The sequence below is a fragment of the Notolepis coatsorum genome (genome assembly GCF_963971535.1).
Source record: "Notolepis coatsorum genome assembly, chromosome: 12".
In the NCBI taxonomy this organism is placed as follows: Eukaryota; Metazoa; Chordata; class Actinopteri; order Aulopiformes; family Paralepididae; genus Notolepis; species Notolepis coatsorum.
In genome coordinates, this window is record NC_140176.1 from 24,817,440 (window position 1) to 24,961,618 (window position 144,179).

Here is a 144,179-nt window from a genome sequence, read left to right on the forward strand (position 1 = left end):
ACAGTACACACTAATAATATGCGTATCAGTCATTTCTGCAGCATTGCGTGCAATATGACATGCATACACATAGCCATCAAATACATCCGCTCATCGTCTGTGTTTCCTCCATGCAGGGAGTAACGGACCACAGAAGTTCTGCATCGAGAAGGTGGGGAAAGACACCTGGCTCCCTCGGAGCCACACATGGTGAGTAGACGACGCAACTCACTACAATTCTATTTTCACATATTACCACGTTTTGTTTAATATGTTTAACATTACTAAACGTTGTTGTTTAGTAATGTAGTATTCCGTAGTATTAGATCCGGGGAATTCCACTCTGGGTCCCTTATTTTGTGGAAAGGTTGTTTTCATCCAGGGTCAAAGGAGCTCTCAGCCAGCTCTGTACATGTGGCCCTGACCTACTGCACACAAGGGGAGGGGCTGAGCTTTGTTAACTTCCCAGTTATAGATTACCTAGCAACAGAGAACAGGAAGCTGATTGAGATAAACGATCCAGGTCAATTTAAAATCACCCGTCCATTGTAGTTCATAGAGATGTAGTGAGGGTGAAGCTGTGCGTCACTATAATTCTACCACATGAGTGAAGCTCTGTCACTATAGTTCTACCACATGAGTGAAGCTCTGTCACTATAGTTCTACCACATGAGTGAAGCTCTGTCACTATAGTTCTACCACATGAGTGAAGCTCTGTCACTATAGTTCTACCACATGAGTGAAGCTCTGTCACTATAGTTCTACCACATGAGTGAAGCTCTGTCACTATAGTTCTACCACATGAGTGAAGCTCTGTCACTATAGTTCTACCACATGAGTGAAGCTCTGTCACTATAGTTCTACCACATGAGTGAAGCTCTGTCACTATAGTTCTACCACATGAGTGAAGCTCTGTCACTATAGTTCTACCACATGAGTGAAGCTCTGTCACTATAGTTCTACCACATGAGTGAAGCTCTGTCACTATAGTTCTACCACATGAGTGAAGCTCTGTCACTATAGTTCTACCACATGAGTGAAGCTCTGTCACTGTAGTTCTACCACATGAGTGAAGCTCTGTCACTGTAGTTCTACCTGCTGCTGTTCCCCAGCAGAGAAGGCTTTGGCCACATGGAGAGAATGAATCAGTTAGGGGCCGTGTCGACAGCCAGCTTTTTATGAGTTGCCAGCTCCTTTCTGTCATTAATTTCTATGCTAAAGCGGCGACAGGCGCGTTCCTTTTCCCAGCGTCGCGTTTTAGCGCTCTCGGCGGCTAGCGTTTTTGGGCGGAGCACTCCCAGCGCATAAAGTTGAAAATAGTTCAACTTTTGGAGAGGAGTGCCGCTCATCAAGGTCACTTTTTTCGACCGACCAATCAAAATCGAGCAAGTGGCGGAGCCGCGGGAGTCGCGAGACTAAAGCAGATTGAGGTCCGGAGTTCTGCAAACGCTCTGAGCATGCATATTTTTTTTTCTAAGCGGTCCGCCTTGAAAAAAACGTTGTCTGGACACAAGCCCTTAGGCCTCAATCTGGTGAGTTGGTTTAATGTTGCGTTGACTGTTCATCCCTGTCCCCTCTCTTCTTCTTTTCTGTTTTAGCTTCAACCGCCTGGACTTGCCCCCTTACAAAAGCTTCGAACAGCTGAAAGAGAAGCTCCTCTTCGCCATCGAAGAAACGGAAGGATTTGGCCAAGAGTAGAGTAGAGAGAGAGAGAAGGAGAAAGAGAAAGAAACGTCCTCTCTCTCTCTCTCACCCTACCGCTGTGTATCCAGCCAAGTAAAACAAACAAAAAAAAGTTAAAATTGCACAGATAACTACCAATGTACATAAGCTATTTTGTCATTTTAAACCAAATCTTAATTCACAGCCTCATTTTTGCAGCGTATATACACACTACATTATATCCCAATGTGGAATATGCAAGCATTTCAGCTTCTGTCCCTCTTTTAAAATAACAGAAATCAAGGATGATGCATTTTTATTTTTAAAAAGTGTCCTCCCTCCCCGCTGGGTTTTTAAAAGATGACTGAAAGCATTCTAGAGAGGATTTTATAGTTGAAGCGATACTTCTTCTTACGGCTCTAGTTCTATAGAGCTTTTAAAAGGGTGATTGTAGTTTGTCGGGGGTCCGGTGCCTGAGATTAACTACCCCTCCACCCCCCCTTTTGGACCCATAGTTGTTGCGATTGTTGCTGCGCGTTTGCATGGCTGCCTCCGGAGAAGAGAAGACTGTTGTGTCTGCATACCGCTGCCCCCACACACACACACACACACACACACACACGCACACACAATCATATCAGCATGGACTGCTACCCTCTTTTGTCAGTATTGTAGCTTCTTACCATCATCATCTTCAACAAGGAAAGACCAGTGTTGTGGAAAACGGACTCTCCAGCCTCTTCATCTTCTGCACAATGATGAGAGATGGACAACAAGGCTCCTCTCTCTCTCCCACAGTACTTCTCTTCGACAGTAGCCCCAAGCGAAGAGACCTTGTCTTGTCTGTCGGATATTGACAAGCATTTAGGAGACAAAAGATTGTCGCGGGGAGACCCGAGAGACCCTGCAATTCTGTTCCTCGTCACCCGACACCGCTCGAGTCCGATGATCTTCTACGGCGCGTGGAGAGGAAATGGACTGTTCTCATGTGTTTACCGCCATTTAGAGGATCTGATTTATTCTGAAATGAGGTTACTGAGCCTCATCACTCTTTCCACTAAGTGATGGTAATGCAGAATATTCAGTGCTCCAACCACCACTGAATCTAAGAAGCCGTGTGGGCTTCTGGGTAGCTGTACTGTGTAGATAGAAAGTGCCCCCACTAGCTTTAATCTCTTTGGGGGAAGACATACACATAAATTATCTTATATTCCCCTGTAGAGGCAGTGTTTTGAGGCACACTGAGTGGTGTGTGTGTGTGTGTGTGTGTGGGGGGGGGGGGGGGGTTCAGGCTTGGAGGCTGAGGCAGCTTCTCAGTAGTAAGAGGTTGATCCCCGAGAATCTGGGCGTTCCAGCCAGGCCACCTAGACTGCAGCCAGCTGCCAGATCTCACAACATTTGGATAAGTGGCAGGGCTCCAGGTGACCAATTAAATGGCATGGGAGTGTTACCAGTGGTTATAAAATAATTTAAAAAGCATGCTCTGCTGCTCCTTCTAATCTCTTATCTTTCATGGATTTTAAGTCCCCCAGCTACTGTATTGACCATATTCACATGGCAGCCGTTTTGTTCTACGTCATGCTCAGGTTGGGATTCTTTTGTAAGAACGAAAAGAAAAAGAAATCCCAACATGAGCATGACATAAGAGCTAAATGGCCACCGTGTGAATATGGTCAATTGCTATTGCTTGTGATCTCCAGTGACGCAAAGAATGTCAAGTGAACAGCAAGCAAACCCTGGGCTGTTTCAAATCACAGTATGCTTCAGTAATGGCATGGAAACGCATGACCATAATCCAAGACAACAAAATTATGCTATTGCCTAATCTAGCCGATTGAAGCAGAAGTTTAATGCCCCTTGAAAACACTCCATCAACTGTGTTTCCATCGCTGTGGTTTTATCCAGAAAAACAATGTTCTCTCATTTCTCTTCGAGGGCTGGAAAGCAGGTTAGCAGTACAAATAAACTGAAGCAGTTTCTAATAGTCTGGGTCCTGCATAACATGAATGTACAGAGATAACAGGAACGCAGTTGGATGGCCAACACAGGTGAAACCATGTGGCCCCTGGACTTTATAATTTATGTGGCCCCTGAACTTTATAATTGTAGAGGCCAGTGGCCCCTGAACTACTTTATAATTTAGAGGCCAGTGGCCCCTGAACTACTTTATAATTTAGAGGCCAGTGGCCCCTGAACTACTTTATAATTTAGAGGCCAGTGGCCCCTGAACTACTTTATAATTGTAGAGGCCAGTGGCCCCTGAACTACTTTATAATTTAGAGGCCAGTGGCCCCTGAACTACTTTATAATTTAGAGGCCAGTGGCCCCTGAACTACTTTATAATTTAGAGGCCAGTGGCCCCTGAACTACTTTATAATTTAGAGGCCAGTGGCCCCTGAACTACTTTATAATTTAGAGGCCAGTGGCCCCTGAACTACTTTATAATTTAGAGGCCAGTGGCCCCTGAACTACTTTATAATTTAGAGGCCAGTGGCCCCTGAACTACTTTATAATTTAGAGACCAGTGGCCCCTGAACTTTATAATTGTAGAGGCCAGTGGCCCCTGAACTACTTTATAATTTAGAGACCAGTGGCCCCTGAACTTTATAATTGTAGAGGCCAGTGGCCCCTGAACTACTTTATAATTTAGAGGCCAGTGGCCCCTGAACTTTATAATTGTAGAGGCCAGTGGCCCCTGAACTACTTTATAATTTAGAGGCCAGTGGCCCCTGAACTTTATAATTGTAGAGGCCAGTGGCCCCTGAACTACTTTATAATTTAGAGGCCAGTGGCCCCTGAACTTTATAATTGTAGAGGCCAGTGGCCCCTGAACTACTTTATAATTTAGAGACCAGTGGCCCCTGAACTTTATAATTTAGAGGCCAGTGGCCCCTGAACTTTATAATTTTAGAGACCAGTGGCCCCTGGAGCCCTGAGGTGTTTTCCTTTCTTCTTCTTTGTAACCACATCTGATGACCATGTTTCTCTGACATCTGGCTGCTCCGTGTACTGAAGTGGAACACCTTCTCCAGCCACAGCACCGCACCTCGCTTCTCTTCTCCGACGATATGATTTACCGCCTATTTAATTTATTGAGTATCTATGTTCAGTGTCTACTTTATTATTTCTTTGGTCGAGAGATGAGATAGCCTTAGTTAGTACATAACATTTTGTGTTTAAAAAGTCGGGGCGAAGTTGACGACGATTAGCAGAAGAATGAAAAGAAAAAAAAAGCCCACTAAAAACACGAGGATATGTGTTTATCTCCCCTGGTGGACTCTGAAATGACCTGAGGAAACCCACCGCAATGCAAACCCCTGGCAAGCCAAGGCCTCGCTGTCTGGCTGCCCAATATATAGCAGACAGGTGCCCTCACCAACCTCCCATGATGCAACGCTTTTCTTTTCTCCAATTTGTTTCTTTTATTTCTTTCACCCTCCCAGCTGTTATTCTTGCTGATTATATTTTTTCTCTGATGCTTCAGGTTAACACGCTCTTTTCCTTTCATAATGTGAAGTCTGTAACTCTGTTTTTATTTTATTTTTAAACCAACAACTCCGGTGCTCATTATTTCAGCGAATGGTCTTAAAAAAAAAAAAAACTACAACAAAATGTAGCAAAACAAGCTTTAGGTTGTGGCAGACCATTCTTTACTTTCAGATTTCAGACTATTGTGATGAGGAACTGGTCATCAGTCAAAATGTATCGGTCTTGTATATAACATTTGTTTCAACTGTCCCAACCCCTCTGTTGATGGCATGTGGGAGGAGGGGCGGCGGACTCTTTTGCGCGAGCGGCAGGCGGGAGATTCGCTACGCAAAGAGACGTCTGGCCACGCCGGCATTGTCGTGCTTCCTCAAACATCCGTAATCCAAGAAAAGAACAAAATCACCTGTGTATATGAATATAAATTCATTGTATAAAGAGAAATGAAAGTAAATAAAGTACTTAATTATTATAATGAATTACACAGAGTTCCAAATCGATGGAAAATCTGTGATGCCTTCGTTCTTATCAAGAAATAGAAACGGGGCACGTTTCAGGTCGCCTTCGCCGCAGTCTGGATAGGTGTCTGCCACAAAAACAAATGTAATCCCTGTTTCTCATATCGGTCCAATAATCTGACAATGCAGCACTAAGCGTGGTCGTTGTGCGAGAGTTCTTATGTAGTTCAACGGACCGCGGTCCAGGCGACCAGGAAAGTGCCCCAAAACTGTAACATATCGCGTGTAGATACACACTGTAAACACCACCTACACTGTACAGGATGCTCCTTCACTGGAGAGGATGTGTATAGAAGATTCATTTTTAATCTGCTTCTTTGACCCATTTTAATGAAGAGATGAATTTATGAGATACACAAGTGAATAAAAAGAAAAAGTAAAAAGAAAAAAAAATACCCTCCATGCTTATCTGTTGTGAGAGTCATGGGGGATGAGAGGCCTTCTGCTCAGGATTCACACGTAAAAAAAACAACCTGTTGGCTATTTTTATTCTGTTATTAGAGAAATACAACTTTATTTTCTCTTTATTTTCTTCTTTTGGTTGGATCTTGCCTGTGGACAGAACCATATTTAATAAATGTATCTGACCATCTTTACAGCAGTTTGGATTTTTTTATTTTTCAACTTTCATTCAATTTCTTAGGCGATTGGCCTGTAAGACTCAGGTACTTTGTGCAACACTAGACTGGATGAGTTTACATTTGACCTCCTGACCTCTTTAGCACAAAATAACTTGTTGAAGATCAAACGTTTGTCCCTTTGGACCAAGCGTCTTAACAGAGTGTGAAACATGGGTTATTTATAGGAAATGTGATTCTGAGAACCTGCCTTGCTGGACTTCAGCTGCCTACGTAGCTATGCTTCCTATTTCACCTACATGTACAGCTGGGGAGCAGCAAGCTGTAGCCCTACATACTGGATCTTAAAGGAACACGCCAACATTTTGGTAAATTAACTTACCGTCTTCTCCAGAAAGAGACAAGAAGATGGATACCAGTTCCCTCTGTGCGTTCAGTAGAAAGCTATCTGGCTGCACGTTAGCCTAGCTTAGCACAATGAATGGAAGCGGACATGGCCGGTTAGCCTTCGGGAGAGGTGTTAGTTGGACAATGCCTAGGCTAACTGGCACTGTCCGCTTCCATTCATTGTGCTAAGCTAGGCTAACGTGCAGCCAGATAGCTTTCTACTGAACGCAGAGAGGAAACGAAAGCTATCTATCTTCTTGTCTCTCTCTGGAGAAGACGATAAGCTAATTTCGCCAAATGTTGGTGTGTTCTTTTAAATGCTGCTAACAACACGGATAGTTAGTGGGCTGAGAGGATGCATGGAAAGACTTATTGATGTAACTTCATTACCATAGCTACATTCATATTTAGCGGACCTGTTTATCGCATAACTGATGTACAAATCGTGTACAACAAAACGGCAAGAGGGGTAACCCTCTGGCGGCTAAGAGTAAGTGGTATTGTTTGTCTAGTAGTGCATAGTAGTATAGACATAGTAGCAAAGGCAGAAGCTTTTATTTTTTATAGTCAGATTGATTGAAGAAGTGTGTTCGAAAATATACAAGTAATTTCTAGCGGTATGTTTTGTCTGTACATTACATGTTATTTCAAAAGCATACAGGTATATAACTACCATCAACGGTACTACTGAATTCATTAAAAGTTAGGAACAAATATACATATTGATAAAAATTCTTAATTACAGTACAACAATCTCTGTAGTCAGCCATCCCACTCCAGTCCCTGTGGCAACGTGGCGTCCTTATCCAAGTTTCTTCAGCAGATCAACAGCTTCTTTGTGTACCTGTACAGAAACCAAAGTACAGCGTTTCACTTTCTATTAGGCCCGTTCTCTAATGTCTTTAGCTCAGCTATTGTCAATATTGCCAATATACTGTATATATTCATAATCATTAGGAAAACATCCCTATCACAGGTGTGAAACAGGCAGCAACGCCATAAACGACATGGGGAAACAAACTTCTTTGGCTTTCTCGCTTTGAAACTGTTCTAGATACACATACAAGGGGTACTTCACCAAAAATGTATTTGCACACACATTTAATTTGACAGTGACCAGGTACAGACCTTGCATCCTTTAGAGACGTTTTCATATTTTTTTTTACATGATATGAAAGTACAGATTCATACCTTCAAAATAAGCCATCACTTGAAACATTTGGGGGGATACTTTTCAATCTATGTCCTATGAATCATGGTGATATCACAATACGTATTCAGAGATACAGGGCCTTATTCATTCAGCGCCAATCACGAGAAAAGTCGGGTTAACTCGCCAAACGCTGAGCGCCTATCACGAGAAAAGTCAGGGTTTTAATCGTTGTTTCTTTTATTAGCTATATCCATTCATTTTCATCCATCCAGCCTGATGTTATCGTTGGGAATGGGTCTGAGCTCGCAAAAGGGCAAATACCGCCGCCTTCCAGCTGGTATTGCACTCCACTGGGAACTGTGTAGTTTCTTTTCTGGGACGATCCGAGCCGTGTGGGCGGGGTTTAAATACTCAGGCGAGGTAGGCCATTGAACAGTAACCCCGCCCCCATTGTGTAACGGTATAAAAAATATTAAAAACGGAAATGTACAGATGAAAAAACAATCCGTTTTGTACATGTTGACTGGAAGCAACTCACTGATAATCGACGGGTGTATTAGACCCATAGCTATAATTTAAGATATATTTTAAGCACTCGCAAATCTTGCAGTCCCCCCATTGATTAAAGCGGTGGCGTTCTAGTGCCATCTCGCGGATTAAGCTCTGGCGCTGAATGAGTTAAGAGAGAAGGGGGCAATTCGCTTACAATGTAAAACAACTACAACTACCCAGAATTCATTGTAATCAATGTCACCCCTCTCTACAGCAATTCACACCTGAGGACAGCTTTATGTGTGGTAGTGAAAGATTAACCGTATGTAGTGTGGTAGTGAAAGGTTAACCTTCTGTAGTGTGGTAGTGAAAGGTTAACCTTCTGTAGTGGTAGTGAAAAGTTAACCTTCTGTAGTGTGGTAGTGAAAGGTTAACCGTATGTAGTGGTGTATTTATTTGATATCCCTATAAGACACGGTATTGCTATTTTTCACCTACATCATTTCATGGAGTTGTAATTAACAACACAAGGATTCAATGTCTCCGAGGACATCACTGGTGGTGGCCATATTCAAACTAATTTACTCAACTGTCAAACTAAATGAATGAGTGCAAAACTGTTGTGTGAGATTATATGCAAAATAATCAGATTTTTTTTTTTTAAATTAAGTGCCCCTTTAAGTTCAAATTCCCCTCCCAAAACATCATAGCTAAAGCTTCAACTGTTCCTAGTCTTGATTTGCCCCTCAAGAACCCCTGCTGGGGGTGCGCGTGCGCCCCACTTTGGCGACCACTGTGCAAAGCCATAGCCAACAGCCGTGCTGACCTCTTTGTCTTCCTCTGTGTGTGGAGGGTAGTCTTTTGCTTTGGTCAGCCATGACACGGCTCTCTCCTTGTCCTTCATGGCCATGTAGGTCTTCCCCAGCATCAGCAGGTTTTTGCTGTAGAAGTTTGGGTCAACTGCAAGGGACAGAGACGTGTTACTCCACACATTTTGAGTCACATGCTCAATACTATTTTTTTTTATCCACTTTTTTCTCCTCCTATTTTTCTTGTATTTTCCTCCCATCCCAATTTAGTCGTTATGCCAATTCCCCCCTCCCCTTCCTGGTTGTTGTGCGCATTTGCCCCCTACTTGTCGGTCTAGGGAGCCCTGAAGTCTATCACATGCTCACATGAAGTCTAACCCAGATCCCTTCCTCGCTGTGCAGGCGCCCTGACCGACCTGTAGGAGTCGCTGTTTACAATGACCAGATTACCACCCACCGGCTTCCCTCACGCTGACACTGCCAATTGTGTCAGTATGACGACCGGCCAAGCCGGAGGCACCGCTGACAGCTGGATTCGATACCAGTGTATCTGCGGTGGTAGACAGACGCTTAGTCCGCTGCGCTACCCGGCTGCCCATGCTCACTCTTTTTTTTCACTTTTTCTCCTCCTGTTTTTCTGTGTTTTTCTCCCATCCCAATTTAGTCATTATGCCAATTCCCCCCTCCCCTTCCTGGTCGTTGCTCGCATGTGCCCCCCACTGGTCGGTCTAGGGAGCCCTGAAGTCTATCAGATGCTTCTTCCGAGACATAGAAGACAGCCAGCAGCCTCTTTTCACCTGCCAGCGCGGACTCTCATTGGTGAGGTGTAACATGTGGGAGGTCACACTACCCTCACCATCTCCCTCCCTCGCTGTGCAGGCGCCCTGACCGACCTGTAGGAGTCGCTGTTTACAACGACCAGAATACCACCCAACCGGCTTCCCTCCCGCTGACTCTGCCAATTGAGCCAGTATGACGGCCGGCCAAGCCGGAGGCAACGCTGACAGCCGGATTCGATACCAGTGTCTCTCGCGTTGGTGACGAGCGCTTAGTCCGCTGCGCCACCCAGCCTCCCCCATGCTCAATACTCTTGAGGTGGATTTGTCCTGCAGTCGGCTCATGAACTCTGGTTATTATCGACTAAAATGTTTCCATCACTGGCTATATTTAAAAATGTTGAGCCGTATACGGACTCCTTACAACATAATTTGACCAAGCACCGTATAAGTCTGAATTATTTTGGACAACCTGTTTATTTGCAGTTAAGTGAAACCATATCACTTTGTAGTATGAATGTGATACATCAGCCAAAAAGTCTTAAAGGTGCACTGTTTGAGGAGGGGGATTTGTTTGCAGAGTCTACAAAATACATTTACTGTAATTCTTAGAATATGTTTGTTAACAGAATTGCGGGCCCTGCCTTTGTAAATGACGACAGTGAAATAGTAACTTTTTTTGTGTTCCAGGGATCCAATTTTCCTCTGAGGGCAGTTTGTTTATTCAGTTGTGAAAATATACCTTATCATTTAAATTGTTAACATCTGACTCTCACAAAACTGCATAGTGCACCTTTAACTGAATCCTTGCACTGAAGAACCATACATTTACATTTAGTCATTTAGCTGACGCTTTTATCCAAAGCGACTTACAAGTTCTGTGCGACAAGACAGCAAGGGTATAACTCTATCAGCTGAGTAACAATGTTCATCAAAGTGTTGCGTGTTACCATATAAGTCAGTTTCTTTATATCTCTGGACAGCCCATGTATTTGCAGTTATGAAGTTAATCTAAATCACTTGGAGTGTGAATGTGACGAAACTACTCAACCTCGACTGTCTTTAACTATGAGTGAACACAACACTAACTTACCATCTTTAGATAATACAGTTTGAAAACATTGTTCTTCTGAAAAACGAACAGACGTGATATAGGATTCAATTAGTAATAGCAATTTCTTTTTTTTTACCTTCCTCAGCTTTCAGGAAGAATGCCAAAGCCTAGAGAAGACGGGACATAAACATTCAGTCTAAATTTGTAAAACTAACCAAACAGATTGAAACAATTCAACGTCTGTCTGTATAATACCTCTCCAGAAGCTAAAAACGTGCAAGTGACAACTCATTGGTGATAAATGTTTCTATTCTCATATATACGAGCGCACAGTAAGCGTGATTGGCGGTAATCACCTCTGCATACGTTGCTGTGGGCGGCGATGCGAAGATGACGGCTGCAACCTTGCGTTGGTACCATGGCAACTCGGCAAACGCGAAGCACCTGGGAGTGAACAGACGGGTTAGACAGGCAGGCAGTCGGTCATACAGTAGACCCTTTTACTGTTTGTAAACCACGATGGCGTCTTGGGACGTCGACGGAAAACTTGGTTTTCAGAAGTATTCAGGGACATTTTCTAGATGAAACCATCTGAGCAAGTGCTTTCGTCCAGGATGTCCCTGGAGTCTCTCCCCAAATAATGCGTGCATGGCTTGGTTTCAGAAGCAGAGTTCTGCCTACAAGATGATGATGTTGACCAAAAAAAAGTTGCCTTTAACAGCTAATAGACTTCGGAATTCTTGACTTCCATATACAGGGTTCCTACACGTTTTTTTATTCCAAATTTTCAAACTTTATCTTGGAGATTTTGGTTAGTGTTATGGATGCCTACATGAAATGTCTAGTCATTGGTGTATTTGGATGGTACAGGCATAGATATATATATACGTTGTATATGTTTTATCCCTATGGGAAAAGCATATTTTCCAGTTTGTTATGGGTAATTCACAAACCTTTTAAGACCTTGCCGGCCGAATCCTCCCCACTGACCAACCTTTCAATCACAGTGGAGAGCGCAGCCGCGGCTCGGTCCCCGGCCACCAAGAACCTAGGTGTGGTCCCTGACAACTGGCTGGACTTCTCAGCTCACATTACCTCAATAACCAGAACCTGCAGATTCTCCCTGAGGAACGTGAGACGAACCCGCCCCTTCCTGAGAAAAGAAGCCACCCAACTCCTCCTACAATCAACAGTCATGTCTCGCCTCGACTATTACAATGCACCGCTAGCTGGTTTACCGCGCTTAGACTCAGAATGCAGCAGCCTGCCTGATCTCCAACCTACCAAAGTCAGCCCACGTCACCTGACTTCTCAGAGAGCTGCACTGGCTTCCGATTGCCACATGAATCCGCTTCAAGATTCTTGATCTGGCATACCATGCAACAAAGGGAGTGGCTCCCTCAACGTGTCTCTAACTAACTAACTAACTAACTCCCGGCCACTGCCACCAAGCCTCTTCAAGTCATTCAGAACGCAGCGGCCCGCCTGATCTCAAACCTACCGAAGTCGGCCCCACTTCTTCTTTTTTTTTAAACTTTGGCCATTCCGCTGGCTCTTCTTGCATTTATCGCTTTTTCTCTGGTCAAGAATGACCGATAGAAACAGGTTGAATGGGGGTAGAGATGGGGGGAAGACACTCTGAGAAAGTTACGGCTTTGTCCGGGAATCGAACTTGCTACCCCAGATCCGTGACGAGCACGGTTGTCCCCGGCGCCGAAATAGCGCTCGAGGTACGCGGTGAGCTACTGGAGCTCCCTTCACCCCACTTCTTAGGGACCTGCACTGGCTCCCCATTGCTGCACGAATCCGCTTCAAGGCCCTCGACCTGGCATATCGTGCGGCAAAGGGAACCGCTCCCGCCTACCTCCGGTCAATGGTCTCTAACTACTAGGGCTGGGCGATTCTTGCTAAAATGTGAATCACAATTTTTCTCTCTAAGAATTGAGATCACGATTCTCACGATTTTTATTTTTTTCAATAAAATCATTTAAAAAGTAAAGTAAAAAAAAGATTTATAAATCTTTTTATTATTAAAAAAAAAATCGTCATAACTTAGAAATGAGATTGCATAGGTCTATGAATCGAGATTGCGATTTTTTTCCCGATTAATTGCCCAGCCCTACTAACTACACACCCTCAAGACCCCTACGCTCTGCATCTTCTGGCCGCCTCCGACCAACTCCTATCCAAGCTCCGGGAGGGTCATCAAAGAGAAGTCGCCTATTCTCAGTCCTTGCCCCACAATGGTGGAATGAACTACCCTCTCCAGTTAGGACAGCCGAAACCTGTCCAATCTTTCGCCGTCGAGTAAAGACGCACTTCTTCAACCATTATCTGAAATAAAATTAAAAAAAATATAACCCTAACTAACCTTACTGTCATGCACTTGTCCTAATAAATGAACCTACACTGTAGCACTCAACACTTTGATGAACATTGTTACTCAGCTGATAGAGTTGTGCCCTTCCTGATGACTTGTCGTACAGAACTTGTAAGTCGCTTTGGATAAAAGCATCAGCTAAATGACTAAATGTAAACGAACTTCCCACCACAGTCGGGACAGCTGCAACCCGCCCAATTAGCTGAAACCCGCCCAATCGTCTACAGTCGCCTGAAAACACACTTTTTCAATCCAAAAAACGTCTTTACTATATTTGTTACTGTCTTTACTACTATGTATTATGCTACTATGTCTATACTACCATTTACTATGTACTATGCAACTATACCTATACTACTACCTACTATGCTAATTATGTCTATACTCCTATGCACTCTTAATTGGGCAGTGCTAGATGAACAATACCACGCACCCTTAGCTGCCAGAGGTGTAACAGCTACCCCTGCTGACTTGTTCACAATTTGAAAGTCACTTTGAATAAAAGCGTCAGCTAAATGTGAATGCATGTAAATGTACAGTGAACCTGTGACTCATCCAGCCGACTATGATCCAGCTTTGGTTGGGTTCAACAGTTTGGTAAAGGTTTAAAACGGAAAAAGAAAACGCACATCTAAACAATTTCAAGCATTATGCAAGAAGAGCATAACGCTGGAAACGTCACACTCTTAGATCCAAACAGACTCACCAATAGCCCAAGATGTGTATAGATGTGGCGTCTTTGGGATTAAGCTCAATGGCTCTCTGGGGGAGACAGGAAGATACATTTTGCTTTAGAATTCTGCTATTTGGGCGCTCTAGTAGCACACCATGTATCGCGCTGCGTCGCGAAGCGGCCGACCCGGGTTCGATTCCCAGACCCGGCGTCCTTTGCCGAATGTCTCCCTCCCGCTCTGTCTCCCGTTCTTCCTCTCTCTCTACCGGACTGCCCGGTAGAACAAACAAATAAAAATCTACCAAAAACATAATTTAGAAAAAAAAAAAAATCAATCTGCTATTTAAGACGTGTGGTGTTGAAGTCATGTGATGGACCAATGGAAAATCTACCTTACCTGTAGTAATAATAATAATAATACATTCGATTTATAATGCACTCTATATCTGGAAACCAAGTCTCAGAGTGCTACAGAGTAAAAACAGACTTTAAAAACGTAGGCAATTAAAGAAACAAGACATAAAAGCATAAAAAAGGGATAAAACACACAAGGCATGTATAAAAAGGTTAAAACGAAGGGAAGGCTTTCGTGAAGAGGTATGTTTTAAGTTCTCTTTTAAAGGAAGCAGTGGTCTGTGGTGCTCTGAGGTAGTCAGGGAGGGCGTTCCATAGGCGAGGAGCAGCCGAGGGGGGAAGGAGGCGGTTTGTGTTGGCGGAGCGAAGGTTACAGGTGGAGGGTTCTGGGGTGAGGAGATCTTTGAGGTAGGGGGGAGCATTTCCGTGGATGCATTGATGGGTCAGAAGTAGGGATGTCCGATATTATCGGCCGATATCGGCATTCAAATGTGATATCGGAAAATATCTGTATCGTTTTTTTTTGTTTTTACATTTCTATAACCTTTATTTACCCAGGCAAGCAAGTAAGAACTAATTCTGATTTTATTTATTGTCAAAAGTATGCATAATGTTGTGTATGTGTTAATTCCACAACAAGAGATATGTAATGTTAATTACCTGAAATTATTCCATTTTTGGGGGGGGGGGGACCCTGCATATATCGGTATCGGTTGATATCGGTATCGGAAATTAAGAGTTGGACAATATCGGTATCGGTAAAAAAGCCAATATCGAGCATCCCTAGTCAGAAGGGATATTTTGTATTGAGTCCGGGTGGTGATGGGGAGCCAGTGAAGTGAGTGGAGGATGGGTGTGATGTGGTCGTACTTACCTGTAAATGGTCTCTGATGATGTAAGAATTTCCTATTTTCACTTTCACTCCGTCGTAATCTCCGACATCACTGAGGCACACTGCAAACCACTGTGTGTGTGAGAGAGAGAGAGCACAATAACTTAGTATTGGATTGATAGACTATTGGGTATAGGACAGGGTGGCATTGTTTAATTTGCCTAAGCTTTTAGCTAACCCATATGAAAAGGTATCATGGTATTTCCATAATTCTTTCATCACCAACATCAGTGGAACGCAAATCTCGGCCAGGCAGCACGATATGCCTTTGTAATTTCTGTGATGTATGTCTGTCACATTGTGACTGTATCCTCAAGGTGTTCTACTATACTAGAACACAGGACAACTTTCTCTGATCAGATGTTCGTGATCACGGTTAATGTTCCCTGCATACTCTTTTGCCATATGTTGGCAGGGTGACAGAATGTCCTGATTTGTGCAGCAGTCTCGCATTTGAGCCCTTTGTCCCGTAACAGAAGAAAAATGTCTCACATTTCAATAAAGTCATGCTTAAAATGTTAAATATATGAATTCTTATTGTTTTTGTCCTCCTATTAGTCACCATCCAATCCATGCATTAATGTACCACAAGTAGCCTAGTCTACACACCAGCGCACACATACGCACTGCTGGCAAGAGTTGTGTTGTCGACGCACCAGTGTTGTAGTACTCGAGTCCGAGTCCTGGGCGCGTGTATCGCTTCCGCAACGGAATTCGGTTTTCGGGTTCCTCTGATTGGCCGCGACGCCCACGTGACCCGCTCCCCTATCCACCGCTCTGCCGCTGCCGCGGACTCGCTCGCTTCCTCAATTTATACGCATGGAAGTATTGACTGAATGAATGAATGAAAACTTTATTTAACAGATTGCAGAATGGGTACAATACAGTACGGCTCAATACACACAATTGTTAAGGGGATGCAGACCTGAGAAAGACGTTTGTCTTGTTTACATCAGGGTCCCCCATTTTCAATTCATATAGAACGACTACGCCGTAACAAATCATTAAAAAAAATATACCGTTAACTGGAATATGTTGTGCCTTTACACATATGTTGGATTATGTAATTGGTTTGTCATGACAAACAAATAAAAAAAATCGCGATTTACCCGCTGGCTACACCAACACACAGTGACTGCATGTAGCCACTGTGTGTTGATGTTGTAGCCACCTCCTCCGCGGCAGGAATACTAAGCTCCCCCTTAAGCTCCAGGAGAGAGGGGAGAGGCTGAAAACCCGCAGTTCTTGCCCGCCTGATGGGAGCCGAATCCCTGCATCCGATTTGTCTGATGAATACCCCCAAACATGGAGGTCCCGAATGCATGGAAGTATTGATTGCGCCGTAACAAATCATTAAAAAAAAGATACCGTTAACTGGAATATGTTGTGCCTTTACACATATGTTGGATTATGTAATTGGTTTGTCATTACAAACAAATAAAATATCGCGTCGTTCTATATGAATTGAAAATGGGGGACCCTGATGTAAACAAGACAAATGTCTTTCTCAGGTCTGCATCCCCTTAACAATTGTGTGTATTGAGCCGTACTGTATTGTACCCATTCTGCAATCTGTTAAATAAAGTTTTCATTCATTCATTCATTCATTCAGTCAATACTTCCATGCGTATAAATTGAGGAAGCGAGCGCGGCAGAGCGGGCGTATAGGGGGGGCGGGTCACGTGGGGGTCACGGCCAATCAGAGGAACCCGGAAACCGAATTCCGTTGCGGGAGCGATACACGCGTCCTGGGCGGTTCAGGACTCGTGACTCGACTTGGACTCGAGCACTGATGACTCTGACTTGGACTTTGACTGCATTCGGACTCGGAAGGTTCAGACTCAAGACTTGATAAATAGTTATTTTTTTGTATTTCTTTTTGTAATAGGCCCTAATCATTTGGCATAAGATATTGATAGCTAGTGCATTTGTTTGGCTATTGTGTCACAAAGTAAATAAACTCCCTTTGAAGTGGCGACCGCTGTGTCATTTATGTTTAATGTATAATGTAGACCTTTTTTTATTATTATTTGTATATCAGCTCTTTGACTGCCAGAGTGGAGTGGACTCAACCTTGATGACTTGGACTCGGACTAGGGTAATGGGGACTCGACTCGAACACTGAGGACTCGACTCTGACTGGATATTTAGTGACTCGACTACAACAGTGGTTCCCAAAGTCGGGGTCGCGACCCAAAGGTGGGCCGCGAGCAGCCACGGGTGGGCCGCGAGATGATCTAAAAAAAATAAAAAAAAATAAAAAAATATATTTCTTTTATTTTTTATTTTTTTATTTACATTTTTTTTGTCAGGCCACTGAACTTAGAAGCAGGCCAGGACAGTGTTTCTAGTTGTATTCTAAAATTCTATTCTATTGTATTCTAAAATGTGACTATATGGTTTTATATTAACTTAATAAATAAACAAAAACGAAAAATCTACTTATTTCAACGAACATTTCAAACTAAATAACAGATTATGCACATAAAACGCTGAAAACAACCGAAGCAACAATAGTATTTTAATGAGGCTATTATTATTATCATTATTATTTTGCAACAAGTTAGCCCTCTCATAAATAGCACATATAAATGAATAACTAACTTGAACTAACTTAATAGGATTGAAGTGATATTTGGCTTAAAAAATCGGTCGCCTGGCAAAAAATAAAAAATAAAAAGCCAGACGATGTGCATTGGGCCGCGGCTCTCTGACGCCTTATTTTCTGGGCCCCGGCCTGAAAAGTTTGGGAACCCCTGGACTACAACACTGCGACGCACACACACTGAGCACCGTGGTGGAGCAGCTTTATCTTCACTCATGCTGCCTGCGGTCACAGTGGAGCAGCTTTATCTTCACTCATGCTGCCTGCGGTCACAGTGGAGGAGCTTTATCTTCACTCATGCTGCCTGCGGTCACAGTGGAGCAGCTTTATCTTCACTCATGCTGCCTGCGGTCACAGTGGAGCAGCTTTATCTTCACTCATGCTGCCTGCGGTCACAGTGGAGGAGCTTTATCTTCACTCATGCTGCCTGCGGTCACAGTGGAGCAGCTTTATCTTCACTCATGCTGCCTGCGGTCACAGTGGAGGAGCTTGTGAAGAGTGACATTCAAGTCAAAGTGAATTTCTCTCTGACAAGACTTTTATAAACATGCTCACACACCAGCCTTGTTTAGTCCGGCTGAATAGAACCTTGTTTACCCCTGTGGTGCCGTTCGTTTGGGCCAGTGTGTGAACACCGTAATCAAACTCGGGTCCACACCAGACAAGACAACCCCAGCCTGGTCTGCCTGTTTGGGGTGGTCTCTGTCCGCCTCCAAGTGGTTTCTTTGCTGTTTGAATGCAAACCGAACCAAAAGTATGTATGAAGCATGTAATGAAGCTGATTGGGAAGGTTTTGTTGACGTTTCCCGTATATTGCCAAATGTGAGATTGTTCATCATCATAATGTTATTTTCACAGCTGGTATTGTTCAAAATAGCTAAATCATGTGATACTAAACAAATACCTGTATATGTATAATTCAGGTGACATTAGCCTAGACAGTGGCACATAATTAATAATTACAGACAGTGAATTGGAAGATGTACTGTATAGTAGCCCATTTCATAACATTTGTGCAACAAGCCAAGATGGAGATCACATGGTTTTTTCCCCCCAAATATATAATTTCCCACAATTTCTACAAATGTCCCGCAAAATGTACATGCTGTCCTGCATTTGAATCAAACTGATTTGGTCACCCTATATATTGGTCCTCCACACACAGAGTGTTTGTGCTATGATTGATTTGATATGGTCCTCACATGGTGTGTGTGTGTCTTGTCTGTCTATAAGCAGTTGTCTGTCTGTTACATAGGTAGGTTGGTCATTGTTATTGTATTTGTTGCATTCACACAGTCATACCAAGTTAGACATTCGGTTAGTATAGGTGAGTTATTGTATTCATATCATAGTTGATGGTGCTACATTCACCTATGGTAATCATTTTCATTTCCGTTTCCCCTTCGCAGGTACCGCCCGCCCCCTTCCTGTAGTCTCCCAAATGCCCAGTTGATTGACTCAAGCTGAGGTTATTCCTAGTTTGTTTATGGGTTCCAATTAATACATATTATTTTCTTGAAAACATTTGGTTATTCCTCTTACCTCCTGCTGGGACTGGTAGTATAGTTCTGGGTCTGCCCTTTCAGTTTATTTAACTATGTGACACTGGTGATTGGTGATTTCAAAGCTGGTTGCACGTGTTTTATTGACGTCACGTGCACACGCATGCGCATAAATGTTCCCTCGCGTGCGCACAGGATGTAGCCTTCAATATATAAAGAAATGATATTGTCAACAGATATGGTGGAAAAACAAACAATGTTTTAAATGTAATTGTAGTGTTGTGGAAATATATTATCATGTCATTAGACAGCTTGACTGGTGTCATTAGACCAGTTATATAATGTGCTCAGATGTGGCAGACACATACTGTCCCTTTAAGTCTTTTTCCCTCTCAGCAAGGCTTGTGTTTCTTCAGAGAACAGTTAGACGAAGCTGTTTTGCTTTCAGGTCATAGCCATAATACAGTCGTATTATTAATGTCTCTAACCAGCCATTTTGTTTCTTCTACGTCATTTTCATGTATTTAATTGTATGTCTGACCAGAGCTCTTGATCATTCTATGGTCAGACACTACTGTATTAACATGTTGTCTCTGATTGTAGACTGATCTTTCATTTGTGGCCACGGATGAAATAAACTTCTTATTTACTATTAATAATGACTCAGAATCATTCATGTAAACGGCTCATCGTTTGTCTCTTTAATATTTCCCATTGCAGTAGTTACATTGTTAATTTAGTTTGTATTTATTTTTCTAGTTTAAGTTAATTCAATTAAAGAAATTGTTTTACACACAAACACAAAAGCAAACTTAAAATAATCAGACAACTTGTGTTTACTTGAAAATTATACTTGGTGATAATTTGATTCATGGCGCTGAATCCCCTTTGACATTCTGCAGTGCTGCATGGGATGACTTTTGTGCATAAGTATTTTCCTGTGTAGTGTAGTGGACGGTGGATAGGATGGATTAGACACAGAGCTCCCTGCCCCCTCCCCCTCAGCTTTGGTGTGAACGATGGTCTGACTCAGGCAGAGCACCGTTCACACCAAACCTGTGAATGTGATTGCCATGAAATGGGTTGCATTCCATGCGCTATTGTTATGCTTATGCAAGGTAGCCAGGTACACACGACGAGTCGAGTGCAGTGCGTTCTTGAGCGCACGTGCATGCGCACATCCGTGCACGCGCTTCTACTCACAAAAGCTAGTTGCCCGCCGTGCAACCCCGTCCCATGAGCAACGCATCCCTGTCTGTCTGTAAAACCAATTGAATCACTGAATACAGTATCCTGTCCCTTTAAGAGCATGTTTTTGTTGTTTGTTTTTAAAGGTGGTGAATCTGAAATACGTAATGGAATATTAACGGGAGACATGATGGACCACAGTGGGAGAGAGGATTAAAATGTTTTATCTGTGTCTATATGTCTATATTTGAAAGCCATCACAGCAGACATGTTCTCCGTCTCGATTGACCTCCTGTTGAGGTCAAGAGAGTTTAGTGGGTTGCTAACATTAAGTCGTCAATCTCACTGTAGAGCGTTGAGTGATGTGATTTCTGTCCAGAGCAGCCGTCTTGTTTCATACAATGTTATTGTAACTAAGAGATTCACTGAATAAATAATTGTTTTCGTGCATAGATCACTTTTTTTACTAGGTTTCACGCAAGCATTTCCTAGTCGATAAGATGATGACGGTGGCCTGGTACAGGAATGTACAACAGACCACACAAAGCAATGGCAACTCACACGATTATTGGCGTGCAAATGGTGCAACTTCATAGTGAATATAATATTTCAATGGCCAATGATGGAAATAAATTAAAATAGTTGTTGCCCAATTAGAAAAACATTAGAGGATGCGAGTCCTTGGCCTACTGTCAGCCTATGTGCAACGTTTCATCCAAACCTGTAGTTTAGGAGATCAGCTGTGAACAGATAACACACACCAAACACATAATCTTACCCCAAACATAGTGTGTGGTGGAGATAGTTAAGAGAATATAAGAGTAGCTACCATATATCTATGCTGGTAATAAATCATCATAGAAATGACGTGACACAGTGGGGCCAGAAGGTCTTACTTTGTGCGCCGCAAAGCAGCCTTCGTTCTTCTCCAGGGCCTTCTTGGCATATTCAAAGGCTTCATACATCAGCTTCTTCTTCTGGTCCGGAGACACATGTGACATGAGGGACAGGTCCCGGGACGCCCGCGCCAACCTCCACAGGAACTCGGCATCATCACTGAAGGTGCAAACGCACACACACACACACACACACACAGGTGTAGGAAATGTACCAGTACTGATCCTGGATCAGATATAGAATTGATACGAATTTCCCCAATACTCAAATATAAGCAGAGCACTGTGTAACATCAGAAATCAAAGCAAAGTGTCTGGATTCTCCATTAGGAAGATGATAGATCTCTCACACTGCTATTATGAATTAATGGTCTTCTACATCATTAATCAAAATATTTAACTAGTACTTAACTAATACTTAACTAGTATTTGGAATCAGTATCAGTGGTGAACCAGTGCCCTCAGAGCGTTATCAGGCCATGCTAACAGTCATATCATGTGTCAGTGATGGAATGCTTGGCATGTCTATGTCAACACTGTTTAACTGATAGAGTGTAATGACCCAAAGCTGATTCCTAAAGAGTGAGGCAATCTGATAGTGTGTCTGTGTACTGTATGTCAGTGTGTAAGTCTTTCAAAAGCATGCAGATAGTATAGACATATTGTCATAATAGGCAGTAGTATAGGCATAGTACATAGTAGCATAGTACATAATAGTAAAATATCCTTTTCTTTTGTTTATGTATTCATTGAAAAGGTGTGTTTTTAGTCAACAGTGAAAATGTTGGCATGTTTCAGCTGTCCTGACTGTGGTGGGAAGTTCGTTCCACCACCGTGGAGTGAGGAGAAAATGGCCTGCTTCATTTCAATTGCCCCCCAGGAGCTCAAATAGGAGTGGGTCTCAGGTGGTCAGAAGATGCAGAGCATAGGGGTCTTGAGGGTGTGTAATTAGAGCCCATTGACCAACCCTTGTTGCACGGAATGCCAGGTCAAGAACCTTGAAGTGGATTTTTGCGGTAATGGGAAGCCAGTGCAGCTCTCTGAGCAGTTACCGTGGAGTTAATTATGCTGGAGTCACAGGAGAATATGAAATCCAGGGAGCTGCCAGCTTTGTGGGTGGGAGGCATGAAGTGGGAGTCAGGTCAAAGGATTGTAGGAGAGAGACCACTGTGACCGACTGGGAAGAAAGAGTCAGGTAGGTTGAGGTCACCCATTAGCACCGGGGGGTGGGGAGGGGGGGGGGGGGGGTGCCGTCTTCTGGGAAAGATCTTAAAAGCATGTCCAGCTCATCTGGAAAAAGTACATTATGCTTGTAGTCCAGGAGGGAGAGTCTTGGTGTGTGATAAAATGTGTATGCTGTAGATTAGACTGCTGGTGGAGTTATCTGGTGTTATCCAGGTCTCTTTGATTGACAGGAGGTTGGAGGTCATTGCTGTGAGTGTAGGCAGTTGTGAAATCTGCTTTCTTGATGGCTTGATGGCTGATTGGACAATTTCAGACTTGCTCTCAAGAAATGTTGTGCCATCCAGCACTCGATGGGCCTCATTCAACAATACTCTCTTATTATTTTTCTTATATTCTTGCTTACCTGTCTGTTAAGAGAACAATAAGAAAAGCCACCGCCACATTCATCAAGCCGTTCTTAACGTCGAAAATCGGTTCTTACCCAGGTAGGTTGCATGGTGAATTCCACTCATTCTTAAATTCAAATGCGCATTCGTGCTAAAAATCATTTGCATACAGACACGCCCACCATCTCCTTATAAGGTGAATGAGGCGTGTGTAAAACAGCAGAGTTTCAGCATCTGATCCATTCAACAGGAAGCGATTTGCGACAGATCTCAAAATGACACACGCGACTCAGTGCATGTGTGTGTTCCTGTGGGTCGCTCATCGCATGTGTGTGTGTGTTAATCTGATGACAAATAAAGACTTATACTTGTACTTATACGTATACCGCGGCGCGTACTGTATAGTGCGAAATAAATCGTTCCAGCAAAGTAGGCTTTGTCAATACTGAACGACTTGACGACGCTTGTCAAGAACCAATCGCGCAGTAGGAATGCGCTCAGAACTAGAGGAGAGGAGAGGAGATGTTGTATGCGTTCTATGCGTACGGCCTGGGCAGCCAGCATCTAACTGTTCTAACAGCAATATATAATCCATTTCAGAAGAAGAACGCACACAATAAGTTATAATAATAATTATTATTGAAAATTCTGGGTTTATAAAGTCGTATTTTGGGGTATTTGGGGGCAATTGACCAATGGTTTGCTTTCAACCCATGAACTTCCTCTCTCACCTTTTTATATATATTTTTTAATTGTATCCATCTACTAAAACTGTATTGTATTGTTTGTTTTGTAACGTGTCTTTGAGCATTAGGAAAAGCGCTATATAAATCTGATTTATTATTATTATTAGGAATGGTAGGCTTTTTTAATGTTTCTCATCTGGGTAAGAGTTTCTTATCTGGGTAAGAGTGCTCTCGACCACTCTCAGAATTTGGTCTTGCCTGAGAGAAAAGCTGCCCGGTAGAATGTCACCTCTGTAGCTAGTTGATACACAGCTAGCTATTAATAGTAGCCTACACACACAGACACACAGCAGTATTCTGCAGTGTGATGGAGGGATGTTGTTACAGCAGTATTCTGTAGTCACTACTAGTGTGATGGAGGGATGTTGTTACAGCAGTATTCTGTAGTCACTACTAGTGTGATGGAGGGATGTTGTTACAGCAGTATTCTGTAGTCACTACTAGTGTGGTGGAGGGATGTTGTTACAGCAGTATTCTGCAGTGTGATGGAGGGATGTTGTTACAGCAGTATTCTGTAGTCACTACTAGTGTGGTGGAGGGATGTTGTTACAGCAGTATTCTGCAGTGTGATGGAGGGATGTTGTTACAGCAGTATTCTGTAGTCACTACTAGTGTGGTGGAGGGATGTTGTTACAGCAGTATTCTGCAGTGTGATGGAGGGATGTTGTTACAGCAGTATTCTGTAGTCACTACTAGTGTGATGGAGGGATGTTGTTACCTGTCCTTATGCTGCAACAGGAGCTGGTAGAGTTTCTCTGTCTCACCACAGCTGTACAGGTAGTCTGCCTGCTCCACAACCTCCTCTGCTCAGACGTAGAACAAGCGCCTATCAGTTTACACATTTTCTTCAGGCTTAACCCTTTCACTGTCACACTACAGAAGGTTAACCCTTTACTGTCTATTACACTACCGACGGTTATGTGTCGCAGTGAAAGGGTTAACCGTTTGGTAGTGCGGCAGTGAAAGTGTTAAGAAGGGAAATCCAATCACAGAATGGCCGGATCGTATTTCCTACTTTAGACGGTTCAATCAACGTGTCTTAATTGTCTTTGAACATGAACAGTCTCCCCATGAACCAGTCAAGAGTCAAATATGTAATGACATATTATAGAGACATTTACAAAAACAAAATACATACATACCCGGTTATGTGTCTTAAATTGGCTGAAAGGTTTGATATAATCCATAATGACTGATTCCTGTCTGTAAATACATCAAATACTTAGAATCATCACATAAACGATGTCCTGAGAGTATAGCTAGCGCCTAGAGCTTATATAGCTATATCATGGACTACAATGGGAATATGTTTAGCAGGTGGTATGTTAATTTAAAACCTCTTACTACGCAAGGCCCCGTATACAGGCCCTCTTGAGGACGATTTGCCCACCAGCACGATACGCCACGTTGGCGACCTCTAGAGGCTTGGGCGTGCATATTCTTTAATACAATATATAGATCGGATTAAAGCCCTATTTGTTGCCTGTCGATAGTCACAAAATCCGTTCAGCGGTTCTCGAGTTACATGCCGATATGTGAGGCGTGCGCCGAAGTAGACGGCAGACTTTTAATTTTTTTCAAATACCACTCCCGACTCTCGAGCCTCTACCTCTGTCAATCATTTGGCGATCTCGCAAATGATTCGACAGGGTTGTAAGGAATGAGTGTGACTTTCCAATGGTACCCCACGTGGGAATGAGGGAATCAGGGATCTAGGTGAAAAGTCACAAGCAAATACAGGAAGATAATTCTCTGTCGAATGCATTGGAGTCAATGAGAAAATCGTTTTCTGAGCTCTTTAATTTTTTTTTTTTTTTTTTTTACTTTTGACCAAAACCGCTTCTAATCACTCATTTCTGAACGGATTTATATGAAATTTGGACATGTACTACACAAGACCTCAGGCTATGGATGGACCATGGGTGTTTCTTCAGCCATACCAATTTTTGGGGAAAATAATACTTCTGGACTACTAACTACTACAGAAAAACGTGAGTACCAAGTTTGTCTACAACTCAAGTTCAGACCTATGTTACTCTATTTCAGTAGCACTAAAAGTTTATTTTCTTTATTGTATCAGAAACTTAAGAATGTCATATTTCAAAAGAGACCAGGCTCATGCATGTGCTATAAGTATAAAGTATAGTATTTTGGTTTGCAAAAAAAGTATGCAGTCCTCAAGTTCAAGTTAAAAATTGCCACTTTTGGGGGCACCTGTTAACACTTTCCGTGCCAGCAGGGGGTGCCAGAAATAGGCGCTTGAGTGCCAATGCTGTAGTCAATGGAGGGCGATCATATTTGCGAACGCATAAACGATATCTTAAATTATGGCTATGTGTCTAATATGCCCGTCGCTTATCAATGACTTGTTTGCAGTCAACATTGTCGAAACGGATTGTTTTGTAATCGGTTCATTTCCGTTTTATACCATTTTGAAAAACGCTATTTTTTTTTAACTTTCAGAAAAAAAAATATTCTGCAGGAATCGCGCTTTACTGTAATACACAAAACACGTCATTTTTTGGCCTATTTATGAATTGTTTTCAAATAAACGCTCGATTATCGATAGTATATGTGTATTTATGCACACTATAGAAGCGGGCTGAAAAATCGATTATCTTATTTCCTGATCAGCACACACACACTCACAGCCACACACACACATATGGGACACATTGATATATAGGTGAAAACAGCTCTGATTATCCCAAGACTGGTAAAATAGATTCCTTACCTCAGATCAGATGTTCTCCAAAAAGATTATTCCAATTCCTGATCGCCATTCCAAATATCGATCGCGTTTATTGATCCAACGCTGGGTGGTCGAAAGACATATTCCACGCTGTTCTGATGGTGGGCAATGAATGGGATTGGCTCGGATTACATGCCTGACAAGTAAAATGTGGAATCCGGACTCTTTTTTTCCCCATCCATTTCATTCAGTCCAATCCAATGGGGTGCAATACCATCCAGAGTGACGATAGGGGGCGGTATTTTCCCTGTTCGAGCTCAGACAGATCCCCACTGGTAACGTGAGGCTAGATTGATGAAAAATGAATGGAAATCGATCATAAAAAAAATAACGATTAAAAACGAGATTTCTCGTCGGTTGGCACTCAACGCATGGCATGAACTAACGAGATTTCTTTGGCTGGCACTCAAAGTGTTAATGTGCATTGAACTTTATTATTTTTTTACATCTAAATGAGGGTTTGTACAACATATCGGTTCTAATAGGTCAGTCAAAGCATGAACCCAAATCTCAGGCAAATCCACCAAGCTGCTTAAGTCCACAGAAAGTTCTCTCATTCGCCATCAAAGGAACCTCTCTGGCAAATGTTTCCCAACACATCACAGATTTCCATTTCCTCAGGCTCTCTGATTTCATGTCTTGAGACTTGTTCATGTTTATAAATCTAGACTGGATTGTCTAAGTATACACTAGGAATGTATGTACCGATATGAACACTTTACGATAGCCCTAGGGCCTAGGCTTTGCTCTGCTGCCTGAACAAGTCTGCATTTTAACCTATTTGAATAAACCGTAGTCATGTTACATTAGTTCATCAATACCGATGTTTCACTATTTCAAGTACAGCCATATTACCCTTTGCCTAATATCATATCAACATCATACTCTGGTTATTTTTGCAGTGAGAGCCTCTGGATTTCTCCCATTACGGATAGGCTGCAGCTTACCTGTCTCTAAAGCATGGACCACAGTTGCACTCCTGTAAGCTTCAAGGCCCAGATAAGAGAGTGTAGGTAGGCTGAGCAGGAATGCAGCCCGTCCACCCTGCAAGTGAACATGGTGAATAGATGGTAAATGGATTGCATTTATATAGCGCTTTTATCCAAAGCGCTTTACAACTTATGCCTCCCATTCACTCACACACCGACGGAGGAGGCAACCATGCAAGCAGTTAGGGGTTAAGTGCCTTGCTCAAGGATGCTTCGACACGCTGCCCGGGAGGAGTTGGAATCTAACCGGGAACCTTCCAATTACCAGACGACCACTATGACCCGAGCCACTGTCGCCCCTGTTAATATGTTCCAAATAGATGGTTTTTGTTCGTGAGATTATGGGCATAATAAATGTATTCTATTTGTGTGACGTGTTCCCCCTCCATTGAATTCGAGTTTGAAGGCTTTTTTCAGTGACCCTTAGGTGGAGTAGAATAACCGGTCAGTATAGTCTCACATTGCCAGGCCGTTCTTCATATTTACTTTTGGGCCAAATGACCATTTGACCTGAGGCAGCCTCAGACTGGAACAACAGGTGCCGTGGCTGAATCTGAATCAAGACACCAGGCCACTGTTCAAGTACCCACCCTGTTACTGAGGCTGGGCAATTAATCACTTTTTATTTTCTATTCCAATTTTGTCTTCCAACGATTATGAAAACAAGATAATCGACTTTTCGCCGGGTCATGTCTTTAAGCCAGTTCATGTTTTTCCAGGTGCATTATATTTAAAGTTCAAGGAAATTCACTGTTAAAAAAGAGGGCTTTGTTTGTTTGTTTTTAAAGTTCAATAAATGCATGATGTTTCCAAAGTAAATGAGTAATCATATTAAATAATCATAAATGTATAGATGTAGCAGTACTGTCTGCAACCCCACTTTGCCCGACAAAAAAAGAAGAAGAGAAGAACAGAAGAAGTTTTGTCGGCAATGAAGAGAGGTTTGACAGGTATGAATGAAAACTTTATTTAACAGATTGCAGAATGGGTACAATACAGTACAGCTCACTACACACCAGAGAAAGACGTTTGTCTTGTTTACATCAGGGTCCCCCATTTTCAATTCATGACATCAAAGTCCATTGAAAATAAAGGCCCACATGAACAAAAAAAGCCTCTGACTGTAGCCAGTCTGTAATAATACACTTTAACCTTTCACCTACCTATAGGGGGTAGCAAACCCACCGTGTCATTTTGGAAACCCGACACCAAAGATTAGAATAAAACAAAGTGTAACATACATGACTGCAGCCAATTGCTTCGTTGTGGTTTAGAACAGTTAGTAAACCTGACTTCCACTGTACAATACTGGCAGATTAATCAACTCATGGGCGACCCTGATGTAAACAAGACAAACGTCTTTCTCTGATCTGCATCCCCTTAACAATTGTATGTATTGAGCTGTACTGTCTGTACTGTAAACTGTACCCATTCTGCAATCTGTTAATAAAGTTTTCAATCAATCAATTTAACTAATCAATCAATCAATTAATTCAATCAACATTGATAGTGAACATAATTTACTGTGAAAACAGTGGTGGTCCTCATCACAGCTGTCCAATAAAGTCGACTTATTCCCCTGATCCCGATGGATTTATTGACAGGCAATGACAGAAAAGTCCTGGCAACACACCGTAGGAAAGGTAATCCAGCCATTCTGACAAAAGTGCGAAACCCGAACGAACCCTTCTATTTAAGTGGTGGCGGTGCAGCGTCTTGGTATGTAAACGTGACACATTCAAGATAGCAATGCTTCGATAACATCGCAAGACGAGGAGAAGAAGTGGGTATTATGGAGTTAGTGATGGTAAAACATCGCATTTCACACGCCGTTGAAATACAATCATGCCGAGTCGACTATCCATTACTCTAGTAAAAAAAAAACGCGTATAAATAAAAACGCACACAAATCAAAAGTAAATGGGTTTCCAACTATTTGTATCTTGAATGCACCCTAGTCCGTGCGTTGACAATGTTGACGTGAGGAAACGAACGACGCGGTAAATAGTTCCGGAATACATTTTTAAATTGTATATTTAGCTCGTCTCACACTTTCAATGTGTGCTATTGTTGACTTACACATATATCTGATAAATACAGTATACATAAGTACACAAAATCGAGTAGCCTCCAGCTGCAGCGCCGGAGCTGGACCCTATTGGAGTAATCCGTTTGTTTCCCCAATACCAAGATGGCGGCGGTCTCGTGACGTCAGAGTGTCTTTGAGAATCTGATCTTTACTGCTCCCCGCAGACAGAGGCCTGCCGCCCACAGCTTGCGGTCTCGTTGGATCGAGTAGCCGGCCCGTCACTGAATAACGGTAACGCCAGACCCGCAGCAGAGGCACAGCGTGGGGCTTTTCCACCAGCAAACTAGCACATTCTGGTAAGCTCCATCTAGTCTATTTGGGAACTGAGTTGACTTTTCAAACGTGTTGTTGTTTTACTGTACCACGCCCACTGCTGTCAAATAGCTACCATGTTAAATACGTAAATAGTTTATTATTGTCTAGCTGCCTGACAATATTACCCCCCCTGTGCCAATGTGTGGGGAGAGATACGGACAGAAGTCTGAGTGTATTTCTTTTGTGTTCCCTTTGGCAACAGGCCTATATATCTGTTCAACAACAAGTTGACATGGCTACAGGTGGTTCTCCCCCGATGCCAGCCGGGCCTGCCCAGTGTGTGACCAAGGTGCAGCTGACCATCTCCTGTCAGAAGCTTCTGGACATGGACGTGTTCTCCAAGTCGGACCCCCTGTGTGCTCTGTACATGAACACTTCAGGAGACCAGTGGTATGAGGTATGTAAACTACTCTTAAAACTACGAATCTTAATTCCTCTTAAAACATTTGTAAGTAGTTTGTCAAACTAGCACCACTTTGCTGTGTTGTGTGTTTTGTGCTTTCCCAACTACATACATGATTGATTGATTGATTGATTGATTGAAAACTTTATTAACAGATTGCAGAATGGGTACAATACAGTTTGATTGATTGATTGAAAACTTTATTAACAGATTGCAGAATGGGTACAATACAGTACAGCTCAATACACACAATTGTTAAGGGGATGCAGACCAGAGAAAGACTTTCGTCTTGTTTACATCAGGGTCCCCCATTTTCAATTCATCAGGACATATATGACATACATGACATACAGATAGTCAGTACTGCTACATCTATACATTTATGACATACCAGATTTGCAAATACAGTACTGTTTGTGATACAGAAGGAGTCAAGAAAAGGGAGTATATACATTTGACGTAGAAACTGTACATTGGAGGAGGTTGGGTGGGGGGGGGGGGGTTGGGTACATTGGGATATTGACAACCATACTGGGTAATTTACATTGGAGGTGGTTGGGGGGGGGGGGGGCACACTGTATAAACAAGCAAAACTGTACATTGAGGGGGGGGGGAGGAGACACTGTACAAACAAACAAAATTGTACATTGGACTATTGACAAAACCATGTATGTAAATGACTGTACATTGGAGGGGGTTGGGTTGAGTTAGGATATTTACAGGGGCCAGTGTTGAATTGCAGTCTCCCGTAGGTGTCCCTTGAGAGAGGTTTTGAAAGTGGGTAGTGATCCACATTCCTTTACAGCTTTGGGTAGGGCGTTCCACATTGATGTGGCATAATTGCGAAACGTGTTTAGTCCCTTATTTGAGCCGAATCTGGGTTTAACATGATTTGTGGAGCTCCCTCTGGTGTTGTGATCGTGGTATTCACTGACCTTTGGGAAGTATTTTGACATGTACATGGGTACCTTGGTCGTGTAGTGTATCTTGTAGACCAGGCCCATTGCAAGTTGCTGTACTCTGTTGTCTACTCTAAGCCATCCTAGGTTGTCAAAGTGGGCAGGGGTGAGGTGGGTTCTAGGAGTAAGGTCAAGCAGTAGTCTGACCAGTTTGTTTTGAGATGTTTGTAATTTTGTTTTTAGCGCCTTTGAGGTGCTTTGGTACCATGAGGTGCAAGCATAGTCGTAGTACCCCTGAATGAGTGCTCCTGCCAGAGTCTTCAGGGTATTCTTGTTTACCAGAGAGGAGATCCGGTACAAGAATCGAGTTCGTTGGTTGACTTTTTTTTATTACATTGGATGCCATTTTGTCACAGGAGAGATTAGCCTCTAGGATGGAACCCAGGTAGGACAGTACAGCTCAATACACACAATTGTTAAGGGGATGCAGACCAGAGAAAGACTTTCGTCTTGTTTACATCAGGGTCCCCCATTTTCAATTCATCAGGACATATATGACATACATGACATACAGATAGTCAGTACTGCTACATCTATACATTTATGACATACCAGATTTGCAAATACAGTACTGTTTGTGATACGGAAGGAGTCAGGAAAAGGGAGTATATACATTTGACGTAGAAACTGTACATTGGAGGAGGTTGGGTGGGGGGGGGGGGGCACACTGTATAAACAAGCAAAACTGTACATTGAGGGGGGGGGGGGAGACACTGTACAAACAAACAAAATTGTACATTGGACTATTGACAAAACCATACTAGGTAAATGACTGTACATTGGAGGGGGTTGGGTTAGGATATTTACAGGGGCCAGTGTTGAATTGCAGTCTCCCGTAGGTGTCCCTTGAGAGAGGTTTTGAAAGTGGGTAGTGATCCACATTCCTTTACAGCTTTGGGTAGGGCGTTCCACATTGATGTGGCATAATTGCGAAACGTGTTTAGTTGGCTACATGTAGCAACAAAACTGACTCAGTTAAAGTGTGGGTGTGTTTGATTGAGTCATCAGGGCAGGTTTGATTGATTGATTGAAAACTTTATCAACAGATTGCAGAATATATACAGACTACAGTACGGCTCAATACACACAATTGTTAAGGGGATGCAGACCAGAGAAAAACTTTCGTCTTGTTTACATCAGGGTCTCCCATTTTCAATTCATAGTGACTGAAGAATCATGGCATGACAAAGGGTGTAGTTTAAAGAGAGCCTGGTCAGCTGACAGTTGTTGGAATGTGACCTTAGACCCCCGACTCCTCGAGGGAGAACATGGACAGGGCCTTAACGCTGGGGTGGTGGTGGTGAAGGGAAGAAGTGTCACACACACACACACACAGACAAACATAATAATAATATCAGCAGACCGGTTTAAACTGTACATTGGAGGGGGTTGGGTCTTCCTCAAATGGTCCACGAAAGCAGGGTTGATGAATTTGTATTCAATAAGAACACGATGCAGGTGCAGATAACGCTCTGTGCGTTTGCTTGAAAAGTCAGGATATTTTGTATTGCCATCCAGTGAGACAGAGGTGCGCTTGATTTCTATCACAGGCCAGTTTAATTGCGCCTAGGAGATAATTCAGCTAATTCACTCTGGGAACCAGATAAAAATGCCAAGCGGGCTGGATTTGGACTGCGGGCCTTGAGTTTGAGACTTGCTGTAGGGCTTCCTGATTAAACTAGTAGCACCTGGACCACACGTAGGAAACACTCCCCAACACTTGTTATGACAGGTTGTGACAGTATTAGGTGGATAATTACTGTTAGCTCTGTTCCAGTGAACACTACAACTGTTGATAGTTGTGTTACAAGTGTTGTGCTTCTTCTGTTATCTGAAAACACATTTTAAGTGATGTTGTTTTAATACCAATATGTTATAAGACTAGTACATGGTCGTATGCGCAAAGGTCTTATTTCGGTTGGTAAATTACAATTTGGGAGGTGTAGTTGTGAATGATCCTCACAGTACCATTCTCTCTGAGTACTCAACTTGATGTATAGTTTCATGCAGAGTACTAGTACTGTTGGCAATCCCATCCATTTGTTTTATAGACTTAGACCATTAGTTTGACTGAACAGTATAGATTTAGACCATTAGTTTGGGGGTCATTGGACTAAAGTGAGTGAGCTATAGGCTAGCCTAATCCATTTTCTCCATTAGAGATATCTAGCATGCTTCAATGTGCATGCAGAATATCAGGCCACTGTGCTTTGATTTCAGACGTGGCTGTTTGTATGTGGTTTTAGTGTTGGGGTAACACTCTAATAACTGGCACCCTGTTTTAGCCTGGTATCACGGCCCAATACCAGTATCTGTATATCTGTATCAGTTTTAGCCTGGTATCACGGCCCAATACCAGTATCTGTATATCTGTATCAGTTTTAGCCTGGTATCACGGCCCAATACCAGTATCTGTATATCTGTATCAGTTTTAGCCTGGTATCACGGCCCAATACCAGTATCTGTATCAGTTTAACCTGGTATCACGGCCCAATACCAGTATCTGTATATCTGTATCAGTTTAACCTGGTATCACGGCCCAATACCAGTAGGCTATCTGTATATCTGTATCAGTTTAACCTGGTATCACGGCCCAATACCAGTATCTGTATATCTGTATCAGTTTAACCTGGTATCACGGCCCAATACCAGTATCTGTATCGGTTTATCCTATCTTTGTAATGCAGCATGGCCGCACAGAGATGATCCTGAATTGCCTCAACCCGCAATTTGCCAAGAAGTTTGTGATCGACTACTACTTTGAGATGGTGCAGAAGTTGAAGTTTTGTGTGTATGACATCGACAACGACACCCCTGACCTAGGCGATGATGACTTCCTGGGGGAACTGGAGTGTACTTTGGGCCAGGTGAGCTCGTTAACCTCACCTTTATTTTGCCTTATTACATGACGTTTTCACATTCGCCGAAATGCTTGCTTGTGATTGGTCAACAGCGCTCGTCAGAGGTCCGTTATTACTCGATAACGGACCTCTGCCGAACAATAATGACCGCTGTGCGCAGCTGTTCGCAATCAAGGCCACTGACACACTGCATCAGTGCAGCCAATCAGACACACCTGCTGGCTGACAGCGGAGTGTGTGTGACGATGACAGCGGAGCCAGAACAGAACTGCGTCTGCATTTGATCTCGTCTTGTCGATGTAAAATGAATTAGGTATATTGTTAGTAAGTTAGCCATGTAATAAGCGGGATAATGTATAGCTATACTCGATCATTGTCGCAAAATAGTTGACCTTCACTGACGTTTAAAACACCTCGGCGCGGCGCCTCTGTATTTTAAACTCTGTGTCGGTCAATTATTCTGCGACAATGATCGAGTATAGCTATACATTATCCCTTACTTATACCATGGCAAATGTGAACTAATCAGCTTGTAGGTGTGCATTAAGCGTTTTTAAGGCACTTCAGAACCAGGGGCCTCCACATTGTGACTTAAAACTGTTTAACGCACTTGGGACCATAATCAATTGAAATAGGCCTATACCACACTCTTCTTTTAGTATCGCTGTACATTTATTTATAGCCCTTGTACAATGATATTATCGTATTCTTACCAATACACAGTTCTAAGCTCAAACAAATATTCTGTGGCTCAGAAATACCCTTTTAATAAAAAATAATAATAAAAAAAACATTATCATAGCTAATGGCTATAATATGACGTTTGCTACTCCATTGGTCTGGCATTTGATGATATATTTTTTTCTCCAGATTGTATCCTGTCAGACACTAACTCGACAGCTGCTGTTGAAGAACCGGAGGCCTGCAGGACACGGGACCATCACAGTGAGCCTTACCTTAACCCGTTTAGACTTCCACGTGTTTTAGACTTCCACGTGTTTTAGACTTCCACGTGTTTTAGACTTCCACGTGTTTTAGACTTCCACGTGTTTTAGACTTCCACGTGTTTTAGACTTCCACATGTTTTAGACTTCCACAAAGGTTCTTTATCGGCGGGTTTGAGTGTTTATAGTTCCATGCAACATTTTTGCTAATCTCTCCTCTATAAATTGTATACATTTCCAGTACCTCACCTCTTCTCCCACCACTCCACACATTTTCTTGTATACATATAAATGTAAGAATGTCCATTACCTCCTCTTCTCCCATCTTTACACAGATTTTCAACCCAACTCTCTATTCATAAGCTCCTCATTCCTTCTGCCGCCCCAACCTGCTGTCTGCATGACACCTCCCCCTCTACCCATCTATATAGATTCAAACCCATATCCTTAATACATGCATTTCTTTTTTTTTATCTACTTTTTCTCCCATTTTCTATTTTTCTCCCATCCCAATTTCGTATCGTCCAATTCTACCCTCCCCTGTCTCGAACGTTGTTAGGCCATGCCTCCCACAAGCCGGCTGCAATGTGGATGAAGCCTTACATCACGTGTCCCCTCCGGTACTCGAGGAAGCAGCCGTCGCATCTTTTCACCTGCACAGTGCGATCTCTCAGCGGCGGGGGTCTGCGTGGGAGGGACACGCCGCCCCCGTCGCTTCCTGATTCTGCTGTGCAGGCGCACCAACCGTCCTGTAGGAGTCGCTGTCCACAGCGTCCGATCCCCACCCATCAGCTTTCCCACCCCTAACACTGCCAATTGTGTTAGTATGAACGACCAGCCAAGCTGATAGCAATGCGGAGAGCTGGGCTCGAACCCAGCATCTCCTGCATTGGTGGCGAGCGCCTTGCCCACTACACCACCTAGCCGCCAATACATGCATTTCTTCATGCACTGCTGTCTATCCCTACATCCTCACCACACATCTATGGGACAGTACTATCCATGAACTGTGTGTTTGTAAAACCCCCCGTTACACAAAATCAAAGAAAATAGAGGGGGATGAAAAGAAAGACAATATGCATGTTTCTTATTTTCTAGATATGTGCTGAAGAGATAACAGACAACAGGGTGGCACACTTTGAGGTTTCGGCGAGGAACCTAGACAAAAAGGTACGTCTATTTTAAATGGCTACGGCTCACAACAGAGTTTCCTGTTCCATTTATTTGAAATGAACGCATCAATAAGAGTGGTTTCATCCCTCAGTATCTGTGGTGGTCAGACCCTTTCCTGGAAATCTACAAGCGGACGGAGACTGGATGGCAGCTGGCCCACAGAACAGAGGTAAAGAAACGCTCCCAAGTCATACAATCCATGCAATCCATGCTTCCACATGGGTGACAGTGGCTCAGGAGGTAGAGTGGTCGTCTGGTAATCGGAAGGTTCCCGGTTCAACTCTGGCTCTTCCCGGCAGCTTACCACTTAACCCCTAACTGCTCCCTATGAGCAGGTTCGGCATCTTACATGGTTGCCTCCACGGTCGGTGTGTGAGTGAATGGGTGAATGTGAGGCATAAGTTGTAAAGCGCTTTTTACGATTCCATAGGATAATTATTATTCATTTTGTTGTTATTATTATTACTTCATTCTAGTTTTCATGTGCAGGTAGTGATGGACAGCCTGCATCCAATGTGGAGGCCCTTCAAAATCCCTCTGCAGTCTCTCTGTCGAGGGGACCTTGACTCACCTATTAAGGTACACACACACACACACACACACACACACACACAGACACACACACACACACACACACAGACACACACACACACACACACACACACACACACAGTGATGTTATTTTCTCTCTGATTAATTTAGTTGACTAACATGTTCTGTGATGTGCATCTCAATAACACAAGCCATTCCCTTATAGGTTGTGTATTGTTAACATGTATTGCCTGCATCAGGTTGTATGCCTTGATTGACCAGTGCTCTAACTCAGTGGTTCTCAACCAGGGGTCCTTGGGGAGGTTTCAGGGGGTCCCTCCAAAAATAGCTAGCTAGTGTAGAAATGACCAAATCAAATAAATACACAAATATGTATATTTATTTGGTTTGAACAATTAAGCAATAGCTCACGACAGGCCATGGTATTGGTATATGGTTATTATATCACAGCTAAAGGGTGTAGTTCTGACAGCCCCTTAGCTGTGATATAATAACCATATGCCATGGCCTGAAGTGAGTAGTAGTAGTAGTAGTAGTAGAGCCCAAGTAGGCTATGGCAATATGAAAGTAAGACACACTTCAATTGAAATGTTTATGTTATTATTAGTAAATAATAATGTTAAAAATAAAATAGACCCCTCCTGGCTGTAAGGCGGTAGCTGCTATGCAACATTAACACACTAACAACTAGCTGGTATTCTTTTATTTCATAGTCGGGCAGACTATTTACCAAGGCAGAACATTAGAATCATGGCTATGAACCAATCATATTGCTTGATTTGAGCTACCCATTTTATAAAGGCTAATATCTCCCTTTCTAGATACTGTGTCACAAGCTCATAGGACGTTGAAGGACAAAATTGCCAAACTGCCAGCATCCTTGTTGCCTAGAAACACATGGGGAATAGACGGTTAGATGGGGGTCTGTGGCCTAATGTGTATCAATTTGTGGGTCCTTTACATGAGAGGTTGAGAACCACTGCTCTAACCTACTAATGATCTGAATTCATCTGATCTTTTTTTGTTGTCATTTTTTTTATTTGATCACTCTCCCAATTTAAAAGCGCACTTGTCCGGAAAGGATGCTTGCAACTCGGCTAGATGAATGAGCTGCCCGTCTCGGTGTGTGTGTATTATTATTATTATTATTATTGTTTGTTTGTCTGTGTCTGTCATTTAGTTATAGAATTTGTTTATTGACCATGTTTAATCAAATGTTTCAGCAATGTATGCATATTAACAAATGGCTATATCCCTATTAAACATACTGACATCAGATTTACATGCAATTGACTAGTGCTGCTCCTGACTGGGCGTTAGTTCATGCAATTAGTTGACTAGTCATCGCACATGATATTAATTTCATTATTTAAACATGTTTTTGAAAATAGTGTCCAGGGCTGAGAAAGAAATACAAAAGCCTAATAATGAGCCTTTAAAATATAAACGTTACTAGCGAAGCGAGCCGCCTCTTAACGACACCAGAGAAAGCTGTAATGATCCTGAATGTGTTAAATCAACCAGCAAGGAGATTGAACATTTAGCTAATTTACGTCAACATTAAGTTAAACATGCAGTAAGTGAGGTCATTTAGCTTCCCCAGTCCCCTTAACACTTGGATAAGTCTAATGACGCATATGCCAATATATCTATCTCGGCTATCTAATGTTATAGCGGCCATGCTAAGTGGCTAACGTTAGGCTACTTACATAACACTTGTCTAAAATAATAATAATGATCTAATAACCGCAGACAACTATAATGTCTGACTGAGTGTCCCCCACTTCCTGTGTCCGTAATTTCAAATTAAAAGCCCTCTAGTGTTTCATACATCATCCAGCCATATACTAGGTTTTGACCTAATGTTGACTAGGCACAGCTCCCTAATGGATTTCTGGTAGATTGTTATCTTTTTTTATTATCAATTACTAATACTAACCATAATAACTGCAAGTGCACTTCATCACCTCAGTGATTATTATCAACGCCATCACGATGGTGGTTATCAACTTGCTTAGTCGACCCAGGTTTTCATCAACCACTAAGGGCCGGTTTCCACAACAGATGACCAATTGCCTATTTTATGAAGGATTAATTAAAATGTCATGTTGAATGATTATGAGGAATTTAAAAAGAGAATCTAAGCCAAAAGTAACAGGCTCATTGGAAAGTACTGCTGGAAAAGAAAGCTCACTGCATTAATATTGTAAATTACAAGGCTCATCGGCATTAAGGCACGAGTATGACTTTACACGGAGAGCCTAGTGTTGTGTGTTTGTTAACATTAACTTACTGATTATGAATGAATTAATAGTTTATTTTGAACAATATACAAAATCTAAAGATAACAATGAAAATAATATGATAGAAAAAAGATAATAATAAAAAAATATATATATACCGGTATATATATATTATATATATATATATATATATATATATATATATATATATATATATATATATATATATATATATATATATATATAATAATAAAGTAAGATAAAATAATAAACAAAACAGTCTCTTGTCGGAAAAGGAATAGGAGGAAGCAAGATACTTATCAGGTCCTACCCTTTAATACAATAAACCCTTAACAAAAAGGCTATCAACCACTTCATCATTAGTCCTGAGATACATAACTAAGTACATCTTCAAACACAATCTTAAAATGTCTTCTGACATAATCATCTACAAACAAAGTCAATCAATCAAGTTGATAATACAATCATTACTGTTAATGAACAATAAGTTATTGTACAATCAATATGCTACTGTCCATCCAGTATCTTTAGAAAGCAAAAGGTATCGGAACAAAAACTGAAACAAATGACAGTTATAACCTCCCTCTTTACTGTACCGTCCAAGAATAGCTATTTATTATTTAATTTTGAACTGTATGACGTAAGCAAATTTCATCATCCAATCTATTCCAGAGAGTCATCCCACAAATGGAAATACCGGTGCACATGCTTTTAAGAGATTAGATGTCTTCTGTGAGAGATGAGTTGCAACCCTGGAATTATGGAACCTATGGAATATTTTACTTGCAACCCCCGTAGCCTGAGAGAGAGAAAAACATAACCCAAATAAATAAATATGCTTAATGTCATCCAAGTCAAAAGGCCTTTTGCTGCTGATTGAAAAATGAAATTGCTTGTAGGGGGAAATGATTAGAATGAAAAGGGGGGTATGATAATCTGTATCCTTCTCATACAGATAACTATCAGGGAAAGCCAGCAGGTTTTGTCAGTCTCTAAAAACGTTTTTAGAGATATCAACATTCCCAGGACAGGCAAGGATTTCCAGGGAAGGTTTTTCTTTGCTGAAGTTGCACCTGTGAGGTGACAAATATATTAAAATGAGAAGAGATTACCATCAGTGGACCTGCTTGAAAAGTTCTTATCTCTTAAACTTGAACACAACCCACTCTGGAGGAGGGTAGGTGTGTTGCTTAAGTCACTATGGCCATCTAGTAAATGAACCACTGTCATGACACTGAAACCCAGGGTTAAGCCTGCAGTTAGTTTGCTAGCCCCATAGACCTCTCACAGGTGACACTATTTCCTGGCTGCTCTCAAGTCTTCAGTCTTTGCTGCAGCTATAGGAAAATTAATGGACTATTAATAGGTGGCTCCTGTCGTCGTCTGTGGATCATGCAGCTGTGGTCTTGTGAACAAAGCCTTCTGATATACACTTCTCTCTCTGATAAGGCAGGGGATTTAGAATTTTAAGCTGCAGTTAAAAAAAATTGCTATCCAAAACAATTACCATTGTTTGGGCTAAATAGAAGTCAAACTCAGTAGTTAGCATGACAATGTCAAGATGACAATAATAATACAATAAATTAAAAAAGGAAACTAGAAAAGGAGAAAAAGGTCAAATTAAGTAAAAGTATTAGAGTACTTACTTGATATTAAAGGTACTAAAGTATTCAAATAAAAAGTATTTGTTCAACATCCTATAGAGAGGTATTCCATCTTTGATTGATTGATTGAATTGATTGATTGAAAAGTTTATTAACAGATTGCAGAATGGGTACAGTACAGTACAGCTCAATACATACAATTGTCCAGGGTTCGATTCCCGCTTGGGGACCAGGTTTCCATGATGCCAGTTACCCAGGTGGGGTATCTCCCAGGCCTTTCTGTGTGGAGTTTGCATGTTCTCCCCGTGCTCGCAAGGGTTTCCCCCCGATAAGATAAACCCAATGGAAAAACATGCACAACAATAGATCGCTAACGCTGTGGCGTCCTTGACGAAGACGGACAGGAGCACTTGGATTGGTCCCCTGGCGCGGCTCACGTTGACGCCTGTCTGCTCCCGGCTGCCCTTGGGGGGGAAGGACGACGGGATGGGTTAATCGCAGATACGAATTGCATGCATGCATCGCATGTGTGCCGATTGATGACCTCTGAGCAGGTCCTAAATTGATTGATTGATTGTTAAGAGGATGCAGACCTGAGAAAGACTTTCGTCTTGTTTCCATCAGGGTCCCCCATTTTCAATTCATCATATGACACACACGACATACAGATAGACAGTACTGCTACATCTATACATTTATGACATACCAGATTTGCAAATACAGTACTGTTTGTGATACTAAAAAAATCCAGAAAAAGAGTGTATATACATTTGACATAGAAACTGTGCATTGGAGGAGGTTGGGTAGGTGGGGTGGGGCTGTACATTGGAGGTGGGGGGGGGGGGGGGGTTGGGTAGGGGGGGGGGGGGGCACTGTACATTGGAATACTGACATACATTTGACATAGAAACTGTACATTGGAGGAGGTTGGGTAGGTGGGGTGTGGTTGGGTTGGGTGGGGCTGCACATTGGAGGGGGGGGGGGGGGGGGGGTTGGGTAGGGGGGGGGGGCACTGTACATTGGAATACTGACAAAGCCATGCTTGGTCTTTATTGTACAACTGGGTTAGGACATTTGTAGGGGCCAGTTTCGAGTTGCAGTCTCCCGTAGGTGTTCTTTGAGAGTGTTTTTGAAGGTGGGTAGTGATTCACATTCCTTTACAGCTTTGGGTAGGGCGTTCCACATTGATGTGGCATAATTGCGAAACGTGTTTAGTCCCTTGTTTGAGCCGAATCTGGGTTTAACATGATTTGTGGAGCTCCCTCTGGTGTTGTGATCGTGGTATTCACTGACCTTTGGGAAGTATTTTGTCATGTACATGGGTACCTTGGTCGTGTAGTGTATCTTGTAGACCAGGCCCATTGCAAGTTGCTGAGGTGGGTTCTAGGAGTAAGGTCAAGCAGTAGTCTGACCAGTTTGTTTTGAGATGTTTGTAATTTTGTTTTTAGCGCCTTTGAGGTGCTTTGGTACCATGAGGTGCAAGCATAGTCGTAGTACCCTTGAATGAGTGCTCCTGCCAGAGTCTTCAGGGTATTCTTGTTTACCAGAGAGGAGATCCGGTACAAGAATCGAGTTCGTTGGTTGACTTTTTTTTATTACATTGGATGCCATTTTGTCACAGGAAAGATTAGCCTCTAGGATGATCCATGGTTGAGCTTAATGGGATGAAGAAATCGGGATGGGTTAATCGCAGATACGAATTGCATGCATGCATCGCATGTGTGCCGATTGATGACCTCTGAGCAGGTCCTAAATTGATTGATTGATTGTTAAGAGGATGCAGACCTGAGAAAGACTTTCGTCTTGTTTCCATCAGGGTCCCCCATTTTCAATTCATCATATGACACACACGACATACAGATAGACAGTACTGCTACATCTATACATTTATGACATACCAGATTTGCAAATACAGTACTGTTTGTGATACTAAAAAAATCCAGAAAAAGTGTATATACATTTGACATAGAAACTGTGCATTGGAGGAGGTTGGGTAGGTGGGGTGGGGCTGTACATTGGAGGTGGGGGGGGGGGGGGGGGGTTGGGTAGGGGGGGGGGCACTGTACATTGGAATACTGACATACATTTGACATAGAAACTGTACATTGGAGGAGGTTGGGTAGGTGGGGTGGGGTTGGGTTGGGTGGGGCTGCACATTGGAGGTGGGGGGGGGGGGGGGGTTGGGTAGGGGGGGGGGCACTGTACATTGGAATACTGACAAAGCCATGCTTGGTCTTTATTGTACAACTGGGTTAGGACATTTGTAGGGGCCAGTTTCGAGTTGCAGTCTCCCGTAGGTGTTCTTTGAGAGTGCTTTTGAAGGTGGGTAGTGATTCACATTCCTTTACAGCTTTGGGTAGGGCGTTCCACATTGATGTGGCATAATTGCGAAACGTGTTTAGTCCCTTGTTTGAGCCGAATCTGGGTTTAACATGATTTGTGGAGCTCCCTCTGGTGTTGTGATCGTGGTATTCACTGACCTTTGGGAAGTATTTTGTCATGTACATGGGTACCTTGGTCGTGTAGTGTATCTTGTAGACCAGGCCCATTGCAAGTTGCTGAGGTGGGTTCTAGGAGTAAGGTCAAGCACAGTAGTCTGACCAGTTTGTTTTGAGATGTTTGTAATTTTGTTTTTAGCGCCTTTGAGGTGCTTTGGTACCATGAGGTGCAAGCATAGTCGTAGTACCCTTGAATGAGTGCTCCTGCCAGAGTCTTCAGGGTATTCTTGTTTACCAGAGAGGAGATCCGGTACAAGAATCGAGTTCGTTGGTTGACTTTTTTTTATTACATTGGATGCCATTTTGTCACAGGAAAGATTAGCCTCTAGGATGATCCATGGTTGAGCTTAATGGGATGAAGAAATAGTGTATGGAAGTCAGCGAAATACATACCAGTACCTCAAGACTGTACTTAAAACTATTTATTCATGTAGGTCATAACAATAGACCTATCTCAAACCCTGCCCTCTTTTCTTGATCCTCCAATCACAACGGTCTCTTGCCTCGGACAAGCTTTGTATAATATATAGTTGCATTATATAGTTGTATCCATATAAAACGCACAAGTCTAATACAACGGGGAGGACCCTGATGTAAACAAGACGAAAGTCTTTCTCTGGTCCCCCTTAACAATTGTGTGTATTGAGCTGTACTGTATTGTACCCATTCTGCAATCTGTTAATACAATTTTCAATCAATCAATCAAACGAAGCAAGCACTTGGAGATTACATGAATGTTTCTCAACAGGTTTTACTTTCAAACAGATGATTTATTTTATTATAATGTAATGGTTTGCTGCTCCCTTCTCATCTTGTTGGCTGAACAAATGCAGGACAACATGGCGATTTTATGGGACAGTAATGTAATATTGAATACAATAGGACCTAATGTATACATTATGTAAATCTCTTACATAACCTATGTAAGAGATTTACATAATGTATACAGAATTTGATATAAATATAGCTATATTAATTAACTAATTTCTTAAAAGAACATAAATTGTAGGCTAATAATTATGTCTTTATAGTTGTTACTGGGCAGTTATCTCTCCCAAAACACAAATTTAGTCAATCCAAGATAAAGGTTTCAGCACCAGAGAGAGTGTGGTGGGTGGGCCATAGGCAACTAGGACCCACTTTAATATTTGACGTTTGTCAGGCACTCACCACCAATGCTGGAGACGCTGGGTTCGAGCCCAGCTCTCCACATTGTTTTCAGTTTGGCTGGTCTACCATACTAATACAATTGGCAGTATTAGGGGGAGGGAAAACTGATGGGTGGGGATCGGACGTTCTGGACAGCGACTCCTACAGGTCGGTTGGTGCGCCTGCGCAGTAGAATCAAGAAGCGATGGGGGCGGCGTCCCTCCAAAGCGCAGACCCCTGACGTTGAAAGATTGCGATGCGCAGGTGAAAAGATGCGACGGCTGCTACCTCGAGTATCGGAGGGGACTCGTGCTATGTATGGCTTCGTCCACATTACAGGGGAGGGTTGAATTGGACGATACGAAATTGGGATGGGAGAAAAATTGAAAATGGGAGAAAAAGTGGATAAAAAAAATATATATATATTTGACGTTTGTCCAAGACACTTGCACCTGGGGATTTGAAGCTGGATATCCTTCAGTATCATCCCCGACATCACACCGACAGTCATTCCTGTCTCTACCACTTCCCTTCTACACCATGAAGTGCATCTTCAGCTGTAGTACCGGGATGTAGTTACTCTTAAACTGCACGCAAGACACCACTCACAGTAGCTTCTTGGAGAGAGGGGGCACTGGCTCAAACCAGGAGATGCTGGTGTGTAGGCTGCTGACGATTTTGTGAAGTTCATGTATTTAATTCAATGCTAGAATGAACAATAGCCTATTATAAACGACCAGAAGGGGGGTTAATTGTATCCCCACCAGCCCAACGAGTGATCAGAGGTAGGGCCATGAAAAGCAGTAAGAGTATGGAAATCACCCCCCAACGAACCCCCGGCAAATCACACCCTTCATTCTCATCCTTTGTTGATTGTTGATTCTTGGTTTCTTGGGGAGTGTACTTTTATTTTGTCCGCTTCTACAGCCTTTCTGTTTGTGTCCAGATGGAGTGTTACGACAATCATGTCAATGGCTCCCATGACCTCATTGGAGTCTGTGAGACCACCCTCTCAGCGATGACGGAGGCATCACACGCTTTCCCGGTGAGACTGTGTGTACTGTGTGTGTGTCAGTCAGATGCGTCCAACTTTGCAGTATACAGTAGATATCTATATTCTGTCTAATAACCAACATAAATATCTCCCTTACTTCCAAACAGACGGAGTTTGCGTGTATCAACAGAAAAAAGATGCAGAAGAAGAGAAAATACAAAAACTCTGGTTTCATTCGCATCAAGAAGTGCGAGGTAGCCACTCTCTCTTGTGCCATTCATAATCACCTGTTTTATTTGTATGTATTTTGTTGTTGTTGGCTGCACATCTAGGCTGTAACGTGGCATGTCCATAGGAAACATCATATTTGTTAGCGGTCAGCGCTTGAGGGAAGCACTGTGAAGCGTTGTGGCTGCTGTTGTTGCTAGGTCGACTATTGAAACCCATCAGAGACGCAGCACTCTTTTGCCAGAAAGATGAAAGATGAGCGCTAGAATCATGGTCCGCTCTCAGCGCTGTCGGAACCATTTCCATTCAGACTAATGACAAAAGGAAGCCAGAGCTGAAAAGACATGCCATCTGTGGATGGAAGAGTATAAATGCCCTCAATGGGCCTGCAACCCCTAACCCAAACTACAAAATAAACGTGAACATTTTCTTCCGGGCCGTGGGTTTGTAGGCCCAGTGAGGGCATCTAGTCCCTCTGTGAACACGTCACCTAAATTCTTCAGATTCTCACGTTCGTTACTGCTGATGTGATGTGTTCGAATGTTTTTAATATTTTTAATGTCACTTTTTCTACACGCTGTTCAACCTCCCAGGTGGTGAAGGAGTATACCTTCCTGGATTACATCATGGGAGGCTGTCAGATCAACTTCACTGTGAGTTTGGAAGTCTCACATAAGTTGTCATGGCAACCAAAATAATTCTGGAGAAACTGCTATTTACTTACACGTGCAGGAAATGCATGCATGGTATACATACACAGTTCATGGTTTACATTAAATCAATATCATAAACAGAATGGATCATATAATATTAGCATTTGTGGGGTTTTTATGAAATCATATGGCTCGTATTCATATTTCATTACTGTCTTTAACGTCCTCTGTCTTCACCCATGTCCGTCTGTCCTCTGCTCCTGGACAGATAGCCATAGACTTCACAGGCTCCAACGGGGACCCCTCGTCCCCCCAGTCTCTGCACTACATCAACCCCCAGGGTTACAATGAGTACCTGGCAGCCATCTGGGCGGTGGGCACGGTCATCCAGGACTACGACAGGTATCCTAAACAACATCAACCTACACGGTTCAAAGTTTAGAATTAAAGTCCCTTATCAGAGGAACACAACAAGTGTCATAGATGCAAAACATTGTCGTATATGGATTGAACTGGTGTGCTGCCAAATCAGTTCCTCTTGCAAAATGTATTTCCAACCCACTTCAAGTTTTGTTTTACATACATTACAGTGAAATGCTTAGTTCTGTATGAGCCCCCGGACTTACACTGATGTCATAAAAAGAACACTATCTAAAGTTCATATTTGCATTTCAAAAGGGTTGCGTCAATCTGTCATCATTGTATGTGCAATCAGTTCATGACTTTCCGACATATCGTTTCAGGTTGTCACCTTGATATGACATTAGCTCATAGCACTGTGCATGGCTAGCTAACCTCTCTATCGAGGCAGTCCGTTTGTGTTTCTAAATACATTAGAAACTGATTGTACATACAGTATGACGACAGATTTATGTTAGCATTTTGAAATGCAAATATCAGCTTAGCAAATAGCTTTATATAGTGTTAGTTTATTACTTTAGGTTCAACCAGAAGTAGGTTGGAACAAGTGTTTACAGGCGGAACTTGGCACCACACTGGTCTTACACCTGTGAGCCGCCACATGGTGCAGGGTGACCACAAGTGATTAAATGTGTGAGTGATGGTGAGTTAGTGATGACTAACCATGAGTGAATGAATTACTGTCTGAATGTGTGAGTGACGGTGAGTTGGTGATGACTAACCATGAGTGAATGAATGACTGGCTGAATAGGTGAGTGACGGTGAGTTAGTGATGACTAACCATGAGTGAATGAATTACTGTCTGAATGTGTGAGTGACGGTGAGTTGGTGATGACTAACCATGAGTGAATGAATGACTGGCTGAATAGGTGAGTGACGGTGAGTTAGTGATGAAATAGCTATTCCATGAAATGCTTTGTATCTATAAAAAGAGGACTGTTTATTTTGTTCAAATGTTTTTTTGGAGCCCATTTCTTTTGATGAAAATCCCGGTTCGGGTTTTCGAGAAAGACATGCGATGCTCACAAGTGGACTTGTCCAGTAGAGCTGTTTTTGATAAGTCCCAGACAAACCAAGCATGGTGGGGATCCTTATCCCCAATAGTACATCTGTCGTATACAAAAGGTCTATAAATAATATAAATGTACCTGAACCGGGTTGTTGTGAACCTCCAACCCGTTCAGGGAGTGCATTTAGCACAGGTCCCGGTAGGAGGAAATAATAAAGCATTCTCAAAAGTAAATTATATTTATTAACATAAGGGGAATGAAACCCGGACATAACACGGACAAACAAGGTAAATGATAACCCTAAACAATAACCCCACCTAATGAGGAAAACAAGGGGAAACGCACATAATCAAGTGTCACAGGACGCAACCAACACTCACGTGTAGGGATGTCCGATATTATCGGCCTACCGATATTATCGGCTGATATTGGCATTAAAATGTAATTATCGGTTAAAAAAATATATATATATATTATTTAATTTTCTTTACATTTAATTAACCTTTATTTACCCAGGCAAGCAAGTAAGAACAAATTCTTAATTTATTTATTGTCAAAAGTATGCATAATGTTGTGTGTTCATTCCATGACAAGAGATATGTAATGTTAATTACCTGAAATTATTCTGTTTTTTTGGGGGGGAAACCCTGCATATATCGGTATCGGTTGATATCGGTATCGGAAATTAAGAGTTGGAAAATATCGGATATCGGTAAAAAAGCCAATATTGAACATCCCTACTCACGTGGTAAGACACTGGTTAAACCAACCAGTACAACAAATAAGGCTAGTCCCTAATGCCAGAGTGGGGGCAGGGCCTCGCTAGCTTAGACCAATCGGGGCCTGTTCATGCAATATTAAAGTTCTCTTCAGCCGGTATTGATGTGTTGTATCGAGTAAACTGACTGAAAGGGGACGTTATGGTTTTTAGAGAAATCAGTCTTAATCATGTACCACACATATTTAACAGAGAAACAGAATGAAACATATGAATCCTGTATTGAGCGGCTAAAACCCGATAATAACAAGAGGTTAAGGAAAGTGCACATGTAATTTCATGACATGTAATTTCATGACATGTAAATAACAGACACTTCATCACTGGAGACCAGTGTTGGGCAAGTTACTTTAAAAAAGTAACTAGTTACAGTTACTAGTTACTTCTTCCAAAAAGTAACTAAATTACTTACTCAGTTACAAATTATAAAAGTAACTAGTTACTTCAGAAAGTAACTATTGCGTTACTTTCAAGATTTTTTTTACATAAACAACATACACAAATCTAAACTATTTTAATGTTGCTGTGGGACAAAGTGAGACTAGCCTCCAATCAAATGCCATGTAGGCTATGTAGATATTATAATTACTATGTTTATATAGTGGATCATACAAATACAAACAGAATAGATGTTTTGGAACTTTTGATATGTATTGCCCCTCAACAGGCCACAACTGGTCAACATTAAATTATGCTTGTTAACACTTTGACTGCCTAAAAACGCTTTACAGCGTCATTGCTGGCCATGCTAAAGTTGCCGGGGGACGCTGTACAGCGTCCTTATATCAATATTTCAAAAATCTGGAATCGGATTCATATTCCCCCTCCGCTGGCCTGATATCCACCAGCAGGACCCACTGAGCTCTCTGGCGGTTCAGGAGCGCCATCTGGTGGCCGATCGGCGCAACCGCTTAACAGGAAGCGCAGTAGAGGTTTTGCTGGTCGGCCCTATTACTTCCGGCCACTCGGGATAGGTTCCGGCACTCTAGCTCGTCACTCTACATAGCGATCGATTGCCAATAACTCGATAAACAACATGATTTGGACGTATATACCATTATACAAGCTGGAGATGGACCGGGTAATAATATATCCCATAATGATAAAATTTCTACTCGACGATGATCGCCCAACGGCGCGCGGAGACTGGGGTGAGTTTCAGCGTGTAACGTTACCATCTTCGATACTAACTGCTTTTATCAACATTTGACCCACATTAGATGATTGGTATAACGCTGCCCACGGAATTATAAACGCCCCCTCGCCCATCCGGTCAACATCAGATGACGTGTAGTAACTTCTAGAAGTACGTCTAGTTGGAATTTTTTATATCGCGCTGATTGCCATCAAACTGTATTTCATCATCAATATAATGCATTTGGGGCTATATATCACGTTCTGGAGAAAGTTGCAGAAAGAGATGAAAACATACTTATACATTAGACCATACTTTACTATGAATATGTGAATGAAAAAGTTTAACGTTGCTACACAATGAACAATACATATAGGACTTTGAATGGGCCCTAATAATGGCAATGTAGCAATAGAATTTAAAAAGTTATAGCCCTGCAAAGAAGGGGACTTTCTCCATAGACAAATAGCGCTGGCAATCTATGGTATATCATTAATTTAACCCAAGGCAACCAAAGTGTTAAGCACTATACCAAAAATAAATAACAAATATATACTGATTGATTGAACATTTTAATTAACAGATTTCAGAATGGGTACAATACAGTACGGCTCAATACACACAATTGTTAAGGGGATGCAGACCAGAGAAAGAGTTTCGTCTTGTTTACATCAGGGTCCCCCATTTTCAATTCATGACATTTATGACGAAAGTCTTTCTCTGGTCTGCATCCCCTTAACAATTGTATGTATTGAGCTGTACTGTACTGTACCCATTCTGCAATCTGTTAATAAACTTTTCAATCAATCAATCAATGACATACACAACATACAGATATAAGAATCTAATCGAATCATCTAAACTAATCTAATCATTACATTTAAAGGCCAACCTCCAGCTTAAACCCTACTGATCAATTATGGGTAGTTTACATCATTGGTATATAATTTCATTATTTATTTTTTTCCATTTGACACCGGAAATGCCACTCTGAAAGAGTTAAAAAGGTCCACGCACGAATAACATGCACGCGCGAATCAAAAAAGCTTATCAAACGCCGACGTCACAACAGGACACAGGTGCATATTAATGAGCCGAATCTAATGTTGCTTTTCCACTAAAAATAAAGTACTCAGTTTGTCTCCGTGTGGGGAGGCGGGGCTGCTGGTGATCAGCATGAGAGCTCCAGAAATGTCACGTGAAAAACTGCAGACCACTGATTGGTCAGAAGAGAGACGCGAGAGTCTGAACGAAAACAGAACGCCGCCATCTTTAATGTCTCGCGTAGGATGTCTTATGTATGTTTGCAGCACGAAACAAGTGCAATAAAAAAGGATACAGTCACTGTGTATTCTGCCTCATTTATTGATGAAACAAAACCGACATCAACACAATTTGCCACCGAGCGGAGAGTTTAGTCTGACAAAAAGATCGCTGATTAGTTACGCTTGTTGTTGGGGTTAGGGACGAGTGGTAACGTTAGTTAGCCTAATGCTAACGTTAGCAGATAGACACGAGAGGCTAGGTAACGTTAAAGCTTGTAGAATAGACACAATGAGGTAACGTTAGCGTTAGCATAATAGACACAACGAGAGTCTGGTTAATGTTGTTATTGATTGAATGAAAACTGTGTTTTACTCTGGCTTGCCAAGCTCATCATAGCCCCTTTCGTGACTGATGCACCGAGTGAATCCACAGTCACTTGCTCCTTAATAGGAAACCAACCTAGATTTACCATGAAGGACTGGTTCTGGCCGAACCGTTCGTTATACAAGTATCACAGAGACATTTCAAATGTACTCACAGTTGCACGAGGGTTTCGGACAGAGATACGGGATGATTTGAAAGCTCTGCGTTGCTAATAAACATTTTAAATATTTTTTATAAACTGCTCAAAACGGCATTATTTCCGGCGTTGGCTGCCTGGTGTGATCACAGCACATGCGCATCATGCACCCAACGCCGGAAATAATGCTCCGCCTCCTTGCTACTGCCTGTGACTCACAGAGCCCCCTGGTGACCAACACCTGTTGTGACGACATTACACGCGCACGTTGAATTGATTGATTGATTGAAAAGTTTATTAACAGATTGCAGAATGGGTACAGTACAGTACATCTCAATACATACAATTGTTAAGGGGATGCAGACCAGAGAAAGACTTTCGTCTTGTTTCCACCAGGGTCCCCCATTTTCAATTCATCATAACATATATGACATACATGACATACAGATAGACAGTACTGCTACATCTATACATTTATGACATATCAGATTTGCAAATACAGTACTGTTTGTGATACAAAAGTGTCCAGAAAAGGAGTGTATATACATTTGGCGTAGAAACTGTACATTGGAGGAGGTTGGTGGGGTGGGGTTGGGTGGGTTGGGTGAGGGCTGTACATTGTAGGTGGGGGGGGGGGGGGGGGGGGGGTTGGGTAGGGGACACACACACATTTTACACTGTACATTGGAATGTTGACAAAGCCTTACTTGGTCATTTACTGTACAACTAGGTTAGGACATTTGTAGGGGCCAGTTTCGAATTGCAGTCTCACGTAGGTGTTTTTTGAGAGTGTTTTTGAAGGTGGGTAGTGATTCACATTCCTTTACAGCTTTAGGCAGGGCGTTCCACATTGATGTGGCATAATTGCGAAACGTGTTTAGTCCCTTGTTTGAGCCGAATCTGGGTTTTACATGATTTGTGGAGCTCCCTCTGGTGTTGTGATCGTGGTATTCACTGACCTTTGGGAAGTATTTTGACATGTACATGGGTACGTTATGAACCATTGATTAAAATATGCACGTGCGTGGTGATTGTGTTGGGCAGACAAAATGTTTTGATAAAAACGCTAAAACTGGGTCAATTTCAATACTTTTTTTTCCAATTCTTCATGAAAGTCACTGTTGGCCTAGTCCACATTGTTTATTGAACAAAAATACAACGTGGAGGTTGACCTTAAGACATGCATGACATACCCTGAAGCCTGTGCTATTAAACCAGGAAGTGCAGCACTGTTGATAAGGCTGTCAGCACTGCAGTAGAGCCACTCAGTGCCCTGCGCTGCAAAGAGTGAACACAAAACGCTCATGGACCCGCGGTCTCATGTTGACTGAGTCGCTTGTGTTGTTCGTTGGATTCGTTTTTGAGCTCAAAACGTACACTACACGGACCGCGGTCTCATGCTGACTGATCAGTGATCGCTTGTCTTGTCGCGCTGTGTGTCAGACTCTGGATGCTTTAGACACCCGCCCACCTCCACCTCTGATTGGCTTACCATGACATTGTATTCAACCTCAGCCAATCGTCAGCATGTATGCTTGGCTCGCGCACTGTCCACTAAACAAGGAAGAACTTTATTGCCTCTCGGCGCAGAGATATGTCTGATGAAAGAAACAGGTTCATTCATAGTAACGCGCCGCATTTTTTTGTAGTAACGGTAACGACGTTATTAAGATTGGAAGAGTAATACTGAAAAAACGAACGCCGTTAGTAACGAAGTTACTTATAGTGCCGTTATTCCCATCACTGCTGGAGACACACCCGTCATCGTTCTGCTGTCTTCTTGCCTGAATACATTCAGTAGCCTAGCCAGCTGCCAAAAATGCCTCCACTTGTAACTTGATACTGTGTTTCAATGCTTTTCATTGTTAAAAGCTAAAGTTGTCACCATGTTGGCATGGATCTAATGTAGCCGTACATCAAGCTAGCTAACATTAGCCTTCTAGACTAGCTGGCTAAGCCCAGTTGCAGCGCATTGCATCAAAGTCGAAAAAGATAAGAAAGTTTGTTGCCAAGCAGTAGAACAACAGCAGCTGTCCCCAGCGATGACGGGTGTCTCCCAAAGTTTACATCTATAAATATGTTCTATTCTATTTCTATGTTTACATGTAACGTCTACATTGACATTGATTGCCTTGCTACTAGCCAACATTTGCTGCCTGTGAGTGGCCACAGGAGAAGTGTGCTCTGGAAGCGTTGCATTGTAGGGATAACTGAATGACATGACAAACAGCTTTAAGTCCGCCATTAGGCAACCACACATTTGTCCCATCACTGGGAAAAGGTGTGTAGATAGAGTGACCTTTCCTCCGCGCAGCTGAACATGTCAAGTGAAACTGTCCTAAAATGAAAACGACAAATGTTATTTGATCTCAGAAGAAGCACTTGTTTCTGTATGAGTCCATCTAACCCAGACAGACAGAACTTTAGTTTTGATAGCGGAACCCATTACACCCTTCACCTTCAATTGGCTTTGTTGGTTACTTGTGAAAATACGCAGGCAAAAAGTGATCCATTTATTCCAAGGCCACTTGCTTCATCACTTCCTTCCATTGTGGCTCCTATTTAACTGGAGTCTTGTTGAAGAAGTAAAAATGTAAGTTAAGGTGGAAACATACCAGAGTTTGTATGTTTATTCATGCGGTATGGGAAGAAGTCTGTATAATGTACAAAGTTCTACCCAGAAATAGACAGTTGACAGTTGACAAACCTGCCTGTGGTTATAACCTCCTGCACAGTCATCATGTGATGATCATGTGCTGATACATCCTGCTCTGCCTTATCTTGTGATGATCTTGTGGTGATACATCCGGCACTGCCATATATTGTGACTTGAGTATCTAGTAATCATTTAACCTGTTAAGCTGTAGCCCTATTTTCAGAAATTCTGCCTAAAGGTACATGTCCAAGTAATGGAAGATTGCTCCACTTCTACAAGGTCAATTTGTATGTTCTTGGTATCTAGGAACATCTAGGGACCTGGGGGTATTCCCAGTGTCAGAAATATTGTGTCTGTTACTAGGCTTGAGTAAACTGTGATGAAACAAAGGATCTTTGCCGGTGAATAACACCATGAAAACATTGAGGTTCTTTTGAGCACCTTCTTGAGATCAAGTGTACAGAAAATCGAAGCAAATTAATAGAGGGAAGATGATTAAACAGAAGAATTTGTAGATACAGTAATAAATTATAATCCATTTGAATTATAAATTCATATTTGACCTTGAACTTGACCTTGACCTTATTATGGCCAAATCATACATCTATGGGTAGTGGAAAAGCTCATCTTTCCAATGGCAGTGTTAAATCTGGATTTTGTCATTTCCTCACGGTTTTACTATAAAAGAGAGAGAGAATTAGCATTTTTCCGCTAAATTCATATTTGCGGTAAATCTTAAACATCTGTAAACAAACGTAGTGCTGAAAATATACACTTTGACTGTTGTTTTGATAGGGTTAAGGTCTTTACTCTTGGCTACATTTGAAAAAGAAACACAACATTAATTAATACGGTCTGTATTGATCGATCTATGATAAAAACAGCAGGGTCCCATTATAAGGGGACCCTACAGCTTAAATGTATCAATTAAATTAAATAAATATATATGTGACTGGGCCCAGCAGTAAGAGACGCATGTCTGGAAGTCCGATTGTGAGAAAATGAATGATTTTTTTTTGTTTGTTATGGTTTTTCGGTTTTTCCATATTATCACAGTTTGAATGTACACAACAGTTAAATGGTAAAGACCTTTATTTAAAAAAGGCAGTTTGTGTTCGGCAAAAGTCTGAGTTCGGGGGGCAGAGTGACATTTACATTAGAATCATGTGACTGGTTGGCTAATCGCCAGCCATCATTTACATTTACATTTAGTCATTTAGCTGACGCTTTTATCCAAAGCGACCATCAGCCTTTGTTCTCGAGTTTCTGTTGACACCCATAAAAAACACATGGGTTTGTGTTGACATGCAACTATGTACCGGGCTATTCAACTATTACGGTAGTTGAAGATATGGCTGTTATACGGGCGGCTAAGTGGCGCAGTGGGCAAGGCGCTCGCCACTAACGCAGGAGATGCTGGGTTTGAGCCCAGCTCTCGGCGTTGCTACCAGCTTGGCTGGTCGTTCATACTAACACAATTGGTAGTGTTAGGGGTGGGAAAGCTGGTGGGTGGGGATTGGACGTTGTGGACAGCGACTCCTACAGGTCGGTTGGTGCGCCTGTACAGCAGAATCAGGAAGTATCGGGGGCAGCGTGAGCCACTGAGAGATTGCGCTGTTCAGGTGAAAAGATGCGACAGCTGCCTCCTCATGTACCGGAGGGGACTTGGAGGCTTGGTCCTCACTGCAGCCGGCCAGTGGGAGGCATAGTCTAGCAATGTTCGAGACAGGGGAGGGGAGAATTGAAGGGAGAATTGGTGAGGCGAAATTGGGATGGGAGAAAAATAAGGAGAAAAAGTGGATACAAAATAAAATAAGATATGGCTGTTATAACGTCCCGGCTTCCGTGTGTAAGTAAGGGACATCCCATAGTGGGATAGGGCGCAGCGCCACACCACCAACCAGCGCGTCTGTCTCACGATCTGAGTTGTATATATGTATAAAAAATTACTAGAGGAGCTTTACAGGGGTAACATACAGTTTTAGCAAATATTAATAAGGTATTATTAAAAAATGTATTGTTAAACTAAGTTCATTTTCAATATAAGTCTAGTAATGTATGAATTGGTAAATAAAATATAGTATGTTCTGATGAGTAAATAGGGGTGGGATTAAAGGCTTAAGGCTATATATGTACTTGATGTTTGTTTGTTATGTTGCATATTTGAAATAAACTTCAATCAAAATCAAATCAAATCTGCGGTGCGCACTGGACTATTGAGAAACGATAGGAATTTCCCATAGATATATTAAACTTCCTTTTAATATATCTTTATCTGAAAGCATATCTGAAAAATGACAGAGGGAGACTTGTGCCTCATACGTCTGGGCTCGGTCACAACATATATATTTATTATACGTATACGTTGGGAACCACTGATCTATAGCACCTTTAACTCTAGGAACTCATGGTCTTGGGTGATACACACTATTGCAATTCAGTGCCGACACAAAGCTGAGCACACACACAGTTTACAATGTAGTAATCATACATGTTGTTAACCAGTTTAACCTTGGTCTGCTGACCAGTGTCTGTATGGCAGTATAATCATCTGTCAGTAGAGATGAGCCACATGCATGTGTTGAGTACTGCAGTAGCTGGTTCACTCATTGCTTTATGTTCTCTCCCTTGCCTGTGCAGCAACAAGCAGTTTCCTGCTTTTGGATTTGGAGCCCAGATTCCTCCCGACTGGAAGGTAAGAAACACTGGCACTGGTGAACATACTGTAGCGACCCTAGTATCGGGGTCATTGGTCACAGGGACGTGCACAGGACCCTAGAGGGGCAGGTGCTCAAAGGCTGAAAAGGGCACTATTCCTGGGTGTGTTATAACCGAGCACGCTTTGCGTGCAAGCCACGATTTTTGGGGGGCCCTTTCTTTTATACAATTTTTTTATTATAACTTTTAGCATTTTTACAGCTTTTTATGGCCACGCAGGACCGATAGAGGAGAGAGGGAGAACGGGAGGAGAAGTAGGGAAGACATGCGGCAAATGGCCCCCTTTTTATGCTTTTTGGGGGTTTTTGGTGGTCAAATATTGAATATTGAACTATAATAATCAGTGCAGGAGCTCACTTATCCTTGAAAGACACTTTTATCACTGACTTAAAAGGCCCATACAGCTCCATAAATGTCCAGGGGGGAGGGAATAAGTGCTTACCCTACAGACCCCAAGAAGTGCTGTATATTCTGTATTGTTTAATATAAATGCATTTTTTATTCCAATCTCGATTTTTGTATTTGAGATTCCAAAATCCCATCGGACTTGACTTCTTCGTGTCCCTCAGTGAGTGTAATACCAGCATTCAACTGTATGCGCCACAGCGGTTTCTATCATCATCATCATCACCACCCACGCTATGCATAAAATATATAGGTCCGCGGAGAGGCACGCTGAGGAGGCCGTGCAAACTGCAATGGAATACGGGGCATCTCTCTCTCTTTACCTAATATTTTTATTCTATCCTGACATTTTTCAGTTGGAAGGGCAGTCTATATGCGCAAAAAATATATATATATATTTTTTTTTAAAGGGAACTTTTTTATGCAGCTCAAAAGGGCAGGTGCTCAAGCACCCCTTGGGCTCTATGTGTGCACGTGCCTGATTGGTCAGCCGGGCTGTCACTCTGCTCTCTACCAACCCGGGGCTGGCAGGTGACGCTGTTGTTCACGCGAGCCTGCGGGTTGGTGGAGGGGAGGGGGCAAGGGCTCACCGACTGAGGGTTTGAGTTCAGTCTATGAATGTACTGCAGAGGTGATGCACCCAGTCAATGTTCCAAGACCAGTATTTCGGTGATAAATAAACCGACAACGTGAGAAAAAACAACTGAGTTGGTGAGTCATTAATAGCAGACACTACCTTCAGTGTCATTTAACGGGGAACAACCATTCATCAACTTTTCTCAGGTTGTTTATTTACCCCAGGATATTTGTATAATAAGTATATTACAAATCAAGATAAATGGTATATCCCCCAAAACGCCTGGCAAAGCGGGCGTAAAAGTGATTGAACTCATCAGGGTTTACATTTTCCTGTATCAACACAGACTATTTTCTCAGCGAAATTCTGCTTATTTCCCTAAAGAGATTCAAAGTCAAACAGATGTTGATTTACCCATAAACCAGGTCATATTTGTAGTAGACAGACATTTGTCAGACGAACAAACCCCTTAAGGATAAGGTAAAACTGTTATAGGATATAGTAAGGTAAAACTGTTATAGGATATAATAAGGTAAAACTGTTATAGGATATAGTAAGGTAAAACTGTTTATTTTTTAAATGGCACCTCTTTCCCTTTTGAAGTTTACAAATGTTTTTTTTTATCCACTTTTTCTCCCATTTTTTCTATATTTTCTCCCATCCCAATTTCGTATCATCCAATTCAACCCTCCCCTGTCACGGACGCTGTTTCTTGCCTCCCACAAGCCGGCTGCAATGTGGACTAAGTCATACATAGCACAAGTCCCCTCCGGTACTTGAGGTAACAGCAGTCGCATCTTTTCACCTGCGCAGCTCGATCTCTCAGTGGCGAGGAGTAACGCGTGGGAGGCTCACGCTGCCCCCGACACTTCCTGATTCTACTGCGCAGGCGCACCAACCGACCTGTAGGAGTCGCTGTCCACAACGCCCGATCCCCACCCATCAGTTTCCCACCCCCTAATACGGCCAATGTGTATTAGTACGGACGACCAGCTAAACTGAAAGCAAATGTGGAGCGCTGGGCTCGAACAGGCAAGCCCAGCGTCTCCAGATTTCGTGGCGAGCGCCTTGCCCACTACGCCACGTAGTCGCCCAAAGTTTACAAATGTTAAAATATAATATATCATTTTATATCCCAATAGTATGGACAGCATACTAACATTTATTTATTTTCAAATTATGTTTTACAGGTTTCCCATGAGTTTCCTATCAATTTCGACACATCAAATCCATTCTGTGCAGGTAAGTTAAAGCCACACTCAGATTGGGTGAGAGAGCGAGGGAGGTTGGCACTTTCAATTTAACAAATTCAAAACATACAGTACATAAGAATTAGGGATGCTTGATATTGGCTTTTTTACCGATACATATATACCGATATTGTCCAACTCTTCTTTTCCGATACCGATATCAACCGATACATGCAGAGTTTCCCCGCCCAAAAACGGAATAATTTCAGGTAATTAACATTACATATCTCTTGTCGTGGAATTAACACAACATTATGCATACTTTTGCCAATAAAAAAAATCAGAATGTGTTCTTACTTGCTTGCCTGGGTAAATAAAGGTTAAATAATTTTTTTTTTTTGGTACGTATTTTTATTTATTTTTTACCGATACCGATCATTTCCGATATCACATTTTAATGCCAATATCGGCGGATAATATCGGTAGGCCGATAATATCGGACATCCCTAATAAGAATTCTCAATTATCTGTTAATAAGTAGAATATGAGGGCCTTCTCACGCCAATATGTTTTTCAACATTTGAAATAGGAACTAATCCACTCCCTGAACCCCTACTGTATTTCACTATGAGGTTACTATGTAAACGGAACACATATCGTTGTCTCACAATTTGCTCTCATTGAAAAAAGCAAGAACTTGCCAAATAGGACCACATTCTTTTAATTTCAGTTGCAGTGATTGTAAAATCAAACACCCTGTCCAAGCCTCGAAGCTCAGGGTACCCAGTGAATGTTGCAATAGCTAAAATGGCAATATCCCCTTTAATTTCTTTACCAGATAATTGCCCACTGCAAGATGTGCTGTTTCCATGGTAACGTCATAGTGAAATAGGGCGATTGATTGAATTGAAAGCGATCTGACTACATCCTGGTGTGTGTGTGTGTTTCAGGGATCGAGGGGGTGGTGAAAGCCTACCAGCAGTGTCTACCCGCAGTGAAGCTTTACGGTCCAACCAGCTTCGCCCCGATCATCAACCATGTAGCCTGCTTCGCCCGGCAAGCTGTCCAACAGAACACTGGCTCTGTGAGTAGCTGATCCTTTTTGTGCAACAATGGTAACACTGCATGCAGTCAGTGTACAATGTAAGGATACTTATTTCTGGATGGAAGTATTCTTCTTAACCTCTTAACAGGTGCCCCCAAAAGTCGCCATTTTTAAACTTGAACTTGAGGACTGCATACTTTTGCAAACCAAAATACTATACTTTATACTTATAGCACATGCATGAGCCTGGTCTCTTTTGAAAGATAACATTCGGAAGTGTCTGATATAATAAAGAAAATTCACTTTTAGTGTATCAAATAGAGTAGTTGCAATATCCAAAAGTATATTTCCAAAATTGGTATGGCTGAAAAAACATCATGGGTCCATAGCCTGAAGTCTTGTGTAGTACATGTCCAAATTTCATAAAAAATCCATTCAGAAATGAGCGATTTTGGTAATATGTGGGGGGGGGGGGGGTCCATTTTCTCATAGACTCCAATGCATTCAGCGCATTTTTTACTTCCTGTTTTTGCTCGTGACTTTTCACCTAGATCCCTGATTCGCTCATCCCCACGTGGGGTATCATTGGAAAGCCACACACATTGGTCACAACCCTGTCCAATAAATCTCGAGATCGCCAAATGATTGACGGAGTTAGAGCCTCGGGAGTCGGGAGTAGTATTCGAAAAAATTTAAGGTTTGCTAAAGACTTTGGCACACGCCTCACATATCGGCATGTAACTCGAGAACCGCTGAATGGATTTTGTCGCCTGAAATGGCAATCGACAGGCAGCAAATAGGGCTCTATAGATCGTATTATAAAATATGCACACCCGAGCCACTAGAGGTCGCCAAAGTGGCGTGTCGCCCCGGTGGGCAAATCGTCCTCAAGAGGGGGGCTGTTGCATGTTAAGAGGTTTAAAGGTGCTATAGATAACATTTTATGTAGAGTAATCATTTATAAAAATAAATATAAAAAATACATCCACAGAGTTTTTAGAACGGTGCAGAATAAAAGTATTGCTTTTTTTTGTGTGGATCCTAAATTAATGTTGTTGTTTACATTGTGTGCATGTATCCCCTCCCTACTTCCCAGTTCCCCCATGTGGAATGCACCCGATTGGATAAATGACATGCTGGCGCACTAGTGTGCGATCTAGTGGCTGAATGTTATCTATAGCACCTTAGACTGTACAAAGCAAGTCTCCAACAGAGGTAGGCAAATTATGGCTTGTGTGCAAATAGAGGAAAGAAACCTTGGCTAAAATACACAAGAAGAAATACTTGTTCTAATTAAATAATGCAATTGGCTAAGTGCAAGCAGTGACAGGAACAGCAGAGAATGGCAAGAAATTAATGACAGCAGAGACCAGCGCACCTTGGATAAAGAAAACAGAAAGTTGACAGTTAAAATTAGAATCCAAAGTGTGTGTGTTCTGTGCAGTCACTACAGATGTGCTCTCTCCCCGAGGCTGGCTGGCAACCGCACACTTACTGTATATCATCATTAATCACTAAAGCGAAACTTTGCCTATTAGACTGTAGCATAAATCACTGAAATTCTTCATGATGCCAGGTAATGTGGTTATAGCCTATTTATCTAGATTTGGCACTTTTGCATTAAGAATAAGGCATCATAAATATAAGCCACCAAACACACATTTTAATCGTACCAAATAACCAAAAAAAATATTATAATAATAAAATAAAAACATTATGAATATGTTGGTTAAACATTTGTAAGTACATCTTACAATCAAATCTGATTGTAGGCACATTTTGTGAATGAGGCCCAATGTCTCCTCTCTTCACATTCTGTTAATGCTGTTGGTCTGTCAGAGAGGCCATGGCTTATGAGGCCATTGAAATTGTGTGCAACTAGACATTTTCAAGGCTTAAAATCTTGTTATTTTGCTGAATATTTGACACGTTTTATTCAACCATCTTCAGTTTCTTCTCCCTCTCGTTTTGTTCCCGACTTCTCCTCAACCGCAGCAGTACTTTGTTCTTCTTATGATCACGGACGGCGTGATCACAGACATGGAGCAGACGCGCACCGCCATCGTCGACGCCTCTCGTCTGCCCATGTCCATCATCATCATCGGGGTGGGAGCTGCGGACTTCAGTGCCATGGAGTTCCTGGACAGTGACGACCAGGTTCTGCGCTCTCCACGGGGAGACCCTGCCTTGCGAGACATCGTCCAGTTTGTGCCCTTCAGAGAGTTCAGAGTCAGTGTGACACACCTTGGTGACCCCCCCCCCCCCCACACACACATATCTCTACCCATGCTCGACCAGGAGAGACGTTAGGCTTACTAGGCTTCAGTAGTAGTAGCAGCCCAAACATGTATACATTTAATTTACTTGTAATTCATACAAATGTAGCGTTTCATTCCAAAAGCCAAATGGCTTAAATAGCTAATGAGCCTTTCTTTCATTGTCTGCAATAATTTTGTAAGAATATCGTTCTCTTTTTTTATTTGTCTAATGTTGGGCATCTCTTTCATACCTTTCTTTTGCTTCAGAGCTCAACCGTTGGCCTCGTTTTAACCAACCAGCCCCATGCCTAGCCTTCACCTGCCCGTCTGTCTTCTCTTGTCATTGCAGGCTAACAGCGTGGCTCTTGCCCAGAGCGTGCTGGCAGAGCTGCCGGACCAAGTGTCTTTCTTCTTCAATTTGTTCAAACTGAAGCCCCCCAACATATCCAGCTTATCCAGTCCTTCCTAAAAAAAGGTTGGTTCAATTATCATCCAACATCTACCTCACTGTCTGTGTCTGATGTGATGCAGATGCTGCTCTCTACTAGGCTAACAGAGCTTTCACACCTGCCTTGTTCGGTCCAGTTTAATCGAACCCTGGATCATTTATCCCCTTGGTTTGATTCATTTGGGGAGGTGTGAACGCTATAATTGAACTCGGGACCAACCAAGTCACACCCTGGTTCAACTGTTTTGAGGTGGTCTTGGTCCACATCCAAGTGAACCCTGGAGCGGTTTGTTTTGTTCCGAGAAAACAATGTGACCAAAAGCAGGGAAATACCCAAAAAATCACACCTTTATCCATATTTTTACAAACGTGCTATTTATCGTCACAACTTAGGTTATTACTTTTGTCTAACATAGCCAAATAATATTGTCATTCTAAACAAATACCTCATCTGTGTAATTTAAGTGACAGTAGTCGATAGACAGGGGTGACAGTGGCTCTGGTAAGCGGAAAGTTCCCAGTTCGATTCCCGCTCTTCCCGCTCCTCCTTGAGCAAGACACCCCTAATTGCTCCCGATGAGCACGTTGGCTAAATTCTTTATTTGTGTATTTATGCACCTTTTTTGTGCTTTTTTTGTTGCAACAATTATTGTACAATACAAGATTGGAACCGATGTAATCAAATTTAACAAATGAACAATAGATTAAAAGAAAGTCACGTTAAATCCAGCAAAATGACCTAATATTTATTGGCAATGCAATTGCATCACATTTATTTAATATTGGAATATAATGAATTATGAATACATATTATTTCTACCTCCTCATACTGTACTTTTCATATGTATTTATGCTCTCTCTCCTTATTGTTATCTAAACTAAGTTTTATGAACTGTTTATGAAGTTGAATCCCTTTAACTGGGGAACATTGAACAATCAGACACTGAAAATAATATTTAGTTACAGTATTACATAACAGTAATAGTATACATTAACTTTTTTGCCTGTTTTATTAAATTTTCTGTTATGTTTTCATCTCTTTTCACGCAACCTGTAGATGATTACGAGCCAAATAACTACTTTTAGTTTAATTAGTTTAGTTTAAGTTGAATCTAATATAATATGTGTGTGATGTTCTGAAAACAAGATTATAGCTTTATAGAGCAGAAAAAGTTTAGATTAGAAAAGAAACAAATCTTTACAAAATGCCCACATCTCTTCTACAAATTCAAATACATTTCTTGATTTGGAATAGTGGAAATATGTGTAATCATTTTTGGAATGATTGGAATCCTTCTTTTTTTTTTTTTTTTTTTACTCACGTTTTTATTCAGTATTTCCACAAACGCCTGCGAGTTACCAGTAACTGCATTTGTATTAGTCATACCATGACAACCCATGACAACTTTTGAACAGATAAATTATATCTACAATCATATTGCTGGAATTGGCATCAGTGAAGTCTGTTCTTAGTGCAGTAACGTGCTGTGTGTCTGGTTGTGGTTCTGAAATAGGCAGTGATGGATCAATTTGACATGCATGATGATTTAAGACAAGCTTAAGACAAGATTTCTCTAGGCTTTTGACATGTAGGGGAGACCTTGCTTGTCATGGAGCAGCTGAGATGGGAGTGAAAACGGTCTTTGATGCACAACTTTCCAAAATGATACTAATTTCTGTGGGTCCAAAGTCCAAACGAATAGACCGGGCAATCCCACGGGTAGTTTTTGGCGGCAAACATGATGGTGGTGCGAGCTGCATCAATATAGCTCATAACATACAAATAGAGGTTTTTTTCCAGTTAATATTATTAATATCTGTGTAATAAAAATAAATGATCTGTGTCCATCTCATCCATGCTGTCCCGAATTCATATGCAGTAGACAGTAATATATTATTAAACACCAACAGTAAATTGGACCACGTAAACAGTAGGCTGCTGTGTTGTTATTTGCGCACGCCAAAATTAAGATGACCAGGTTATTTTAGTTAAGAACGCGTCTTTTATAATGAACACATATGTTCATTCACAATTCAAGCGTTTCAAAATGATGTCCAATAAATGACTGGCCTGCATAATCACATGGCTTTGTTGATAAAGTACAGTATGGTTTGTTTTGTTTTTTTGTAAAACAAAACCAAACCAATAAAAGCTACAATTTCACTTCTGATTCAGACCATTTCAAACAAACTTGGGTTTAAAGACGCCCCCTAAACTGTCTCACCATCACCAGTTTGTGTGGCAGCATTATAACGAACGGATGCGGCTTACAGCGATGTTACCGTGGTAGCAGTGGAGAACGTCCACAAGGTGGAGCCAAAGTTACGAGCCTCATTCACTGCCCTTACTTTTGTCATATCTATACCGTGTGTATACATACTATGTTCTCTCTCTCTCTCTCTTCCTGTTCCTCTCAGAGTTCACAGAGGTGGCTGTCTCCTGGTTATCTGATTGACACAATCTATGAAACTGAACTGATGCTAGTCTCCATCACAGACTCCTTGATAACACGGGAAACTGCAGCCATATCTCAAGGAACCAAATGTCATTAGCATGGCCAAACTCACAGCCACCTAATATGGCCACTGTGGGTCTTGGAACAGGTTGAATCTACTGTATTATCATTGCATGGCCCCCCCTAACCTGCGGTTCATTGCATGACCTCTCAGTGCCACACAAGATGTCTTAACAAGTTAATCCTCCAAAGAATGAACAATTCACTGCCTCAAGAATAAACAATTAACAGGGCGGCTACGTGGCGTAGTGGGCAAGGCGCTCGCCACGAATGCGGAGACGCTGGGCTCGCCTGTTCGAGCCCAGCGCTCCACATTGCTTTCAGTTTAGCTGGTCGTTCATACTAATACACATTGGCCGTATTAGGGGGTGGGAAACTGATGGGTGGGGATTGGGCGTTGTGGACAGCGACTCCTACAGGTCGGTTGGTGCGCCTGCGCAGTAGAATCAGGAAGTGTCGGGGGCAGCGTGAGCCTCCCACGCGTTACTCCTCGCCACTGAGAGATCGAGCTGCGCAGGTGAAAAGATGCGACTGCTGTTACCTCAAGTACCGGAGGGGACTTGTGCTATGTATGACTTAGTCCACATTGCAGCCGGCTTGTGGGAGGCAAGAAACAGCGTTCGTGACAGGGGAGGGTTGAATTGGATGATACGAAATTGGGATGGGAGAAAATATAGAAAAATGGGAGAAAAAGTGGATAAAAAAAAAGAATAAACAATTAACAGTGCCTCAAGGGGAATTTCAAATAAACCATCTGTATGCAGCCAAATAATGTGGTGAAAGGGAACTTTTCATTATTGACGTTTACCAAAAATGGTATTGCCAAAAAAGTATTTCAGTATTTCCATAATTTATTATATTACCATTGCGATACATGGCTTTCACCATGGCAGTACCATTGTAAATTATTTATACAATGGCCGATAAAACTGAAATGACCATCAGTGACTACTGTGATACTTTTTTGTAAGGGTATTTGCTATTTGCAATGCAAATATTATCCTATCCTGTGTGTTTTTGTTACCGTTTTATATTTTTGGCATATCTATCAGAAAGACAATATTTTATTTAATTTAGCTTGCTTTATTAATGTGTTCATGTATGTATTTATTGTTCTTGTCTTGAGAATAAAAATATAATCACAAAATGATGCCTTCCTTGCGATCTATTTGTGGAACAATATTAGGAGAAGAGACATAATAACAAGGCAAGACACCCAAGTTAAAAATGGTGATTTTGGCTGAAGAGGAACATTTTGAGATATTGTCATATTTTGCTTCTACAACTGCTGCAGTTTCATAAAACGTATAAAGCAATCATCAAAAGCAACTATAAATATAGCCACAAGCGGCAACTATAATGGGTCCAAGCATTGCGCATATGGGGTATTGAAGCTTAGCCATTATCAAGTTCAAGTTCAAGTTCTTTAATAGTTGTCATACAGAAGTACAGAATACTTTCATACAAAATGCTTTTTACTGTTACGCTCCAGAGACTGTGCTAGACAAGATAGTATCAATAACATAATAACATAATATAGCATGAATTTAGAAGAAGAAAATGAGGTCACAGTGTTCGGTATAGACATATGTACAATGTTCTGAGTTACCATATAATATACAATACACAATACTATGCAGTGTACTAATGTACAGTACTATCTAGTGCAAAGCAGAAATGGGATGAGGTACAATTTTAGGTACAATTTACAGTAAGGTGTACGAGTTGTAGTGCAATCCTTCATCCATAAATATAAAGTGTGGGGAGTGGGTGCTACAGTGTGTTTGTTTAAAGTGGGTGTGTGCTATAAGTGTGTGGAGTGGGTGCTACAGTGTGTTTGTTTAAAGTGAGTGTGTGCGTGTGGATGTGTGTGCTATGTGCGTTTGGTGGTTGTTGTTGTGTAGTGTTCATTCATTGTTCGTTTAGCAGCCTGATGGCCTGGGGATAGAAGCTTCTTCTGAGTCTTTCTGTGCTCGCCTTGAGACTCCTGTATCGCTTGCCTGACCGCAGCAGTTCAAAGAGGCAGTTGTTCGGGTGACTGGAGTCTTTAATGATTCTCTTAGCCTTGCCCTTGCAACGCTTGTAGTAAATGTTCTGGAGGGTGGGGAGCCCCCCTCCAATTGTGCGTTCGGCTGAACGTGTCACTCTTTGTAGTCTGCTTTGGTCTTGTGCAGTGCTATTCCCAAACCAGGAGGTGATGTTGCCGGTCAAGATGCTCTCTATTGTACATGAGTAGAAGTTCTTAAGGATCTTCTGGCTGACTTGGAACTTCCTTAGGCGCCTGAGGAAGTAGAGGCGTTGTCGTGCCTTCTTCACAACACTGTTAATGTGTGTGGTCCATGTCAAGTCCTCGGATATGTAGGCTCCGAGGTACTTAAAGCTGTTGACTCTCTCAACCGGTGCCCCGTCGATGGCATTTTGGCCATTACTAAACGTGTAGGCTACTAACCCATGCCATTTTGGTGGAAACGTAGCCACCAGGGTCTGTTTGTCCCTTTCCCCACAGTGCTGCCTTGGGATGCGAGAGAGCCCCAGACCAATAGACCTATCTCAAACCCTGCCCTCTTTTCTTGATCCTCCAATCACAACTGTCGCTTACCTCGGACCGAGGTAAGCGACAGTTGTGATTGGAGGATCAAGAAAAGAGGGCAGGGTTTGAGATAGGTCTATTGCTTTCAATGTCCAGTGATTGGCTGCTTTACAACGGATCACTAAAGGGACATTTCCCAGTATTTTTTCCACCTGTGATATTACAATTTGCAAACAGTTATTCTTACCATCGCCTGTATCTGTGTTGCTGTTTGGGAACCTACTCCCCCAGTTTATTTGAAGTCCAGGTCGATTAAGGTCAGCATGTGACATATGCCCTGCAATCTCCCGTCCTAGCCCCTCTCATGTCAAAGAAGACTGGATGAAACAGGATGAAAAAAGAAGATTGCCACAATTTGCCAGTTATAGGATCGTTATATTTCATGCTGGCTCTGTGTCTTGCTTCGCTTATCTATTGGACTATAGGGTAAAGTGAGTGCATAGCCCTCATCAATGTGTTTTATATTTAGCCCCTAACGACCAAATAAGGGGATAAAAGCTCAAACCCTGCCACATTTCGGGGAAAATGCAGTGGACAGAGCGGACCAGGGGTGGACTGGGACACAAATTCAGCCCGGGACATTCAGACACACCAGCCCACACACCGGCCCCGAAAGCGGCCCACACAATGGCCGTTATGAAACACTCGTCCAGTATTAAACAACCCAAGGCTGTGGCTAAGGAGTCAACATCAGGGAGACCAAATCTACACCCCGCCCCTAGATGTGCACTTGTGCACAGTGCATGCACACACACACATACCGTTACTTCCTGTCATTGGCATATGTTCTTTTTTTACTAACATCTTAGTGCCTCATTAGTCATTAGCCTAGGGATTAAGGATACATGAAGTATTAACTACACCATAATAATATTGAATCCCAAAAACAGGCTTCAGGGACAGCCTTACCATACATATTATTTATATTATTCAAATGGCACTCAAACATGTTCCGTTGTGATGTCACAGTATGATGTCATAATAGAACATTCTAGAACATTAAATGTTCTAGAATTGTTGAATATAATATAGAACACAAATTTTGGTTATATATAATTATTCAACAATTCTCTCAAGATCTCATTGTGCATCTTGAGACAGGATAGATAGACTGTCTATCCTACAACACATAGACTGAAACCTGCATTTCTCAACCAAGGTACCTTGCCTACCGGTTTGCTGTGGAAAGGTGACCGTGTCCACAACGGCTAGCTAGCTGTTCTACTTGAATACTGAATGTTAATATTGAATCAGACAATATTGAATACTGAATGTTAATATCAGACCATATTGAATACTGAATGTTAATTCAGGTTGACAGTTGACATCATTTGACAGTTGACACGGGGCTGGAAAGTTGATTTAAAGGGGACATGCATTATAAATGCCATTTTTCTGTGTTTAGCATGGTTTTATAGTAATACAGGTTAGTATCAATGGGTCTGTGTCTCTAATTACCATATTGACTCATCAGTCTAGTCTCGAGTTCACGAGATCTTCCCTCACTCAACTAAACTGTTCTGATTTGACGGTTTCTGTGACGTCGAACCCGACACTTCCTCAAATGGGTTTTCACAGGCAGAGAACGAGCGAGAGGGAGAGAGAGGGACGCCGGGAGGGACTGCAGAAGTGTGTGTAATGTGTGTGTGCGCCATCTCTCACACACATACACAAACTTGACTGCGTGTGTGTCTGGGGCTTAGGCATAGTGTAACCCGACACTTCCTCAAACAGGGTTTGACAGGCAGAGAACTAGCGAGGAGAGGGAGGGAGGGAGGGAGAGAGATAGAGAAAACGAGAGAGGGACGGCGGGAGGGACTGCAGAAGTGTGTGTAATGTCGTGTGCCATGCGTAACAATGCACCAGCCATACAACCGAAACTGACCGTGTCAGAGGGAAGGGCTGGGAAAGGAATTAGAAGGGAAGTGCGTAAAATAGATGGAAATTGCCTTACTGGGAAAAACAATTAATCCAGACAACCACTCAGCTAGACTGATGAAGAGGAGGAACAACAACACTGAGTGTGAGAGGGAGCTCCCAGACAATGTCCAACAGGTCAAACCTGATAAAGGGACCGTAGGCTGCTGAACAGGGTGGAAGAGGCAGTTACTCCCATCGGTAGAGTGCGCTCTAATGATCCCAACAGGTGAAGTTTGACCAGCTATGTAACAGGGATATTCCCTCACACAGTCAGTGTGACGGATGCCGTTTTAGACAGAGCCCTGGCTTTAGTTGAGCCCCGTAATAGACGGAGCCCTGGCTTTAGTTGAGCCCCGTAATATACAGAGCCCTGCCTTTAGTTGAGCCCCGTAATAGACAGAGCCCTGCCTTTAGTTGAGCCCCATAATAGACAGAGCCCTGCCTTTAGTTGAGCCCCGTAATAGACAGAGCCCTGGCTTTAGTTGAGCCCCATAATAGACAGAGCCCTGCCTTTAGTTGAGCCCCATAATAGACAGAGCCCTGCCTTTAGTTGAGCCCCGTAATAGACAGAGCCCTGCCTTTAGTTGAGCCCCGTAATAGACAGAGCCCTGGCTTTAGTTGAGCCCCGTAATAGACCGAGCCCTGCCTTTAGTTGAGCCCCGTAATAGACAGAGCCCTGCCTTTAGTTGAGCCCCGTAATAGACAGAGCCCTGCCTTTAGTTGAGCCCCGTAATAGACAGAGCCCTGCCTTTAGTTGAGCCCCGTAATAGACAGAGCCCTGGCTTTAGTTGAGCCCCTTAATAGACGGAGCCCTGGCTTTAGTTGAGCCCCGTAATAGACAGAGCCCTGCCTTTAATTGAGCCCCATAATAGACAGAGCCCTGCCTTTAGTTGAGCCCCGTAATAGACAGAGCCCTGGCTTTAGTTGAGCCCCGTAATAGACAGAGCCCTGCCTTTAGTTGAGCCCCGTAATAGACAGAGCCCTGCCTTTAGTTGAGCCCCGTAATAGACAGAGCCCTGGCTTTAGTTGAGCCCCGTAATAGACCGAGCCCTGGCTTTAGTTGAGCCCTGTAATAGACCGAGCCCTGGCTTTAGTTGAGCCCTATAATAGACAGAGCCCTGCCTTTAGTTGAGCCCCATAATAGACCGATCCCTGGCTTTAGTTGAGCCCCATAATAGACAGAGCCCTGCCTTTAGTTGAGCCCCATAATAGACAGAACCCTGCCTTTAGTTGAGCCCCGTAATAGACAGAGCCCTGCCTTTAGTTGAGCCCCGTAATAGACAGAACCCTGCCTTTAGTTGAGCCCCGTAATAGACAGAGCCCTGCCTTTAGTTGAGCCCCGTAATAGACAGAGCCCTGCCTTTAGTTGAGCCCTGTAACACACAAGCAGCAGCTGGGTGGATCTGAAGCCTTTCGTTTCCAAATGGAAAGCTCACAGATAGGATACAACAAGTGTCTCATCAGAGTGAGGAGGATAGAGGGCCTTGAGAACGAAAGCCCCTGGGCCCTCATTTATCAATAATGCGTAGTATTGTATATTATATGGTAACTCAGTTACGTCTATTCTGCATCGAACATTGTACATATGTCTATACTGAACACTGTGACCTCATTTTCTACTTCTAAATTACATGCTATACTATGTTATTTGATACTATCTTGTCTAGCACAGTCTCTGGAGCGTAACAGTAAGAAGCATTTTGTATGAAAGTATTCTGTACTTCTGTATGACAACTATTAAAGAAACTTGAAACTTGAAACTTGAAAACTAGAAAGTGTTCTATTTTCGTTCCTACGCACGGAATTTTTAATATGTCTATATGCACAGAAAAATTGGGATTTATCAAACGTGCGTGCACAGGTCGTATGCAGACTCCTGTTGATAAATACCAATTGTTCTTACCGTCTATGCTTGTGCACGATTATAAGTATTTGCATACAGAAACGCCCCTAATCAACCATATGGTAATTAAATACCCCCATGGGAACATGCCTGTTTGTGGAATGTGGAATAATGGCCATAAGCAAACTATAAAGATAAACTTCACTGAGAGCGAGATTGATCATGGAGGTCATCTAATAAACAAATTGAAGGTAGAAAGCATTTAGTTGTGAACAATCTTATTTGGAAACATGACACAAAATAATATTCAGCTTTTTATTAAAAACAATATTTAATCGTATGGTTTTAAATATTTTTTGAGAATAAATAAATCCAATGAAGTTGTCCATTCCAGTGGACACTCAGGAGGAAGGGTGTTGACTGAAGCATCAGAACCAGCACATTGACAGAAATAAATTACAAGCTGACCCAACATTTGCACTGTAATGGCTGAAATGAACAAGTCACTGAAACAAATTGCTATCTGTGCAACCCAATGGAAAATACAAACTCGTAACCACTATTATGTATCCTGCTAAATAAATGCACTCAATATGGCTCTTGTGCACCCGTTATAATTGCGCTCCTGTTGGGTTGGCAGTCATTTAACTGGCTTCAGTGGATAACCCCGATCACCTGCATTTATGTGATAAAAGCATGCATCTCAGGTCTCAACCCTTGATTATTTCATATTCCCTAGCCTAGAGCTATTAATTTACACCATAATTCCACATTCATGTCACTAGGCTATATAGCACATATCCTGGGGCGGAAAAATGGGTAATCCACACAATCTGAACAGTAAATCCACATTGCTTATATGAAAAAGGGACTTGTCAACATGTGACACATACACCTGTTTATATGCTGCATGTGGGCATGTGCCTTGGTAATTGATATAGGTGCATTGAGAAAATAATTTCAGTTGGCAGCGAAGCAAGACGCTTTTCCAGCAATCTATCATTACACTAGACTAGAGGTTCCAGTAGTGGGCAGCTTGAATTGCGTATAGGTCCTAAAACCAACGCTTTAAGGAGATCTTTTATTTTTAGAGCATTAACTCTTTGGAATAACCTGCCTCAAAACCTCTGCTGCATTTACAGTAGGTTCACTTTTTAAAATAATCTTAAATTGTTTTTAACATTGTAAAGTAATTTTTAGTTTTTGTTTTACACTGTAATGTAATTTTAGCTATCTTAATTGTTACAGTAGTTTCATTATGCATTGTGTGTACTGACTTTTAATAATTTTATTTGTGCAATAATAATTGTTTTTGTATGTTTTTTTGTGTGTGTGGACCCCAGGAAGACTAGCTGGTTGCTATGGCACCAGCTAATGGGGATCCCTAATCAAATCAAATCAAATCATACAGAGTTGTATCAACCGATGGATGGCAGCAGCAATGCAATAGATGTACCTAGTCTGCCGGAAATCCATTAGAAGAAGAAGAACAGTACGGCACCGCCCACTCGAATGTATTTTCCTGCTGCATTGCATTACAGACTAACAGACAGTAGCTACACATCTCACATCAGGGGGTAAGCATTTACCAAATCATTAGTCGCTACTCGTTTCTGGCCATTCTAGGATCCTCATCGGCTCGTAGTAGAAATAATTAGTCCCATCACACTAGTGTGACACGACTGCTATATTTTTTTTAACCGTAAGCTGTTAGTTAACCATGCTCTCTAGCCAGTAAACGTTAGCATAGTAACGTTGGTGAGGAAAAACACAGACCACACCCACCAGACGTGGAAGTAAAAAGACAGAAATGTTCCACAACTTTACTTTTTCAAGAAATCGGTCGTACGTTTGTGTGAGGGAGTGAAACAGAGAGAGACGCTGTTGGTGCCTGCTGCCTGGGTGCTTTGATTGATTGATTGATTGAAAACTTTATTAACAGATTGCAGAATGGGTACAGTACAGTACAGCTCAATACATACAATTGTTAAGGGGATGCAGACCAGAGAAAGACTTTCGTCTTGTTTACATCATTTTCAATTCATCGTAACATATATGACATACAGATAGACAGTACTGCTACATCTATACATTTACGACATACCAGATTTGCAAATACAGTACTGTTTGTGATACGAAAAGAGTCCAGAAAAGAAGTATATACATTTGACATAGAAACTGTACATTGGAGGTGGTTGGGGGGGGGGGGGGGGTGGGTAGGAGTGGGGGGGGGGGGGAGGTTGGGTAGGAGGGGTGGGTGGGGGACACTGTACAACTGTACAAGCAACAATGTACATTGGAATATTGACAAGACCATACTTGGTAATTTTTACTGTACATTGGAGGGGGTTGTGTTAGGACATTTACAGGGGCCAGTTTCGAATTGCAGTCTCCCGTAGGTGTTTTTTGAGAGTGTTTTTTGAAAGTGGGTAGTGATTCACATTCCTTTACAGCTTTGGGTAGTGCGTTCCACATTGATGTGGCATAATTGCGAAACGTGTTTAGTCCCTTGTTTGAGCCGAATCTGGGTTTAACATGATTTGTGGAGCTCCCTCTGGCTTGTGATCGTGGTATTCACTGACCTTTGGGAAGTATTTTGACATGTACATGGGTACCTTGGTCGTGTAGTGTATCTTGTAGACCAGGCCCATTGCAAGTTGCTGTACTCTGTCGTCTACTGTCTCTAAGCCATCCTAGGTTGTCAAAGTGGGCAGGGGTGAGGTGGGTTCTAGGAGTAAGGTCAAGCAGTAGTCTGACCAGTTTGTTTTGAGATGTTTGTAATTTTGTTTTTAGCGCCTTTGAGGTGCTTTGGTACCATGAGGTGCAAGCATAGTCGTAGTACCCTTGAATGAGTGCTCCTGCCAGAGTCTTCAGGGTATTCTTGTTTACCAGTGAGGAGATCCGGTACAAGAATCGAGTTCTTTGGTTGACTTTTTTTATTACATTGGATGCCATTTTGTCACTCTATTGAACCCAGGTAGGTAATATTATCTTCTTTCCTTGTGACAATATTGTCACCCACTGTAACTGAGAAGCCGTCGGTCTTGCTGAGTTTGTTATTTGAACCGAAGAGAATGGACTCTGTTTTGCCCATGTGTAATGATAGTTTGTTATCAGCGAGCCATATGCAGATTTTTGCCTAGTTCTGAGCTGAGGGTTTTTTCAACCTGTAACTTGTTCTTGTCAGAGACCAGCAGGGCTGAGTCGTCCGCAAACAGGAACAAGTTGCAGTCACAAGCTGACGATTTGCATAAATTAGGAACAGTAGCGGTAGTAGTTTTGTTCAGGCTTTAACGTCGTTTCTGGGGATAATAGCTAAATTATAATGTTGCATTCTAATTCCAATGCCAATGGCAATGATAAACATCTGGTGTGTTATTACCAGTGGCTAGGTGCTTTTGAAAAGAAAAATGATATGTTTGTTTGTTGTTAGATTGAGTTAAGACTAGCTCTATTGACGAGCTTTGTATATACATACAAAGCTCGTCAATAGAGCTAGATTAAGACCAGAGTTCCACAATTGTCTACTATACTGAGGAGAAAAACAATGGGGAAAATCAAACTGATCAAAATAGTTACTCTTATACCGTATGTGGAGACCCCCTGAAGCCTCCCTCTGCTCTGGTGGTCTCTGGACCCCACGTTGAAAACCACTGATGTGTTGTTATTTATTTATCCTATCCTGCCCAGCTACACTTTACCTACCTGTATATACTCTCTTTTCTGGACTCTTTTCCATCACAAACAGTACTGTATTTGCAAATCTGGTATGTCATAAATGTATAGATGTAGCAGTACTGTCTATCTGTATGTCATGTATGTCATATATGTTATGATGAATTGAAAATGGGGGACCCTGATGTAAACAAGACGAAAGTCTTTCTCTGGTCTGCATCCCCTTAACAATTGTATGTATTGAGCTGTACTGTACTGTACCCATTCTGCAATCTGTTAATAAAATGTTCAATCAATCAAGCTAATTATCTGTGGACCATAGTGAATCTATTAGCTAGAAAGTGGCGATGAATAATAAAAGTAGAACTTTTCAGAAGAATTCCGTTGCTAGGGGAACAGCTTGGGGCCCTGTATGTTTCCTGTTACCTATTGCAATAGTTAGTAGTATTAGCAAAACACTGCAACAAGGAAACAACTGAAAGAAGGAATATACAAGCTATCCGAGGAAATATACTGTACATCAACCAATCAAACGTTAGCTAGTTAACAATGCAATAGATTGCCAATGATTCTGACATCCGAGATAATAAACTGTTTAAATGACGGCTCATAAACGAGGAGATGGCTGATCCCATTCAACTCAATGTCAGCCAAACTGAAAGTTTCCACACCAATTATGTGTGTTCATGCACTACACAGTGACGCAATGACCCTCCCTTTTTCCTTCACAATGTCCCTTCCAAGTTTCCCTGACTGTAACGGGGCATAATTTGCAGTTGAGAAAAGGTAATGAATCGCAATTGCAATATCGTGATAATATCTTATCACTTGACCTCTGGTGATTCCCACCCCTAAGAGGAAGTGGGTGGGCTGAGGGCACCTCTGGTGATTCCCACCCCTAAGGAAGTGGGTGGGCTGAGGGCACCTCTGGTGATTCCACCCCTAAGAGGTAGTGGGTGGGCTGAGGGCACCTCTGGTGATTCCCACCCCTAAGAGGAAGTGGGTGGGCTGAGGGCACCTCTGGTGATTCCCACCCCTAAGAGGAAGTGGGTGGGCTGAGGGCACCTCTGGTGATTCCACCCCTAAGAGGTAGTGGGTGGGCTGAGGGCACCTCTGGTGATTCCCACCCCTAAGAGGAAGTGGGTGGGCTGAGGTCACCTCTGGTGATTCCCACCCCTAAGGAAGTGGGTGGGCTGAGGGCACCTCTTCTTGTGATTCCCACCCCTAAGGAAGTGGGTGGACTGAGGGCACCTCTGGTGATTCACACCCCTAAGGAAGTGGGTGGGCTGAGGGCACCTCTGGTGATTCCCACCCCTAAGGAAGTGGGTGGGCTGAGCCAGGGCACCTCTGGTGATTCCACCCCTAAGAGGAAGTGGGTGGGCTGAGGGCACCTCTGATGATTCCACCCCTATGGGCTGAGGGCACACAGGGATGCAGAGTTTTTTTTTTTATTTCCGTCTCTGTGGCAACCAGTAGTGGCATATAATATACCCTTTTCTCCATTATCGTAGGTCTACCAGTGTGTGTGTCTGCGCGTTCATATCTGCCAGTGTGTGTCGGCGCGTGTGTCCCACAAACTGTCATGGCGGCAGGCGGGGCCCCGATGGCAGGGCCCGGGGCCACTCAGTGTATGTCCAGAGTGGAGCTGACCGTCTCGTGTGAGAACCTCCTGGACATGGATGTCTTCTCCAAGTCGGACCCCCTGTGTGTGCTGCTCCAGAACACTACGGGCTCCCAGTGGTACGAGGTCAGTAGGAGGAGTCCTCATTGTACATTTACAATTACCGTACTTTTCGCACTATAAGCCGCACCTGACTATAAGCCGCAGCAGCTAAATTGAATGATGTGTACATATATAAGCCGCAGGTGTTTTAATGTTTAATTACCATATGTAATTACCATTGGGACACAATACTGTCGGACAAATAACAAGAATTAACTCATTTACAAGTTGTATTAAGTTTAGCAAATAAGGGAACAGATAAATAACATTTCAATGCAGTCAAAAAAGCAATATTTTGATTTTAACATTTTCGGGTTTGGTCACGTCGAGTCACATATAAGCCGCACCGTTATATAAGCCGCAGGGTCGAAAAATGGGGGAAAAAGCCGCGGCTTATAGTCCGAAAAGTGTCATTTAGCTGATGCTTTTGTCCAAAGCGACTTACAAGTTCTGTACAACAGGCCAGCAGGAAGGGTACAACCCTGGCAGACAATATTATTAGCATAGTAGGTAGTAATATAGGCAAGGTACTGTAGATTCCTTAGTAGCAGAGTGCATAATAGGTCAAATACAGTATGAAGGTTAGTAGTTCTCTACACACACTTACCTATTCCAGTAGTATGAATGTTTCTGCCAATAGGCTCAATTGAAACAAGGTGTTTTGTTGAGGTTGGGTAACGGGTTAGTCACTTGCACTTAAAGGGATAGTTTGGCTTTTTGGACGTTAAGGTGCCATTAGTGTCCCAGAATCCCCGCTTGCTGCCCGTCTGATGCTTCCCGGTTCCTCGGTACCCGGCTAGAACTAGAACTCCGACCACGAGACTCGGCCAGTAAAGCTAAAGTTTGTTTATTAAATATCACAATAAAATACAGGTACTTTACGGTGAAATGCTTGGTTCTGTATGAGCCCCTGAGAGTGTGCTTCATACAGTGAAAAAAAGTAAGTAAAAAGAAGAAAAAAAATAATAATAAAGAGGAGGTATCTGCACTATTACTCTGGTAAGTATTTCATTACAACTCAATGTCCAAAGATCTGAACTATCCCTTTAAAAAACAACAACAATTAACATGGTGTTGGATCACAGTGCTGGATTCATCAGTGTTTTGTAATGAGACGTTTAATTTCAGCATAAAGGTTAGAGGTTGAAAGGGCGGCTACGTGGCGCAGTGGGCAAGGCGCTCGCAACGAATGCTGGAGACTAGGCTCGAACAGGATGCCTCCTGTTCGAGCCCCGCTCTCCACATTGCTTTCAGTTTAGCTGGTCGTCCACAGTAATACACATTGGCCGTATTACGGGGAGGGAAACTGAAGGGTGGGGATCGTGCGTTGTGGACAGCGACTCCTACAGGTCGATTGGTGCGCCTGCGCAGTAGAATCAAGAAGCGACAGGGGCGGGGCCCCTCCAAAGCCCAGACCCCCGACGCTGAAAGATCGAGCCGCGCAGGTGAAAAGATGCGACGGCTGTTACCTCGAGTATCGGAGGGGACTCGTGCTATGTATGACTTAGTCCACATTGCAGCCGGCTTGTGGGAGGCAAGAAACAACGTTCGAAGACAGGGGAGGGTTGAATTGGACGATATGAAAATTGGGATGGGAGAAAAATAGAAAATGGGAGAAAAAGTGGATACAAAAAAAAGAAAGGGTTAGAGGTTGAACATGCACCTACAGTATCTCCATTATTCAGACTGGCACCATATTGGTGTTGGCCAGTATCTGTGATCGGTATCGGTCTGATGAGCAAAACGGGGCCGCTGTGAACAATTGCCTGTGTGTGTTTTAATTTGTTTTGCCACACACTTTGTTTGGGTAACATTATGTGACAATAACGCTGCAGTGGATTGTGGGCTATCGTTGTTTCAGTATGTACAAAAATAGTATGTAGTATGTATGATTTATACAGATCATATCGACTTTGGTAATATTGGTTATTGGCCATAACAGGAATGTTAATATTGGTTATCCGTATATCGGCCATCATTTTCACATCGGTGCAGCGCTTAGTCATCACATCTAACTATCACTATCGAACCCAAATGTGTCTTGACTCATAAAGTATGGAAAGAAAAGAACCCTTGACTCTGAAACTCGTCTTTACTCGTCAGTTCGGCCGCACAGAGAAAGTCGACAATTGCCTCAACCCGAAGTTTGCCAAGAAGTTTGTGATCGACTACTACTTTGAGATGGTGCAGAAGCTGAAGTTTGCGCTGTATGACATCGACAACGACACCTATGACCTGGGAGATGATGACTTCCTGGGGGAGCTGGAGTGTACTCTGGGTCAGGTGAGTGTGACGTGGTACAACACAATAACACTTCGTTTTTAGGACTGAATCGAACATATTGATTACAAATAGGGATGCTCGATATTGGCTTTTTTACCGATACCGATATACCGATATTGTACAACTCTTAATTTCCGATACCGATATCAACCGATACCGATATATGCAGGGTTTCCCCCCCCCCAAAAATGGAATAATTTCAGGTAATTAACATTACATATCTCTTGTTGTGGAATTAACACAACATTATGCATACTTTTGACAATAAATAAAATCAGAATTTGTTCTTACTTGCTTGCCTGGGTAAATAAACGTTATAGAAATGTAAAAAAGAAAAAAAAATTGGATACCGATATTTTCCAATATCACATTTTAATGCCGATATCGGCTGATAATATCGAACATCCCTAATTACAAAACATAATCGATGCTTCGAAACATTTCATCGGTGGCAGATGAATGATTCAAAGTGTCTGATGGAAACACAAAAGAATCATCATTTCATTCAGAAAGCTTTAAGATTGTTCTAAAGTGTTCTAAAAAGTCCCATCCATGCGTTTGCTTGATTTCAGTGTGCGTTCATGGGCGGGAAATAAGACGCAAGTAAACTTGAATGTACATTTTCAATTGTGTGTTTTAGAGGAACATTTATAATTTAAACTGCCCAATTAATTGATGAACCCTTGCACCGATGAACCATATAAGTCAGTTTTGAAATGGGACAGCCCATGTATTTGCAGTTGTGAAGTTGGATCTAAATCACTTGGAGTGTGAATGTGATGGTATCACAAGATAATAATAATAAAGTTTGAAAATATTGTTCCTCTGAAAACATAAAACTGATTTATGTGGTTCTTCATCTGAGGTACTCAATTGTTGGATGAATCGATTATTTAAAGGACCCCTCCACTCAGAAACATGTTTTTTCTATTGTTAACTCCTATTAATTGTATGACTTTGAGACATGACTTTGACTATACAAATTGTTATTTGTGCAAAACCAGAGCACCATTTTCACATTCCTCCACTGAAGCGGGGGGGGGGGGGGGGGGGGGCTCTCTGTACTTACTTTACATCTGAGCTGGCCTGTGTGACCTATTGTCCAGGAAATGCTAATAGCGAATGTGAAACCAGTTTTATATGTCGATACATCTGGTGATCTATGCACAAAAATATTTATTTTTCAGTGGATCTCTTAGTTATAACAATATTGTATAAGCTAAGAAGTGTTATGTTTGGATGAAACACATTTTTGGCGAAGCATTTAGGTGGAGAAAGACATGAGGGGTTGAAGGTCTGTTAACAGGTTTGGGGGAAGACATGAGGGGTTGAAGGGGGGGCGGTCTGTTAACAGGTTTGGTAGAAGAGGGGCGGTCTTGCATTCTCTTTATTTATTTTTTGTCCACTTTTTCTCCCATTTTCTATATTTTCTCCCATCCCAATTTCGTATGGTCCAATTCAACCCTCCCCTGTCACGAACGCTGTTTCTTGCCTCCGACAAGCCGGCTGCAATGTGGACTAAGTCATACATAGCACAAGTCCCCTCCGGTACTTGAGGTAACAGCAGTCGCATCTTTTCACCTGCGCAGCTCGATCTCTCAGTGGCGAGGAGTAACGCGTGGGAGGCTCACGCTTCCCCCGACACTTCCTGATTCTACTGCGCAGGCGCACCAACCGACCTGTAGTAGTCGCTGTCCACAACGCCCGATCCCCACCCATCAGTTTCCCAGCCCCTAATACGGCCAATGTGTATTAGTATGAACGACCAGCTAAACTGAAAGCAATGTGGAGCGCTGGGATCGAACAGGCGATCCCAGCGTCTCCGCATTCGTGGCGAGCGCCTTGCCCACTACGCCACGTAGCCGCCCCTGCGGTCTTGCATTCTCAATGAGGACAAAGGTGTAGGAATGTTGCTGAGCCATTTTCCAGTCATTTCTAAAGTGTTAAAAACATGTGTGGAGGGGATTTTTAAATAATCATTAGCTCTACTTTATTTTAAGTGCACTTTGTGTCATAGTCCTAATAATATGGTAGTGACGTTCCATAACTGTATTGTAAGTCTAATAATTACAGTATTACACACCAGAAAATGACATAGACCAACATTACGAGTCATTATGACCAGGGCTGCTACCTTTTTCACAACCGTCAAGGAAACGTCCCATAGTTGTGGTTGGAATATGAATTCAGCCTTTCTTTCATCCCACGATGTGTCTAAATCCGTTTTGTCTTGTCTTGGACACAATTCTTATCAGCCCTAGGTCGACGGACACTCCCTTAATCTGAAACCCTGATTATGACATGGGATTATAAAACACAAGGAGTCTGGTGTGTCATGAGATTGTCATAAGCTACATAAGTTGCCTGTAGATAGCATTGGAACACAGAATTTAGCACATTGTGTTTGATAACATAATGGTGTTCTCCTTCGCTTTGATTCATTCATTAACCCAATCCGTGTTCCAGTATTGTACCTTCTGTTCATGACTGATTAACGGAATGTCCTTTATTGCCATGTGAGAGTGACTGACCCTTCAAATCAAGTGTTTGTGTGTGTGTGTGTGTGTGTGTGTGTGTGTGTGTCTAGATTGTGTCGTCTAGGCAGCTGGCTCGACCTCTGCTCTTGAAGAACAGGAGTCTTGCAGGGAAAGGGACCATCAGTGTAAGTGGCTCTCATGCGTAGTATTTTTGGCAGGGATACATTAGGGCTGGTATGCCAGCATGGATGCACACTGTTGTCAGTGATATGATATGACGTGCCACCCAGCCCTAGGGTGAACCGTTATTATTATCTTGCAAGGCAGGAAGCTCAATGTAGACTCTTGATCATTCTTAATCTTAATCTACAATGGCTACTTTGTGTTTACATTTTGCAGATCATTGCTGAAGAAATAACGGACAACAGAATGGCGATCTTTGAGGTCTCCGCTAGGAAACTGGACAAAAAGGTATCATTTGTCAATCTCTTGTTTTTTTGTGTTTTTTTTTTTTTTTTTTACCAGAAACAGTTGGAAATCTGGAATGCTTCTTTTTCAGGATTTCTTCGGGAAGTCCGACCCTTTCCTGGAAATCTACAAGCAGACGGACACTGGATGGCAGCTGGCCCACAGAACAGAGGTACAGAACCACACCAGTTCACACACACACACACACACACACTCGGGGGGATGTCGTTGTGTACTCGTTGTGTACTTCATAGCCGTGGATAATTAGCACCAGTCAATAGCCAAATGCTGGTACAGTTCAGTTGCCATTTGTAAGTCGGTCTACTCCACCAGCCACTTCGGCAAGGAACCAACCATTATTTGGACACTCTATTCAAACAACAACACAGTGTCATGTGAAGATAACCCGTCTTGCACAAAGCACATTGTCTCGGCAGAATGGCTAACCGCGAGCGAACGAGTGACTGACTGACATAGCGAGTGAGTGAGTGAGTCAGTGACATTACCAGTCGTAGAGGCGCTATGCTTTGAAAAGTGGTTAGTGGTTTTAGAATCCATCTATCGGCCTCTGGGGCTGCTGGATGAAAAGGTTGCGTGTCCTGTCCTGTGTTGTAACAGTGTGTATGTGAGGCGGATAGTGATGCTATAATATCTGAAGCAGGAAGATGCTGCTTAATCATGACCGCTGTCCCTCTGGTTTGACAGGTGGTGACGTATAACTTGAACCCTACATGGAAGCCCTTCAGAGTCCCCCTGAGGGCTCTCTGTGGGGGAGACGTGGAGAAGCCTATTAAGGTACACACACACACACGCACACACACACACACACACACACACACACACACACGCACACGCACACACACACACACACACACACACACACACACACACACACACACACACACACACACACACACGCACACACACACACACACACACACACACACACACATCCAAACAAGCAGACATACACCAGTATAAAGCTAAAAGACAAAACACATAATAATAGACCAATTGCTTCTAATACCACCACATTATCAATCCACAAATAAGATACATCAATAATGTCTCATCTTGCACGTACCACGTTCCTTCCTCTGCTCGGCTATGTATCCGGCCCGCCTGCAACCACCACAGATAACCTAAGAACTTGTGGGCTGTGACACTAACAACGAGGACACACCACCCCATGAAGGACAAGCCGGTTTGAATTAGTTCTTATTGTCAACGTGGCCTACAATGCATTGTAGCTTGTGGTCTTTTCCTAGGCTATGTTGACATTAAGAAATAAATACAATTCCACCGGCCTTGTCTTTTTAACATTGACGTTCAAGTTTGTTATTTCATTATTCATTTAAATATGTTCCCTTGCATTTGCCCAAGAATAGCAAACTAACATTTTGCAATATGTATGAAAATCGAGAATAAAAAACGCTGTGTTTTTTGACACAATGTAAACTAATGAATCCGTTTGAATAGTGCTACAAATGAGAACTCTGCACATGTCTATAGCGTTTCCTCTCCCTTGTGGCGTCTCCTTTGCCACTTATATATTGACTAACGTGGGCTCAGTGCTCCTTGATTTGGCGTCCGTTGATGTCTGTGACTTTTCATCCTTTTGACACTTTCAAAGCGAGCCTGTCGGAACGGGGCTGCTTCCCTGATCGACAGCACAAGTGAGTTCTCCATCCGACGCGCGTGTGTCCTTCACCTGAAGGGTGCAGTGTGCAACAGGAGAACATGGGCCTGCACCCATCTAGAGACGGGTCCCCTCATGCCACCCACGTGTTTGACTGTAGATACACAACATGTAGCCCTAGAATGATGACTGCTTGGCTAAATACTGTGTGCTGACCTGTGTGTCTTGTCCTGCTCCCAACACTAGAGGTTTAAATACTGTGTGCTGACCTGTGTGTCTTGTCCTGCTCCCAACACTAGAGGTTTCCTATCCAACTCCTTCTCAACCTGGGCTAGTTAGTTAATTAGTCAATTAGTTAGTTAGATGGACATGACAGGTGCACCCTTTCAGGTAAAAAAAATCCAGATACCTTTCTTTGAGTGTGTCATAATATTATATATATATATATGTATATGTATATGTATATATATATATATATATATATATATATATATATATATATTGGGGGCGATAGTGGCTCAGGAGGTAGAGCAGTCGTCTGGTAATCAGAAGGTTCCTGGTTTGATTCCCGCTCCACCGGGGCAGCTTGTCGAAGTATCCTTGAGCGAGACACTTAACCCCTAATTGCTCCCGATGAGCAGGTTGGCACCTTCCATTGTTGCCTCCGCAGTTGGTGTGTTAATGGGTGAATGTCTGGAACAAAATTGTAAAGCACTTTGGATAAAACCAAACCACCATTTACCATTAGGCCCTGATGCACAGTATTTTTCAGACAATGCAAATGGGCAATTATGACCAAACTGTATTTTCTTCGTGATACTGTGTATTTATAGCTTGCTACATTATTCTTGTTGATTTGATTTGAGATGTCTTATTTGTCAATACTCATCGTCCTACTCCTTTACCTTAAAGGGGAACTCCAACATTTTGGGAAATTAGCTTATTTAACATCTTCCCTGGAGTTAGACAAGAAGATGCATACCTTTTTTGTCTCTGTGCGTGCATTTAGCTTTGGGAATAGACACTCCGTTAGCATAGCTTAGCTTCATCACTGGAAGTGAGGCAGATCCGTAGCCTTACAGTGCCTTACAGTGTATTGCAAGGTCTGACATTGACCAAACTTGATATGCATGACCTTGGTGGGCTCTAGGTCAACTCCTGAAAAGGGGGTCAATGTCAGACTTTGCAATCAAAAGTTAGGGGGCTAATAACCCTTGCCATAATTTCAGTGCGCCCCCTAACTTTTGATTGCAAGGTCTGACATTGACCCCCTTTTCAGGAGTTGACCTAGAGCCCACCAAGGTCATGCATATCAAGTTTGGTCAATGTCAGACCTTGCAATACACTGTAAGGCACTGTAAGGCTACGGATCTGCCTCACTTCCAGTGATGAAGCTAAGCTATGCTAACGGAGCGTCTATTCCCAAAGCTAAATGCACGCACAGAGACAAAAAAGGTATGTATCACTATCTTCTTGTCTAACTCCAGGGAAGATGTTAAATAAGCTAATTTCCCAAAATGTTGGAGTTCCCCTTTAAAACCCTGTCCCATGGTGTGTGATCACTCTTAAAAACCTGTCCAATGTCCATGGTGTCTGATCACTCTTAACTCTTTGGACGCACTGACTTGAGCATTGTTTGTTCCTACCATGCCAATGCTCTAAAAGATAGGAATAAGTGGCAGTGCTATATATATATTCTATATTATAGCTATGGATACAATACTATGGCCCATTTGACATCAACTATCTATCGTTCAAACTGTGAAAAAGAATAAATGTTTTCATCAATACCTTTGCGTGGTATACCATGGTGAATATAAGTATAGTTTTAGAGTAATCCTGTCTAATCCCAGAAAACGACGATATGCAGCAAAACGTGAATTTCACTAAAAGCGTTGCCGTTTCTCGCCTGGACACGCTACTATTTCCAAATCAAATGTATATAATGGGTATTATGTTTCATCATGAATGCATGAAAGGGGGGGGGCGGGGGGTCGTTTTTTGATGCTTTGATCGTCACCAACGCCATACGTTGTGGAGTAACGTTACACACACACACACGTTGCGATCGAGGTGAAATCATGGTTGGATCAAAGCAGGATTGATATAATTTAGTCCTTACCTTCACTAGGAGGTACCCCAAAAAGAATATTCCAATTGTCTGATCGCGAGTCCAAGTATTGGGTGTCCATCGTGTCGCCAACATAATCCACCACAACAGATGCATCAGGGGTATTTGACACTTCTCAATGCGATCGGGATACCCATTCGACTCGCCTGACAAAGGAAAGTGTGCCCGGAGACATTTGAACGTTGCACAGGCCAAGATATAAGGTTTCAAAGGGTGCTCGATACTGCCACCTGGGAGGATGCGGCCGGTATTGCACTTTGGCATTCTCAGGATGATTCCCCATGTTAACCCAGAGTCTGTGTGCCTGTAATGAATAGAAATATCGAATAAAAGAAATAACAATGAAAACCCGACTATAGTCGGGTCTGGCGCTGAACGGGTAGCGAGATAACCCGACTATCCTCGGGTCTGGCACTGATTGAGTTAAAAACCTGTCCATGATGTGTGATCACTCTTAAAAACCTGTCCAATGTCCATGGTGTGTGATCACTCTTAAAAACCTGTCCATGATGTGTGATCACTCTTAAAAACCTGTCCATGATATGTGTTCACTCTGTCTTCATGCTGGTTAATATTTTAGCAGGACTGAATTAGCTGCACTCTCAGCCGCATACAAACTCTTCCGTCAGGCTAGAGTAACTCAATCGGCGAGTTGAAATATCGACCCAGTTCAAGGACCCAGGAGATACCCTTTTGAATATCCCTCTGAAGAGAGAATTACATCCTGATAGCTGATAGTATGTAAACGCTTGGAAATCCAGAGCATGCATTTCATCCACACACCTGATTTAGGACGACCTTCATGAACTCCTTTTGCATGGAAACGGTTAGCCTACTCCAATATTCGGACATATCGTTGATCTGGTTTGAATGGTGTTACCCAGCCGTCGCTGCCAGATCAGTGTAAACATTATTCTCTCCTACACAACTTGTCACCCATTCCGTCGTGAGAAATCAAGTCGTTATTTTAAAGCCAACGTAGAGCGACGTTAGGATCATTCTAGAGATTCTGAATGGGGCCTTGTGTGTCCTCTTGAGAGGTTACGAGGGGAAGTTCTTCCATTCTCCACTTGTGTGCTTTCCTGAGTTAGATCTGTCGTGTCTGTCGTAGCCGAGTTGCATTGCATTTGAGCTGAAATAAACAGCTTTTCTTCCTCATAGCATGCTGTTCTCACTTTCCCGACTGCCACATTTGGATGATGATTGATGCTCTGGTTGATCATGACTGAAATGCATTTGTTTGGCTGCGTATGAATACTAGGACTAGGTGACACGTTTGCCTTTATTAAAACAAATGTCAACCGTTGTTAAAGGAAGATTCCACCAAAATGGACTTTTAGGTTCTTGTTCTGAACAAGCACAGCATTCTTTGTTTTTCATTCTTCTTTCCTGCGATATCGCCACCCTATTCTGGGACTCTGGAAATACATTTTTGAGTTTTACACCAGTAAAATAATCTCGGCAATGTAAATTTTTTCCAGAATAACAACCCAAAAGTACATTTTGTGGAATACTTCATTGAAGGACCATACCGGTCTGATTTTTACTTCTCACTGTTGCCTGGAGACTGCTCCCGTCTTTAACACACGGTGTATACGGTGTGTGTTGTAACGGATCCTGCGTGAAAACCACTGGGTGGTATATTTTCGATAACGTTAACTGTATTCTCTCTCTGCTAACGACTTTCATGTCCCAGAGTGTCCCCCCCCCCCCCCCCTTTCAACATCAATAGCAGTGTGAATGGCGTTTAGTAAGGTGAGCTGAGATCAGCTGGAACACTGATCGTAGCGTGTACACCTACGAACACTAGTCATAATGTAAAAAGCTTTTTTCCCCCCATTGTTAGGTTTTTAGTGAGTTTTTCCTTACCTTCCCATTTGATTCAATATCGCAGGCAATATCCGGTAAGGGTGAGAAGTAGAAATTGGACTGGTATGGTCCTTTTATTTTTAAAGAAACACGCCAACATTATGGGAAATGCGCTTGCTGTCTTCTCCAGAGTCAGACAAGATGATGGATCATAGATGGAAAAGTGGATACGGATCAGCTAGCCTAGCTTAAAGTGCCGGGAGAGGTGTTTTTGTCCGACAGCTAGGATAGCTGGTCCGTATCTGCTTCCATTAATTTGTGCTAAGCTAGGCTAAGCTTGCAGCCGGATAATTTTTTCTACACGACGCACAGAGAGGAAATTGGTATTTATCTTCTCGTCTGGAGAAGACGGTAAGCGCGTTTCCCATAATGTCGGCGTGTTCCTTTAAGCCTCTATATATAAAGAGACTGCCGACTGCGCTGTCTCACACCTACTGGCCCTATTCTCATCCCTAAGGTGGAGTGTTACGACCACAACGTGAACGGATCTCACGACTACATCGGAGCGTTTGAGACCACACTGGTCCAAATACAGGAAGCATCTCATACTTTCGCGGTGAGCTCTCTCTCTCTCTGTGTGAATGTGGGCAAGCTGTATGTCATCACACGATGCATTATTTTACCTGATGAGTTGAAAGTTATTGGAAGGTTTGTTTTTTGTCATGTCCCACCTCATAAGTCATAACAATGTATGTCCTCCTGTCACCCTCAGGCTGAGTTTGAATGCATCAACGGCAAAAAGAAACAGAAGAAGAAGAGTTATAAAAACTCTGGCGTCATCATTGTAAAAAAGTGTGAGGTAGGGTGTTTTCTTTCTTTTTTTCCCTCTGGTGCTCATAACAAAGCTAAATATACTCTACCTTGGATACCCTTTAGTACAGTAGAGGTAATTTAGAAGTCAGACATGTTTGGATGGGAGCGGCTGGGTAGTGCAGAGGTCTAAGCACTCGCCTACCACCGAAGAGACCCCGGGGGTTCAAATCCCAGTGTCAGCAGTACCTCCCGGCTTGGTCAGTCGTCCCTACAAACACAATCTGCAGTGTTCGCAGGTGGGAAGCCGGCAGGGTACGAGTCCTGGTCATTGCAATAGCAACTCCTACTGGTCGGTCAGGGCGCCTGTTCAGCAGGGAGGGCATCTTGGGGGGAGATATCGTGAACCTCCACACACGTTACACTATCCCAGTGAAACTGGTAGCTGTCAGGTTGGAGACTCCACATGTATCGGCATGTGGTAGTCTACACCCTCCCCAGACCGTCGGTAGTGTAGCGCAACGGACAAAGGGGAATATGGCATAAAAATGGGGGATGGAAGAAAACGATAGAGGAAAAAAAAAGAAATACAATTAATTGAAATACCTGATTAAAGCCCTATTCAGAATGTTTAAATGTGCACTTTTCTTTACATCATCGCATATATATTTAGCCTTTTTCTGGGACACTAGTTTAAATTGTGGTTGCATAGATATGACACTTGCGCTCGTAGGAATCTCTCTGCTCTGACATTATCTTGTGTCTAACCAGCTTCTTCTTCTCCGATGTTATTCACAGATAGTAAAGGAGTATTCCTTCCTGGATTATATCATGGGCGGCTGTCAGATCAACTTCACCGTGAGTTCTCGTGTTTACACAGTACTAGTTGATGTGTCAACCTTTCACACACATGTGTAATAATAAGCAAAGCCCTGAGGTGCGTTCAACCACATTGGCTGCTAGTGTTTGCAGTAAACATTGTTTGCTTTCAACAATTCTTGAAAGTGTTTTTCTAACCAAATGTTGCTCAGTTTGATACCAAATGTTAAATTGAGCTCAGTTTAATACAAAACATTAGTTCTTTTTCTCAGTTCGATACCAAATGTTCGATTCCGTTCAGTTTGAGGTCATATTTGAAATAATTTCATTACAGTGACAATCTAAGAAATGTTTTTTTTTTGTTAACTCTGAAAGCGCTGGCATTTAAATCCTATCTATTTATGAAAAGTCCTGAACGGAGGAGACTTACGGTAGATTTATGATGCAGATTCAGATTCAGATAGTTGTAGTTGCAAGAGGCTTAGGCCTATGGTGCTTCTAGTGTTAATCACATTATTCTCATATTCCAAAGCATCATCAGAATAGCCTAATTATCTTACATCTCTTTTCTTACAACTTGGTGCAGCCTTTTTTATGTGAGCAGACTGACTTGCTGTCAAAATCCAACTTTCCCCTTGTGCCTCGTCATCGGTAGGCTGGCCATGCAAAATAAAGTCTTGTCCTTTATTTTGGGATCATTGATGGATGCTGCTGCTAATGTCAGCGATGCCATTTAAAAAGGCAGCAGCGCTACAGCAATAATGAAAGGGAGAGCGGGAAAATGATAATCAATAAGCAGTCGAAAGTTCAACTAGGTGCTTGAGTGCAATGTTTTAAAACAAAAGTCGTCCGGTGCTCTTGGGACTTTGTGAAAAGACAACTGTAGAAGAAGAAGTAGGATCCCAGGCTCTCAAAAAAGGTATTGCAGGAAGATGAGTTAAAAAGCCTTTATTGTGGCACGGATGCATAATTTATTTGTTGTGGCACAGCAACACGGCTACATCATTTAAAAAGCCTCTGTTGTGGCACAGCAACATAATTTAAAAAGCCTTTATTTTGGTCCCGGCAACATCATTTAAAAAGCCTTTATTGTGGCACAGCAACATAATTTAAAAAGCCTTTATTTTGGTCCCGGCAACATAATTTAAAAAGCCTTTATTGTGCCACGGCTACATCATTTAAAAGGCCTTTATTGTAGCACAGCAACATCATTTAAAAAGCCTTTATTTTGGTCCCGGCAACATCATTTAAAAAGCCTTTATTGTGGCACAGCAACATCATTTAAAAAGCCTTTATTTTGGTCCCGGCAACATAATTTAAAAAGCCTTTATTGTGCCACGGCTACATCATTTAAAAGGCCTTTATTGTAGCACAGCAACATCATTTAAAAAGCCTTTATTTTGGTCCCGGCAACATCATTTAAAAAGCCTTTATTGTGGCACAGCAACATCATTTAAAAAGCCTTTATTTTGGTCCCGGCAACATCATTTAAAAAGCCTTTATTGTGGCACAGCAACATCATTTAAAAAGCCTTTATTGTGGCACAGCAACATCATTTAAAAGGCCTTTATTGTGGCACAGCAACATCATTTAAAAGGCCTTTATTGTGGCACAGCAACATCATTTAAAAAGCCTTTATTGTGGCATGGCTACATCACGAAAAGAATATTTGGACCAGCTGGTCTTCATCAGGGCATAACACCGGTGCTACAGGGTACCCTTCATGTATACCAGACAAATCATCACAGGTGCCTAGTAGAAGGCAATCCCATCTCATTAGCAAGTGATCTATCAATCAATCAATCCATGAATGAATCAAACAATCGATCAAGTCACAACATGACACAGAATAAAACAAGTATATACAAAAACAAGAATATAAGGCACATTATACATTGGAAGCATGCAGTCATTCGTCGTTATTAATAAGAGAAATTACAATTGGTGATTAGATGGAGCATACTCATAGGAAGCATGTGATATTCAATATCCTCATTGAGACCTGGGTAATTCAGAGCATGAAGACAGTGAATCCAAAATGTTTCTTGTTGGTTCAGTTTAACAAAGGCCGGGGACAGGATCAGGAAACGGAACCAACGTGAAACATTTTGGATGAACTCACGTGAGCGTTTGCAAATTTAATGCCTTGTTGAACGCACCTCTGCTATCTCTTCGACATACCACTGTTTCACGTTAAAGCCTAAGTAAAGCTATATTAATATTCTCCCCTATATCTTCTGCTCAGCGTATCAGTGCTTCAATACCTGATCTAGCTCCAAGAAACAGTTGGTGTCAGTTGATGTTTCTGTTCAAAACCCTAAACTATTTGAAATCGTCTCTAATATTGAAGATTCTGTGTTTGTTCACCCATACTCCCGGATCCCCCCTGGACAGATAGCCATAGACTTCACAGGCTCCAACGGGGACCCCTCGTCCCCCCAGTCTCTGCACTACATCAACCCCCAGGGTTACAATGAGTACCTGGCAGCCATCTGGGCGGTGGGCATGGTCATCCAGGACTACGACAGGTAAATGGAATGGGGGACCACCTTTTTAGGGGTCTCCGATACTGTGCTCATACTCTGCGAAAACACAAAGTTGGATGTACATTTTTTTTTAATATTATTTACATTATTTTAACTTATAATGTCAGCAACAGCGTCATGTTGTATATTTAAATTGTTAGTCAGACAGTGAGGAACTATGATACAATAAAACGTGTTTTCAAAGTCATTGTTGAACTGCAATAGTATTATTAAGTACTCATAATAATCTAGGTGTTTTTATTGAGTTTTTCATATAATATATTATAATATAATATATTATATAGTAACAAATTGTAAAGCGCTTTGGATAAATGCAGCCATTTATATAAGCCCACCAAATTTATAAAAGATCATATCGGTTCACCACACCAGTATAATACCTTTTCATTGTAGCATCAGGTTCCATGACTGCAGTAACCATGGATGTTGTGGTAATGTGAATTAATGAAATAAATGATGATGTGTAGCTAGCTTGTGTCTATATTCATGTTCCTTTCCTTTCATATAGTGACAAGATGTTCCCTGCCTTTGGTTTCGGAGCCCAGGTCCCTCCCACAATGCAGGTGAATGAATGAATGAATGAAAACTTTATTAACAGATTGCAGAATGGGTACAGTGCAGTACAGCTCAATACATACAATTGTTAAGGGGATGCAGACCAGAGAAAGACTTTCGTCTTGTTTCCACCAGGGTCCCCCATTTCCAATTCATCGTAACATATATGACATACATGACATACAGATAGACAGTACTGCTACATCTATACATTTATGACATACCAGATTTGCAATTACAGTACTGTATTTGTGATACAAAAAGAGTCCAGAAAGAAAAGAGTATATACATTAGGCGTAGAAACTGTACATTGGATTGGGTAGGTGGGGGTGGGACTGTACATTGGAGGTGGTTGGGGGGGGGGGGGGGGGGGGGGGGGGGGGGTAGGAGTGGGGGGGGGGGGGGTGTTGGCGGGGGTTGTGTTCGGACATTTACAGGGGCCAGTTTCGAGTTGCAGTCTCCCTTAGGTGTTTTTTGAGAGTGTTTTTGAAAGTGGGTAGTGATTCACATTCCTTTACAGCTTTGGGTAGGGCGTTCCACATTGATGTGGCATAATTGCGAAACGTGTTTAGTCCCTTGTTTGAGCCGAATCTGGGTTTAACATGATTTGTGGAGCTCCCTCTGGTGTTGTGATCGTGGTATTCACTGACCTTTGGGAAGTATTTAGTCATGTACATGGGTACCTTGGTCGTGTAGTGTATCTTGTAGACCAGGCCCATTGCAAGTTGCTGTACTCTGTCGTCTACTCTAAGCCATCCTAGGTTGTCAAAGTGGGCAGGGGTGAGGTGGGTTCTAGGAGTAAGGTCAAGCAGTAGTCTGACCAGTTTGTTTTGAGATGTTTGTAATTTTGTTTTTAGCGCCTTTGAGGTGCTTTGGTACCATGAGGTGCAAGCATAGTCGTAGTACCCTTGAATGAGTGCTCCTGCTAGAGTCTTCAGGGTATTCTTGTTTACCAGTGAGGAGATCCGGTACAAGAAACGAGTTCGTTGGTTGACTTTTTTTATTACATTGGATGCCATTTTGTCACAGGAAAGATTTGCCTCTAGGATGGAACCCAGGTAGGTAATATCTTCTTTCCTTGTGACAATATTGTCACCCACTGTAACTGAGAAGCCGTCGGTCTTGCTGAGTTTGTTATTTGAACCGAAGAGAATGGACTCTGTTTTGCCCATGTGTAATGATAGTTTGTTATCAGCGAGCCATATGCAGATTTTGCTTAGTTCTGAGCTGAGGGTTTTTTCAACCTGTAATTTGTTCTTGTCAGAGACCAGCAGGGCTGAGTCGTCCGCAAACAGGAACAAGTTGCAGTCACAAGCTGACGACATGTCATTTGCATAAATTAGGAACAGTAGCGGACCTAGTATGCTTCCTTGTGGAACACCACAGTTTACTGTGAGGGGGGGGGATAGGGTACCGTTTACCTCCACCATCTGCTCTCTCCCCTCCAGGTAGGATTGCATCCAGCTCACTGATAGACTATCAAAACCAATTGCTTTTAGCTTGTCAATCAGAATGGTGTGATTGACTGTGTCGAAGGCCTTTTGTAGGTCCAGCATGACCATGCCGCAGTATTTGCCCGCGTCCACCTCTTGTTTGATGTGGTCGTTTAAATAGAGAAGGCATGTGTCAGTGGAGTGGGATGTTCTGAAGCCAGATTGGAATTCGTAGATTAGATTTTTTTCCGCAAGGTATTTTTCGACCTGTTCGTATACAATTTTTTCCATGACTTTCGAGATGGAGGTAAGGATAGAAACAGGGCGGTAGTTGCCTGGGTCTAATTTACTGCCTTTTTTGTGCAGAGGGGTCACTCTCGCAATTTTGAAGTCCTTGGGGACGTGTCCCTGTTTTATAGAGAGGTTTATTATGTGTGTGATGACTGGGGTGATGGCGGCTGCTGAGTCTCTGAGGAATTTGGAGGGGATGTTGTCATGGCCAGTGGCCTTGTTAGGTTGGAGGGCGCTCAGTTTTTTGAGTACCTCATCTGTTGTTACCATTTCCAGTTTGAAGTCGTCTTTGTGGACCCCTAGGTTTTTGTAGTAAGCTACTATGTGTTCTACCCCATAATGCCCTGAGTGGGAGGGTAGTTTGTTTACCAGTGTTGTGGCTATGTTTGTGAAGAAACTATTTAAGTAATTGGCTACATCCAGCTTTTCTGTGATGAGCGTGTTGTCCGTCTTTATGTTTATGTTTGAGAATCTGGTTTTAAGTTTTTTACTGCAGCCTAGTTGGTTATTGAGTAATTTCCAAAGTTCACGCGGTTTGTTTTTGTTTTCCTCGGTTTTGTCATTGATGAATTTTTTCTTTGCTGTTTTGATCATGGAGTTTACATCATTTCTTAGTCTGTTTCTTTGCAGTTTGAGTTCAGTCACGTGGGCTTGGAGTTCACTGCTCGTGCTTATGTTAAGCTTTGACTGACTTTTACGAAACTCAGAGCATTTTTTGTCTCTGGTTTTCATAGCGGTCAGTATTTCAGCGTGCATCCACGGCTCAGCGCGATTTTTTACCCTGGTGGTTCTTAGGGGGGCCATGTTGTTTAGTATCGTTGAAAATTTGGTTTTGAAGCCAAGCCATGTTTCTTCAACCAGTGTACCATTGAGCTCATCTGACCAGTCCAGACCCTCCAGTTCAAGGTTAAAGGCCTCGCTAGAGTAGGTAAGGCTAAATATAGGTGGAACAATTTAGTTTACCGTTTAAATACTCAGACAATGCGGGGGGGAACACAAGTTTCACCTTCTTTTGAATGGGGGTAGTTGCTTCTTTTGAATGGGGGCGGTTGCTTCTTTTGAATGGGGGCGGTTTCTTCTTTTGAATGGGGGCAGTTTCTTCTTTTGAATGGGGGCAGTTTCTTCTTTTGAATGGGGGCAGTTTCTTCTTTTGAATGGGGGCAGTTGCTTCATTTGAATGGGGGCAGTTGCTTCTTTTGAATGAATGAATGAATGAATGAATGAATGAATGAAAACTTTATTTAACAGATTGCAGAATGGGTACAATACAGTACGGCTCAATACATACAATTGTTAAGGGGATGCAGACCTGAGAAAGACGTTTGTCTTGTTTCCATCAGGGTCCCCCATTTTCAATTCATATAGACATATATGACATACATGACATACAGATAGTCAGTACTGCTACATCTATACATTTATGACATACCAGATTTGCAAATACAGTACTGTTTGTGATACAGAAGGAGTCAAGAAAAGGGAGTATATACATTTGACGTAGAAACTGTACATTGGAGGAGGTTGGGTGGGGGGGGTTGGGTACATTGGGATATTGACAACCATACTGGGTAATTTACATTGGAGGTGGTTGGGGGGGGGGGGGGGGGGCCGGGGGGCACACTGTATAAACAAGTAACACTGTACATTGAGGGGGGGGGGGGAGGAGACACTGTACAAACAAACACAATTGTACATTGAACTATTGACAAAACCATACTAGGTAAATGACTGTACATTGGAGGGGGTTGGGTTAGGATATTTACAGGGGCCAGTGTTGAATTGCAGTCTCCCGTAGGTGTCCCTTGAGAGAGGTTTTGAAAGTGGGTAGTGATCCACATTCCTTTACAGCTTTGGGTAGGGCGTTCCACATTGATGTGGCATAATTGCTAAACGTGTTTAGTCCCTTATTTGAGCCGAATCTGGGTTTAACATGATTTGTGGAGCTCCCTCTGGTGTTGTGATCGTGGTATTCACTGACCTTTGGGAAGTATTTTGACATGTACATGGGTACCTTGGTCGTGTAGTGTATCTTGTAGACCAGGCCCATTGCAAGTTGTTGTACTCTGTCGTCTACTCTAAGCCATCCTAGGTTGTCAAAGTGGGCAGGGGTGAGGTGGGTTCTAGGAGTAAGGTCAAGCAGTAGTCTGACCAGTTTGTTTTGAGATGTTTGTAATTTTGTTTTTAGCGCCTTTGAGGTGCTTTGGTACCATGAGGTGCAAGCATAGTCGTAGTACCCCTGAATGAGTGCTCCTGCCAGAGTCTTCAGGGTGTTCTTGTTTACCAGAGAGGAGATCCGGTACAAGAATCGAGTTCGTTGGTTGACTTTTTTTATTACATTGGATGCCATTTTGTCACAGGAGAGATTAGCCTCTAGGATGGAACCCAGGTAGGTAATCCAATGAATAGGGGCAGTTGCTTCTTTTAAATGGGGGTAGTTGCTTCTTTTGAATGGGGGCAGTTGCTTCTTTTGAATGGGGGTAGTTGCGTTGGGCTCCGACAGTTGTTGGCTCATTGGGTTGCCGGAAAAAATGGAGCAGCGTTCCGCAATAAAGTAAATGTTTGCCATAGTACGTAGTAGTGATGTCAGGCGATTGAAAAAATTAATCTAATTAATTACAGGATTTGTAATTAATTAATCGAATTAATCGCATTTTAATCGCATAGCCATTTTAGGCCTGATATTTTATATTCTATAATCATATTTCAAATGGCATGTGTCCGGATGGCAGAATTCAGTACTGTATCTACAAAACCTTCTGTTTAATCATCTTCCCTTTATTCATTTGCTTAGATTTTTCAGGTCTGGTCAATTTTAGCATGGTGTTGTTCACAGTAAAAAAAATTTAAATAAAAAATTCAATTGATATTCTCATTTGGTTCATTACAATTTACTCAAGCCTAGTAACAGACACAGTATTTCTGACGCTGGGAATACATTCCCTGAGATCCATAGATGTCCCTAGAACCAGATACCAAGAACATGCAAATGGACCATTTAAAAAAAAAGTTTGTAAATGTTTATTCTACGTTCTTATGGAATGAATGAGGTTTAAAAAAATATATAATAATAATAATTTATTTAAAAAAATGTTATTAATTTTGAGTTAATTTTCATAACGCGATAATTTGCTGTGTAATTAATTAATCTAATTAACACGATAAACTGACAGCCCTAGTACGTAGTATATAGTAGTATAGACATAATGGCAAAGTACACAAAAGACAGTTTTTTTTAATTGTATTTATTTAATTTTGGATATTGATTGAAGAGGTGTGTTTTTAGTCAATGGCGGATAATTGGGGTAGCCAGAAGATGCAGAGCGTACGGGTCTTGAGGGTGTGTAGTTTTGAGACCATTGACCGGAGGTAGGAGGGAGCCATTCACCTCGCTGCACGGTCTGCCAGGTCAAGGACCTTGAACTTGATTCGTGCAGCGATGGGAAGCCAGTGCAGCTCTCTGAGAAGTCAGGTGACATGGACTGACTTTGGTAGGTTGGAGATCAGGCGGGCCGCTGCGTTCTATAGGAGTTGAAGGGCCTTGGTGGTGCAAGCCGGTAAACCATCTTAACAGTGCATTGCAATAGTCGAGGCGAGACATGACTGTTGATTGCAAGAGGCTTCTTTGGTCAGGTTGGGTGGCTTCTTTGGTCAGGAACAGGCAGATCCTTCTCGCCTTGCTTAACACATCCAGTGCCACGCCTCTTATTCATCATTAACCCCTCATGCCACCTATTAACCCCATGTAAACGGTCACCTTGTTTGTAGAGCTATAACCATATTCTATATTATAGCTATGGATACAGTACTATAGTCATTTGACACTGGGTTTCTTCTGGTCAAGATACAAAAAAGAAAAACAATTTCCATCCATACGTTCCCGTGTTATACCGTGGTGAATATAAGTATGGTTTTAGGGCGGTCTATCATAATCCATGAAATGCTGAGTAATAGCCCTACACGTCGATTACATTGTGGACTCTAGCGTTACTCGCCTGAACCCGCTATTGTTCCGGATTCAAGTCCACATTATCGGTATTATGTTCCATCATGAACGCATGAAAGGGGAGGGGGGGGGGGGTCGTTTCTGATTATTCGAGCGTCGGTAACGGCATTCGCATTGAACACTAGACACGATTACCAGCCTGATCGCTATGAAGGCATTGCAGGATCAGGCTAGAATTGACGTCAAATCGCTCTTACCTTTGGCTGAAAGTAATCCAAAAAGAATATTCCAATTTCTTGATTGCCATCTGGTATATCCAATCCCCATTTGATCGACGTTATAAACGACCATAACATGCGGATCAAGCATAATTGACGGGCTTCGATGTAACCTGCTGAACTGTGTGCTTCGCCGAGAACAAGAAATTAAATCTGAAATTCCACAGCTGAGGATACAATGTTAGAAATGTAGCTCGATACCGCCGCCTGGTAGGATGCGGCCGGTACTGCACCTTCGGATTCCCACTATGCATTTTTCAGCCAACACACAGCACCCTGAGAATGAATAGGGTATTAAAATCGGAAAAACTACCCAGAAACGAGAATCTTCGTTTATGGCACTGAACCGTTGGGGCACAGAAACGAGAATCTTCGTTTTTGGCAACCAAAGTGTTAAGAAGAATCTCCAGGTTCTGGTTGTTTAGGCGATGTGACCAGAGAAGTTCAGCCGGTCGTCAAGGACTGATGATGTAGTCCAGCTAATGTAACGATAGTGCACTATTGGCCACTACTCTCTCTCTCAACACACGGACAAGACCAAACAAATCCATCGGCACCGGCACAACATACACATACAGCAATTATCCATGATTTTAGCACTGCTCTTCATCATCACAACAACATAACGCTTGCTGCTAGTGCATCATGTTAACTACAAAAACAACATCCATTCCTCCTGACTCCTGTATTTGCGTCTTTGCATGGCAGAGAAGAATCCACAGGATTCTCTGTGTTCCAACAGCGTCCCTCATTAAGTTGTCGCCCCAAATCTGTGTCATGGTAATGATCTTTGGAGCCTATTCAGGCGCCCTTTTGGTGCCTCAGAGCAGCAGGCAATGGCTGTGCTACAAACACGGCTGTCCAAAGCACCACAGAAAACCTGCCGGGAGTGTAATCACCATCATGAATACAATGATGACTGATGATGCATGTCGTCCTAGTTTCTGAAGCCCGTTTTCTCTGCCCTATTTGAGCCCTGGCTTGATGGTTTTAGATTATGATTTATTAAAGTGATTAATGGATATCAGAGCCATCGTTTTAGACATGTATCAGATCACCCAGATCATTGACATACATGCAGGAATCACGGTCAGACACACACAGCTGCTACAGTAAAACTTTAATTATTTGCCCAGTCTTGTTTTTGCATCATTGACCACAACTGGCCTATATTTGGGATAGAACCAGGCCTTTAATTCTTTCTTTCACACAAAACGTGCTCAGCAAAAAGTGGAAAAACGTCTAACTTGTTTATTTAAACCAGTAAGAATATTACCAGTAAATTTGGCTATCGAATCACAGATCAATTACACATCATTCATCATCAGATGATGTGGGAAACGCCATCGGCCTTGATTAAAGGTTTTTGCAACCATCTTTGCAATATGAATAAGCATTCAGTAGAGCAGCCTCGGCTGTAGTCTGTTACATTTTATATGCCATTTAAAGAATATAAATATGTTGAATCTGCTTATTTACAGATTTGACATGTAATGTGGAAGCTATGTAGTTTCTACACAAATTAGAATGTGAAATGAGCAGCCCTGGACACAGAACACAGGTGTCGACAACCACTGCAGTATTGTCATTCAGTGTGCATTAGGCCTATATACACATTTCTTTAATGTTCACCAATATTAAAACTAGCTTTTCCATGCTTAAAACAAATGCTGTAGATATGGACTTTCACTCATAAAAACTAAATTGAGCAACAGGACTGCGTTCCACCTGCATGGTCTACAGGCTGTAGAACGCAGGGCTGAAGAGCTAGATGTCACAGCTTCTCTAATGTAAGGTGGGGGTATTGGGCTCAGCCCCTCCCTTCCAGCTGGAGTGCACTGTGACTGTCGTCCTGGCTCTAGGCAGAATCACGAATAGTGGTTTAAGAGAAGCTATTTATATTTTGAACGTGATTCACTGCGCATTCGTTCGATTACACGTTGCGCATGTTATGACTTTGAACGTCTGCCATTTCCACCGCAAAAGGCACATACAATTATTAACAATATGATGCGTCGATCATGAATATGCAAATCGGCCAAATGTCATAGTCGATGACGTCGACATGGGCGACGAATCGTGACGGCCCTAATGTAGCTACAGATGCCCTACTGTTCCACCACTAGAAACCTGAGGGAACATCTTGAAAACATGAACCCAAATGAGTAACTCCATCCCATAGATATAGAATAATGAATTATTAGATAATCTATTAATAATAATAGATGGGCAACCAAGCACTACGGTGCAACACGGCCGACCCGGGTTCGACTCCCGGACCCGGTGATCTTTGCCAAATGTCTTCCCCGGTCTATTTCCCACTCCTCCTCTCTCTCTCTCTCTCTCTCTACCAGACTGCCCGGTATCAAAAATCAATAAAAAACCTACAAAAACATAACTTGTCCGAAAGGACAAGTAACATTTAGAATAATGAATAGATGGGAAATAGCAATGAGTGGGCTGAGCTGTGATGATGGTGATGATGATGGTGGCGGCAATAAACTACTTTTGTCGTTGTCATCTTTAAATAATGTTATATATGGCGATGTTGCCATTATTCTTTATCCAGCCTACTCATTTACCTTGGTTATTTCATCATGATTAGTTGATTAGCCGCTATTCTGTAACTGATGGATGAAAACAGGCTTCAGTGCAGGCTTTGATGTTGCTGCTGAATCAGACTACCGTTTGTTTATTCAAAGCATCAGAAGCAGTGGGTTGGTCTAATGTTGGATTTGTTTATTTGTTTGTTTATTTATGGATCCCCATTAGTCTACACCCATGGGTGAAAGACTATTCTTCCTGGGGTCCTAACACACAACCTACAACATTACAGTACATTACATTACAGTAACAAAAAAACAATAAAAACATAAGAAACACCTTAGCCTTAAGCACATTCTCAACATCTTCAAAATCTCACCAAACAACACACAAAGGCTCCAACCACAAATACAATACTAACTAAACTAACTAACTAAACTAACAATACTAACTAAATAAATCGTATGCAGGCAACTGTATTTCACCATTCATAACAACATCCTTCAACTTTTTCTTAAACCTATTGTTGTTATTGTTAATGATAACAAGCTGGCAGCATAAACTAGCACGCTGACGTTAGCTGAGACTCCACAACGGTGAACAGAAGTCGGTTCACAACTTTCCACACCTTTTTATTTACATGCTTGCAGGTGGGATTAGGAGTTTTAGCATAAATCCTTCTGGTATTTTCCGCTCTATATAGTGCATCTAGCAAGTGGGTGGCTTGTCTAAGCCCATGGTTTAATAATTTCCCATTATGTAGCTCAGAACATTTCTCCTTGTATTGGTTTGCCCTTTTATGGACATAACACGCAATGACATAAACTGAAAGCTGGGCAAATTCGGACTTGTGGGATTTTCTTTGAATACCAGAACAAATAATAAAAACATAATTTTTGGGTAATTTTGACAGCCCTTGTTTGCGCAATGAAGAGAACGCTGTCTGTTTTACGCCTGCATTCCACCTTACTGGAAATCTGAAAATCTACCTGCGAACATTTTATTTTCTACTTCTGGATGTTCTGGGATAAAAGCCCCTGATTGTCTTTGATTTGTGTTTTACAGGTTTCCCACGAGTTTCCTATCAATTTCAACACAGCAAATCCATTCTGTGAAGGTATGTTAGAGCGGTAAAAAAAAACATTTATAAAATTCTGTGCTTATATGTATGCGTACAATCTTACAGAATGTGTATGTGTGTGCACACGTGCGTGTGTTTTTGCGCGTGTGTTTCAGGGATTGAGGGGGTGGTGCAAGCCTATCAGCAGTGTTTGCCCAGAGTCAAGCTCTATGGTCCGACCAACTTTTCCCCGATCATCAACCATGTGTCTCAGTTTGGCAGACAGGCTGTCCAGCAGGAGACAGCCTCTGTGAGTAGTAGACTGTGTGTGTGTGTGTGTTATTTTCAAGATGTTTAACCTTTACGCTAAATGTTGGCATGCTGCATGTTATTATGTCTGCTTCCAGCTGCCCTTGTGTGTGTGTGTTCCTGTGGGTCGCCCATCTCGCCCCTAAGCCCCCTCACCTACCTCCCTCCTTCTCCCCCTTTCTTCTCTATCTCCCTCTGGTTCTCACTCCCTTTCTCTTTTTCCCTCTCTCTTTCCTTCTCTCTCCCTCATTTATTGTTATTTACTTGTATGCATGTATATAACCTTGTTTTTGTTGCAGCCTCCCACCCCTCCCCCCTTCCCTCAAAAGGCCTTTGCTTTTTGGTCAGGCTGCTTTTGTATATACAAATTTGTTCTTACTTGCTTGCCTGGGTAAATAAAGGTTACATTCTTTTGTGTGTGTGTGTGTGTTAATCTGCATGACAAATAAAGACTTCTTCTTCTAGAATAAGTCATGTACTGTACCTTTGACCACATTCCATTCTTTGTTTGTGGACTCTTAAGTACCCTTTTCCACAGACCTGTCATAGCAGGGTAAACACAGCCGCAGCTAATGATATTAATAATGGGTCCGAATCGTCCGATTGATTTTAAGTGTGCAAGTATTGACGTTAGTCAGTAGTATTGTTCATGCCAGTGCACTGGCACGCCGAAATCAAGCAGACTTGACTCATTATTATATAATATATATAAATATAAACTGGACTTTTGTCTTTATTCATCATGCAGTGACACACACAGGAACACACACATGCAATTTTTTGGGTCGCAGATGAAACCGAGTCTCTGCGCTTGACCCATCCCGTCGTCCTTCCCCCCAGCAGCCGGGAGCAGATACGCAAATTTGGCATAAACTTTCATTTTTACGCTGACGACACCCAATTATATATATACCTATTAAGCCAAATGATTCCTCCCAATTACAAAATCTTGAGGCTTGCCTGCTTGCCGTCAAAAAGTGGATGTCGCAAAACGTTCTACTCCTTAATGCAGATAAAACTGAGATGTTAATTGTTGGCCCCCCAAACCACAGAGGCCTGTTTCAGGACATCTCCCTCAACTTTGATACTTGTCATGTATCCCAGAGCTCCACCATAAAAAACCTCTTGAGTCATTTTTGATCCCTCCCTCTCATTTAATGTACATATAAAAAATTTCACCAAAATTGCCTTCTTCCATCTTCGTAATATCGCAAAAATTCGCCCCATTTTAACTCTGGCTGATGCTGAAACCCTAATTCATGCTTTTGTCTCATCACGTCTAGACTACTGTAATGCACTTTTTTCAGGCCTACCTAATTCAAGCATAAAAAATCTTCAACTCGTGCAAAATGCGGCTGCACGGATACTAACAAAAACTAGAAAATTTGATCACATCACACTAGTTTTGTCCGCCCTACACTGGCTTCCTATTCAAGCCCGATCTGACTTTAAAGTGCTACTCCTCACCTACAACATTTTAAATGGGCTTGCACCGCTCTATCTATCCGATCTCATCTCTCGATACTCGCCGCTCTTGTTCTCCGCTCACAAAATGCGGGGCTTCTATCGACCCCTAGGGTTAAAAAGAAATCCGCCGGCCACAGAGCCTTTGTCTACCGCGCTCCCTACCTGTGGAACAAATTACCTGCCGTCGTCAGGGGCGCGTTCTCTGTCGAAGCTTTTAAATCCCTGCTTAAGACCCATCTTTTCTCTCTCTCCTTCAACCTACCCTGATCTCACCTGATCGGGGTCTGACCCTTAGATTAATCTGTCTAGTTTAGTTAGGATGTCTATTTGCTCCCATGTCTGCTAACCCCCTCCTATTGCTAGGTTTTAGTGAGTTTTTCCTTTTCCTTACCTTCGTGTGAGGTATGTCTGGGAGTGTTGCTTTTATTTATTTTGCATTTATTTAAATATTTTTTTGGACCTTGTGGTGTTCTTGTTTTGTTCTTGACTTGATGTGATGTTTCTTCTTGACTTGTTTGGGGAGGACGTGTACGGCCCATGGGGACATTGACGTGTGTTTTCGGGCCTTATAAATACATTTGATTTGATTTATGATCTGTGGCGTGGAGCCGTGCCCCGTGGACCAATCCAAGTGCTCCTGTCCGTCTTCGTCAGGGAATGCGATCTGTTGTGCATGTTTTTCCATTGGGTTTATCTTATCGGAGGGGAAACCCTTGCGACCACGGGGAGAACATGCAAACTCCACACAGAAAGGCCCGGGAGATATCCCACCTGGGTACCTGGCAACACAGAAACCTGGTCCCCAAGCGGGAATCTAACCCTGAACCTTCTAGCTGTGAGGCGACAGTGTTAACCACTACACCACCGTGCCGCCATGCATAATATTAGCTGGTGTTATTAGTTACAGCTGTGTTTACCTGCGATGACAGGTCTGTGAAAAGGGTCCATTCCTCTGTCCATCTTCTCCTTCAATCTCCTCATCCTCCATTTTCCCCTGTTCCCTCTGTGTCTCCAGACATACTCTTAACTCTTCTCTCCTCGTCCTTCTCCCTGTGTCTCCAGTAGGTCTTAACTCTTCTCTCCTCGTCCTTCTCCCTGTGTCTCCAGTAGGTCTTAACTCTTCTCTCCTCGTCCCTGTTCCCTCTGTCTCTCCAGACATACTCTTAACTCTTCTCTCCTCGTCCCTGTTCCCTCTGTCTCTCCAGACATACTCTTAACTCTTCTCTCCTCGTCCCTGTTCCCTCTGTGTCTCCAGACATACTCTTAACTCTTCTCTCCTCGTCCTTCTCCCTGTGTCTCCAGTAGGTCTTAACTCTTCTCTCCTCATCCCTGTTTCCTCTGTGTCTCCAGACATACTCTTAACTCTTCTCTCCTCGTCCCTGTTCCCTCTGTGTCTCCACACATACTCTTAACTCTTCTCTCCTCGTCCCTGTTCCCTCTGTGTCTCCACACATACTCTTAACTCTTCTCTCCTCGTCCCTGTTTCCTCTGTGTCTCCACACATACTCTTAACTCTTCTCTCCTCGTCCCTGTTTCCTCTGTGTCTCCGGGCATACTGTTAACTCTTCTCTCCTCGTCCCTGTTCCCTCTGTCTCTCCAGACATACTCTTAACTCTTCTCTCCTCGTCCTCCCTCCGCAGCAATACTTTGTCCTGCTCATCATCACTGACGGAGTGATCACAGACATGGACCAGACGCGCAGCGCCATCGTCAACGCCTCCCGTCTGCCCATGTCCGTCATCATCGTCGGGGTGGGCGGGGCTGACTTCACCGCCATGGAGTTCCTGGACGGGGACGACGGGATCCTGCGCTCGTACACGGGCGAGGCCGCCATGCGCGACATCGTCCAGTTTGTGCCCTTCAGACAGTTCCAGAACGTAAGCAGTAGCATAAACTGAGTTTAGTGTTTATTGTAATTACTGCTGGAATGCTGTAAGAGAGGCCTTGCACGGAATGTTTGTGTTGTTCTCTTGTCTACCAGGATGCCTGCCTGTAACCATTGGTAACCACTTTCAAAAGAACACGCCTAACTTCTGTGTAGTGGTAGAGTAGGTAAAACACTGAAAAAGCACGATATTACTGTTCTACTGTGAATTATTTAAAAGATCCAGTAATAAGACACCAAATTATTGTGTTTTTGTTGATATATTTCTCATAAATCAACACAGAGCAAGCATTGTTTTGCATAGCAACCGTTTTGCGCATAGCAACCAAATAATGGTTGCCAGCCATGTTACAGCCAGCCATCCTGGAAGAAAAACAACTGCAAAAACATTTTGTGCAAAGCCTCTATTGAACTCTGTTCCGCAACAAGCAACCACACCCGGGTCCACCTGTTTGAGGTGGTCTTGGCCTGCTTCCAAGCAAACCCTGGCTTAAGATTATATAGTGGAAGCAACAAAGTTTGTTTGAAGTGAGAATTAAATCAGAACAAAGACCCCAGAAAATAAAATAAAATGTCTTCACATTAATCCACTTGTTATTTACTTTCCTAAATAACATCTTCATAATAATCATATACCGAATTGCGATAACGATTTGTATAACATAAATAGTATTTAAGTAACATCTGTGTATGCCAAAGTGGAAGGGAGAAAATATCTTTTTCTCACATATATTGGTTAGGATTCAAAATGATGTCTTAATAAAAGGCTGACCTACATGAAAAATGTGGGGGGAAAAGATGAACCAATGTAACACATCTCAATTTCAAACAAACTTTGATTTGGAAAACTCCCTTAATTGCATCCATCATAAAAACAAGTTTACTTTAAGCGCATAATGCCACATGCCAGCCAGTCGATGTTTCAAGTTGCAAGGACACGTTTGTTAATGGAATAATGTACACATTTTGAATGTCTACACATCTCATTTGCAGGCAGGCACTGCGACTCTAGCCCAGAGTGTACTGGCAGAGTTGCCTGATCAAGTGGCCTCCTTCTTCAATTTATTCAAACTGAAGCCCCCCAACGAATCCAGTCCTTCCTAGGCATGTAGGACTACCCTACTTTACCCCGCTTCACACCTGCATTCCATCTCCATAGCAACGGCATGGCTTTTAAAGGAGAATACCAGTGTTATTTAGAGACTCAGGCTCAGCCCATATAGCCCTATTCTGGCTATAGCCCTATTCTATCTATAGCCCTATTCTGGCTATAGCCCTATTCCAGGGGTCAGCAACCTTTACTATCAAAAGAGCCACTTTTCCTCGGTCCCACAAAATAAAATGCTCGGGGAGCCGCACAACCTATTTACCCTTAAAATGAAGATAACACAGTGTATAACGTTTTATATATCCCCAAGCATACCCCACATTTAGCATAAAACGCCTGACAATTGCATACCCAAAGTAATTTGCGATTTATTATACTTTATACTTATAGCACACAGTTTATTGCATTAAACAGCTTTAAGTACCTCGGAGCCCACATATCCGAGGACTTGACATGGACCACACACATTGACAGTGTTGTGAAGAAGGCACGACAATGCCTCTACTTCCTCAGGCGCCTAAGGAAGTTCCAAGTCAGTCAGAAGATCCTTAAGAACTTCTACTCATGTACAATAGAGAGCATCCTGACTGGCAACATCACCTCCTGGTTTGGGAATAGCACTGCACAAGACCGAAGCAGACTACAAAGAGTGACACGTTCAGCCGAACACACAATTGGAGGGGGGCTCCTCACCCTCCAGAACATTTACAACAAGCGGTGCAGGGGTAAGGCTAAGAGAATCATCAAGGACTCCAGCCACCCGAACAACTGCCTCTTTGAACTGCTGCGGTCAGGCAAGCGATACCGGAGTCTCAAGGCGAGCACAGAAAGACTCAGAAGAAGCTTCTATCCCCAGGCCATCAGGCTGCTCAACGAACAATAAACACTATACAACAACCATCAAATGCACACAGCACACACATCCACACGCACACACTCACTTTAAACAAACAACACACTGCAGCACCCACTCTCCACACTTTAGATCACCTAAACACACTTTATATTTATTGATAAAGGATTTGCACTACAACTCGTACACCTTACTGTAAATTGTACCTAAATTGTACCTCATCCCATTTCTGCTTTGCACTATATAATATTGTATATTAGTACACTGCATAGTATATTGTGTATTATATGGTAACTCAGTTACGTCTATTCTGCATCGAACATTGTACATATGTCTATACTGATACTGAACACTGTGACCTAATTTTTACTTCTAATTTACATGCTATACTATGTTATTTCATACTTATCTTGTCTAGCACAGTCTCTGGAGCGTAACAGTAAGAAGCATTTTGTATAAAAGTATTCTGTACTTCTGTATGACAACTATTAAAGAAACTTGAAACTAATGGGATTATAAAGCAACAAAAAGATTTTTTTTGACTTTTTATTGCTGTTTTTACCTGTTATATCGAAGGAAAACCTCAAACTCTTATGAAGAGGAGAAAAAATACTGGCTGTGTAGACCTATTTTAAAATAAAACACAGAAGAGGAGACAAAACACTGGTGTCTGTAGACCGACTTTGAAATAAAACCCTGAACTATTCAGGTATATTTGAGTTTATTGTTGTTTATTGTTTAAAATGATCCCCATTAGCTGTCACCTAAGTGGCGAGCTAGTCTTCCTGGGGTCCACACAGAAAGACAACAGAAAACACAAAACACAACAACATGAGATACATATGACAATCACAATTAACAATGATAATCTAAAAACAGTGAAACATTGTAGACATCATTATCAACATCAGAATATTTTGCTCACATATTTAAGTAGTGCATTCTCAGGTGGTATTTGAAAGACACTTTACTATTCAATTTACTTATGTTCAGTGGGCAGTTATTCCAATGATTGATGGCACGATAAACAACAGTCCTCTTTAAAGCATTTGATTTTGGACGTGGTAACATAATCTGTCCATCATCAGCTGACCTAGTAAAATAAGAATGAACCTGACTGCATCTGACAATTTGTTTGTATACGAAAACAGGTTGAGACGAAAAGACGGTGTTCCTGAAAAATTTAACTGTGTTGAAAACCAGCCTATTCTCTACCGTTAACCATGAGAGTTGCCGGTGCATAGTGATGGTGTTTGTTCTCATGGAACAATGTAAAACTAACCTTGCAGCTCTGTTCTGGGCAGTTTGCTATTTCCTTCCCTTATTTGTGGAACATTCATAAAATAAAAAGTACTCCACTTTGAAAAAAGACTACCATGTGTAGACCTACTTTGAAATAAAACACCAAAAAGGAGAAAAAACACTGGCATCTGTAGACCTACTTTGAAATAAAACCCTGAACTATGCAGCTCTATTTGAGTCCTTCCCTTATTTGTGGAAAATCTATAAAATAAAAAGTAAATCTTTCGTTGTTCGCAAATTTTGTTGACTAAATATTTTAGTTGATGAAATATTTTTTCATTTCAGTGTCACAGTATGACATCGATCTCCAAAATAAGAGAACAAAAAAAATGATTTAATTTTTTTGGGCCAGGGAGCCGCAGCTGATTGGCTAAAGAGCCGCATGCGGCTCCGGAGCCGCATGTTGCCGACCCCTGCCCTATTCGCATGTCTGTAATTATCTCCACCAGGCAATAGTATGCGTGTGTTACAAGGCTGCTTTAACGTCCTTCTATACTTCCTATGCTTCCTAACACCCTTCCTATGCTTCCTCAAGTTTCTCAAGTTTCAAGTTTCTTTAATAGTTGTCATACAGAAGTACAGAATACTTTTATACAAAATGTTTCTTACTGTTACGCTCCAGAGACTGTGCTAGACAAGATAAGTGAAATAAAATAGTATAGCATGTAAAATAGAAGTAAAAAAATGTCACAGTGTTCAGTATAGACATATGTACAATGTTCGATGCAGAATAGAAGTAACTGAGTTACCATCCAATACACAATATACTATGCAATGTACTAATATACAATACTATATAGTGCAGAGCAGAAATGGGATGAGGTACAATTTAGGTACAATTTACAGTAAGGTGTACGAGTTGTAGTGCAGTCTTTTACCAATAAATATAAAGTGTAAAGTGTGTTTAGGTGATCTAAAGTGTGGAGAGTGGGTGCTGCAGTGTGTTGTTTGTTTAAGTGAGTGTGTGCTGTGTGCATTTGATGGTTGTTGCATAATGTTTATTGTTCGTTGAGCAGCCTGATGGCCTGGGGCTAGAAGCTTCTTCTGAGTCTTTCTGTGCTCGCCTTAAGACTCCGGTATCGCTTGCCTGACCGCAGTAGTTCAAAGAGGCAGTTGTTCGGGTGGCTGGAGTCCTTGATGATTCTCTTAGCCTTACCCCTGCACCGCTTGTTGTAAATGTTCTGGAGGGTGGGAAGCCCCCCTCCGATTGTGCGTTCGGCTGAACGCGTCACTCTTTGTAGTCTGCTACGGTCTTGTGCAGTGCTATTCCCAAACCAGGAGGTGATGTTGCCAGTCAGGATACTCTCTATTGTACATGAGTAGAAGTTCTTAAGGATCTTCTGACTGACTTGGAACTTCCTTAGGCGCCTGAGGAAGTAGAGGTGTTGTCGTGCCTTCTTCACAACACTGTCAATGTGTGTGGTCCATGTCAAGTCCTCTGATATGTGTGCTCCGAGGTACTTGAAACTGTTCACTCTCTCAACCGGTGCCCCGTCGATGCTGAGGGGGCTGTAGTCCTTGACCCCCGACCTCCTGAAGTCCACAATCATCTCTTTTGTTTTGCTGACGTTCAGGGAGAGGCAGTTCTCCTGACACCACTGTGACAGATTCTCTACACCCTTCCTATGCACCACCCCTCCTATGCTTCCTACCACTCTTCCTATGCTTCCTAACATCCTTCATATGCTTCACTACCACCCCTCCTATGCTTCCTACCACTCTTCCTATGCTTCCTAACATCCTTCATATGCTTCACTACCACCCTTCCCGTGCTTAACAGCTTTCCTATGCTTCCTAACATGCTTCCTATAATCCTTCCTATGCTTCCTAACATCCTTCGTTCCTATGCTTCCTAACATCCTTCCTATGCTTCCTATTACTATAATTGGAGAGCGGTCAGTGTGTTTGTCTTTGTGTTTGTTAGCGTTAGCATGCTCATGCTACTGCTAATAACTATAAGGAGAGGGGTCAGTGTGTTTGTCTGTGTGTTTGTTATAGTTATTAGCATTAGCATGCTAACGCTAAGGAGAGCGGTCAGTGTGTTTGTCTTTGTGTTTGTTAGCGTTAGCATGCTCATGCTAATAACTATAAGGAGAGCGATCAGTGTGTTTTGTCTTTGTGTTTGTTAGCGTTAGCATGCTAATGCTATAATAACTATAAGGAGAGCGATCAGTGCGTTTGTCTTTGTGTTTGTTAGCGTTAGCATGCTCATGCTACTGCTAATAACTATGTTTGTCTATGTGTCCGGCGTGTTGCCTGGTGGAGATTTGCACTCTACTGAAAATAGTCCTGTGTGGCTCGGCATCAGTAATTTGGGGTCTGAATTTGTTCTTGGTAGTAGTATAATCAATACAGGAAGGGTTTAATTCTAAGAACCCGCCAACATTTTGGGAAATTAGCTTATCGTCTTCTCCAGAGAGAGAAGAAGATAGAAAATAGAAATATATTTTTCGACTGTAGACTTATGGATCTTATGGAGCAGCAGCTTCATTTTAAAGGAACACGCCAACATTTTGTGGTGAAGGAGGCAATTTCCCTAACATCCTACGTTGTTAAGCGCTTTGAGTCTGATAAAAGCACTATATAAATGTAATGAATTATTATTATTATTATTATTATTATTATTTTGGGAAATTACCTAGATAGATAGATCTACCCACATATGGAAGAAGATAGATACCAGTTCCTCTCTGTGCGTTCAGTAGAAAGCTATCTGGTTGCATGTTAGACTAGCTTAGCACAAAGAATGGAAGCGGACATGACCGGTTAGCCTAGGCATTGTCCAACTAACACTCTCCCGAAGGCTAACCGGTCATGTCCGCTTCCATTCATTGTGCTAAGCTAGGCTAACATGCAGCTGAGCCAGATAGCTTTCTACTGAATGCACAGAGAGGAAACTGGTATCTATCTTCTTCCATATGTGGGTAGATCCATAAGTCTACAGTCGAAAAATATATTTCGATCCATTCATTCATTCAAACCTTTATTTACACTCTTGAGGTTGCACACATTTTTTATTGCGTTCTTCCGCATACATTGGCGGGCCGCGCTGAGGGCCGACGCATGCAATGAGCGTGTGGTTGTGACAAGCTTATGAAAGTCCAAACGGCTCGTTTAATTGGTCTCCCCCCCTTTTAATGAAACATACTATGCTGCATGAATAGTATGATAACTACTGCACTGCAACATCTGATCATATATTTTGCATTGAAGACGGAAAACACACACAACAATCTGGCAATCTAGTCACCAGTGGAGTTGTGGATGGGTAACCCTCCTATTTCTTACCGTGGGCGCAGTATTACAGGGGAGGGGTCCCGGGTCAGAACCGTGGTTGCTTGATACGGCGGTGCACCTTAGACCGTTATACCACCAGGAATAATGTAAAGAAGAGACCTTGACCATAAACACTGGTATTACCCTTTTACCCCGCATTGTTGTCATTCATGGCTTTTTATATAGGATTTTTGTTTTGTTTTGTTCACTACCCACATCTAAAGTGTTGCATGTCTTTATTCACTATAAGCTACTGTAGGTTCAGGCTAAACCATGTTCCTGTACTTTGCGCATGTCAGTGGCTGCCACAATGTTGATTAACATATTCTAGTGCTAATAGACATGCATTTTTTTTAAATCAACCCTTAACACATCTCCTTTAGCTCCAAACACCGATACAGTAGCTGCTTCACTTTCTAGTTCAGTTTCTTTCCATAAGACTTCCCCTCCCCAGATAATTATTTCTTAACCCTCTCTTGGTTTCAATACATTCCTCAACTCTGCATCATTTAATTTAACTAAACTGAACGCATGATTGGTGACATTCCAGAAATCTCTCGCTCTCTCTCTCCCTCCCTCCAGGCCGCCCCTGGAGCGCTGGCACGAAGTGTGTTGGCGGAGGTTCCAGGTCAGGTGGGGGGGTTCTTCAACACCATGAAGTTGAGACCACCCAACGGCACCCCCACCGCCCCCGCACCAGACCCCAGCGCCTCAGCCCCCGGCCTGACCTCCTGAACACACGACACACTCCACTGTTCATCCTCAAGGAACCAACTGGAAGTACACAGACAGGCCTTTCAATGTGGAATTCTGACAGTATTCTTCCATCAAGGAACGAACCAACCAACCAAGAATTCTTCTTAACCCTCTGAGACCCGTGACACTAGAGAGGCTGCAATGCGCTTTTTACGTTGCCATGAAGGTTGTTGTACCGTATGAAACTAGACAACCTAACGTATCCGTTGGCACCAGCCATGTCATGCTAGCTTGCAGGGAAGGGGGTTAAATAATGCTCCAAATGTAGGCTCCGTTTTGGCGAGGGGAAAAACTGCCATGGCCATTTTTATAGGGGTCCCTTGACCGCTCGGAAATAATAGAATCCGCACAGTGTTAACCCTTTCACTGCCACACGACAGAAGGTTAACCCTTTACTATCACACAACCGACGGTTAACCTGCTGTTGTGTGGCAGTGAAAGGGTTAACCTTCTGTGAATTGTCGCAGTGAAAGGGTTAACCGTTTTGGTAGCGCGGCAGTGAACGGGTTAAACTTATGTTAAGCTCCTACTATATTTATTGAGATCAACATTTCGATCAAAGGGTCTTCATCAGGATAAACGAGGAAGTATGTATACAGTATTGGTTGGGTCTAGTCACCAATTCACAGTGAAAATGACTCACTTGACCTCATAGAGAAGCGTGATTTTTTTTTGTAACTGCAGTTTGCGAAGACGCTCTCTGATTGGCTAGCCCGCGTACAGCGAAGACCCTCTCTGATTGGTTTAGCTCCAAAGGGCTCTTCCGCCTTGTACATATATATTCTCTGCTTCGAAGTGGTTATGCTTTGGCCCTCTTTCGAAGTGGGTTATGCTTAGAGTTTATCTTTAGAGCAGGGCGATGGACCACCAGCCCTGATTCCAAACTCTAAGCATAACCCACTTCGAAAGAGGGCCAAAGCATAACCACTTCGAAGCAGAGAATATATATGTACAAGGCGGAAGAGCCCTTCGGAGCTAAACCAATCAGAGAGCGTCTTCGCAAACTGCGGCTACGAAAAAAGATCACGCCATAGAGAACAATCCTAAAGGTAAGATGAACGATATACACAACTGGTTGTAATATTACTAATACAATTCTACAGAGTGCACTTCAAAGATCAATAAATACAGTATACACACAAAATACATACAATCCCAGGATACAAAAAAGGATAATATTGTTTACATTCCTAATTTAAGCAGGTGTAGGAAATGTATGAGCAAAGGGGAAGAAATAGCCCCCGTCAATCAAATCAAACATGGTGATATCTCTCAGAAAGATTACCTCTCATCTGTTATTTGATAACTTAACAATATCCAAATTGTAAATGTCACGAGAGGTATATAAATGGTCATGAGCATATTAATTCAGAGCATGGGGAAATTACTTTAGAGCCAGAATCACTAGTAGTGGATTACAAGGCTTAAAAGCTGCCCATAAAACTCGACATTTCCTACACTGGTTAATGCAATTCAGGTATATAGAAAATAAGGGGTTAAGGGAGAAAACTCCTGGGATCAAAACTCAGGATGCAATGGAAGTCAGTTTAAAATAAAGTAGGGTGGGTCGTTCAATGGCATAATATGGGAATAGGTTGTTTACATTATATCAATTTATTCAGGAATGTGTCATGACACAACACAAGAGAACCCAAGAAAAATGGGCATAAATAATAGGCTACAGACGCGGCGTGATATTAAAATATTCATTAAGGCCCCTTGTCACTATCTATCCAAGGTCCAACATGCTTCCCTTTTGAGAAGTAAGGCATTAATGCCACCTCTCCTAGGTGGCACCTTGCCTGTGTATTTTAATGATGGAATACAATGTTGAGCCTGGTCAAGAGTACAGCCACAGGGTTTCTAAAAGAACACAAATATCACCTCTGTGTCCATAGATTCTAGTCGGTCTTGATGATTTACGCACCTAAACTAATCCACATGAGCACTTGATCATGTACATGATGTTGGGTGTAGTACAAATAATAATTCCTTTGATTTTAAAAAGTTTTCCAGTTGACCGATATGGGGTTTTCAATGGCCAATGCCAATATTTAGAGAGCAGGCACTAAAAAATGCTTAACTCTCAGTATGGTGAGATGGCGTGACCTTCTGTTCACTAGACACTATAGATGCCTGATAGGAGTATAACTCTCAGTATAGTGAGGGGGTGTGGCCTTCTGTTCAATCAGCAATACCAACTGAGTCACGTGACTAAGTTGCCCTGGACCTGCGCGAGCTGCTGCGCTGAAAGAATACGCCGGGGCTCTATGGAGAAACCATGGGGCTCCCCTGGAAGTCGTTTCAAAATGAAAACGGCTGGATGAGTCTTTCACCTTTTACATATCTAGCTTTGGCATGGATTTATTGTTTAGATCCCTAGCATGGCTATCGAATGCAAATATATTAGAAATATAAATGCAATAACCCTAAATTGGCCCTCAGTCATCAATACGTTGAGAACCCCTGCGTATAGATGCTTGATAGGACTACGTCTACGCTACTGCTAGATGTAGCTTGCTTTATTATTATAACATCCTTTAGATTCAGATTCAGTTTTATTGTTGCATCTTGTCACATTTACATACAAAAAGAGCTAAATTCTTGGGTCTTGCCCCCTCGACCTACAGCAGTCAATAGAATACACAATAGAATACCGGTACATACGAAAGAAAACACAATAAAACCAGCATAATAGTGATTTAAGAAAAAGTGACAGTGCTGTGAGTGGTGATATAAAAAGTGCAACAGTAGAATAAAATGTACGTACATACAGTACTAAAAAAATACTTACAATACTTACAAAAAAGCCAGTCTTTGAAGAATTATCTCAATATCAAATAACGCCGGGATGGATTTAATCGGTCGACCAGTAGCAGGATGGTTAAATGTGTGGCATTTCTGCTTTATATTAGATAGGTCAGTGAGTGACAGGAAATTGGGGATGCAGAGAAGGGAGGTGACATGCAACAAAGGTCATAGGTCGGATTCCAACCTAGGACGTTGCGATTATATGGTATGCGTCCTATCATGGTGAGACACCAGGACGCGTGTAGCCTTTTTACAACGCATCCGCGTTTCCGGCGCTCTGATTGGCCAGGTCATGTGACATGTGCGCCCAATAGCGTGTTTGCCCATTTCCGCGTCGAACAGCCTGCAAACTACCTGCCGTTCTATCGCCATGCTCTAAGACAAACTCTAACCTTAACCAACTTCGAAAGAGTGCCTAAGCTTAACCGGCGAAAGAACTTGCCGCCACGCTCTAAGACAAACTCTAACCTTAACCAACTTCGAAGAGTGCCTAAGCTTAACCGGTGTAGAAACTTGCCGTCCCACGATTGGCGCTCATGTCACATGACCTGGCCAATCAGAGCGCAAAACGGGAACCCGGAAACGCGGATGCGTTGCAAAAAGGCTTCAAGCCACCAGGACACCCCAGATTATGACATTCTTACATCCCCCCAAAAAAGACAAATGGTCTCGGAGGGTTAACCAAAAATGTCTAGGCCAGTCTGCCTGGAACTCTTGCATGTCAACAGTATCTCAGGTGCCCCAAGACAAACTCTTAAGCGCTGCAGCCAGTCGGCCACACAGCCATCCAAGCAGCCCAGTTGTCAAGGGGACCACGTCTCTAGAGGCCAAACCCAGAGGTCTTTGCAGACTTACCTCAGACTCCAGCCAGTCTGCCAGTCAATTGTTGACATTTAGGTCACAGTATGTCTTTGCCTTGAAATCACTGCACATGTCCCATCAACAATGTTTACAGTTCCGGGGTCAGGCTGTACACCTCTACAGTTCACTTATCATTGTATATTTGTCGAGGGGCCGTGTCCAACGTCTGTTCATTTCAAACTTTATTTTCAACGTGGAAGTTCTGAGTGGGTAGGATGGTGTCGGTAGAATAGATAAGTGACGATGATATATGTATGTATAGCCACGGTCAGATGTTAACGTGCCTAAACTGTAACGTTTGTTAATGCGCATTGTGCCACTATCGTATTTTATACGATGATTATGTCAGATTCTGAGAATAATGTCTCCTCGTTAAGAATAGTTTCATTTGCACCGCATGGAATAGTTAAAGGTAGAATCTGTAATGCCGTCAAAAGAGACCCGCTTGGTTTTTCCACTTGTTTTCATTTCTAGATGCATGACATTTCTACACTGTGTAATAAGTCACTATATAGCTATAAATATACTGTATTTATATTATATGATGGTAGCCATAATATAATATACATACATTATAGCTACATGAGTAGCAGCCCCTCCCCTTTCCCCACGCAACTCCAACCCACACGTAACAACAAATGTAAACAAAGCGCGATGCCAAGCAGAGCTCTTTTGCCTCGACGTCTCATTTGATGCCGTTAAAGAGATAATACTGTTTATGGCATGTAACCACACATTTGGTACCCGTGAGGCAGGACCAAAATGCGCTAGCCTTCAGTAATGTTTACACTTGACTTGACAATTACTTAAAATAGGTGCATGTTAAGATTTTTATTGGATTGTGTATAATATATTATGTGCTATTTGTATTGATTTTGGATGCTGGCATTTTCTACGTCTTGTCTCGAAATCTTTGCTTTTTACACTTTTTTAGCAGATTTATATACTAATGTGTGTGTGTTCACTGTGTTCACTTAAACGTGCAGTAGCCACTGGTTGTTTTCTGGACATTCGCAACATCGTTGGAATCTCTAGTAGCTCACTGCAACTGTCAACACTGCACAACTCTGTGTATTGGAAATAATATGGGCAAATGCTGTTGCTTGTTTCTATGCATGAAGATTATATACACACAGACTACATCTCGGCGTGAGAAGCTGTTTGCACTTAACATGTTTTTTTATTATTGTGCCAATTGCCAGTTATACTTTGCCACTGTAGTATTTGATTTGATGATCCATATTATATTTTAGCATAACAAGACTTGTGCAAGTGATTTGTTTATCATTATTATATATTTTTTATTTGATGTCGGATTGCATTTCTTGATTTTTGTGTAAACCCCACCCATTTCAAAATATTTTTTAATATCTATGGTTTGTGTTGCTGCAAACAGCAATGATGTGATAATACAATAATCCTACTTGGCTAATGCACCACCCTTTGTATACAAATATATATAAATAATATATTAAAGTATTAAATGGTATCAGTAGATTCTGTAGAATATCAAAAATAAATATATGAATAGATAAAACGTGCAATGGTGAGTGGTGATTAAGGACTGGCTGAAGATGTTTTAGAAAGCGTACTTGTTCCTTATAACTGACGATCAGTTCCTTAAAGGTGCACTATGCGGTTTCGGAGGAGGGGGGTTTGTTTGCAGAGCCTGCTAAATGCATTTAAATTTATATATACATGTACTTTAACTCTATGTAACTAATTCTTAGAATGATTCTATCTTATGTAATAAATGAAAACAAAATAATGTATAGGCACTGTAAACCAAACGTAAGCCTAGAGTTTTGGTTAACCAAATTGCGGGTCCTGTCTTTGTACATTTTCCTTTGAGAACAGTTTGTTTATTCAGTTATTTTCACATTACATTACATACTTCACATTATTTATTATTTACTTTACATCAATTATTTCCTCTCAAAACTACATAGTGCACCTTTAATGTCAGTGGAAATTATCTTCAGAATGAATTGTATCAGTTGAGAATAACTATTCAAAACGATGTGCTTGTCATGGGAAATGTTGTTATGCCAGAACATGTTTCTATGTAATTAACGAGCATGTTTCTATACAGGAAATATGACATTAACAAAGAATTATTTTTGGGGAAAATATTGACTTTACATGAATTAATTGGCGGAGGTTGAGGTATGCACCTGCCTCCCCGCATCTTACCACCAGAGGGTAATGTTTACCCACAACCACAATTTCACAGGAGTGAAAGGGCAATTTGACACCGAAGAGTTGGGAGAGTTTCTTTATTAGTTGTCATACAGAAGTACAGAACACTTTTGTACAAAATGCTTCTTTCTGTTACGCTCCAGGGACTGCTAGACAAAAATAGATAAGTATAAAATAAGTATAGCAGTATAAAATAGAAGTCAAGTACGTAGACAAAAGTGTTCAGTATATACATATATAAAATGTACAATGCAGAGTAGAAGTAACTGAGTTACAATACAATATACTATACAGTACAAAGCAGAAATGGGATGAGGTACAATTTACAGTAAGGTGTAATGAGGTATGGGTTGTAGTGCAAATTCTTTACCAATAAATATAGTAGTGTTAGATGTTCTAAAGTGGGTCAAGTGGGTGCTGCAGTGAGTTGTTTGTTTAAAGTGAGTGTGTGCGTGTGGATGTGTGTGCTGTGAGTGCATTTGATGTATATCACATAGTGTTATTGTTCGTTGAGCATCCTGAGCACTCCGTAGACGTAGAGTCACTAGAGGCTCGAGGCTGTCACATAATGTTTAGAATACCCATTTGTTCCTCCATAATGGAAGAAACAACAGTTGGTTTGTGCAAAACAACATAGCTATTATCTAGTCTAACTAGATTGAATATCCAGTTAGAGTTTGTTCAATGTGCCTCGTCCTCGGAACATCACAGGGTGGTCACTGGATAGCACACAAGTAGCTCAACACACCTGGTGTAAGATTAGTAACAGACTTGGCAGCACTACATCAATGAACAAGCCACTATCGCATCTACACATCACTTTTCTGTTCATTTGTCACTGATTCAACCTTAATTCATAGCACTAGTCCATTGAAAATACTTTCATGTATTTCCTTTCATAAAACGTAAGATAAAGATGTATAGATGATTCTTTACCTGAACACACACTGTGAGGAAGAAGTTGTTATAATTCTAAGCAGAACCATCAGAACAATACAGTAGTCACTATTGTCATCCCCTACATTGATGTATACCAGCATAGAATCACAATACATCAACAACATGTTGTACATTTGTATGCAGTCAGACGGGATGGAATTCTCTCTCTCTCTCTCTCTCTCTCTCTCTCTCTCTCTCTCTCTCTCTCTCTCTCTCTCTCTCTCTCTCTCTCTCTCTCTCTCTCTCTCTCTCTCTCTCTCTCTCTCTCTCTCTCAAACATGCCTACATAATATTTAACAAATGCAGAGACCATCTATTAGGACCCGGCATAACATTGTATCACAAACAGTACTGTATTTGCAAATCTGATATGTCATAAATGTATAGATGTAGCAGTACTGTCTATCTGTATGTCATGTATGTCATATATGTTATGATGAATTGAAAATGGGGGACCCTGATGTAAACAAGACGAAAGTCTTTCTCTGGTCTGCATCCCCTTAACAATTGTATGTATTGAGCTGTACTGTACTGTACCCATTCTGCAATCTGTTAATAAACTTTTCAATCAATCAATCATTAGTTTGTGCTGGAGTTGTTTTACTGTATGTTGGAGTACTATGGGGTAAGACAAAGTACTGGATTCAGGTTATTTTGGTTTCAATGATAACATAATAAAATAAAAATAAACTCCCAATGTACAGTTTCCCCCCCCCAACCCACCCCCCTCAAATGTATATATTCTCTTTTAGAAACTTTGTCTGTAAATAAACAGTACTGTATGTGTATATCTTGTATGTCATAAATCTCTGGATGTAACAGTAGCCTACTGTATATCTGTATGTCATGTATGTCATAAATGTCACCATGAATTGAAAATGGGGGACCCTGATGTAAACAAGACAAACGTCTTTCTCTGGTCTGCATCCCCTTAACAATTGTGTGTATTGAGCCGTACTGTATTGTACCCATTCTGCAATCTGTTAAATAAAGTTTTCATTCATTCATTCATTCACTCAATAACATACTTTCCAGCCACAGCCAAAAGTACCAGCACTTGGTGGAGGGCCATTAATATCAAGTCCTGACTACAACCTGAACCTACAGTACAACCTCAAACAGCATTTCAATGAAAACTCATGTCCATCAGTCATCCTTGCATTTCAAACAAAATCATGTTCACCAAATATCTTTCCTTCCCTGGTGGTTTTTGGAGCCCACAGTCAAGACAGCAACCAGGACGCGTCAATACTTTTACCAACCAGGACCAAACCACAGCCATGACGGCAACCAGGACCAAACCACAGCCAAGACGGCAACCAGGACCAAACCACAGCCATTGATTGATTGATTGAAAAGTTTATTAACAGATTGCAGAATGGGTACAGTACAGTACAGCTCAATACATACAATTGTTAAGGGGATGCAGACCAGAGAAAGACTTTCGTCTTGTTTACATCAGGGTCCCCCATTTTCAATTCATCATAACATATATGACATACATGACATACAGATAGACAGTACTGCTACATCTATACATTTATGACATATCAGATTTGCAAATACCGTACAGTTTGTGATACAAAAGTGTCCAGAAAAAGAGTGTATATACATTTGGCGTAGAAACTGTACATTGGAGGAGGTTGGGTGGGTGGGGTGGGGTGGGTGGGTGAGGGCTGTACATTGGGGGGGGGGGGGGGGGGGGGGGGTTGTGTAGGGGACACACACACATTTACACTGTACATTGGAATACTGACAAAGCCTTACTTGGTCATTTACTGTACAACTAGGTTAGGACATTTGTAGGGGCCAGTTTCGAATTGCAGTCTCACGTAGGTGTTTTTTGAGAGTGTTTTTGAAAGTGGGTAGTGATTCACATTCCTTTACAGCTTTGGGTAGGGTGTTCCACATTGATGTGGCATAATTGCGAAACGTGTTTAGTCCCTTGTTTGAGCCGAATCTGGGTTTTACATGATTTGTGGAGCTCCCTCTGGTGTTGTGATCGTGGTATTCACTGACCTTTGGGAAGTATTTTGACGTGTACATGGGTACCTTGGTCGCGTAGTGTATCTTGTAGACCAGGCCCATTGCAAGTTGCTGTACTCTGTCGTCTACTCTAAGCCATCCTAGGTTGTCAAAGTGGGCAGGGGTGAGGTGGGTTCTAGGAGTCAGGTCAAGCAGTAGTCTGACTAGCTTGTTTTGAGATGTTTGTAATTTGTTTTTTAGTGCCTTTGAGGTGCTTTGGTACCATGAGGTGCAAGCATAGTCGTAGTACCCTTGAATGAGTGCTCCTGCTAGAGTCTTTGGTCCTGACGGCAACCAGGACCAAACCACAGCCAAGACGGCAACCAGGACCAAACCACAGCCAAGACGGCAACCAGGAACGCAAAATGTTTATTTTTATTTTTATTAAGCCCATCAAATCTGCTGGTCTCTCAGCCTTAGTTGTGAGAGGTGTTGCCCCTTTATCCAGGACCACACCAGTCTTTTTTTTTATTTATTTTTTTTACATGTGGGTTCCAAGTCATTCTTGCCTTGATACAAAAATCGAATTAACTTTTCCTCATAGTGTTATCCATCCAAATAGTTGTGATGTTATTTGCTGAGTTTTGGAGATATCTACGGTAGAGATGTCTGCTGTAGATTTGTCTGCTGTCACTCAAATACAATGGAGCTGAATGGCATTGGGTTTTTGGTGCTCACAGCACCAAAATAAAAATACTCAACAGCAATGTCTCTGTCCAGAAATTATGACATAATACTTAAATAATCCACAGACAAATTGTGAACAGGTTCATTTTAGGAACAGTTTTCTACCGAAGTACACCCTCCATATATTATATCAGTATGATGTTTTCCTTGGTCATCATCTCATCATTGCATTCCCTGGTCATTTAAAATGGGGATAGATGCAGACATTCACGTTTAACTTACTTACCATAGTTACCAGCCACAGCCAAAAATACCAGCACTTGCTGGAGGGTCATTATTCATTCAACCTTTAATTAAACTGGAAAGACACCCTAATTTACAGTGACGTTGAGAGTACTGTACTACATACAGTCAAAAGACATAGGATAACACAGTACAAACATACGGAAGCGTATTGCTGCCACACCAGGAAAAAAAATATATCCGTATCACGTTATAACGTGATAACTTCTTGTTTTAACATAAAACGTTTCACGTTATAACGTGATAACTTCTTGTTTTAACATAAAACGTTTCACGTTATAACGTGATAACTTCTTGTTTTAACATAAAACGTTTCACGTTATAAGGCAAAATATCCGTATCACGTTATAACATAAAGGTTTCACGTTATAATGTGATAACTTCTTGTTTTAACATAAAACGTTTCACGTTATAACGTGATAACTTCTTGTTATAACAAAGGTTTATAACATGAAACGTTTTATGTTAAAACAAGAAGTTATCACGTTATAACGTGAAACCTTTATGTTATAACGTGATACGGATATTTCTTTTTGTCTGTAGTGGCAGCAATACGCTTCCGTAACAAACAAGACAAGAAAATCTGCTAAAAACAATTACAAAATGAAGTACAATGGTTAGTGATCAAGACCTGAACTGTCGGAAGGTCTGAAGAATATCAATCTTTAACCCTTTCACCAAAAACACTACAGAAGGTTAACCTAACCTACCGTTAACCCTCTGTATTGTTGTAGTGAAAGCGTTAACCCTTTCTAGTGTGGTAGTGAAAGTGTTCAAGTGCATTGAATTTGAAGGGCATTCTAATAGCAACTTTATAGCAACTTTTCAGGGGGAGAAACTAAATCTTTTCAGGAAAATAAATGCACCCCAGATGATAACAACAGCATTTTAGTCAGATGTACAGTAGTGATGTTAATGAAGCAGATTTTATGTGAAAAGAAATATTTACAAAATCTTGTTAATCTTATGTATAATGGGAGCTGAATAGGTAAATACTGAATCGTTTCAAAAAATTACTGAATACTAATGGAGGGTTTGCCTTGTTTCATTTGACAAATTGTCTGGCATGATGTCTTGACACATTTATATGACTAACACCAGATGTGTAAATGTTCTCCGCTTTGAAAATGAACTTCCGTTACATGTTATTAATTAATATTATTCATCATCCAGGCATGTTTATACAAATGAGTGAAATGTGTTCCTGTTTGTTTGCAAGGCTCTCAAGACAAGTTGGCCAAACCAAAACCAAAACAACTTCACCTGTTATCACTAAGGTGAAATTGTTTATTTTCTGCATCATACTGTACATGTTGCTGATGTAATTTCAGCTACACCATAAACCTGCTGCATGTACCAGTATTTTCAAACTCCTTTTGGGACGAGCAGGCTTTCCATACTGATATTCAAATTGCTACTGCATCTACAGGAGGCGTTCTCCTACTTGGGGCCTTTACATTTGAATTGATGATTAAGTTTTGCACAGCAACTTAACTTTTCTTATGGGAAGCAAAGTATTGCAAATCTTTCTTTTTTTTCTTTTCTTTTCTTCTACATATTAGCTATAGCCTATAAAACAATGGATTATAATTCTCATGGAATGAAAATGAATAAATAAATAAGAAATACAATATTGATTTATTTTGAAAATAATATCACACATAGGCTTATTCCAGTTTTGCACAAATTTATTTAATTTGCAAGATATTGACAGTTAATGAGTTTGAATTTGTCCTCATTTGATATCATCCTTGTCTTGTGTTAAAGGCCCAATCCGTGATCCAACTGTAAACAAATTAGTATATTCTGATTTATAATGGGATAAAGATTCCAATTTATTTTATTTGTATCTACAGAACAAACTCTACAATAAGTAGAGTATAGGATACTCCATGTTGATATGATCAAATAAATCATGGATTGGGACTTTAATTACAACAAAATTAAATGATGTGGATGACAGCATAGCCTAAAGATGTTATTAAAATATCTGGGGTTTAAAAAAAAAAAAAAAATTTAAAGCATTTGGCTAAAACCAAATGTAGGCAAAATATGCTATCTAGTGAACAATAACATAGCAAAGATCCAATCTATCATGGAAAATCAAGTAGGCAGAGTGGCAAAATAGATGATCATAGGTGAAATACCCCTTTAAGGATGCATGCAGTTTTCATAACCTCTTGAGAAAGAAGCTCCACATTTGCATTTTAATATTAACCAAACACGCACGCACGCAAGTTAATGCATGATTTGCCGTCAGTTCCGTGCACCACAGAGCTTTGAGTGGGACATATTATGTATCTTTTATATGACTCTGGGTAAAAGTAATCCATGACTTTGAATGAATCCATGAATCTTTGACCTAGAAAGAAAGGCTAGCCATGTTGGCCATTGCTGATTGGACATTTACATTCCAAATAATTAAATAATGAACGTCTCTAGGTGCATGACCAGGTAACCGCATTCACTCATTCTGACCTTGGCCAAGATTTATCCATTTCTAGAAATGGGCAGTATTTCCATTAGATGTGTTTGAAATGCATTTTAATTACTTTTCTCTAATCTGTAAAAATTGGCATGCCAAATTTTTTTTGACAATATTTTTGTATTTTAAAAATACAAAAATTAAGTTTTTTGTAGATCAGAATTAGTCCAAAATGACATCCTGTGTGTAAGGCAATGTAAACTGCTCAGTGATGTGATTCATAAACTGAGGGATGACTCAATCTCACGTTGTGGATCACTTTTGGTCATGGCATAGCCACTGTTGACAGTGGAAGTGAATAAATTATTCTAATCAAATGATGAGCATGAGACAAAACTGCTAATTCTTCGACTAATGTTGAGTATTTGCTGCATGTCAAAATATGAGGGGGGAATGGCAGAGACCCCCCTCCACCTAACCCTGACCGAATCATAAGTAATGTGATGAACTTTGAACAAAAGTCATTCTAAGTTAACAACGGTTGGTTATGTTCTTATGTACTATAACTCCTAGGCCTACTCTGCCATGCCCATGTAGCCTCTTGTATTTATTTTATTTGATTGTATCAACCCTTTATTTACCCAGAGTAGGTTCTGTTTATAACCATTATTTATAGGGTAGGTTCGCTGGGCATGGTCCATGCCCTTTTTTAGCAACGCCCTGCTTCGCATTCAGACAATTTACATACATGCACGCCTGGGAGCTGCCCAGTACGTACAACCACAGTCTAACACCGTTGGCCACTGAGCAGCTCCACTGTGTGGAGTTAAGTGCCTTGCTCAAAGGCACTTCATCGTATTGCGGGGCGGGAGAGAGCGTAGTACATAATACATACTAGTTTCACCAGTGACCAGCAGAGGGGGCTGGTGAGCTGCTTTGGGGTTTTGAGTTGGTAAAGCAGTTTTTGCTCAGGAAAGGACAATTTTAGACTAGTTTAGAGATAACGCTCTAATGAGGTTAATAATATTATGTAACATGTGCGAGCATTAGGATGCATGACGGAAAGAAACATTTCTACAGTCAGGAATGTTTCATATCAAATTAAAACACTAGTGAAATGGGCACAATAATGGGGGAAAATAATGAAATAAAAGAAACAAGTACCAGATGTGACAGTGACATGTATTAATTTATTGATAACATCTAGTTTTTAAACTAAATGTGGTATAAAACAATCATCACATGATCATCAGACAGTATTCACAAAAAAAAATGCAACAGGTATCTTTTAAAATCTGTGGAAATGTAGGCTACATTGTAGTTTATTAATTATATACTTAATTTATATACCTATAAACATTTTTAGCATGAAACAAATTGATCCCTAAAACTCCTTAGAAGCATACAAACTTCTAAAAATGTCATCATATACAAAACAGCGCATGAAACACTAATAAATTAAGCATCTTAATACAAAAATAAAATATACTAGTTTTTATTTTCCATGGTGTACTATTCACCAGTCTCCCATAATCACACCCCATTTTCCCAACATTCACTTTGTTAGAAACTATATGAAACCAAAATTCAATAAATAAAAGCATTCGGTAGTGTTTAACAAAAATCAGAAATAAATCAGTAGAAGTACCAGTCACCAAACTAATAAAAAAAGAATAGAACACTTCCAGGCCTGAGCAGATTAGGGTTTGAAATACCTTTCCAACACTTGGGAGCACGGTAGTAAGCAGGGTACTAACTAAGCCAACATGTTGGTTCAGGATTCAACGGCCACAGTAGCGTAGTAGTGAGCTATTGAATTTGGCTGGCATTCATTTTCCCAGTCTGCTTGCGGAGTGTTTTTATCCGAAACTCTCATGGCGATATTTCAAACTGCATTTCCCCCCTCAGGTCTGTGTGTCTGCAGCATTACAAATGAGGATAGTATAAATATGTTCAACATATTCACAAGGTAGTTTCACAGAAACAAAAACGACGCATTCCTTTCCAGTGTTAAGACTGTGGAATGTACTAATTGGGGGGGGGTCTGCGCTTGCATCCTCCCTTTTCGACGAGAGGACGAGTTCAGACCGGCTGTACCTTGTATTCCCACGTGTGCGCATGTGATTAATGTGCGTTCTAAGCGCACACTCTCACACGACTCCCTGCTTATCGCCCTCGACGTGCCGCGCCCTCCTCCGCTTGAAGCACACCACTGCGACTGCGACGATGGTGGCTACAACCGCCAAGATGAGGAAGATCCCACCTGCGATCACACCCACGGAGTACACTGTGGGACAAATGGAGACGCTGGTTAGATGAATTCCAAGTGTGTAAACAAAAGCCCCACCATCTCAACAAAACAAAAAGGAATGGAGACAACTGTACCAATCTCAAACCCTACCCTCTTTTCTTGATCCTCCAATCACAACTTGTCGCTTTCTCTCTGGACAAACAAAGGAAGCAACCGTTGTGATTGGAGGATGGAGGAAAGAAGGTGGGGTTTGAGATAGGTACAATAAGTAAATGTGTGGTTTTAAAGAATATTGGTCGTAAAAGGTTTGCGCTTGTAAAGAGTAAAAACGGACCTCCATGTATTCCGATTTAAGATTGGTTACGAAAGTCCTGAGCTGTTTTCCCATCTACATATCAAATATACTGTATGGGAACACACCCCATGTTTATATGGTCAATCAAATTCTGGATAGGGACTTAACTTTGTAAGTTTATCTTAAATTTACTGTACTAAAAAAACATTGACTATTTTGTTTGGACTCACACAGACACAGACACGCACACACACACACACACACACACACACACACACACACACACACACACACACACACACACACACACACACACACACACACACACACACACACACACACACACACACACACACACACACACACACACACACACACACACACACACACACACACACACACACACACACACACACACACACACACACACACACACACACACACACACACACACACACACACACACACACACACACACACACACACACACACACACACACACACACACACACAGGGAATGTTGCTGAGTGGCATTACTCATCTAGTCCAAACAGAGCGATGAGCCATTCATTAACGTCCACTATGCCCTCCCTGATTCCTGGCACCCGCTAAAAGAGCTTTGGACTTCATTCCGATCTCCGCGCAGGTTGGTGTGTCTGTGTTTTCACTTTGTTTGGGGGGAGTGCTTGCAAGGTGCTTTTAGCTGGTGCCCATAATATGTGTGTGTGTGTGTGTGTGTGTGTGTGTGTGTGTGTGTGTGTGTGTGTGTGTGTGTGTGTGTGTGTGCGTGCGTGCGTGTGCGGGCATGAACACGTTTTTAAAACTCACTAAGGAATGGATCAATTAAAACTGAACCCCTCTCTCTCTCTCTCTCTCTCTCTCTCTCTCTCTCTCTCTCTCTCTCTCTCTCTCTCTCTCTCTCTGCTTTGCTCGGACATTTTGTAGCAAACATCACACACAGTGACTAAGTAGATGACTTGACAACGGCAACAATGTATTGTCATTATGGAAATGGGAAGAATATTCATCTCTCTCTCTCTCTCTCTCTCTCTCTCTCTCTCTCTCTCTCTCTCTCTCTCTCTCTCTCGCTCTCTCTCTCTCTCTCTCTCTCTCATCTTATCTTATCGTCAGCACTGCAGTTAAAAATGCAGGGAATGCTGCCGCTTTCACCATAGGCAGAAACAAGTGAAAGTGGTGAGATCTCGTGGGATCTAATCAGTTCCAGCTCTCCTCCAAAACGCACATTACGCACATAATAATGGACCCACAGCGTTCAGTAGAACATACTGTGCGATGAAACAGGACAGCGTGCGAGTACACTGCACGCCACTGCTGTACTCCAGGGATGTAGTATGAGTTATGATATAATTTAGCTGTCTAGGTTCATGCTCATGCAATCTCAGTACAGGCTTATTTTCCCGCCGCAATAATTAAAACAGCAAATAAGATTCCGCACACTGATGCAATAGTATATTGAAATACGTACGCCATTGAATAGAAACACACTGCGAGAGTCGATAAAGGAACATGCCAGCATTATGGGAAATACACTTACCGTCTTCTCCAGAGTCAGACAAGAAGATAGATATCAATTTCCTCTCTGTGTGTTCAGTAGAAAGCTATCCGTCTGCAAGCTAGCCTAGCATAGCACAAATGAATGGAAGCGGATATAGACCACTAGCCTAGCCGTTGGCCAAAAACACGTCTCCTAGAGTTTTAAGCTAGAGTGGTCTGTATCTGCTTCCATACATAAAAAAGCTAGACTAGCTTGCAGGCGGAAAGCATTCTACTGAACACACAGTGAGGAAATTTGGATCTATTTTCTTGTCTGACTGGAGAAGACGGTAAGCACATTTCCCATAATGTTGGCGTGTTCCTTTAAGGCCTGAATTATCACCGTTCTGCATAATGGTACCTGACATGCAGGAGGGAGGCATCATACTTTGATACTTTTGGCAATTATACTTAAGACAGGATCAAACAGTAGTAGCGCGTTGGCATGCTTTCAGACGGTGCGTATCTGACTGAGCGAATTCATCCAGTGTGACGGAATTAACTTGACCCAGCGCTCGAGACCAACCGAAACAAATGCAATGTGGCAACCAATGATCCTTGGTATACTAGAGCGCCAGTGTTGATTCAGAGAGAGATGTCGTTTACAGCACAGGGCGGGGAAACACTCTCTGTCATCTCTCTCCTCTTCCTTCCTCACTCTGGTTCCCGTGAAATCCCCCGTTTCCCCTTTACTAACAAAGGACCTCTGCATGAACTCTGTTTGATACGCGTCAGATTCACTAGTATCCAACAGAAGCATCTGAGTCAGTTGTTACCATCCAGGTAAAGTTTTTCTCTATATTATTCTAATCTATTCTATTCTATATCAATTATGTGTGATATTGGATCGAAAAAAACAACGAGCGCCGGTACACCCGCCGGTGCTGTGACTCTACGGCGATCTCCTCCTCCTTACCATCGAAGATGGACTGTTCCTTCTTGCTGGAGCACTTGGTGTCGCTGAGCTCGCCCAGCTGCCTGCCCGGCCTGCGTGTGGGGATGTAGGCCTGCACGTTGAAGCAGTAGCTCTCTCCTCGGTCCAGGCCTTTCAGCACGATCTCACTGGTCTCAGAGTTGTACAGCCTCTGCGGAAGGCGACACAGGAGGGGGGGGGGGGGTTAATGTCACGTACCGTAACACTCGCTGTTTCATTAGTGTTGCCGGTGTGAAAGCTACAGGGGAATCACACAGAGGGTTCCAAAACGTTTTCATGTTAAGGACATCTATATTATAAATATATGCATTATGCCCACGATGCTTGTCCCAGGAGGGTTTCTCTTGCTACAGTGGCTTGTGTATAGTGAATGTGGAGAGAGTGAAACCTCTCAGAATAGTCATTATTATACATTCTCTTACTGTTTTTACTTATATTGAATGAAATAGAAGTGACATTTAACTATTGCATAATTTTCTGCGGACCCCCTGGAAACACCCCAGGGGGTCCCCGCCCCGGACCCCACGTTAGGCACCACAATGCTATGCTTTCATGTTGACAGTCTCATCTCTGACTCATGATAGAATTCTGGTCCTGGGCGCTCTAGTAGCACACCATGTAACGCGCTTCGTTGCGAAACAGCCGACCCGGGTTCGACTCCCGGACCCGGCGTCCTTTGCCGAATGTCTTCCCCTGCTCTGTCTCCCATTTACTCCTCTCCCTCTCTCTCTACCGGACTGCCCGGTAGTACAAACCAATACAAATCTACAAAAACATATTTAAAAAAATATATATAATTCTGGTCCTACAGTGTTAACTTGGAAGTAGTCAAATCAGCTTCAGAAGCACTTAATCAGCTTCAACATTCTGCATTTCATTATCATATATTTTCATAAAGATATACCTGTATTACTTTGCAGTAAGAACATCTTTATTGTGTGTGTGTGCTCTCCATATTCACCAGCAGTGTGAGGCACCACAACAGGAAATTAACACCACTGCTAAAGGAAATGGGGGGGGTGTATTATTTCCCCCCAAAACACAAGCATGCATTTAGTCCTTTTATCATGATACAATTATATTCAGTCCAAATAATATTTGGACTGAATATAATTGTATCATGATAAAAGGACTAATACCAATACCAATACCATGAACAGTTTTAGTGCTGAACCAAAATTGGGACCAAATCAAAGACAGACTGGGAACCCCCCCCCCCCCCCCCAACCACTGTTATGATACAGGAAGTCCAGGGCTCCTACATATCCTGGAGAATCATGGACAAGTGGACATTTAAACACTAGTTTTCCAGTAAATTAAAGCACATGGAAAATAAGGAAACATATTAAATGTCACAAAAAACTTTAGTGATGTTCCTGGAAGATCAAAAGTATCACAGGTCTTGTTTTAATCTAAAGGTAACTAGATGTGATCATTTAGAAGCTGTTTATATAATAATAATAATAATAATAATAATAATAATAATAATAATAATAATAATAATAATAATAATAATAATAATAATAATAATAATAATAATAATAATAATAATAATAATAATAATAAATAGAAAAACACTCTTCCCAGGTGAGCATTCTCCCAGACCCGCCTAATCCTAATGACATTTCTGAAATCGATCCACCATCGTATTTGAATATCCAATAACTGCTTCCACGTTACCCACTCCCAATTTGATCAATAATGAAATGAAATGATCTCCTGAAAGACCGAGTGGGAACCCTGGCAGCCTGCCCCTCCCACCTCCAGTGAGGCTCACCTTGCCCGTGCTGCCTGACCTCCAGTAGGTGACCTTGTACTGGAGTTCGGTGGTGAAGACGTCCCGGATGTTGAGCTGCCTGTTTCCCTCGAAGCGAGCGGTGAGCGGGTCCGTGACGTACAGGGTGATCGTCCTTTTGTCTTCACCCACCTCTGGTTCCTTGAACTCTGGTTTGCTTATGTTAGCTGGGGGGGGAAACACACAGGTTAGTTCACAGGAGTCACACAGCTGACTTGGCTGCAGTGGCACGTAGAGAACATGTTTGTGTGTGTGTGTGCATGTTCGTATCTTTGTATCTTTTGTCTAGTGTCACTGTCAAGCCCATCTGAAAGTCTTGTGAAATATCATCATCTTTACCTCTTATCACCCTGTGTGTGTGAGTGTGTGTGTGTGTGTGTGTGTGTGTGTGTGTGTGTGTGTGTGTGTGTGTGTGTGTGTGTGTGTGTGTGTGTGTGTGTATGTACTGTAGACATGCATGTTCATATCTTTTGTCTAGTGTCAAGCCCATCTGAAATTCCAAGTCTTGTGAAATATCATAATCTTTACCTCTTATCACCCTGTGTGTGTGTGTGTGTGTGTGTGTGTGTGTGTGTGTGTGTGTGTGTGTGTGTGTGTGTGTGTGTGTGTGTGTGTGTGTGTGTGTGAGCGAGCATGAGCGAGCATGCACTCTTGTCCATATCTTACACTTGTACAGCAGACTTTTTTTTTACAGTGTGTATACAGTGAGTGCACCTCGACATGCGCTGGGGTGTTTAGCACCTGTGTGCCTGTCTCCAAACATTACAACAGCCTTGGAACACCTACTCTCTGTGTAGGGGCAGAATTTCTCCGAGCGAGTGTGCGGGAATTCGACGAGGTCAGAGCTGGCTCCTCTGGGCGGCTCGGAAAGGACATCAGCGACATATGTGGCCTTCAAGTCGGTCAAGGAGCTGGACAGGTCGCACTGCGTATCCGAAGTGCGGATACAGTGTGGGATTCTGTTTCGGTCATGAGCGACCCTAGAAGAATGGACGTAAAAGTAAGTAAGTAAAACCGTATTTGTATAACACAGGTTGCCAAGTGCTTTACATCAACAATGGCATAAAAACAACAACAACAAAAAATAGAACATGACCGTACAGCACAAGACAGAATCCACAAACAAAAAGGCTTAATGCACACAGACGGCATGCAGCAATAGACACCCCAGAACCCTGCACCCTATATGTACTGAATGGCCTGAAGAAGTGGATTTTTAAATGTTGTTTAAAACATTAAACAGACTCAGCAGATCTAATAAATTGACTGGGGAAGGGGTTCCAAAATCTGGGTGCCAGGGCAGTAAACCTTTAATTTTAAGAGGTGGTAGGCTATATACCACAGTGGAAATAAAGCTTTTATGTGTTTTAATAAGTGATTTTTATGGACGTGTGTAGCCTATTGTAGCTGACTTAATTGTCGGATTGCCTTTGCGTGGGGCCGCAAGTGTATAGGCTATAATTATATTATTCTTAATTTAGAAATGAACTGCTAGTACCACTACTACTATTACTATTACTACTACTATAGGCTACTACCGCCAGGCAGCAAATGAAGGCTATTTTAGTGAAGACAACCCATTCCAGTAAAACCTTTTAGCGGATCAATAAAGGAGTCTTATCATATCACTGCTGCCATCTTGCACATCAATAATTTTCCCAAGGTCACTTGATTGGGCAGGGCTGAGATTGTATAGCCTACATAAAAGCCTCCTGTAGAATTGTAATGAATGCGGAATAGGATTCTAAAATGACAATAGAATCCTATTACGTTGAATCGTGTAAATTCAATTGCAATGACAACAAGTGAACAAGATATCAAAATAATTGTATCTAGGATGTGGAAGATTAGTGGCATACTTACTCTGAGAATTCCACGGTGTATGTATAGTCAGAGGATGGTGTGGGACCCCAGGTCAGCTCTGTTTTGAAGTTGAGAGACTTCCAGCTGACGTCTTGTGCTTTGGGAAAGGAATCTGTGAAACGAAAAAAGCCTATAGTTCGTGATCGGAGCTCTGACAACAAAACGAAACGGATAAATAAATTGATTTCACAAAGATATGGCCAAGAATGCGTTAAAACCAAAAATAGTTTTTTGTTATTTAGTTTAGTTTAGGATAGCCAGGTTAAATCCACGACATTACAAAAAAAAATGTTAATTGATTGATGCCACTTGGCTGGCAATCACAAAAAAATTGTAAACTCACCTGATGCGGCGTTTGTAAAGAAACCGATATTGAGAGAACAGGCCAAACATATCGTTATTAGTCCTCTTTTCGTCATGTTGTGTAGTATTCCAAACAGTACTGTATTATAAAGTCCAGGTATCCAGGTGCGCACAGAGCTGTAATTTTAAAAAGGGTAGATTATCCGCCTTTAAACAAACCCAGGAGCGGACAGAGTATATTGTGCTAGAGGCTCGGATAGGTCAAAACCGAATATGTTATCTCTGATTCCTCGCTGATTATTGAATCCCTCGCTCTGTCTCGTCTCTGCTTAGTGGCGGTGGAACACGCTGTCTAGCAAATATATAACGATGTCGCTGTGTGTGCGTGTTGACCAAATAAGGTCTGTCCGGAATGTTCCGTCGTCAAAGTGGGCGGGGCCAGTCCACAAGACAGTGCACTGCAGGGCTACGTGTTCAACTTCAGCCAGATATATGCTCAGCATTATGATGAGGTCATACACGTAGTAGACTACTACTACATACTACAATATTGTATTCATTCACATGTCGTCCACATGTCGTGGATCATGCATGCTTGAACACGCATGCGCGTCACCACAAAGCCCAAAAATATCCGAATATGATAGAAGGGCTTACATTCGGATTGCCAGACATGCAATTTCCCATTCAACAACATTTCCCAATTGAATGAGCAAAGGTGGAAAGTTACCAATTAAACTGGACTACTGTAGTCAATTTAAGTAGCCTGCACTACAGTTTTGAGTACATTTGTATATCTTGTATGTCATAAATGTCTGGATGTAACAGTACTGTATATCTGTATGTCGTGTATGTCATAAATGTCATGATGAATTGAAAATGGGGGACCCTGATGTAAACAAGACGAAAGTCTTTCTCTGGTCTGCATCTCCCCCCTACCCAACCCCCCCCCCCCCCCCCCCCCCCACCTCCAATGTACAGCCCCCCACCCACCCACCCACCCAACCCCACCCCACCTACCCAACCTCCTCCAATGTACAGTTTCTATACGTCAAATGTATATACTCTTTTTCTGGACACTTTTTGTATCACAAACAGTATGTATTTGCATATCTTTGTATCTGGTATGTCATAAATGTATATGTAGCAGTACTGTCTATCTGTTGTGTATGTCATATATGATGAATTGAAAATGGGGGACCCTGATGTAAACAAGACGAAAGTCTTTCTCTTGTCTGCATCCCCTTAACAATTGTATAGTATTGAGCTGTACTGTACTGTACCCATTCTGCAATCTGTTAATACACTTTTCAATCAATCAATCAATCAATCAATCAATCAATCCCTTAACAATTAAGTGCTGAGCCGTACTGTATTGTACCCATTCTGCAATCTGTTAATAAAGTTTTCAATCAATCAATCAATCAATCAATCAAAAGGTATCCTATAATTTGTAATGTACTTGAGTATTTCAATTAGGGTACTTAATACCACTTTACTCCACTACATTTAAAATTAAATGTCCGACTTTTTACTCCACTGTATTTATATATAACACCTGCAAGTTCAAACTACCTTTAGTTTTAATTACATACCTTTAGTTTTTTGCAATTCAAGCCTATATTAACCAACAAAAGACAAGTCGTGGTTGGGGACAGTTACATTTTATTGTAATTATTTCAAAGTGTAATTTATTTATTTATTTTTAAAACACAGTTTATTTGCCAACGATGGAACGTCTATTTTCATTTATATGCTAATAGATTGGATATAAAAGCCTGTTTGTGAAAAAAAAATTCACTCTCGTATTCAGATGTGTCATAGAGGTGTTTGGTTTCAGTCAGGTATTTGGCAGCTTATGAAGTCATCATGGAGAGAGCGGGTGACTCTGTCACAGTGGCACGCAGCAGACTGACCACAGAACTACACTTACAAATCCGTGATGTAATCCTGAATGATCCATACACTTTCAAAATCTAGTAGCACTGACTAATACACTGGCAACTCCATTAGGAAACTGTCATACACACACCGAAAGACTTGGCATTATTAGTCAATAATTGCAGGTTATATAGCTAGACATCTTGAATTAATTATTCGTAGTGTCTATAAATAGGGTTTAGTTATTTCTATGGGCGTGTTGAATTACCCCCAATTAAATGTGTGACTTCTATGTTGTAAAGCATTTAAAAAATGTTGCCACCAAATTGGCTCAAAGCACGTGCAAACATGTTTATGTGAATTTCTACTACAGAGAGAAATGCCTCGGCTCTCTTCATCCTGGCAGGCTGGCAGTGGCTGGTGAGGTGAATAGTAACGCGGTTGTCTCGGCTGGCACGCTGCCTCGCGCGCACCCATTGAACCGAGAGCAGGGCGCTTCGCTCCCCCCTGAAAACATCATATGCAAATCAGGGGCCAGCGAGCAGCTTGCCCCAGCCGAGGTTATGAATGCTAAATAACTCACTGACGGGAAGGGGCCGAATGCAGTTCCAGAAACAGACAACAACTCCCCATTGAACTGAAGCGCAGCAAGTGGCCCAAACACACACAGAGCAACGGGCGAGAGTTCTATAGACGATTATGCATGACGGCATCGTTTCTCAGGAACTTATAAGAGCGTGACTAATGGCCAGGCCAGGCCATTGATCCTGATAGGAAATACTGTGTAAATCCTCAAATTAACACATAGCCCGGCCGTACCTTAATTTCTTTTGGAGTTAGGACAACGTGATGTGAAATTCAATTCCATAAGTCTCGCAAACGTTTTCTCATGCATTCAAAATGCCTGTTGACTTTAAAGTCAAACTGACCCACATGGAGGGACAAAAAGCGCAATGCTCTCAGGATCCCTGTAATGCCAGGGGAGTATAAGGTTATGTTTATCTGTTCAAAAATGTCCAGTATAAATACACTGCTATATGAGCAGCACGTCATTCCAATACCCTGCCAAATCCTTGAGGATTAAAATACACTTATGTGAAATTAACTGTTTTTAATTAAAGTGGAATGTATTCGCATTGGCTGATAGTTTTAACACTACAGTTGATTGTATCCTCATAATAGAAAAGGTGTTAAGATAGCTGATAACTAATATTCCACGAGTGTCGATTCCATACCAACATCAACACAAGTATTCAAGTACTATTTTTTACTACCACCTACTTGACTATTAGTGACTAGTACTTGTTTTACTACCTACTTGACTAGTGACTAGTCACTACTACTACTACTCACTACTACTATTCACTACTACTAGTACTAGTTTTACTATCACCTACTTGACTAGTGACTAGTACTTGTTTTACTACTTGACTAGTGACTAGTCACTACTACTACTCACTACTACTATTCACTACTGCTACTATATAGTTTTACTATCACCTACTTGACTAGTGACTAGTACTAGTTTTACTATCACCTACTTGACTAGTGACTATAGTACTTGTTTAGCTCATTACTTTCCATTTGCCTTGGACCAAACAGAATTCTAAGGTTAGAGAAATTACTCAACTGAATCTCGCTGCGTGTTATCACTGCCAATTATGATGTACTATCCTTATTCTGTTGGAAGACATCAGAGGCTTCTGAGCTGCTGTATGACATGCTCTGTGTCCTCATGACATAATGTTCATTGGGTTTCTTCAGTACTCGGGTAGTTGTTTTTAATTATAAATGGAGTCAGTGGTCTAGTGCTATTCTTGGAAGTGGGGGGAGTATGATAATATAGACTGTAGTCGGTGGTTTATCGTTTGAAAATACAAAAGAAGTGTTGGAGCCCTGGATAGAGTACTACTCAACTACTAAATTGCTCAAAATCCCGACCCTAATTCCAAATGTGCCATCGCTCCCGCCACTAACAACATTGACTGAGACATTCAATAGTTCAATAGTTAGACATCTCCGCTACAGCCCGTCTGCATTCACAATGCTCAGTGGCCCATAACCTTTTATTTACAGCCAAGTGGCATAAATCAATTCATATCTTTTGGTATGTTGTGGCCTGTTTAGCCTGAATTATACACTTTTTTAGTTTTAACGCATTATTGGCCATAATATAGCTTTGTGAAATCCATTTATTTCTACCAGACTGAAGTTTGTGGATAGAGGAATGCTGGCCGGGGAGACATAACTATGGGCTCTACTCTATTGTCTAAATATAGAATAGTGTCGACACTGATGACCACATTCTGCCTGCTGGTTGTTCTCAAGAGGGTTGTTGTCCCCTTGCAGCCGCTCTCCTGTCTTAATGACTTCACCATCAGGCGGCATCAGGCATCAGGCATCAGGCATCCAGCTGAAGCCGGGGAGAGAGCGTGGATAGAGGAGGTCTGAGAGCAGCTCCGGACACACCAGCACTTCCCCTACATTCATCTGGCAGAGGTGGGCCACCGCAGCATTACCATGGAACAATCTGAAGATCTTGCATTGAAGAACCATATAAGTCCATTTTGAAAATTTTCTTTGGACAGCCACATGTATTTGCAGTTGTAAAATCAATCCAAATCACTTGAAGTGTGTGAATGTGATATTTCACCAGGAAGTACTCAGCCTATACTGTCTTGAACTATGAACGGACACAATACTTACCATCTTTAGATAATAAAGTTTGAAAACATTGTTCCTCCTCCATATTTTTGGTGACTGTATGAGGTCAGCAGAATCACTCATTTAATAATAATAATAATTCATTTATTTTATAGAGCGCTTCTCAGTAACCCGAAGTCGCTGACAGTAGGCAAAAAGAAAAAACAAAGAAACAAAAGAAAGATAGAACCACAGGGGAAACAGGGAACAATATGAATACACAGGAACATAGAGCCACAGTAACAAACAACAAAAAATACAGGAGCCGGTAGGGGAGGGGGGCAGAGAGGGTAAGGGAGGGGAGAGGGGGGGCGACAGGTTGGAGGAGGGTGGGTATGGGTAGGGAAGGTTAAATGCTAGGGAGAACAGGTGGGTTTTTGTGACAGGATTTGAAGGTGGAGAGTGAGGGAGAGTCTCTGATGGTCAGAGGGAGGGTGTTCCAGAGTCGGGGTGCAGCACGATCACCAAAACGTTTGAGTTTGGATGACGGGACAGTGAGGGAAGCAGAGGAAGAGGACCGGAGGGAACGGGTGGGGCAGTAAGGGAGAAGGAGGTCAGGTAGTGGGGGGGGCGGGGTATGGAGGGCTTTGAAGGTGAGGAGTAGTAGTTTGAAGTTTATGCGTTTCTTAATTGGGAGCCAGTGGAGAGAGTGGAGGACAGGAGTGATGTGGTCACGGGACCGGGTGTTTTTGAGGAGGCGGGCAGCTGCATTTTGGACCATCTGAAGTTTATGGAGGGAGCGGGAGGTGATGCCAGTGAGGAGGAAGTTGCAGTAATCGAGGCGGGAGGAGATGAAGGCGTGTAGACTCTTTTGAAATGTGGACGCTGAGGAAGATGCTGAAGATAACATGGAAGGATAAGATCAAGAATGAGGAGGTACTGAGAAGAGCAGGTATGCAAGGAGGACAGCTGCTGGAGAGGTTGAAAAAGAGAAAGATGGAGTTGTGCGGGCACGTTCTGAGAGGATCCAGTGGGGAGATGTTCCAGAAGGTGGTGATGGGGAAGGTGGATGGAAAGAGAGGAAGTGGAAGACCAAGAAGAGGCTGGGTAGACGACGTCTGTGATTGGAGCAGAGTGAGAGGCGGAGTCACGGAGTTGGAGAGAAGAAGTGGGGACAGAATGGGTTGGAGAGTGATAGGCAACCTTCGGAACGAAGAAGCCACCTGATGATGATGATGATGATGATGATGATGATGATGATGATGATGATGATGATGATGATGAGGAATTCAGCGGCAGGGGGCGAGAGGCAGTGTCTTATTTTGGCGATGTTGCGGAGGTGAAAGTAGGAGGTTTTGACGACAGAGCGGACATGGTTGTCGAATGAGAGGGTGGGGTCCAGGATGACGCAGAGGTTGCGAACTAGGGGGGAGGGGGTGATGGTTGAGTCGTTAATAGTGAGTATGATGGGTCCAGATCTGAATTTAGCAAGGTTAGCAATATTTTGGCGGGCTACACTTACACTAAAGTGGTGGACACGGCGGTCTGGGTGAATACATAATATACCAGTCGTTTTGGGGATGTAATGACCTCCAGCCACCACTGGTCCAAAAAACAAGGACATAGGTGTGAAGCGCACTTCATGTGAGCCGTCACTAGGGGCAAGTGAGCAAGTGACATTGCGAGATGCTGCTAAGAATGGACAGAGGAAGCACAATACACACTGTGTTTATCATAGGCCCACTTTGGTCCTACACTGACATTAAAAGGACTAACGTGGGGCTATGTTTGTTGACTTGCAGTGGCTCGGGAGGTAGAGCAGTCGTTTGGTAATCCGGAGGTTCCCGGTTTGATTCCCGCGGCTTCTCCCGGGCAGCGTGTCGAAGTGTCCTTGAGCAAGACACTTAACCCCTAATTGCTCCTGATGAGAAGGTTGGCACCTTGCATGGTTGCCTCCGCCATCGGTGTGTGAATGTGTGAGTGAATGGGTAAAATGTGAGGAACAAATTGTAAAGCGCTTTGGATAAAAGCACTATATAAATGCAGCCATTTCCCATTTATTTACCATTTAGAGGTAAGGACAGTAGGACAGAAGTGGGATTATATTCTTCAAGGAACCATGATTCAACGTCTATGTGAAATAGTGCAGAGGAGTATGTGGCAAGGAGCCATCTGTATTTAGCAAAGCCCAGCATAACCTAGATAGAGCACAGATGAGGAAGTGGCAAGAGGCCATAGATGCGTTTATCACAAATCAGAAAAATTGGATTCAGCTCGATTTCATTCCTCCCCCTCATTTCTCTCTTAAGATGCAGGTGGAAACCCCATTGGAACTTGGGAGTGAGTCACAAGTTGTGTCTCACCACTCTGAAGAGACGGGGGTTAAGCAGACTGCTTATAGGAGGTTTTGTGTCATAAAGTCGTAATGGAAAACGGCTGGGTTTTGACCAAGCTACTGTATTTTGCTATGGAGACACTCAGGTCCATTCCCCAATGTCTCTCTGTTGAGGAAGGACTTAATTTCACAAACCGCATGAAAGGAAGACTTGGTTCCACTCAGCCACAAATGTAGCCCAGCGGAGAGGACTTTTATTTCACAAACCGCATGGAAGGAAGGAGGTATAGAGGTTCCATTCAGCGACAAGCTGAGTAAGACATACAGAATGATAAGAAGTGGTGATGAATTTAAAACATGAAGTGGCATATTGTTCCCCTTGATTGACAGGAAAGTGAAAGTCACGGACGTTTTCTGACATGCATTAATTTCATGTCACGCTTCCCTGACGTGTGACAACTGCAGCCAAGGGATGTAATCTGTTTTGTGGATGTGTTTTTACCGCAAAGTCACCACTTCCAGTAAATTAAACTGTTTTTTCTTCTGAATCAATCACATCTGTCAGAAACACTGATAATCAGACTCACTCCTATCCGAGCTCCGGGAGGGTCATCAAAGAGAAGCCGGCTATTCTCGGTCCTTGGTCCACAATGGTGGAACGAACGTCCCACCACAGTTCGGACAGCCGAAACCCGACCAATCTTTCGCCGTCGACTAAAATCACACTTCTACATTCAATCGCTTTTTTTTTTTTGTATTTTATTTTTTTATTATTTTTTAAACAAACACATAAACAAACATGACAACACACGATAAGATATCCAAGCATTAATTGTCAGAGCACATCCAATGAGATCACATTTTAGTTAATTGTCTTATATAAGATATACCCCTAATACCTGTTATCTAAAAAAAACCTACACACATATGCTCCAGCTCGAACCCCCCCCCTCCCGGACCCCACCTTGAGAAGTACCTCCACTATCCCTCGCACCTAACCAGACACTACCATTATAAGCTAGCTTTTATTCTCTCCACCACTTCTAACCACATTGACATTTTGGATTCATTGAGACCCAGAATTCTTGCTGTAGATATTTCTTGATAAATCACATCGAGATATGTAAGAAACCAAACTTTACGGCACATTTTTTCCGGTTGAAACCAGCGTGATGCGATCAGCTTTTTAGCTACTGTGATACCCGATAAAACCAATCTCTTTAGCTGTGGATTCACTGCAAACTCAAAAACATCATTCAATAGTAATACCGAGGGGTGGTTCAATCGCTTCTTCAATGAAGTTCAATCATTATCTGAAATGAAGGAGAATAATCTAAATGATCTTCCTTGCCTGTATTACTATTTACTAATATGTCTCTACTACTATATGCACCCAACACTGCAGTGCCCAAGTTTCAACACTATTTGAACATTGTTACTCAGCTGCTGACTTGTCGTACAGAACTTGTAAGTCGCTTTGGATAAAAGAGTCAGCTAAATTACTAAATGTAATGTGTAAATGGTAAATGGCTGCTTTTTTATATAGAGCTTTTATTCAAAGCGCTTTACAATTTGTTACTCAAATTTTTACCCATTCACTCACACATTCACACACCGACAGCGGAGGCAACCATGCAAGGTGCCAACCTGCTCAGCGGGAGCAATTAGGGGTTAAGTATCTTGCTCAAGGACACATCGACATGCTGCCCGGGAGGAGCGGGAATCGAACCGGGAACCTCCGGATTGCCAGACGACTGCTCTACCTCCCGAGCCACTGTCGCCCCCACACCTCGCCTGTATGTGGTCCAGTTGATTAATCTGGATTGATCTGTCTCTAAATTGTACAAAAGACTATCCCTCTGATATTGACATGTGTTTATTAGATCATGTAGGGGTCATTTATTGTAGGCTACATGATACAGTAGCACTGTGGGGTCTCCAAGATGGTTTGGCTACATTCTTTTTTTACATCTTTACATCTTTACATCAAAACATGTCCAACAGAGCTACTATGTAGCAGTCGAAACATGTCCAACAGAGCTACCATGTAGCAGTCGAAACATGTCCAACAGAGCTACCATGTAGCAGTCGAAACATGTCCAACAGAGCTACCATGTAGCAGTCGAAACATGTCCAACAGAGCTACTATGTAGCAGTCGAAACATGTCCAACAGAGCTACCATGTAGCAGTCGAAACATGTCCAACAGAGCCACTATGTAGCAGTCAAAACATGTCCAACAGAGCTACCATGTAGCAGTCGAAACATGTCCAACAGAGCTACCATGTAGCAGTCGAAACATGTCCAACAGAGCTACCATGTAGCAGTCAAAACATGTCCAACAGAGCTACCATGTAGCAGTCGAAACATGTCCAACAGAGCTACTATGTAGCAGTCGAAACATGTCCAACAGAGCTACCATATAGCAGTCGAAACATGTCCAACAGAGCTACTATGTGGCAGTCAAAACATGTCCTCCAACATGGCCACTTTCATGTGTTTTTAACCTTTGTTACTCCGTCTCCAGGAGAGCTGCAGCCAACTCTCTACACCCAGAAAAACAAGACTTGTCCGTACTTGAGTAATACCATAATACTGTAACTACCATGGATGCCTAGACTCGCTAGCCCTTGGCTAACAGGTCGGACTCTTCAGTTGACAGGTTAGCACTGGCACCTGTGTTCTGGGCGACCCGGGTACGATTCTTGGCTGCCCCCTGAATTCGCTACAATACCATAGTAATGAACGGGGGTGTACTTCGGTATAAAATAGTTCCTAGATGAAACTGCTCACAACAAGGAATGTGGATTATCTCGAGGAATAAACTCAATGTCGACGACGTCTACAAGAGAGCAAGACAGCGCCTCGCTCTTCTAAGGAAACTGAGGCGCTTTAACAGCAGAGCACCCTGTCCGGGGTCTACAGATCACTAACCGAGACTGTTCTCACATTCAACATCGTCTTATGGTATGAAAACCTCTCAGTAAAACACAAGAACAAACGGACACAGGTTGTCAACCAGGTCAGCAAGATCATAGGAGACAAACAACTACAGAGAACTTATATCTACAACCAAAAAGGCAATTCAGGTCTACAATGAGAGATCCACCCTCTCCACTCAGCATGTCAGCTGCTGCCATCAGGCCTGTTTAAATAGAATAATAGGCCCTGTAGTACCTACACACACACACACACACACACACACACACACACACACACACACACACACACACACACACACACACACACACACACACACACACACACACACAC

At 42.1% G+C, this 144,179-nt stretch overlaps 5 protein-coding genes across 6 annotated transcripts in view; 3 read left to right on the forward strand and 2 right to left on the reverse strand.

Annotated features, from left to right (window-relative positions):
• Positions 1-3,875, forward strand: part of LOC311238463 (NEDD4-like E3 ubiquitin-protein ligase WWP1) — an 88,236-nt gene extending 84,361 nt beyond the window's left edge. The window contains exons 24-25 of the mRNA XM_084326543.1: positions 117-189; positions 1,578-3,875. Of these exons, the coding sequence (XP_084182669.1) occupies positions 117-189; positions 1,578-1,677 (173 nt within the window). The 3' untranslated portion in view covers positions 1,678-3,875. The remainder of the gene's footprint in view (positions 1-116; positions 190-1,577) is intronic.
• Positions 3,876-6,888: 3,013 nt separating this feature from the next.
• rmdn1 (regulator of microtubule dynamics 1) lies at positions 6,889-29,123 on the reverse strand. Its single transcript, XM_084326276.1, has 10 exons — positions 28,967-29,123; positions 27,401-27,497; positions 24,420-24,504; positions 21,385-21,544; positions 15,176-15,265; positions 13,981-14,036; positions 11,251-11,338; positions 11,031-11,061; positions 9,082-9,215; positions 6,889-7,454 (listed from the first exon to the last, which is right to left on the reverse strand). The coding sequence occupies exons 1-10, from the start codon at positions 29,096-29,098 to the stop codon at positions 7,413-7,415; spliced, it is 915 nt and encodes a 304-aa protein (XP_084182402.1). The 5' UTR covers positions 29,099-29,123; the 3' UTR covers positions 6,889-7,412.
• Positions 29,124-29,713: 590 nt separating this feature from the next.
• LOC311238507 (copine-3-like) lies at positions 29,714-65,347 on the forward strand. Its single transcript, XM_084326598.1, has 17 exons — positions 29,714-29,827; positions 30,049-30,243; positions 33,896-34,075; positions 34,940-35,014; positions 36,112-36,183; positions 36,278-36,355; positions 36,676-36,765; positions 45,200-45,298; positions 45,415-45,501; positions 46,069-46,128; positions 46,397-46,530; positions 56,554-56,608; positions 58,804-58,855; positions 59,754-59,887; positions 61,844-62,077; positions 62,456-62,581; positions 64,973-65,347. The coding sequence occupies exons 2-16, from the start codon at positions 30,079-30,081 to the stop codon at positions 62,573-62,575; spliced, it is 1,635 nt and encodes a 544-aa protein (XP_084182724.1). The 5' UTR covers positions 29,714-29,827; positions 30,049-30,078; the 3' UTR covers positions 62,576-62,581; positions 64,973-65,347.
• Positions 65,348-72,958: 7,611 nt separating this feature from the next.
• LOC311238505 (copine-3-like) lies at positions 72,959-113,604 on the forward strand. 2 transcript variants are annotated; one of them, XM_084326596.1, is made up of 17 exons: positions 72,959-73,000; positions 76,610-76,845; positions 78,925-79,104; positions 81,692-81,766; positions 81,981-82,052; positions 82,141-82,221; positions 82,755-82,844; positions 88,146-88,244; positions 88,401-88,487; positions 89,237-89,296; positions 91,652-91,785; positions 92,312-92,366; positions 101,913-101,964; positions 102,084-102,217; positions 105,324-105,560; positions 106,562-106,672; positions 112,690-112,821. In XM_084326596.1, the coding sequence occupies exons 2-16, from the start codon at positions 76,681-76,683 to the stop codon at positions 106,670-106,672; spliced, it is 1,632 nt and encodes a 543-aa protein (XP_084182722.1). In that variant the 5' UTR covers positions 72,959-73,000; positions 76,610-76,680; the 3' UTR covers positions 112,690-112,821. The 2 variants fall into 2 exon arrangements, with proteins under 2 accessions (XP_084182722.1, XP_084182721.1); XM_084326595.1 differs by lacking the exon at positions 106,562-106,672 and having other exon boundaries at positions 112,690-113,604.
• Positions 113,605-126,223: 12,619 nt separating this feature from the next.
• On the reverse strand, positions 126,224-134,379 carry f3a (coagulation factor III, tissue factor a). Its single transcript, XM_084326580.1, has 6 exons — positions 134,089-134,379; positions 133,746-133,857; positions 132,669-132,862; positions 131,865-132,049; positions 130,070-130,238; positions 126,224-127,340 (listed from the first exon to the last, which is right to left on the reverse strand). Exons 1-6 carry the CDS (start codon positions 134,162-134,164, stop codon positions 127,204-127,206), a joined length of 873 nt encoding a protein of 290 aa, XP_084182706.1. The 5' UTR covers positions 134,165-134,379; the 3' UTR covers positions 126,224-127,203.
• Positions 134,380-144,179: the final 9,800 nt, after the last annotated feature.

Coding starts and splice junctions, on each gene's coding strand:
- rmdn1 (XM_084326276.1), bottom strand. CDS start 29,098: ATGGCTGGATTACCTTTCCTACGGTGTGTTGCCAGGACTTTTCTGTCA. Junction 24,505..27,400: donor GGTCCATGCTTTAGAGACAG/GTAAGCTGCAGC, acceptor ACGTCTGAGCAG/AGGAGGTTGTGGAGCAGGCA. Junction 14,037..15,175: donor TCATCAGAGACCATTTACAG/GTAAGTACGACC, acceptor TGTCTCCCCCAG/AGAGCCATTGAGCTTAATCC.
- f3a (XM_084326580.1), bottom strand. CDS start 134,164: ATGACGAAAAGAGGACTAATAACGATATGTTTGGCCTGTTCTCTCAAT. Junction 133,858..134,088: donor CTTTACAAACGCCGCATCAG/GTGAGTTTACAA, acceptor TTCGTTTCACAG/ATTCCTTTCCCAAAGCACAA. Junction 132,050..132,668: donor ATTCTGCCCCTACACAGAGA/GTAGGTGTTCCA, acceptor TTCCCCCCCCAG/CTAACATAAGCAAACCAGAG.
- LOC311238505 (XM_084326595.1), top strand. CDS start 76,681: ATGGCGGCAGGCGGGGCCCCGATGGCAGGGCCCGGGGCCACTCAGTGT. Junction 82,845..88,145: donor ACGTGGAGAAGCCTATTAAG/GTACACACACAC, acceptor CTCATCCCTAAG/GTGGAGTGTTACGACCACAA. Junction 89,297..91,651: donor GCTGTCAGATCAACTTCACC/GTGAGTTCTCGT, acceptor CCCCCTGGACAG/ATAGCCATAGACTTCACAGG.
- LOC311238507 (XM_084326598.1), top strand. CDS start 30,079: ATGGCTACAGGTGGTTCTCCCCCGATGCCAGCCGGGCCTGCCCAGTGT. Junction 46,129..46,396: donor GCTGTCAGATCAACTTCACT/GTGAGTTTGGAA, acceptor GCTCCTGGACAG/ATAGCCATAGACTTCACAGG. Junction 62,078..62,455: donor TGCCCTTCAGAGAGTTCAGA/GTCAGTGTGACA, acceptor TTGTCATTGCAG/GCTAACAGCGTGGCTCTTGC.